Below are 101,722 nucleotides of genomic sequence, written 5' to 3' on the forward strand. Positions count from 1 at the left end.
TAATATAGCCAGTCTCCAGACCTCATTGCATGATGCATCGTGCTGCCAAGTACCACCCAAGAAACATATTTAGACTGTTTCTGTGAAGAGGAGTGGGCCAAAATCCCTCCTGAGATGTGTACAAACCTGGTGACCGAGTACAAGAAACATCTTACCGCTGTGCTGCCAACAAGTGCTTCTCCACCCTTGTACTACTAAGTCATGTTTTACTTAGGGATTAACGTCACTAACTGACATGCAAATCAGTTTATAACTTTCATGTAGTGTATTTTTTTCAGCATTTTTGGTTGATATACTGTCTCTCTCCATTAAAATGAAACTATCATATGACAAATAGACTATTCAATTCTTGTAACTGTGCAAACTTACAAATTCAGCTGGGGATCAAATAATATTTCCACCACTGTGTGTGTGCCTACTTTGTCCTTGCAGTAACCCCTCTATAGATGGGAGATTGAAGGATTTCTGTGCAGTCCCATACAAAGTAGAACACCTGCTGGTCCTGTACACTGCAGATATGTAAAATGTAGGTCTCAGCAGTATTCTTCTTCATTCTTACCCAAAGACAGCAGGCTTAAAATAGCTTTTTTTTTTCTCTCTCTCTCTCTCTCTCTCTCTCTCTCTCTCTCTCTCTCTCACAGGAATAGAAAAACATCTGTGACTTCCTGTTTGTAAATGATAAAATCACAGTTTTTCCACCAATAATCAGCAAAGCATGGCAGCCTATAACAAAGACATTCTTGTGGGGGGTCGACTATCAGTGTTTGCCTGCGCAGAATTACTTTTATTTGTATTTGTAGAGTTTTATTTAGCCATGTGTGAGAGTGAGAGCGTGCCTGTGCGTGCGTGTCTGCGCAGGGAGGACAATGCTGCGGTTCTTGGTTGTATGCGCGTCAACGGAATCCCGTAGTGCGTCATCCTGTGACTGTTCTCTCGAACAGCGCTGTGATTGGCCGCAGACTGGAAATCTCCCCGCCCATGTATGGAAACCTTCCTGCGTCATGGGTAGAGTAAAGCCAATCGTATAAAGTTGTTCCCGGGTCCCGAGCTCAGGGACTGCTTCTCAGCTGAGAGACACATAAGATGACACACGGTTGTTTGTGGAATACGGACCGTTCAAAACACTTGTAGACGGACCCAACAGGTGAGAATGAGGATTAATACAATAGACTTGAATGCAGGATGTCGGTTTTTTTTTCAGTTCTCAGATGTAACGGCTGCAGCTGTAGGATACTAAAACTTAATCTGGCAGCAAAATAACTTTAAATCGGAACGAAAGCAGCCATCTGTTTACACCTTTATACATGAAAACGTGTTTGAAGTTGTGCTTGCAGAAATACATTATGTTGTAAGTTTGCTAGATTTACATCTACACTAATACAGGGTACGATTGGAATAAGTATGTCAAGTGGGTTGCCTCATCAGTCTTCTCCGCGGTATCGTAGTATGTAACATGTGATTCATGGGTTGGCATTGGATGTCTGAAAGTCAAGCTCAATGAACTTTGCAGGCGTGACTATATATATATACCCCACGACTAAGTGATATACATAAATAAAGCGGGTAACCTTCTCCAGTAATGAATGATGCCTAACTCGCTTCCAGCCGGGCTCTTTAAATCCTTCGAAATTCACCATGTGGCGTGTCACTTTAGATGTTGTGGATTTGCAGAGGGGTTCAAGAAGGTCGCGCGTGATGGTCTTCTTTTAAGACTTTCTGCATATCTATAGATGCTGCAAAGAAGCATACTTGATGTTAATTAGTGTTGTATCAAACTAATGCTTGAGAAGGTGAGACATCCAGGGCAAAGCCAGTCATTTTTCATGCAAAAATCTACAGCAACATAGACAAAATAGAGGCAAACTTCTTCAAAAGGAAATTAAAAATTAAAAATAGGCAATATTTTGCTATGAAATTTTGAGCTGAAACACTGCAATGATTTTGGGCCGCTTTTCAGATGATTTTAGTCTGTTTTTATTTGAGTGTTTATAGTATTGTGAGCTTTTTCTTTTCATAATAATACTTTTATTCTAACTTTTAACCATCGGTTATCCAACGTGTGGCCCTGCACTTATGTTGTCTAAGGCTGTGTGGAGAAACAGTGTCTTCCACCTCTGTTATAGCTGGTTAACCTGCCAAAGCTTGAAGGTTGGGTAAAGATAATGACAGGATTTTGTGGCTTCTCTTATATTCTTATTTTTTGTGTTTTTCAGTCTTGCAGTCATGACTTGCATATATTCCCAGCACGGATCTCAGCCTAGTGAGAACAACCTCGGCAGCTCAGAGTTTCAGAACACAGACTTTATCTCCAGGCTGGCTGTGGGAATGAGTAGCCCACTGGACCAGCACCTCTCTGCACCATCCTTGCCAAGCATCAGCTCCCTGGTGGGCACTCCCACGGGAGAATTCGATGCATATTCATGCCAGTTTACTACGGCTCCTGCCCATGTTGCTCCATCCTCAGCGCAGGAAACTCCTTTCAAGCTCGATGAACTCCAAGTTTACGGCTGCTACCCTGGATCTTTCATGTTGAGTTTCCCCGATGAATGTGTGTCCCCCACTGGGTCAGATTATTATGGCAGCCCTGCATCAGCCTCGGCTCCTTCAACCCCTGGGTTTCAGAGTCAGCACACATCCACCTGGGATTCAGCCTTTGGGCCATATTCACCCAGTCCAGGGTACTGGGCAACTGAGGAGACATCAGTGCCCCATGCACCATCTTTCTTCACATTCGGTGCAGGATCCATGGAGGATATGTCCCCTCTGGGTCAGCCACACTTACGAGATCATGATGCTTTCCCCTTGAGCCATCCTCACCCATCTACGCTGACCTTTCCCACCTTGGAGATGGAGCATGCATGCAGCTTTGATGGTGCTGACCAATTGGATGCTGGAAGCTTGTCACCCAAGCTGAAAAGTCCAGGTGGAAACGAAGGCTGCTGTGCTGTGTGTGGGGATAACGCCTCCTGTCATCACTATGGAGTTCGCACTTGTGAAGGATGCAAAGGGTTTTTCAAGGTAATAACATCTGATATCTCTGTCCTGCCAAATCATCTATTTGAAAACAGCTGTTATCGAATTGTTTGTTTGTGCTATGTGAGTTAAGAGCATTTCTTCTTTCTGTTTTACAGCGTACTGTGCAGAAAAATTCAAAGTATGTATGCCTTTCCAACAAAGACTGTCCTGTGGACAAGAGGCGGAGGAATCGATGCCAGTTCTGCCGTTTCCAGAAGTGTCTAGCTGTAGGCATGGTCAGGGAAGGTGAGCGCAGTGCAAACACACATGATTCATAGTGTAGAAGGATGCTAACACTGATCCTGAAGTAACAGATTTACCACATTTCTTTTTTTGTTTGTTTTGTTACAGTTGTCAGAACTGATAGCCTGAAAGGGCGAAGAGGCCGCTTACCTTCCAAGCCTAAAATTATTCAGGATGTAACAGCTGCTGTGTCTCCAGTGAGCATGATCGCCTCACTCGTGAGGGCACATATTGACTCAAACCCCAGCGTTGGGACACTGGATTATTCCAAGGTAAGAAAAAGACATTTTCTACAACTGTTTCAGTTCTTTTGGAGTAATCTTTGCTAAAAATAAATAAATGAATAAACCGAGACAGCTACCTAAATGTCTGCGCTGTTTAATTTCAGTATGTTGAGATGGATACCAGCCCGAATCAGAAAGAGGACGCCAGTGACATCAGACAGTTTTACGACTTGCTTACAGCCTCTATGGAGGTTATCAGGCAGTGGGCAAATAGCATCCCGGGATTCTCTGAGTTCTGCCTTGAGGATCAGGAACTGCTGCTCGAATCGGCATTTGTTGAACTTTACATCCTGCGTCTTGCATTTCGGTGAGTGTAACTTCCTTTAAAAAAATTTAAACTACCTCTTTAGCATTTACTTTTAACATTCTTGAGATATTTTATACAGCTAACAAACTGTGTTTCTCTTGTGCAGGTCTGATCCTAAAACGGAGAAGCTCATCTTCTGCAATGGAGTCGTACTTCATAAAACGCAGTGCGTACGGGGTTTTGGTGACTGGATCGAGTCCATCTTGGAGTTTTCGCAAAATCTCCATCGCATGAAGCTCGACGTTTCCTCCTTCTCCTGCCTCACAGCCCTCGTCATCATCACCGGTAAGAAACTATCATGCTGAGTTCAGATGACAGCACTATATATAGGGAATCTGCTTCAAAATACTGACATGACAGGTGTATGACAAAATATAACATGGAGCACATTATATATCACAGCTGACCTAAATACAATATACACTGTGCTATATTTCAAAATATAGTGCATAATTTCAAAGTGGAGTCATCTTTGAAACCATTATATTGGTCTTTATTTGCTTGTTTCCTCTCTCTATGGCCACGATGCTATGCTTTTCCATCTGTATTTAGTTTTATTTTGTTAAAGTCAGATAAATGATGGCTTAATGACTCTTCTATTTTCTCAGATCGGCATGGTCTTAAGGAACCAAAACGTGTGGAAGACCTGCAGAATCAGCTCATCACCTGCCTCAAAGATCACGTCTCTGGCTGTGGCTCTGACTCTTTGAGGCCCAATTATTTATCCAGACTTCTCGGGAAGCTGCCTGAGCTCAGGACTCTGTGCACTCAAGGCCTCCAGCGCATCTTTTACCTTAAACTAGAAGACCTCGTTCCTCCGCCACCGATCGTGGAAAAAATATTCCTGGATACGCTTCCATTTTGAGTGTGAGATGGGAGATATGCCATCTGTGATGTGAAATCTGGAGCTGATCTGAGAGCCAAAGCAAACAGACTGAGTGCTCATACTCCAGGTAGCAAAGTAAAACTGCATGCAGCTAAGAAAAAAAAAGCAATCCTTAGGGATTATGCATTATCAGAAGTAAAGTGCTACTTCTGACTTATAAAATGAAATAAAACTTGTAGAAGTCCCTTTTTTTGGAGCAATCACATGATTCTTTATTTGGTTAGGAAACTGTAATCTCTCCAGATGGAATTAGAGAGGCCATCTCATGGATCAAACAGTAACTGTTTACATACGAGGTGCCATGAATGGAAACTTTTTTAAACAGAGGGAAATGACAGCACTTTTCCAAACAGTTACAAATGAATTCAAATAAGGTCCGCACCATCATTTGAATGATATAAGCAAAAAGCATTAATGTGATATTTTCAGCTCCAGTATTAAAATAGCCAATACCCACAGATTTATTCAGCAGTACAGTTCATGTATCATGAATCGACTCTGAGCAGCTAACATACTGTGTATTTTCCAGTACAGTCTTACACACTGGTCTTGTTTGTAAATGATTTTATATCTGTTATGAAGTCTGGTGTTGGTGCCACTTGAACTGTTTTATACAGTTTGTTTTGGATGAGTTGTTTTTATGTACAAAGATGTTCTCTTCTACTGCAGATAAACATTTAATAAAATGTCAAACTGCATGTTTTGAGTGCGTTTGCTGTTTTCTCTCTGAATGTTTAGGATATTTTAAATGCTTTAATTTATTTATTGTTTAGCTCAGGCAGCGTTGGGGAGTAATGAACCGATCGTACATCTTGATCATTCACTCACTTCTTTTTTTGTTGTTGTCATTTTTAATGTAGCTACCTTCATAAAAAGGAAAAGAACCATAAAAGGAAAGGAATGTTTTTTTTTATGTCACGCTGCCTGTCTTACTGTAATTGAAGCCCCTTTTGCAAGCTCCGCCTCCAATTTCCACTACAAAGTCATGCCCAGGCAGTGCATTTGGCAGGCAGGCACCACCACACACTTAGAGCATGTGCAAAAGGGTAGGTGTTACTCAAGTCTCAAACTGCAACAGCATAATCATGGATAAACTTCCTGAAAATATCAATCATTGCTATTTATAAGCCAAGGTTCAGGGTAGTTATTGCATGGTGGAAGTTGACTGAGTGGTGCAATGCCCCCACCATAGAATCAGGTGTCTGTCTGATGGTCTTTGTATAAATATAAAGCCAAATTTGATATTAACTGCACTTTTTCTTTAAATACTGTGTATTTTTTAAATGTAGTTCTTCTTATGCATAACTAGTGAACAATTTGCTGCAATAAATTCAACTGAGTTGTGTGAATTTTTTGTTACATCTTACAGTTTTGTATCACTTGAACTGTACATTGTGAATTTAAAAGTCGTTCCTAACAAATGTTTGTTGACCAATCTAAATTTCCTCTTAGGATGGCTTTTCTTTCAGTATAAGTAAGAGTTGGCTTGTAAAAATTGATATTTAAAGTCATTCCCCCAACACTGCTAGCTTAGTATTTAAGAAAAAAAAAAACCCCCATCACAGTTCTCATTAATATCTGGTTATCCTGCCACTGTGAGACTGCTGCGTAGGCTATGAAGGTCAGTGTACTGCAAAATGAGAAAACATCTTCATCAGTCTTACAACCAATGGCCTAAAAATTCTCACAACACAATGTAAAACTTCTCAGGATAAACAAAAACAAGTGTTGAAGTCAGTTGGACACACGTCTTGATGTTTTGCGACTTCTGAAGTTGATTGTCACCAGTGTTGGAAAATTAACTAAGATGTATGAGATTCTGTTTGTTCATATACAATGTTCTGGTGCTATAAACCTCATAAAAATGGAAAAAACGCAACATACCGTAACTAAAAGAAGGATGAAGCCACTGTGGTAGTAGCCATTGGTTTGCAGAGTCACAGTCTGCTATCCTGGACTGAGCATTCTGGTAACTCTAATGGCTACCACCACTTATGAAACGATCAACATACTGCACTCAATAAAATGAAGCTAGCAGCTGACACCAAAACACCAAAAATCATTTACTGATTTAGTGAGCTAACAGATCAAGTAAGCATTTGGGCTGTTTTCCCATATACTTGTATATGACTTGTAGGACTTTCTCCAACCAGAGGCATCACCCGCTGCTATTAGAAAGAATGCAGGCTTAAGGCACTTCCACACTGGCTCATCAGAAACCACCTCTATCTTTTACATACAGTCTATGATAACTAGCAGGAAAAAACCCCCATGGAGAATAATTTTCCACTCACCAATTTAGTTAAAGTTTCCTCTTTAATGTAGCGGCATGTACTTCTATTTATGGTAGTTTCCATCATATTCCATCAAACAAACAAAAAAAAAAGAAAGAAAAAAAAAAGAAATCTGCATTGCTCGTGACTGTCTGGTGATCTGCAATTCACCATCTTGAAAAACTGTAACATGGTAACCTGCAGGAAATCTATGATGAGGGTTTTCTTTAAAGCCATTTAATAAAAGCAGGAAAATAAGGAATGTTGCTGTAATAAGCGGGACAGGAGGACAAGGGATAAAAATGCTGTGCACTCCCACATAAAGATGCACACTTTTTCACCCTGACAGCAGCTGCAGCTGGGTTCATCACATCACTTCTGTTTTGTCTGCTTTAATATGCTTTCTTATGTTGGAGTGTGCTGAGCTCTCTCTCAGTCACTGTATACTGTTGTGAATGTAGCCTGCTAAACTGAGTCAAAGGATTCTTGATTGATTGCCTCAAAACCCTTTGACCTCAGTCAAGATGAGTTTCTTCCTTTGGCGACAGATCAGTACATACTGCTCAAAAATGAATCCCCTCCACCCTCTTCCCTCCCAGATATGTGCTGATCTGTTTTTAGAAGCTGGTGGATTTCTCAGTTCGGTCTCAAGTGACCCAGACTACTTCATCATTGCATAACGAATACATGTGTGAGTGTATGTCAGCACACACATGAACCTCATGAAGATGGAGGTGTTACTGGTAAAAAAAAAAAAAACAAAGAAAAGAAAAGAAAAAATTTGCCAAAATAGATAATCAAGTATGAATAAAAAGATTACTCAAGTGCACCAGCGTGTGAAATTAAACCTCTTCATTTACTGTATAGAGCACTTTTAAAAACAACGGGAACTGACTCAAAATGCTTTCCAGTAGAGCCAAAACACATTTAACACATAAATATGAAAAACACACAGATAAATAAAATTAAAACATGTGTTAAGCATGTGGCACTGCAGACCCATTTAGCAGTATTTACATGGGATCATCAGTGTTTAGTAACAGTCAAGCAGGAGAAAGAAGATGAGATGTAACAGTGAAGGCATGGAGACCTTTTTGACCTGATGATGTTGCAAGATGAGAGTTCAAAACCAAAATTAGATCAAATTCAGAGGAGGACATGAATGAGCATAAAATCTATTCAAAAGTCAGAGTAACCTTCACTAAAAAGTATCATGTGGCGACAACAAATTAAAAATGTGTTACTTTTTAATGCTGTTCTTCCATTGTTGAAATGACTGTCTGGACCAACATGTTGTAATGATGCACAGATGATGTCACACTAAGTTTTAGGGATCACTCCCAACCTGAGGAAACACACATGCAAAGACTTGTATAACTTGTATAGCTAAAAATATACCCGAATCTGCATATGTTTGCATGCTGTACAACAATAATGAAGAAATATCTACCTCCGCTGTTGCAGAGTTTGTTTATTTTTCACCTGCAAAGTGTTTCAGACTGCTGATCTTGGACACAGTTCTTTAAAAAATCTGCTGGGTCTTTAATCTGTATTTATCTGCACATATTTGGTCCAGAACTATTAAGAGTCACTACACTGCTTCATGATGAGTGACTCAGGATAGTACTTTCTATCCTTAGCTGCAGCCGTGTTACTGCACTGTAGGATAGACCCTCAGTACGTGTTGTTCTCTACTGTGCACATCTCATGTTTCTTCATGACAGTTACAGAATCTCAGATCTCTGTCTGGTATGGTAATGTATCTTAATATACAAGCTGGAAGATTATATAATTGGAAAAGTGAAGACTTGTGCAACAAGAGCTACTATATAAAACCAACATCGCTTTGATTACCAAACTTATGTGAGTGATAAAGATAGCGTGGATAGGACAACTCTTTTATGATCTACTCATTACACTTTGGCTGAAACTGGGGAAAGTGAGAGTAACTTGAACATGTCTTGTTAGATTGCAGATGATAATAGATGAACAAGCTTCAGACAGAGTTCCTTATGTGTGTGAAAAAAAATCTAATTTCTAAAACAAGACTAATCGAAAGGTTTCTGTTTCAAATACATGCTTTAAGCTTGCAGAGTGATGAGCTTCATAAGAGACTCATCTGACCAGGAGTGAAATAAAATCTGTTGTGTAACAGATGAACACGAGTGAGAACATGGTGATCAAGGGTTTCATCTACCCATGCAAATAACTGTCTTAAATATGTCCTTGAATTTGTTTAGATTATTTAAATTTGTTTAAATAATTTTAAAGAATTGTGATTAATTTACAGTAACACTCAAAACGTTAAGCACACCCAACCATTCAAGTTTTCTTCTTCATTTTGCACAATGTAGAACAATCTTGATATCAGCCATGCAGAGGTTTTGATCCTTGCCCAGCTTGTTTGGGTCATCAATCAAGCTGGGCATTCCTTGTTAATGGATTTGAAACCATCAGAGATGTTTTTGTAATAGATTTTTCCAATTACTGAAGAAATCCATATTATTGCAAGTTATATATACATGTTTCTTTCCAGATGTTGCATAAAACTTTTATTACAACAGAAGTTGTTGCAGCCACAAAACAACCATAAAATTGTCTCCTAAGAGAACCAACTCATGGAAAGAGGACCCAGAGATCCTCTCTAATACAGAAGATTCATTAGAGCTTCAAAAATCACCAATTAAATGCACTCTACAGTCCATATCAGCGCTTCTCAAGACACATCTTGACATCAACTGTTGGACAGGAAGCAGCATGTGAGGCTGGGAAAGAATGTCTCGGACTCCCGGACCATCAGCACCGGCTCCCCCCGGGGCTGTGTTCTTTCTCCTCTGCTCTTCTCCCTGTACACTAACTGCTGCACCTCCACCCACCAGTCTGTCAAGCTAATCAAGTCTGCAGATGACACCACCGTTATTGGACTCATCTCGGACGGGGATGAGTCTGCCTACAGGAGGGAGGTTGAACGTCTGGTGTCCTGGTGCAGCCACAACAACCTGGTGCTAAATGCCCAAAAGACAGTGGAGATTATTGTGGACTTCAGGAAGCACACAGCCCCACTCCCCCCTATCATCCTGACTGACACCCTCATCACCACTGTGGACTCATTCCGCTTCCTGGGTACCACCATCACCTCCGTCATAAAGAAGGCCTAGCAGAGGATGTACTTCCTGAGGCAGCTGAAGAAATTCAACCTGCCAACAAGGACGATGATGCAATTCTACACCGCAATCATCGAGTCCATCCTCACCTCCTCCATTACCGTGTGGCACGGTGGAGCCACTATCAGGGACAAACAGAGACTGCAGCGTGTTGTGCGCTCTGGTGAGAAGGTGATTGGCTGCAGACTCCCATCTCTGCAGGACCTGTACACCTCCAGGACACTGGGGCGTGCAGCTCCGATCACAGCTGACCCTTCTCACCCTGGACACAGTCTGCTTGACCTGCTCCCCTCAGGCAGGAGGCTCCGGTCCATTCGGACCAAAACCTCTCGCCATAAGAACAGTTTCTTCCCCTCTGCTGTTGGACTCATGAACAATAACCATATGACTGTTTGCACCACAAACACATGACCCTACACTGTGTTCACTGCATCTGTTCCATTTTTGCACTGATCATCACCTGCATTCATGTATATATCTATCTACTTAGCACTTTTAATTTTAATTTTTATTTAAGTGTTGTCTTACAGTATATTTTGCACTAAGTACAGCAGCAATTTCCTAATGTTGTAAACCTGCTCGACATTTGGCAATAAAACCCTTTCTGATTCTGATTCTGAAGAGGGCTACAAAACTAGTTTTTCACAGCCAAAGAGCCACAAAGAAGCCACTGGAGGAGAAGAAAAGGATAAAAACCACAAGACAGTAGATCAGGTGAAACCTGGACTTTAGTCTGATATGTTCAAACATAAGCAGACAAACCAGAGCAAGACAGCCACAGCTTCCAATCTCTGCGACTCAATGGCATCATAGAGTGTAAAAATTGGACTTTTTATTGTAGTTTGACCAGGAAACATTGTGCAATTCGTTAAGAACAGGACAGTGGTTGAGCTTCATCTGAGCCAAAGGTCTGAATCGTTATCAGTTTTAAAGCCCTTGTTATGACAAACCACAGTGAAGCAAGAGTTGGTTAACAATGGGCTTGAACTTCTTCAGACAAATGGAACAGGAAAAATTTGAACATTTGTTTTTAGAGAATATTATTCATCTGTTTTACTAAGCTGAGATCAGAATGAGATCAACTTGGTTTCCATGTGGCCACTAATTTAAAATGAGTTTGACCCCATTTGTTGTCCTAAAAGCTGATACCGCCCACGTAAATTCATATTTAGAAGTATTTAAATGAAACAATTTGAATGGGAAAAGAGCAGGAGTTCCTCGTATTCTTTTCCTTGCCCTGGGATATTTACAGTACGTCACCTTTTACTCAGCACTGAGTCTGGAACAAAGCTAATTTATTTCAATTTATGTTTCCAGATGGAGTGTAAATATTGATTTGGTGATAGATGTCCAACCAAAGTACGAGAACATGTTGTAATCAATAATGTTTTATTGCTAATCAATAGCAACACATGTGGGATGGAAATCAGATGGGGTGGTGAAATGAAAGCCATTTCTTTGCACATTTACATATATATACTGAGCCATTTTTCAAAGGGGTGGGGTGGGGATGGGGGTAACTTAATGCAATATATTCAGTTTTAGAATTCATATTCAATGTTAATTGTAGCTAGGCTCAAAGTGTGTTCATGCTAGTTTATTTTAATAAACAACATTTTCATATGCAAAACTAGGGTGGCAATATGGGTGGCAAGAGATTGTTTTAGGGCCACCCCATGCCTCCACAGTCGAGCTGCCCCTGCAGCAACAGCAGGATTGTGTTAAAGGAGAACAGTTTGGAAAAGAACTGTGATAAGAGATGCAGTAAATCAAATCGAGCAACTGCAAAATTATATATTTTCATCTGTTTTAATAATAATACTAAGTCTCATAAAGTTAATCCAAATATTGTCGTTAAGAGAAAACTTAGACAATCAGATGACCCCCTAATAGCAAGCACTTGGTGACAATGGGAAGGGAAAACTTCCTTTTAACAGGAAGAAACCTCGACAAGAGCCAGGCTCAGAGAGGGGCAGCCACCTACTACAACTGGTGAGGGGAGGGAGACAGGACAAAAGACACACTGTGGAAGAGAGCCAGAGTAATAATAACTAATAATTAAATGCAAAGTGGTAGGTAAACACATAGTGAGTGGAAAAAAGGTGAGTGAAGTGCATCATGGGAAACCACAGCAACCTAGGCCTATTGCAGCCTAACTAAGGGAGGATTCAGGGTCAGCTGATCCTGCCCAAACTCTATGCTTTATCAAAAAAGCAAAGTTTTAAGCCCAATATTAAAAGCTACATTATCTGTCAAACACAGTGTAAGCAATATTCCAGCACAGACATGCAAGGCTGCGAGTAGAACAGGGTCACTAGTGTTTATCTCACTAGCTGGGACCACATCCTCAGTGACGATGAGCGATGACGGATGAGGAACCGTGTACTGGTAAATGGTAAATGGCCTGTATTTGTATAGCGCTTTACTTAGTCCCTAAGGACCCCAAAGCGCTTTACACTACATTCAGTCATTTACCCATTCCCCATGTACTAACGAGAAGTGGATGAAAGAAAGATGAGAAGAAAGAAGAAAAAAGGGGCGGGAGAAGGGTGGGGCATGAAAATGAGAACAGCAGGTATTGGTGAAGGGGCTTATAGAGCCTGAGGCCGGAAGGGGCGTGAATGAGGTGTGATCCCGCTCCTGAAATTCAGATAATATCTCCACTTATGACGTGACTGTTCATGGAAGGATGAATTGTGAAATGTCCTCTCTGCTCAGCCAATGCTCTAAAACTGCAAATGGATAATGCAAAGTGCAAAGGCAGTCTAAGAGCAGTCAATCTAATTTCTCTCAAAGCAGAGAAATTAGATATTTTTCTGTGGCCAAGTCAGTCACCTGATCTCAACCCAACAGAGTTTGCTTTTCAGCTAGTAAAGATGAACCTAAAGGCAGAGAGGCCCATAAACAATTTAAGGCTGGCAAAGCATCTCAAAGGAGGACACAGAAGAATTGGTGGTTTTCCAGTCTTCAGACAGTTATTGACTTCAAAACCATAACTTAAAATTATATTAGCTTGCTGAATTATGTTTGAGGTTCTGAAAATGAGGAACTTAATATAAGGAACTGAATATTAACTTCTTTATGAATAATTCCTAAAGAGTTGAAAATGAAATGAAATACGGTTGTAAAAGCCCATAAATTAAAGTTGAACACCTGCACATCAAATTACATCCTCCTTGTATGGAGGCTTGTATGGTGACTTTGAACCTAATGGTACCCCTTTCTTTTTGCTATTTTGCAACTTCTGATCATTTTTACTCTGTTCATTAGCATCATCACAATTAATCCTAAAACAGTGACTCTGGTTAGTTGTATGGTCCCCAATCTGAAGCCTGGAAGGAGACACAAAGCAGCGGACTCCCAGTGAGAAACAAGGCAGCAACCAGTAACTTCAGGTGGCAGTACATCGAAGACTGTATCACAAGATGAACTGATACAATATACTCTTGTCACTCCAACATGTCAGCATGTAGCTGATAGAGCTGGTGACTGCAACCTACCATTAAAAAAAAGAGTAAAACCAGAGAAAAAGATGATTTTAACTGATAGCACCGATTACTTTGCCAGTTCTGTTGGTTACAGTAATTGTGAAATTAAAAATTGTGATACGTATGACAATTTTGTATGACAAATTTAATTTTACTTGTTGCTACAGATGAAAAAATAAACATTCAGGATGTTTAAATTAAATTCAGTATTTACAACTGTGGTACTTCCCGGTTTTTAATTCTAATTTTAAATCTAATACAGTTTGATTCTTCACATAAAGACTCTTCTTGTTCAAAAGTTTTAACACAGCCCAACTTCTCAACTAAGGAACGGATCTTTTTCCACTTTTGACATAATATAACACCCTCCCTCCCTGTGATGTCTTTAAATAGATTGGCAGCCTTGAAATAATCACATATATATCTGATGCACAACCACAACAATGAGCACAGGGTACTACTAAAAATCTGAAGATTTCTTTCATGCTGAGATAAAATCACTTTCTAAAAATACTCATGTACTTCCCAGATACAAACACCTGCAGTATTAAGAAATCAGAGAGCATCTGAAGAGCTATTTATAATACTGGCTCAGTTCAGTTTTCCTCCTTTTTTTTAAAGACACTTTATGTCGCATATCGTGTTATGTAAATAGACAGCATGGGCTCCTACTAGCAGTTATTGGTTGATAGTACACAATTACATCAGTGGCTGGTTTAAAAAGGGCACAGTGACATTTAAGCCTGTTTGGTGGCAAGGTTATAGGATCTAAATCAATACAAGCATCTTCATGTTCCACCTTAAGCGGTCATACAGGTAGTAACACAACCATAAGGAGCTGTTGTAGCTCATTGAAACATATGGGTGTCAATATATAGAACAGAGGTCCCGCAGACTGGGTACAGATGCATGAAAAATAAAAGGAAAAAACAGCTTCAAGTGTCTTAGTCAGGTGTTGACACCGTGTCTTGCTTGATCAGCTTCAATGATCCTTGGCATGGATTCTAGAACTGTCTGGAAAATTACTGGTAGGGATTGGGGATTGTACAACAATCCTAAAAAAGAAATTCCCCTATTTGGTATTTTGATGACGGTCGTCATCAAAAGGTCAAACATATTTAATTAAGTTGAAGTTAGCTAAAATGGTTAACATCATTTTAATATTTATCAGATGATCGGTGAATGTCCATGGATGGAGTTAATGTCATTCTGTAGGATACCAATCCCAGAAATACAGAAATATAACAAATATGGTCACGTACTATAAACTTTTTATTGATTTGTAGAGATGCTTTCCTCTAATAGGACCGGAAAACCTTAGAACAAAATGTTCCCTCACTGCATAATAGAGACCTCAGATCACTTCGCCTTAGAGGTCAAGGGTTCACGTTTTTTCTTTACTCAGTCACCTGTTCTTACAGATGGTCACAGAGCAGTTCAGCGCCCCCGTGAACATTTCTAATAATAGCCACAACTAAAATAGACAGTCATCACATGAAATCAATAATGCCACTTAGATATGACAGAGTGGGCTGGCATGCTGCCCCTCACACTTGGATTATCGTGACACTTGTAACTGAGCTCACTCTTATGCAGCAGCTTTGGATGCATGACAAAGTTAATGTCAAGAGAGAAATGTTCTTTATACCTGGAAAAGCCACATGTTAAACATGTCCGACAATAAGAGAAGATCATTGAATCGATGCGTGATAATGAAGTCAAATGAGTTTCCAAAGTGACAGAACGTAAAGAGAAAGAGTGAATGTAGAAAGTTGACAAATAGCGCCATCCAGAGGTCAGAAAATGACAGTTAATACACAGCTGTGCTCAGACTGATCTTGGGTATGAATGTTACTCTGGCCTTTTAATGGTTCTGCATAATCCACACAGGGTCAAATATTTACATATATTCCCTTTAATCTTTTAATACATGATGAGGGCCAAAGCACATTACCTTCTAGTTACTGATCATGATTGACTACAACTGGTAGTTTCTTTTTGCCAGAATAAAAAGGATTTGTTTGACAGCACTTACTGGATTGACCAATACCCAGCACAATGTGAAAGTCCAAGGAATTCAGTTAACATCTAAGGACAATTGTAGATTTACACGAGTTTTGAAGGCCGTTTCTAAACAGTTCAAACTTGTCCTCGGGATCTCCTTACCTGGATGATTGAGTATGCATCAAGAGAGTTCAAACAACTGTAAGTTCAGGAACAACCCAGGATTCACTCAGGCTGAAGCCTGCCATGAACTGGAAACCAGTGTCACAGTTTACAGTGAAGCAAGTTTTCCATTGTCATGGTCTAAGAAGGTGCTGACCAAGAAAGACGCCCCTGCTCCAAAGCTGACACCTTCAAACTCGACTGAAATTTCCAGCTGCCCATGTGGATTAGCCTTCTGGAGCAATGTTTTATGGTTGGATTAGACAAAGACAGAACTAGCTGGCCACAATGACAACAGACATGTTTGAAGGGGTAAAGGTGAGGCTCTGGGGATGGTTTACAGTCATTGGCACTGGTGCGTTATGAAAAGTGGAAAGAGTAATGAAGGAGGATGACGACTACCTACAAATTCAACTTCACCTCAAACCAACAGCTAGACCAGTTGAAACCTAAAAACAATTAGGTTTTTACTTCAGTAAATTTTATTTTCAAGCATTTGAGCCCTGATCCATAGGATATTTAAGGGCTAAAAAAACCATTTTACCTCTATTAAAAATTACAACCACATCTAACCACTCCACACAAAGGCCCAGCAGGACTTTGCAAACATCTCAACTCATGTCAAACTGGTTTCTTGAACTTGATAGCAAGTTCACTGTACTCAAATGACCTCCACGTCATCAGATCTCAATCCAATAGAGCACTTTTGCAATGTGGTGGAACATGAAATTCCAGTCATGGATGTGCAGCAACTGTGATGCAATCATGTCACTCAAAATCTGAGGAATGTGTGGAGCACCTTGATGAAATTATGCTAAGAACTCATTCCAACTCAATTTTATACAGTACTAAAACACAGCTACCTCAGGGTGCTTTATATTTAATGTTAACCAATCAAAGCAACACTGAAGTCAAAGTGGTCCAACCTGGTGTAAGCGTACATATGCATGCTGCACAACTAGAATAGCCATAAATAAAGGTATTGCCACTACACAGCTTATGTTACACCAAGTAGTTTGTTTAAAATGGCTGAATTACCTCATCAAAATGTCTTGAAGTTCTCCAGAGGCCTGGTAATGAACTAATCATTTGATTCAGGTGTGCCGACCCAGGGTGATATCTAAAACCTGCAGGACACTGGCCCTTGAGTTCCCCAATCCCTGTTCTACACCAACTGTTTTTGGTGTTTAATCAGACCTTGTGACTTGATGTCAAGTCCCAGATTCTTGCTGCGAATATAGGACTTTTTTGCCTTTAAACCATCTTGAATCAGTGCATAGCATGTGACTGAAAATGAATTTACTCACAAGTTTCCTCACGTAAACAGCTTTATTAAGCAACAATGCAGTCTGACTAAACAGTGAGGATGCTAGACACGACGAAAAAAAAAAAGTGGACATATCACATCAACGTAGTCTGCATCTGGCAGAAGGCATGAGTCACATTGAGGGAGATTTAAAAAAAATGTTAAGAACAAATTTAAAAAGGGAAATACCTAAACATGCTTGCATATGCAATAGGCCTAAAATGAGCTATCAGGACCTGCAGTAAATACAAATTATGGCTTAAAAACCAGACCATGGAATGTCACTGGGTGATCTAAACTTTGGACCAAGATTGTTGGTGGGTCTTGTTTCCTGTCTGGTGGGAGAGAGACAACAGTTAGAGAACAAAGAAAAACTACTGTTCGCTGATGCAGACTGATGGAAGAGCTGACTTACTTTGGCCCAATGGTTTTGGTTTCACCCCACACAAATGGAGGAGCAGTGTTATCCGCCTCTGCAAGATGGGACAGTTACCTTAATACTTTCACTAAGTATTGTCTCAATGTCTCAGGGTGCAGCACAAAAAGTTTATATTTCAGGTGCATTTAAGATCTCGGACCCATTCTTAAAATGGAAAGTATTGTTTAACTGAAAGGAAAAAAGCAGTTTTCAGACAAGGTTTGAAAAAGATGGATCTAGGTGAGAAATGGGATATTTCACATTTTACACAGTAGCAGTTCATCATAACAGGCCTGAGCAATCTTCCAGATTTAAAGACTTTTATTCAGTAATAATTACTAAAACTAGCAACTGAGACCATTAACCCAGATGAAGCGTTTACAGAGGTCACAGATCAAGTGAGCATAAGCTTCAAGCAGGAGGAGCAGTTGTCTTCAGCTTTCCATGACAAGGAAAGCGAGTCTAAAGCACTTTAACGCTTGATTCACACAGCCAGCTAAGGGGGTTAGTCATCCTTGTGCCAATACCAAGATGATGAGGTCATAAGTCATACCTTGATCCCAATCCTCAGTCATGTTTGGGTTAACCCAAGTGCTAACTGGGACATGCCAGTTACAAGGTCCATTTGAACTTGAACTTCCATCTGTAATAGGGGTGTAAAATAAGAAATATTCACGATGTTAAACATGATTAAATTTAAGTTAAAGAAAAAAAGAAAAGAAGCAATCTTACCTTCTTCCATGTCCACAGGAACTCTGTCCTCGCAGGTCTCAGTGTGGTGAGCCAGCTCATGTTTGGGGACCAGGTGGCGAGCATTGAAAGGGCAGGTTTTTAGTTCACGGGCCAGTTTGGGATGGTTCTGCAGAGAGTTTACATAAACAATTAAACTTTCAGTCATGGCTAAAGTTTCATTCAAGCCAGGGAATTACTCAAGACCAGTACCAGCTTCTCCACTTAGCATTTTTTATTCTCCCTCATCCACCAGTGGAGAACATTTGGCTACTTTAGTGTTTTGATGTGTGCTGGATAAAAAAAAAAATTATAAGCGCTGGTTCAGCAGTTAGATTATTCAATAGGATGCTGTTTAACTCAGCTGCATGACACCGAGGCCCTTCCAAGATTTAATGTTTGCATTGTAATGGCTGCTGTGAACTTCTAACAAGGCCAAACTCTCTTATAAGATTAAAACCCATCACTGGAACTACTGAAACTAAAAAACAAAACTAAAATGAGTAAACTCAATTTGACAGACTAATGTAAAATAGAAAGAAAATACAACTAAAACTTAAAATTTTAAAGATACTAGCACTTGACTCACCTTCCTGCACTTTATGATGTGGTAAGGAAAGCGGCTGGACCGGATCTTGTGGTTTTTATCAAAAGGGCACTGAAGAAGTTTTTCTGGGTCTGTGTTTCCTTTCCCATCTTTAAAGGGGGTGAGAAGCAAATGCATTAACTTAGCATTTAAAGTACTGACAACATCTTAAAATGTTTAAAAAAAAAAAAAAAAAAAAAAAGGGGGGGGGGGGGGGGGGGAGGTTTCACCATATTCCTCCACCAGCTGTGCTGGCTCTGCAGAAGGGGTCCTGCAGGGACTGGTGGTGCTTCCAATTACGAAATTGCTCGCCATCTGTAGCTGGGATTTACTGTGGGCAGCCAAACAGTTTAAATTAAAATATAACCACCCACCCCCAAATACACACACACAGGAATTGTGTAAACTAAATGCTTGCACTTTGGTAATGCCAACACATGGCACAGCATTCACAATCTCCATAACCACATTAACCCTTCAGCTCTGCAGGTGTGCAACATTTTTCTGTCACCCCAAAGTGAGCTTAACTTAGCCTGCTGGTTTGGATTACTTTTAAATATAGAGAAGAAGGAAAACAAATACTCCTAATATGTGTACAAAGACAGAAACATGAGTGACCTTAGTGAATGAAGCTAGCTCTTTTTCCCAACTCTTTGTGTCGCAGTATACGTGCAGGTGGTTCCTACACCCCGTTCTTCTTTGACCTGATTAAACATCCCATGATGACCAAATATTCACGTTTGACTGATATAAAGCCATTCTTTATGGCTAAAATAAGTCGCAGAGCTAACTCGTGGACACGCTTCACAGTACCTAGCTCATCAAACGTTCAAACGTTACCGTAAAATATGCAACAAGAAGACCTGGCCCGTTTCCAAAGTCTGTTAGCAAAAAGTTGCCTAGGTACTCAGCACATTGCCTGAGACACTAACACGTGAATTTTAAACACCTGCACTTAACTTTTGTAAAGTTTATAGAAAATGGTTCAAATAAAGCCTAGAAGCAGTTTAAAATTACCGTGAAAGAGAGCCGTTTCTCTCAAAAGATATCAAACAACCAGAGCCGCCCCACTTCTTTAAATCTCGCGAAGAGTCACGTGATTTTTAGCACAAATTTTTTTTTATTAGCTCTATGGGGATTTTAGCTTTTTTCTTTTTAAAAAATCTTTTTATATGAACTATGAATACTATCAATAAAATGTGCAAACTGAATCTCTGGCTTATGGTGGAAGAAGCAGCTAATTAAATTAGTTGTCCGTGCAAAACGTACCCACTCATTTTTAAGTAAAGATGATAAATAGCATCAATAAAACATGCTAATTAAATTGCACTGACTTTTGGAAGAATTACCAAATTAAATGAACTGCAAAAGTAAGAGTACATACAGTAGACACTACTGATTACATGTAAAATTCCAGTACTCAAAGTAAAATGCTAACATAAAAGTACACAGCTACTGGCAAAGAAGTAGTATGAAGAATAAGAAAAAATCTGAAATTCTTTAGTGATCTTAAAAGATTAGAAATTATTGTATTAGAGCAGCGAAAACAACAAAATGTAATATACTTATAATGAAAGACTTATTTGTAACTGGACTTATTTGTATCACATCATATCATATTTTTCTTATATCATAGCAGACATTTTATTTTGTGAATGGATGGTTCATTAAAATATGAAAGAGTCAGTGTTTTTAGAATGCTTATTTACATTTATAAATCAAAAAAGGTTATTTTTTGCCATCATTTTACACACTTAGTAGCATGTGACTCATATTTAGCCTGTCACCATTTTTTTCCATTACGGTAACTGACTCACTTTCATCTTTGCTGTATATGAGCGTCATTACGGTAAGTGCGCTGCCTGTCAAACATGGCGCTGTCCTGTTCGAGTCTGTGTAGTCAACTGTCTTTAATCCGACACTGTCGTCTCGGTAAAAACAGGATAACACATGGTCTTTACTCTCCCTACGTGCTCTGTCAGTTCAGGTATATATGAAGCCGATTAACATTGTCGCTTCCATCATTTATCATTTTTGTTTTACTCGTGTTTCGTGAACCTTTGCTAAGCTAGCTATATCCTACCGGCTGATAAGAGATATTGAAAATATATATATATTTTTTTAAATTAAAGTACGTTGTTGATATTTTCATCAGAGCAATTATTATATCGTGATTGGTGCACACCCCAACGATAAAGAGTAATCATGTTTAATTCTTTAATGTACAAACAAAGATTTTATTCCTTTAATGACAGATAATATCTTTCCGCTCTGACAGACTGCCCCTGTGTAGACACTACTCATCGTCCGAAGTCAGACGAGGTTTTGCTCGTTATGTTGCCTCCAAACTCCAGTGGGCTAATACCAAATATGAAGATTTCCTTAAAAAGCGATTTCCCCGCTTTTTTCTGCTCTATCACACTTTCGTGGAAGGTAAGCTCACGGTTTACTCACTCCTGAGGTCTCCAAAAACACTGCAGGAGTGCCCTGTGAGTCTTGTTAGCCCAACAATGAGGTTGGGAGACCTGACTAGGGACAGGAAACAGGTTGCTGTAGTACATAGGCACCTTATATATGAAGGTTTGTGAAGATGAAAGTTGCTGAGAGAGAGAGAGAGAATTCAAGACCCAACTCATGATCAGAATCTGGAGTTAAAATAAGACATTTATACAAGGATATGAATAGCCAGATTTCTCATATTCCATGACCTTAATATGATCGTTTCACCTGGTCTACTAACATCAGGGTCCTCAGGGTCTTTACTTCCTGTATGGGTTTGTCTGCTTTTGTTCAAGAATTGAAAAAGCCTTTTGAAGACAGTAGGTGAACTGTCTTCAAAAACCTAAAGAAGTCCAGTTGTCTTCTTTCAAACATCACCCCATCAGCAGCATGATATCCAGAAAACACTGTTCTTGTCCATCACTTACACAAGCTTATTTTTTCAGGTCCTGCAAGTCAAATTTTCATTTTACTCTATTAAAACTGCATTAAACAAGCAAACAAACATTGCATACTACATACTGTTTGTAATATACAAATGATTATATAATTATACCATTTTGTGGCCCCAATCTAAAGTGAACATCTACAGGAGTACAAGCAGGCTCAGGAGTTGGTGTCTAAATAAACAGCATGCTACAAAGCACTTTGTTCTAAGAGTCAAATAACATTTTTAAATCTACAGTAATATTTAAAACAATTTTTTCTGTCACTCATTCCAGGATTCAAGCTACTGTTCCGAGATGCCAAAGATATCAGGAGGATAAAAGGAAAAATGTGGTCTGATGGAGTAAAGTTCCAGGATCTGCCTTACAGGGACATGGAGAAACTCAGACAGGTGAGTCTGATTACCACACTGCACACAGAAATATCAGAATTTTCCACACATATTAGAAATGGAGGGAATCAAACTGCTTATAGCTCAGTGAAAATGAGTAATTTCTTGATTATTATTAAATTTGTATTAAATCTAATTACATTCATTTTTTTATTATTAAATCTGCAATAAGTCAGGAAAAAATTATTTGATTTTTTTAATTTTTTAAATTGCAAAAGTTTGGAATATACTGGATTTTGATTGTTGATATGATGCTATTGCTTCGGAGTGTAAAATTTTCTCTTGACTGCATTCTGTCTAATGGCCAGCAGGAGGCGAACCCTGGTTGCAAAAAGAAATTCACTTGTATAGAAATTCCCTCTGCTTTTTTTTTTATCTGGGATCTTTTTAAAAATCCTTTCCTTCATACATTCACTCTTAGCAAAAAAAGTTGCGTTTTCTATCATGTTATCTACCAAAATGTGATGCATTTTGTCACAGAAAATCCAATATAATCCTGTTTTATTTAGATTTTCGATTGGAGTATTATTAGTGTAATACCGGCAATGGGAATTCATGTCGGGTTAACACCATCTCCATGCACACAAATAAAACCAGTTCTATTTTGTTTTGACACTAATTGGCAAAACTGTTTAAAAGTTTAAAGGCAAATAAACTATTATACTCTTTAGGGCAGTCATCAGTAATTAATAGACAGAAAAACAGAATTCAAGATCAAAATAACAAATGAATATATTCTAATTTAAACTCCTAAAATGAAAAGGCTTAAATCAACCATAAAAAGAAAAAACAAACACCCACTGTTTGAACCGGTCATAATGAGTTAATTCTGTCTGATATTAGGTTAACAGGCGTGAGGATTTATCAAGGTGCTAGCACTTCAGGTGCATTAGGGGTGGGATGGCATGCCTCAGGAGGTAGAGAAGGTCATCTACTTTATCAGCATTGAAAAAAGTGTAATGCTGATGTAAGCAATGCTCTTATTTATTTTTGGCAGCTTCTTCTTTTTGATCAGTTCAGTGGAATGTCTGTTTCCAACTCTTCTTGTCTTCTAAATCTCCCCTTTTCATGCCAACCATCGGCATTTCCTGTCAAAACAACCGTAAAGCTCCTTTTTGTTTTGTTTTTTTCTTGCTCGTCAGCCTCATCTTCTGCATCCTTCTCCCAATAATCCCACTTTCTCTCCTCCACACATCTCAGCCGATTCATCTCTCTGACTTTGTACGTCAGGTATTCAATCTGAGCTATTGCTCTGAATAAATACTAATGGTATTTAAAAATTAATTTCATAATTGTGAGGACTGTCAGAGCATCTTTTAAGGGGAAGGATTAGCGTTTAGTCACCCGTTCTCATAAATTAGTGTAGATTTTGGTAAAGTTTCAATTCCTGTGTTTATGGCAGTGTAGTATTTTTAGTTTATGCATTGTCAGTGTTTCAGGGCTGTAATGTCTCACAGTAACTTGGCTCACTTGACTTGTGTTTGACAGTTTCGCAGAGACTTGATCAAGGCCATCCCGCTGGTGATCATATCCATCCCTCCCTTTGCCAACTACCTGGTTTTTGTCTTGATGTGAGTCCTCTTGAAATAACCATCTCATTTGATTTGCAGGCTTATTTATGTTGCTGTCCCTGTTCATTAATCATTTTCTGTCACTTATTGTGCCTCACTCTGCTAAGAAAACCTCCTCCTGCATCGACAGGTATTTCTTCCCCCGTCAGCTCCTGATCCCTCACTTCTGGACTCCCAGCCAGCAGCTGGAGTTTCGGAGAGTGTACCACTCCCTCAGAGCTCGGCACCACTGGCCAGTGCTCAAAGGACTTGAGCACACGAGTCAGCAGGTCAAAAATGGTCACTTACAGAGGCAACTTAAGGACCTGTGTGCAAAAGTAAGTATCGGGAATGTGTAGCAGTACTGCTTTCTGCTTGCAAAGTACACTAATCATTCACGAACAGTTTTTACAGTGTGGCCCCTTATAACGTTATCTTCCTGAATGTAGCACGAGTTATCAAGGAATAGCTAGATATTATGTCTCAAAGTAACATCCTCATTAATGTCAGAACCAAAGATTTTTCAGCAGAACATTGCCCAGACATCACTTTTCTTCTACTGTCTTGCACTAAATCTGTAGCATATCCTGCCAGCATCTCTTCCAAAGTTAAGGACACGCACACACATCCTCTTGGCTGTGCACATGATGTAAGAGAAAATGTGACTCATCAAACTGATCCATCTTCTTCCCTTGCTCAATAACCCAGCTTTGCACTTGCATAATCACTAAAGGCTATCCAGCTGATGATTTGGTTAGATTTTAGTGGTGGAGAGCCGAGAGCATGCGCACTATGACCAGTCTGTGGTTATTGTGCTCCATGCATGTGTCCTGGCAGCTTTCTTGGGTGCTTATAATCTTGTTGCCATTTCATCACTTGTCTGTGCTTGGCCTGCTTCTAGTACTAACCCATGCTTATTGGGGAAACACCTGATACCTGTGGTTTGAAGATGATCTGTGCAAGTGATCTGGCCATTACAGTTCTGTCTGAGAGATTCTTACGCTGTCTATTTTTTTCCCCACTTCCATGTCGACTGTGAAAACTGACTCCTCACTTGCTATTTAATGTTTCCCCCCTCTTATTAAGACAATGGAAATCCTCACTCTTAATTTGTCAGTTGTTTTAAAATAGTGCATTGTTTTTCTGCTCTGCTAAGTATTCTTTCGCACAGTTTTTCACTCCAAACATTGGACACATAGCTGGGATACTTGGCCAGTTTGCGAAGATAACTGTCATTTATTTTCATTAGAAATCTACAACTTATTTTTTAAATTTCAAACTGTTCATTATGGATGCACCCTAGTTCTCATTCTTCACTTTAATAAACATTGCAGGAGTCAGTCACGATGGTGCCTAAATGCCACAAAGTTTGACTGTGAACTGTGTGGAACAGTACAGATTTGCAGATCTGTTCATTTCTAACCAGTACATGTATGTTTGATATTTGTTCAGGTCCAAAGTGGAGCAAACCCCAAAGCGTCTGAAATCCTTGCTATTCGAAGCCTGTTTTCTGGACCTCCTTTGGGTATAAGGAGGATGAGCGTTGATCACATGGTCAGTAAAACTCCTCCACTTTTCTCTCACATTTTGCACAAAGACATTTTTCTGTCTCAGTTAACAGGAATGCAAAAGGCTTAGTAAAGCCTTCGTATTCATGTTTTTATGGCTAATCAGAGACACATCAGCCCGCTGCTCTTCTTGACGCCACGTCTCCCCGGCTTCTTGATTGGCCAACGGCTGAGCAGCCACGGGCTGGAGTTGCTCCAACTGGACCGGGGCCTCAGCAGACTGGGCGTTCACCAGCTGAATGACTCTGAACTCAGACAGGTCCATCACTCTCCATGACTTTATATACTTAGTGCCTTCCTCTGTAAGCCATTTTATAAATACTTGATGTTTTCCTCCTTTCAGGCTTGTTATCTAAGGGGCCTTAATGCTGATGTTCTTGGTGTTAACCAGTGTCGCGAATGGTTGTCCCAGTGGCTTCAGGTGTCGAGCTCATTGAAAGGTATTATTATTATTTGGATTTGCAGTATAGATTCTTTTTTTCTGTCACCTACCCTAAAGATTTTGATGAGAGCCAAAGAAAAATCACCAGAATTGTAATAAAAATAACTTTACCAGTTTCCTTAAGAGGATTTATGTGAAGAGAAATTTCCAGACAGAATATTGCACAGATTTCTGTCTAATAAAGTAGCTGAGACTTGATTGCTTCTACTGTGCAATGAGTCAGAAAACCATGGAATAAAATAATAGTTCAAAATGTAAGTAAATATGAGCCTAAACTAAAGTTCCCTATATAGAAATGAGAGTTTCTGGCTTTATGCATATGTATGTGGGGCACAATTTAGAGTTGATGTGCTTTGTGGATGCTGTGGATAGCTGAAGTGCAGCACATTTGTTGGATGTACACTGCTCAAAAAAATTAAAAACACTTTGAAAAGACATCCGAAAAGAAACCATGCTAGATATCTATACTGATATGGACTGGGTAATATGTTAGGAATGAAAGAATGGCATACTGTGTGATGGACATGGAAGTTATCAACCTACAGAGGGCTAAATTTAATGACACCCTGAAAGTTAAAGTGAAAAAGTTATTTAACAGGCTCGTCCTTTTTGCCGAAATGTAATCGATCCCGGTGCTGCTGATGGCTTAACGACCTTCTACAGCCTGTCCCCTGGAATCCACCTGCTCTTGAGACTGCACTGAAAGACACAGCAAACCTTCTGGAAATTGTACGCATTAATGTGCTATCCTGTAGAAGTGGGACTACCTGTGCAGCCTCTATAGGGCCCAGGTATTGCCTCATGTTACCAGTAGTGAGACTGACCCTAGCCAACGAGTGAAAAATCTGTCAGAAAAGATGAGAAGGGAAAAAATGTCACTGGCCCCCATGAGGTAAAATCATTCCTATTTTCATGGTTGTCTCATTGGTGCCCCTCTGGTGCACCAAAAAAGTGGTTATAAACTGGTTATAAACACACTCTGCTACTTAACTGACCAGAACAACATCCCAGAAGTTAGTTAGCTTGATGCTATAGTATGATTAAAAAGTGTTCCTGGAATGAGTCTGTACTGCTATTTGACATGATTCCAACAGATGGCGCTCCACTTTTTTTTCTGTAAACCAGGGGTGTCAAACTCCAGGCCTCAAGGGCCGATGTCCTGCAGGTTTTAGATATCACCCTGGGTCAACACACCTGAATCAAATGATTAGTTCATTACCAGGCCTCTGGAGAACTTCAAGACATGTTGAAGAGATAATTTAGCCATTTGAATCAGCTGTGTTGGATTAAGGACACATCTAAAACCTGCAGGACACCGGGCCTTGAGGCCTGGAGTTCAACACCTGTGACTGTTAAACAAATGAAACACCCTGCAGATAATGGCTGATGAAATATACTGCATGTTTATCTAACATAAATCATCTTTATGAAGATTAACCAAGCCGTTCTCCTTCTGTGTACTGCAGTAGTATCAAAGTTTTAAGTAGCTACAGAAACGGTCTCACTCAAGAACACGTGTAGTGACAGAACAGAAAATTATTTAAGTTAATTCTTATTTGAATATGAAGTGTCTGTTTGTACTTGAATGTTAATACTCAGTTCATTCACTGATGCAGGACTTTACTCTAAAGTTAAACATTTAAAAAATACTTAATCTGAAAGGGCATTTAATTGGAACCAAAATTCAATATAATTCAGCATTACCTGTGCATGTTGCATTTATTGTTCAGTACATGACCCTAGATGATGAGCCGGTGAACTTTCTAGAGGAGGTGTTTGGTGCACAGCTTATGGCCCTAACAAAACAGTGTGAACAGCCTGATAAGTGGACAATCTGCTGCTCTACAGGTTTATGCCAAGTCAAGGAATAAGATTTTTTTGACACTGGTAGCATTTTTTGTTTCTCTCATAATTCAGAATCTGCTGACAATTACATTTGAGCAGGCTTTGCTTTGAATCCAATTACAATTCAGAAGGAGAGCAAGAGGGATTGCATTTGCCAAAATGCATCTGGAAACCATCAGGCTATTGTCTGTCTTTTTAATCAGCTTTATCAAGATATTCTGCATTCTAAAGTAGCGTCCGGACACAAAAATCTTGGCTCTGTTAGGTTATACCGGAAGCCCTGAAAAACTGTTTAGAGGCTAAATCTGCATACTAGCTAATGTGATAAATGCACATTGTCTCCACACATTAAAAAAATAGGAACTACTTGTTCTATGTACAATAGTCAAGACAAAATATCCACTACCTTTTGTGACTTAAAGATCAGGCTTTGAGTTATATTTAAAGCATTTTGGGGATTTTTGAGATAATGCTATCTTTTAAGTACTTCCTAAATGTTGCATGATTCTTTTATAGCTATTACATTAGCATGTATTTTTTACTCTCTTTCATTTTTGCAGACTCAGAGGTGTCACTGCTTTTGCACAGCATTGTATTTCTCTCTGCAAACTACCCAAGTGGTCCCAGCCGTCACTGACAGGAAGCCTCATGCTATCTGTTGTTGTGATTATACTCTCTTGCGTGCACTGAAAAGCAAAACTTTCCAAGTGGTTTTCAACAGCTCCTTTTTGGAAAGGAAACAACATTTTAAGGCTGTTTTTGGCAAGAAACCTGTATGACCATTTCTATTCAAAGGATTTACCACAAAAAAGAAGCCTTTGCAGTTGCAGTTAATAGCATTTAAGAACAAGATGAATCCATTGTCATCTATTAGAGATGAGTGCTATAAATGTGTATTACCCTCAGCAGGGTATTGAATGCACTGAACTATATTTACTGGTGATGTGGAAGTAATGTCATGATTATCTATTGCTGTATGTGAACCTTGCTACCATGTTTGCATTTGTGAACTGATACATGTTATTACACTGTTTAAGTTCAGCAGTTCTTTTTGTTTGGTGATATGCTCAGACACATTCCATTTAAAAGAATTACATTAAGATGGGCATGTTTGTTTTTACATTTCACATCAAGCATGTCCTGTATTTTTTCATGCCAGTACCTCACTTTGTGCTTTTTTTTTTAATATACTTTGAATATTGTTTACCATGATCAAGGTTGTGGGTAACAGGACTTGTGGTGGGTAATGTGGAGATGAAGAGGTGTTATAACCTGGTTGACGTCAAACAGCAGTAGACAATATGAAAGTCCCTGAGAGAAACTATGTAAAGAAAAAGCCCACTGGTGGCCCAGCTGTAAAGTCATTCAAGCTTGCTTGTGTGATGAGATGCTGAACGTCTTGCACGTGAATATTCTCAAAGTTTTTGGTTTGTGGCACAGCACACATTTCTGACAAGATATCACTTTGTTTACCTTCTTATTTTTTTTGAAAGGCTGGAATGATATTAACTTAAGTGCAAAATTTGTTGTAAGCCCCTCGCCTGCTTTCTGGTTACTCCTACGAAGAGGAAATTCCTGTTGTATCTGCTGGTGACTTGTGTAAGTGTAAAACTGAACATGTCATCGCTTCCTGTGCCTTTTGCAATAGCACACAGTTTATCTGAAATAGAAGATGCAAAAGTTATGTTCTGTTTTTTAAGTTTTTTTTTTATTATTTGCTCTGCAAATGTTCAGTGTTGTGTTGTGCCAACATTATATACAATATCTTGGAAATGTGTCTGAAATAAAAACCTTAAAGGTGCATTTTCCTCCTGTATTACTTTATACAGAAAATTCAGATGAAATTAAAAAGGTCTTTAATGAAAAAATTTAAAACTGGAACCCAGTATGACATATAAACACCAAAGCAGTTCAAAGCTTAGAACAGATCCAGGAACACCAAAATAAACTCAAGTTTACAACAAAGCAAGCAAAGTTAAGAGAGAACATTCACTTATGCTAATATGACACTGCACATTAATCTCCATTTCCATTCCATGTACAGCATCAAAGCAGAGCCATTAACCTATGAAAATATTATCTGTATGAAGAAAATTATATTCTGCGTATTATGTGGAAAGTATGATGAACATTTTAAAATATCCAAATGAAGAACTTTGTGAGTAGCCCGAACAGTCAACTCCTCTTCTGGTGTCGATCACATAACTTCGTAGCCGCTCCGGATGCCTTTCATCAAACAGCAGGCAAACACAATACCAAGTAACTGGAAGGAAGAGAGAAAACGGTCATCATTTTTGTTTACTACTTACTTTTCAAAAACTAAAAGTCTGTAGAGTCCAGAAGCAAGATGAGCAACAACACATTACCACAGTAACAAAGGAAAATAAAATCAGCTGATAGACTCTTGAGTTTAAGAGCAAATTTTGTTTAATGGTGTTACATACCTGCAGGATAGCAATAACAACCGCTGCTACTATCACCCATAAGATGTTCTTCTTTAGTACCTCCTCCAAAGCAGCACTACAACCCTAAAGAGAACAAACAGAAAAGTTAGAATTGATCTCCACTGTGTCTGAGAAAGGTTAACTCAGAGTACACTCTGTATGCTTGTGGGCTTTTTGACGTTTCATTTTTCTTTCCTCCTTCCATATTTGAGGTTCTACAAACCACATACTGTGACAATGACAGCAGCTACCTCAACCATTTTCTCGTGCACGTAAAATAGTAAATCTTTTTTTGTTTTGTTTTAGTCACTAATCTCCTGGTGGAAAATTTGTTTCAGAGATTTAACTTTGGAGGTACTCTGTTTGCCAGTTGTATAGTCTGTGAGAAAACAGCACTAGGCTTCTTTGCTTTGTAGCCTCAAACACTTTCCTTAAGAGTTTATGACCTCAGACACTCATTTAATAGCACAAAGTCCATTTTGTAAATTATGCTCTACTAGATTCAAAAAGGATGATTAACTAGTGCGCACTCATTGCCTAACAACATATCAATCAGTTGTTAGCAGATGAGTTTGTAGTTCCAAATCCACTAAATGCACTTGTCACGTCCAGTTTCAAAACACCACGATGGTGAAAATGCTCAGCTTGAGGCTACAGAAAAGAGCTAACCTCCGAGTGACATCACAAATGCTACATCCATCTGTTTAAGCTGGGGAATTTCAATCTAAGTATCTGGTCCACTGTGTGTGCTTAGCACAAAGCAAGACTGTTACGCAGCTGGAGTCATGTTTCTAAAATTTACATGCCATCCAGCTGCAGTTTGGTAACAATTATCTACTGTATGTCTCTTTAGCTTGCCAGATATATAGTTTTTTACCTATTTAAGCAACATGCTGATAACTTAGATGTTTTACTAAATAAACAGGACTTAAGAATTAGGAAAGTGAATTTCAGGTTAAATAACTTTGAAAGAAATTGACCCCTGTTTACCTGCTGATACACTTTGTCAGAGTCAGTCATGGTTCCATTTCCACAGCCTGCAGTGACATTCTTGCAGCATGAGTCAGGCACAGAGTTTTCTTTGCTACTGAAGCCTTTCCAGTCAGAAGAACTGTTCACACCGCAGCACTTCAGCTGGAAAATGCAAACAAGTCTATGAACAACAGCTATGAACTTGAGATGTAGAGTAAAATGATATGGAACACATTGTGCAAACAGCAATAATATCCTGTCACACGAAACTTACCAACAGGATGCAAAGTGTTTTGACAAGGTGGTACCATACTAACCAAACAGCGAACAGGAACTTTTACAGTGAACTTACGTTCTGCTGAAGATTGTCCACAGTCTCTTTGAATTCTGGTCCGCCCTTTTCGTACTTGCTGATCATGTCAGTGACGCTATCGTGGACGATAGTTGAGAGCTACATGGGAGGCACAACACACACAACATCGCAGCTCAAATTAAAACCACACCTTCTGCAGGGACTCAAATTAAACAGATTAATTCAACACTTACCTTGTTTCTGAAGACGTATCCAACAATTGCTGCTGCAATCTCAACGATAACAATCAGTGAGAGAAGGACAGCAAACTGAGGGAGGAGAAAAGGAACAAATGAGGAATTGAATGATCTACCTGAGTGGTTGTCACACAAATAAACAGCAACTTTTACAATGAAATCTCATGCAAAAAAGTTAATAAAAAACAAAGTTACTGCATATGGTGCTGTGTGAATTACCGTGGTGACCATGCAGTAGTTTTCTTTGAAGGCTCCACAGCAACCAAAGAAGCTGATGAAGAAAATCACCACACCAACTCCGATCAGGATAATGGGAGCTGCCGAGGCAGTGGGATCAGTGATCTTGAGGGTTTTGTTAAGCGATACCTGAACCATGATTCCTACCACAATCAGTGCTAGGCCACATAGCTGCAAGAATAAGAAGAAGTTAGGCTAGAGTGAATTCATGGGGAAAGGTTTATAATTTTTTTTTTTATTTGGTCAGAGGGGAAATGTAATATTTTATTTGGCTATTTGACAAAAGTATGGTAGCAAATAAAAGCAACAATAATTTGATTCTTATTAGCAACTAAACAATAAAACTGTACCAAATACACTTGTGTTTTTGTACACCCAGGTACTTGACTGTGATAGGGATCAATCTAGAAAGTGTCACACCTGTGTGCCAGTTATGGAGGGTGAATACCACTACTTTAATAGGTGTATGTTAACCTTCTCTGCCAGTTGGCAGCAATGCCAAGGGGTAATGGTAAATGGACTGATTCTTATATAGCGCTTTTCTACTTTCCCGAAGTACTCAAAGCGCTCTATACAACATGCCACAGTCACCCAATCACCCCCATTCAAACAAGCACTTTCTTTCTATACTTAGTGCTTCCTAGCTTCATTCATACACATTCACACTCAGATGGATGCATTGGAGAGCAACTTGGGGTTAGTATCTTGCCCAAGGATACTTGACATTCAGACTGGAGGAGCCTGGGATCAAATCACTAACCTTCCGATCAGTAGGGGACCTGCTCTGCCTCCTACAGCCACCTCAAGGGGGGGCAAATTTCCCAAGACAAGTTTTTTATCTTAATATAGCTACTACAAATTTTAAAGATATTAAAGTTAAACAAACAAACACATAAATTGAGACAAAAGATCTGATTATGGTATCATTAAATCAATTTGATTTTTATATTATTGTACTTTTTCATTTCATGTAAGCAAACAACATGAGAAAGGTCTAAAACAAAAGAGGAAGTTGCAACATTTTTCAGTCCCTGAATGCGGATGTAAAACGATCAGATGATACAATGACACTGTCACAGTGTCACTGTCTGGTTTGGGTGATAAGAGCAATTCATTCGATCTTTGACAAACACTAATGTCTGACCGCAATCAGCTGTGTTCTTGAGCAAACTGTATTCTTTTTACTTTTATTCCCTTTTAACTCAGTCCTGCCACTTTTCTGATAAACATTTGTTCAGCTGTGCACTTTTCCAAGCAAATATACATATAAGAACAGGTGTCATTAGCATGCCATATCAAACATCATGTTTTGAATGACTAACAGTATAGAATTGCTAAATTACTACTGATAAATAACTGAAAACGTAAACTGTAAAATGTAGACCTATGTAGATAGAAGCTTTTGTATAAGGTGTGAGCAAGACTAAATTATTCATTAACCTGTTTTTATCATTCTTGATACACATGGGCGAGGGCAAAAACAAATATATTGTGGCTGGAGATACCACTGGGAGTCCCTGAAGAACAACTTCAGCTCCCAACAGTATGCTCACTATTGTAGGGGTTTAATATTTTGAACATTTAAGGGAAAAATAAAAAATGTTTTCATACCAGTATGAAAACCTGATACCTCTCCAGCCTCAGTGTCAGTCACATGTTTGCTATGCTATCTATATTAAGGCCTGGCTGCTGCTGTAGATCCTTCTGTGTTGGCTCCACCAATGTAAATATTTGAGCCTGAGTCAAACAAACAGCTAATGGTTGGTGTAGGAAAAAATATAAAGGAGTGAACAGAGAAGCCAAGCAGAGCCCAGAAAGTCACAGAAATCCAGAAGAGAGTATACTTCATGTTTCCTGAGAAGAAAACTGTGGCAAAATTTGGTGGCTCTCTTGCTCCCACAACTGAAGAGCTAATCAACAGGCAGATTAGATTGTGAGATTAACATACAAGACAACTGTGCTGTTGGAGTTCACAACACTCATCATATTTGGTTATCATTGAATAGATATAGAAGATTGTACTGAATAGATTTTCAATAGCTCTCTCCAGAAACTTTATTTCAATGTATGTTATTCAGCCAGAGGCACTAATTGTGTTGCCACTCTGATCTGAAAATCAAGAAAAACCTGCGCACACTAACAACACAATAGGGCTGAAACTCACAGGTCACTCACCATGAGGCTCCAGTTTACTTATTTACAGTGTCTACAGGTGTAACCAAAGTCCTTTTACAAGGAAGTATCACAACTCAGCAACCATAGTAGAAAGAATTCAGGTAGTAATTTTAAAATCTTACTCGAACTGAAAGGAGAGAAGACAATAAATGTACAAGCCAGACGTAGAAACTAGCCAATCAAATACACACAGTTTCACGACATTAATTTTTCCCGACTCACTGCGGTCACCACAGTCAGCATGATCGTTACGCAAACAGATAAGGGAGGGACTGTTTCTTTATTTTAAGAAACTGTATGCATTATTTTAAAAGTTGTTTTATTTGACATCCAAAAACCTATATGTCTTTTATGCCTGAGCGAATGAAACTTCAATCTAAAAAAAAAAAAAAAAAAAAAGTGGCAAAGGGCTAGAAAATTCTTTTATCACAATGCTTTGGCTCTGGCTATGATCTTGTTGCAAGATAAACTGAGACTTCATTAATAGATCAAGAATCATAATCTCTGCTCATCCCACGTATGGATAAAGTAAACCATAAAACACTTTGTGGTTTCTTTTTGTTGGTAATCTTTCCATATGCATTTTGCTAGCCATGTCAAACCAACTGGCTGCAGGTATTTTGGACATGGCTGCTGATTGGCCAGCCTTGTACCTAGCAGGACCTTTGTGGGTGAATCCTGAGTGTTAAAACAGTCAGTCTATGGCTACGAACATCCTTTTTTACTAACACTTCCACAAGGCAAAGCGATGTCAAAATACATAATGGTGCAACCAGCTGAGGAAATTTCACAACATTTCAAAGCACCGCTCAACACTGCGAAATTCACTGAGTATCTCCTATGTGGGGAGTTGTCAGTGAGTGAACACTGACATGTTTCTTCAGTTTTCTGTTATACTTTCTTCTTTAGCGTGCGGGGCTCAATTTTAGTTATTTATTAAGTAGTAAATAGTCAGTAACCAATGTCAATACACATTTTGACCTTTTTTGAGAAAAAGGTCAAAATGTGGAGATTACAGTTGTTGTTTCCTGACAAACGTATTAAAATCACACTTCAGAATCGGTTCTAGTAACAAGGAAGGAAATGATGTCTCATTTAGCACATAAACACAGCATGGTGATAAGTATAAGAACATTCAAAAGATGGTTCAGAAAGCTGCATCTGGTCACATGGAAAAACCACACAAACCTGGAGGAGCTCACAAGATGCCCGATCAATTTGTTTCATTAACTCATCTACACAAGGCTTTTTGTTGAGGTTATAGCAGCAGTGACGGTTTATCTTGAAAGAACATATGTAGTGTGCACATTTTGACTTTTTTCTCAAAATGCAATTACAACTTTAATCTCAAAATTTTCACCTCATTCTCAAAATGATCAATAATATGTTTTCTTAATGTGGCCCTAATACACCTTTGTAGAGTTGTGATGTTTGAGTAGACAATTTTCATATATGGAAACGGACCATAGAGCCGAGAGGCATTTCTTACTACTGTCTAATTTATTTATTTACATTTTACAACTATCAATTAAATCAATTAATTAAATAGTCAATTATTATTGATCGGAATTCGTCAGCATAATGTTTATATATGCCTCCACTTACACCTGTTTACAACTACATCAGTGTGCTACACACATTAAATTATTATATACTGTTTATAAATACTGACCAGAAGAGTAAAATAAGGTGTCCCAATAAATAATGAAAATAATGACAGCACTTCTAAAAATGTGCACTGAGTGGAAAAAATTAACAATACCAAAGTGCATCTAAAACAGTTTATTGAGTAAATGCTTTATAAAAGATAATATTATCTCAACAACTATGATTCTCTGCTCACTCATGACCAACAAAAAAGCTCTTAAGAGGAGTTGAGAAAATTGCCACCTAAAACAAATAAACAGAAAAAGTATTTATTTCTGCCTTAGACTGTAGGGTGCTATAAAACAGGGGTTTTCAACTTTATGTGCCCAAGACTAGGGCTGGGCCATATCATACCGTTCACGGTAATACAGGTATAATGTTCGGCAAAACACGCATGCGCAGTGCCTTTGTTTTCATACACACATGGCAGAAAAAGCATGGCGGCGACAGAGAATGAGAAGGGCGAAAGCGGACCGTTGAATGAAACGGATGAACTAGAATTGGTTTGTAAAAATGCTGCAACTTCAGTGGTGTGGAACTGGTTTAACTTTCGTCCGTCAGATACACAACAAAGCAATATTTTTGCTAGAGCATGCTAGCGGGCCGTCGTTATTACCGTGTTTTCTGGAAAATACGGCACACTTAAAATCAATCCTTTGATTTTTCTGAAAATCGACAGTGCCCCTTATAATCCCGTGTGCCTTATGTATGAATTCTGGTTGTGATTACTTACCTCGAAACGATTTTATGTGGTACACGGCGCTCGAAAATCTGTCAAATGTTTTAGTACGACTTTGCTAAGCTACGAACCCGCACCGCTTGATGGATTGTTGGAGCATTACGGCTATCGTAGGCAGAAGCCTCGCGGAGTGATACGTACTGTGCTTCAACATAGTATTACTGTATTGTGTGTGTATAACCTCTTTTTAAGTTTTGTGGTTATTATACATGGTTATGCTGAGGATATGTCGGCCAATTTCCACTGGAAATGCCTTTTGGTTAAACTGTCAGCAAGGAATTTGCATTTGCACTGTTAAATTTTTATATAACTTTAATGCACATAAAAAACAGCCGCTTGTTTAAGTGAAAATACATTGATGGGTTTTTTTTTTTGCACTAATAAAGTTGTGGAGTTGTAAAGTATTTTGTCTAGTGTCAATTATATCGTCATCGCAAATTTTCAAATGTATATCGTGATAAATATTTTTGGTCATATTGCCCTGTTCTACCCAAGACTGTCAAATGTAAAGGCATGCTAGTGTTCAAATGTGAAAAAAAAAACCAGCCTTTATATCACCTGAAATAAAGACAATGACAACTTTGACTGTATTGTCAGGTTAAAGGCCACTGACTTCACAAAAACTGTGTATTATTTTCTTAAAGCAATTTCTTTTTCATTTTCTTTAGATTAAGTTAGGTTTTATGGTGACGTCTTAAAACAATACTGCTCAGTTGACTCAAAATCCCAGGGTACACCTGGACTTAAGGAAATGCTGCTGTAAAGACTGAACTGTTTACCGAGTATAAGTATTAAATAAGAGGACTTAAAGGGAAGTCCCGCCAAAACAGCTTTGTCATTTTTACTTCCTCTTGCCCCATCATAAATAACAGTTTGTTAATTTAGAGTTAACTGTGCAAACACCAGCTTACCAAACTTTATTGGGTGACTAAGCAGGAGGAAAAAATGATCTGGAGTCACATGGTACTGCAACACTTTGGAAATCTGGTCATAAGATTCACATTCCTGCCTCTCTTATACCCTCTCTCTTATGGTGACCATGAAGGTGATGTAAAACTGACTAATCTTGGAAAAAGTTCACTAATTATCCCATTAGATTTGATTTAAACACAAAACTGAAGAAGGCAATGGGTAATGTGACTTTATATGTGTGTGTGTTCATCATCTGATTTTACAAATGATTCCGCCCTGTATGCTCAACTTTTAAGCCAAAGTCACAGTGCTAGTAAAAGGAGAAATGTGACAAAAAGATCCTGAAATGAAAATAGTGTAGATCAAGAAGATAAGCTGAAAACATAAACTTGTACTAGACAACAGTGTTGCTTTCCTTCCTGCAGTAAGTTTTAGGTGGTTTCCATGTCCACTCTGCTGTGTGTTGTTTTTTTCATAGCCCAGTTTTACTATAAAAGAAATGGGATTGCTGCTACTTACCCAGAAGATGAAGTTGAAAACGAAAACTAGATACTTGACACATTTCATTCCTCCTGCTACACCCATGATGAAGGACGAAGATCCGTTTTCTACATTAAAAAAAGAAAGCAAGTTTATTGCAAGTTTTATTCTTAACTGATTACATCAGCTGTAATACGAGCAGCTGAAGGGTGGAAGAGCTGACTCATTTTCAGTAGGATACTAATTCTCATTGCTATGAAAACGCTTGGTGATTTATATTTTTAAAGTTAGATCAACGCGTCACACATTTCGCTGATTAATTTGTATTTAGATTTACTAATTAAAAGTTACGAAGGACTCTCAAAAAATGTTAGGACTGTACTTTAATGTCATTATATATAGAAACGATAAAATTAAGGAAACACGCAGATCTGGATAACACTTAATAATTGGAGTAAACTGAGAAGAGTGAGGAACACACAGCCCCCCCTTCTCTGACCGTTAGTCACTACTAGCAAGCAACAAAACAAGCTTTGTCAACGAGTCAAACTTTTTACACAAACGGCCATGATCAAATTACGGTTAGCTGTTAGTCTGAAAACTGAATTATTCTTAAATACACACAAATAAGTTTACAAATTAAGTTAAAAGAAATACGATAAACCACCCTTATCTACACTAGGCGACATTTTTCTTTTGTCTAAAAGAAAAGACAACGAAACCGCTAGACGCACCGTTTAGAAAGCTACCCCTAAAAAAACACCGGACGGAAAACGGTTAGGAAAAAAAGTTGTCTTTTTCGGTGCTATTTTAACACCTACCTTTCAGAAGAAGTTTCTAAAATCTTGCCACGAAAGGCGAAGACGAAGTTGGAAGCTGTAGTGGACTCTGCTGCGTTCCGCCGTTTATACTCCCTCCTCTTTCTTTCACGCTCTCTGCCACCTCCTCCTCCTCCTCCTCCCTCCTTTTTACTGTCTCCTGCGCAACTCTACCTTTCAATGCTGCCTTCAGGGTCCCGTCGTTAAATGCATTCTCCTACTGCTGTTTAATATTCTAGCGTAGTCGGTTTATGTTAGGATATGTAAAGATATATCGGTTGATTAACTAGTTGGTGTTATTGCAGAATTGGGGTCAGGTTGAGGTCTGGCAAAACCAATATGGCAAAGCTATAATTCTAGAACTTTCTACATACCAATCGGTTTGACTTTCATTTTCCCATTTTTAAATGAGCCCCATACATCCATCTATTTAGAAACTGACCTGACTTGTTTACATAGTCTGGAAGTTTGAATCCATATAAATAACTCCATCAGTCACCTAGAGATCACTTTAATTAGTATAAATAGAGGTAACTCTAGGACCACAGCATCATATAATCCCAGTGTCACTTCATGTTAGCTGTTTGTCTGTGTGCGCATGTTTATTATGTATAGCTTATTTTTTGAGTAAAGCTAACACTTTCTCTTCATTCACTCGTACAAATATTTGCAAGTTGTAAATACCGGCGTCATAAGCTGCTAATTAATATAAATTCGTTGTAAGGCATTAACAACCAATTTTGGGTTGTCAGTGAAAATGTATTTTCTCTTCTTGTTATTTGTAAATTTGGTTCACATTCTCTTAACATGCTGCTATTGTTCAAAATTTACACATACATCAATAAAGCGCTACTGATTTAAAATATCCACATTAATTGCACCAGTTTGTATCTCACAACAAACGAGTAGTATACTATGTGCACAAAGCCATGGTTATCGCCATCCATTTGTTATTAAATTATCTCACTTCCATTAAAAAAGGGTGCAAATGTAAAGTGTGACACAAGTTATGTTTAATACACAAGTTACAACACAATGTGTGAAAGGAGAACTCCTAATATATTTCCCCATTTTACACACTAACGTTCTTATCCTGGTGATTAAGTGTCTTACTGACCAAAATTTACAAAGAATTCAAATGAGCTGTGATCATTCAAGTCACTGTCACTTCCTGTGACATATAAATTACAGTAAGGCTGTGCTTTTATAACATCAGAAAGTATTATTATCATTTATGATCATGTGGTAAAAGTCTGAATGATGTGAACAAATCCAGTACAGATAAAGATAAACCTCCAGCAACACTTTAGTTCATACAACAACTTTATTATTTAACCAACACATTTCAACTTATGGTCTTCCTCGGTTCATCATAAAACAGTTCAAATGCTGAACACTTATATTTTTATGGTGCTCTATTTGCAAACAGTTATAGGATTATTTTTCTCTTACTTTTTAATATGTGTTACAGTGTTTTCCAGAGGAAACTAAATCACTAATCCTAGGTGCTCTCATTGTTACCTGCAAAGTTATAAATGTGTAGTTGGTTCATAAATGTATCACACACAAAAAACCACCTGAGTAACCTACATTCCTGAGCAGACCATAAAGTAGTGATAATAAGTGTGACCTAGTTTAAAATAAAATAAAATAAGTGACGGACTGGTGTTACAGTTGGCTAATTTGATGTATGCACAGCAGCAGCTTTTAGTTTAACCTTCACTGAGTGTCTAACTGTGAAATATTAAACAGCACTTTGCTTCCTTCCACGAACACATTTCAAAGCTGCTACACTCTCTGCATGCTGCGGGAACATAGTGATGACATTGTGAAATGCAGCGTCATGTGGTTCCGCCATTTGACCATAACTCAATATAATATGACACGTATGCCAGTAGGTCAGGGCAGCTGTTCAGTTTGTAACAGGAGCCTACAGCTACACTCTCTGAGGCAGTTCACTGTGTTTATGTAGCACTACTTTGAGCTGAATGCTTGCTTCAGCATACTTTAAAACATTTTTAGGTGTTGTGTTTGCCATGTTTTCAATTTTGCTAATCACACTAGAGACATATCTGAAACTGGCAGGAATCTCATAAAAATATATTTATGCTGTTCGCAAGTGTAGGTTCGCATTATTTTTGTTGTTGGTGAGGCGGTATGTTTCAGCATCCTTTGAACTCTTCACTAATTAGTTGCTAAAATTGCATGCTAAAAGTCCTTTGTGCTTTAATGCCAAGCTTTTGAAGTGTGGTCATTTTCACTCATCATAGCAGGAAAGGCGTGGGCGATACTAAAGAAGTAATGATGGCTTAACCCAAACAGTTGCACCACCCTTCACATGACAGTCTACCTCCTGGTCTTCAAGGCGAGACCAGGATCTTAAAACTGGGTGAGCACAAACATGAGTCATGAATGTCATTAATATGATCAATTACACTTGTCCTTTGCAGCTTGTGACATTTAAATACGTCAGTGTGTGGTCTTGAGGGCTTGAAAAAAAAAAGGCAACTGGACATTTTTATGTTTCCCAAGACCTTTCAGCTCTCATGCAGTTGGCTTCTTGAGAGGTAAAATTCCTAAAGACGTCGAGTTACCTTCTTATTCAAGCCCTCAAGACTACCATGATCTGGATGACTGAAAACCTACACAGACATTTCACTGTGTGAAGATAAGAACAACTTCATTTGTAATCAAGCTCTTGATAATGATTAAGTATTTACATGTCCACAAGAGGGCAACACTTGTTTGCCATTACTGAACTTAAGTGGAAGTTCACAGAAGTTCAGTGGAAGTTGTCACTGTGCTGTTAATGCTGAGTTTTTCTCAGCAGCTTTCCCCTTTAGCAGCCATATCTTTCTTCATATCTACTTACTTACTTAATGTCAGACTTCAAACTGTTTGTGTAAGCGTTAACGTTTGATTTAAAACAAACAAACAAACAAAAAAAATATCACCCTTGGTTACACGACCATAAAATGTAATAAAATGGCCTGATTTTTTTTCTTAACGCATATTATCAACAATTTAACAAATAAAATGAGCAGATGGAGTAGTTTTAGCGTACTCCTGGATGCCCATCCCCGGACACCAACAACCACCAATGCACCGATGTCTGAGGTCGTCTGCCACTGGCAGGGGGAGTGGTGGGGGGTAGATAGGCCTCCATACCTTGAAGGGCCTGAGATGACCCCAGAGAGGTGGCGTCTGGTACCTGACCTGACATATAGACACAGACAAACAGGCACACACAGATACAAACATCCATTCATCCACTCACCCAACGTGGAGACAGACAGAAATAGACACTGTACACACAATCACACTCCCCAAGCGTACTCTATACCCCAGGTCTAGGTACCCTTGCCCCTGGAGGGGGAAACTGCACCCAGACCCAGGTAGTGTTACCCTCTTCCCTGGGGTGGAGAGAAGCAGACTGCCCTGACTCCGCAGCAGCAGGGAGGCCCCACATTTCAGACCCCAATCGGACGGCCAGCTCCTCCTCCCAGCCCCCCCCCCACTCAACAGGCAACAGAGAACGGGGGTGTGTGAAGACTCCAAACCACCCTCCGCCCGCTCATATGTAGTGTTGATGTATGTGTGTTCTAAGGTGCATTTAAAATCCAAGAGGGCATGGAGCTACCTGCCAGAGAGCAGCAGGTAAGCGCCCCTCCTAATAGCCCTCAATGTATATGTGTATTTAAAATTGAGAGGTGGGCAACGGCGCCAGAGGTGAGGCTGTACACCCTGATAGTCTTCTGGATGCCGTGTAGCGTGCCCACCCCCAAGGTCCTATATGTATGTGTTATGAGAGTGTGAGTAATGTGAATGTCTAAGTTGTGGGATAAAATTGAGGCACAGGCAGCCAGAAGGGGACAGAGGGGGGGATGCCTCCCCTGCACCCTGGTGACACACCTTTACCCCAAGGCCCTGCATGTGTGGGTGATTGTGGTGGAGCGGGAAGAGGGAGGCAGCTGGAGATCCAGAGGGAAGGAAGGGAGGGGCAAGTGGCCCCTCCCTGGGGCCAGCTCCCCCGCTGACCCCAGTAGGCACCCCCATACTCTGCAACCCACCAGGGCAAGGGGGCCCAGGCCCATCCGGACCGGGGCCCAGTTCAGCAGCGCCGCCTGGCCCCACAGAGCCCAGGACAGCCCACCCGACCCCACCACAGAGAAAACTGGACCCAACCCGTCATCCACTCATCTTCCAGACTACACAAGACAATAGACACCCAGGCTGAGCTCTTCCTCCACCTCTCCTATATCTCCCCCACCTGCAGAGTCAGTTCCTGGAGAGAGGAGACCTCCTGCAAGATGTAACAGCCTCCCCCACCAGTTGAAGAGCCCCTCAGGTGGTTAGATGCACTGGCGGCACCCCGCGCCAGGGCTGAGCCCCCATACACCCACCCGCCCACAACCCCGGCGACACACCAACCAGGACCCAAGCCCCCAAGGCCCAGCCAGGGCCCCAGCCCGGAGACGGAGCACCCCCAGAACCCCAAGCCCGCCCCGGACCCACCCAGGGGCAGCTAGGCTACCAGGTCAGTAACCCACGTCTGTCAGCACAGACCCTCCCCTAGCCCTGCTTCACGCAGCCACGAGGAAACCATCACCTAAGAGCCAACAGAGCCCTTAACAGGCCATGACCGCAACCCCAGGTTGAGCCCTCCTGGGGAATCCCCTGACGCCCCAAGCCTGTCCCTACCCCCACACCAATCACAACAGCGAAGGTGGGACCAAACTATGACCCCCCACCCCCACTAGGTGATGGAGCTCATCAAAGGAGCCCAGAGAAACTGATCTGATGTGGTAGCCAAGGCTGTATCAAGACTAATGTAATCTATTAGATAATTTAATATTTTTAATAAAATATTGAATTGGGGCGATTGCTTTATGATTAAGTCTTTGTCTGGACCTCTTTCATAAACTTTGAGATTCTACTTTCTGGAGATCAGTCGGTCCTGTGCAATAATACAAACAGACAAGACCACATGAAACGCTAAACAGCAGTACATGTTCTTATAAATCATTAACTGACCACAGCCAGGATTATATTAATACTGAAACAATGAATGTGGATTCTCCCATAGACCTAAGAATATACTGGGTAGCAATAACACAATTCTATCTTTTAATCAAAGCCTTCTTTACCCTGAGCTGTACAGGGCATTGTGGAGTTCAGATTTTTGTGTATTTGCTCATCTGCTTTCACATGCATATGAACTTGAATGACATCTTCAGTAAAATCTTTTGCAAGGATAAGTAATTTAAGTATTGTGGGGGTTTTTTTTTGGAACATAATACTTAAATGATTTATCTAAAAAAATAAAAAATCTAACTATCAAAACAATTGTTCTTGTGGATTTCAGGAAGATTTTTTTTAGAACTTTATTTGAAATTGTAAAGTGAACTGTCAGTCATTCCAGTTCAGTTTGTACCATTGACTGTATAAAACATGGACGACGCGACACCGCCTCCTCCCATTGTGCAAAAATGAAGCGCCATAATCCTTAATGTGGCTAACAATGAACCATTTAATGTAGCCGTCTCTCTCTGCTGCCCGGTGCAGGCTGGGCAGTGGGCACAAAGCTGATGAGGCTGGTAAAGGACTGTGCCCGCAAGGAGAAGCTGGCAGCAGCGGCCAACTCGTTCTCCAGGGTCCGAGACGTAGAAATGGAGGAGCTCCACGAGAAGGTTAGGAACAGCGCCTCCTGGTGGCAAAGTAACAGCTCATCAACTCTCAGAACCAGAGGCCAACGGCGTACGACCATTGACTGTAGAAAACATGGACGACGCGACTCCGCCTCCTCCCATTGTGCAAAAATGAAGCCAAAATATCCCGCTTGTGGAGGCTGCCATCTTGCAAATTTGGAGCCAGAGTCTGCGCAGTAGTGAGTTGAGGTGGAGCGACTGTGTAACGCTCCCGCCCACACACCCGCTGGACGTGACCGCAAACACGCCCCCCTACACTTTTTACGTAGCCCGTCTGCTCGAGTTTTTTTTGCTGGTTTACCGCGACTGACGACTCGTTTAATTAAGGTAAATACAACCATGTCACTGTTATAAAAAAGGACACACAGCTTATCATCTTATAGTTCTAAAGTCACTCTGTTGTTAATTCGTTTGCTAGATTAGCCGCTAGCATACGCACTGTGTTGGAGGCTTCTTGCTAGCTAGTTAGCGATGCTACACACCTAATACTCTAATAGTCTGTGTTATTGAAGGATTCAGCACTTCTTATGGTTTTTTTTATCCATTTTTAGACAGCGATGAGATCATCTGCACACTCCACAGAAGCCCAGAGTTACTATTAATATCAAAAATATAATGCTGTCCTTTGAGATTTCAACATAAGACTGTGAGTGTAATTGATCTAAAACTGTTTACATCTTCTGAGCCCTCTACAGCCTGGTAACATGGAAACTTTAAAAACAGCAGCAGAAGGTTTCAGTAGTGTAGTCTAATTTGTTCTTTTCATTTAATAATAGAGTCCATATTATATCAACAGCTACAGTCACCCTGGAGAGAAACTAGTGAGGGAGACCATCAGGACCAAGCTGGGTTTCTGGGTCCAGAGGTTTGGAGAAACTTCTTCCCTTTCTTTCATCACAGCTGTCCTGTGCCAGATGTTCTGTTGACCAACTGAAAGAGGCATCATTTAAGAAACAACAGGAACACTGAAGCTCATCGCATTGATCAAGCAGGACTCATGATCTTCACCAGGAGCTCCCTCACAGGGAAATCTTCAGCACTCCTCCGTAGGCCCGCCCCAGGAGATGGATAAACCCAGCATTTCATGAACACTGTGATGGAGACCTTTGGTTTGTGTAATGTTATAAATACTCGGATACTCCCCAGAGGCTCCGGACTTTTACATAAAGATATTATATTCAGTCCTGTAGAAAGTTATATATTTAAAAATATATGATCCTCTCTGGTTACTCTGGTATGAATAACTCTGAATCACTTTATGGTAAATAACACACTATCTGCAAAAAACTGTGAAAGAATTCCAGATGACAAGTTTGTAGTTCAACATACAAGTGACAACCTTTGACCTTCATCAGGTTTTATTTAATTGTGTCAGAGAAAATCTCATATGCTTTTCATGCAGCTGAGTACATCAAGTGTTTAAAACGGAAGCTGTGCAGGTCTGAGATCAGCATCTTTATGAAACACCAAACTGAGGTCCTGTTAATGCTGATATATAGTGACACAGTTACATGAGTGATTAATCCTTTTGTTTTTTTGTCTTTAACTTTATCAATAGCTTTCACTACAGCACATGTGGTACTTTAACCTTTGTACTGTTTTCATCAGTTCATTTTGCAGTTAACATGTGAACATGTTGGATGATCTGTCTGCTGTCACTCGATGGGGCTGAGGTCTGAATCTGAGGGCAGCCCCTGTAATCACAAATAGAACAGAACCATCAAACTCAGATATAAATTTTATCCCTCAAAATTGAAATAAAGCTGATTCTTCTGTCCTCACACACTCAGGATCTGAAGTTCTTCTCTTACATTTTTTTCAGTATTACAGTACACTACAGTACTTTAATCCATAGTTCCTGATTAATGAGGAGTTACTGAAGTACAAGCTTTTTTTAAAAAAATGTTACTGTCTTTACAGATGTGGCAAGAGACTCAAAACATGCTGTTGTTTGCACATATTTAATATTCAGCTCTGCACAGGAGCTGCAGCAGGGTGCTGCTTTTACAGTATAATACTTGTAATAAAAGTACAGTAACAGTAATTAGTGACTGAGTAGCCCGGGGCGTTTCTCTTGATTTCTTTAGTAAATTCATTCACCTACACAGATTAGCTAAACGAACCCTGACAGCCGAGTGCTCATTTTAGCTAGCTAGGTCTCAGGACCTAGCTATGGATGGTAGTTACGGATTAGCTTACAAACACGTTTAACTTACCGAAAAAGTGCAGCGGGCCTCGGATCCTTCTGTCAGCTAGTCCAGTTTACTGAAGAACACCTCAGACTGTCAGGTTAAAACACTCGGTCGTGTTTTCGTAGCGTAAACGCTGGCCCTCCTCTCAGAGCCTACCTACGCTCTATGTGCTATTCCCGAACAGAGATACGCAAGTTTCTCCGTGGCTGCAGCTGCCAGTCAAAGCTGTTATGATGATGTTTCACCCCAACTTAACATCACCGCGGTAGGAATTAGAATCAAACTCATGGGAAAGGAGACCCCTTGGACATCAATCAGCATGATGAGAACTATTGATAACAAAAGAAAGAATCGTTGGAAAAAAATTATCTAAGGAGAATTCATTTATTTTAGTCTGACCCCAGTCCCATCCGCTAACATGGAGGAAGCGGGGTTTATGACCTATACTGCAGCCAGACACCAGGGGGCGATAGAGACGTTTTGGCTTCATTCTTGGGGAGCTGTCGCGTCGTCCATGTTTTCTACAGCCCTTTCTCAATTCTAAGTACGCAAGTACGCACAAGTACGCATATTGAGAAAGGGCCAATGAATGGTTTGTACAGTAGACATACACGGCAGAGTGGATTTCGGGAAAATAAAGAGACGTACTCTAAAAACGATGACGAAGGATGCAGGGTAACGCTGTGATTGGCTGATCGGCCTGCAACTCAACCGAGTTCTCCGGAGACGGAAGGGGCGGGACAAGACGTTAGAGGCGGGGTACAGTGGAATTATCATGGCGGGATGCATGAAAATCATAAACGGTTTTATTTCAGCAAACGCTAGATTAATGGTTCTTGCGGTGCTCCTTATGTGTTTACCTCAAATCTCACAACAAGATACGGGTAAGAAACGGTTTTGTGAAGCAGAAACATACACCGCGAGTTACATGGGGGCATATTTCGGACTGGTTTTGCTCAGGCTAATTATTGTTAGCTTGTGTTCAGTCTTTGAGTCAGTGAGACTGCAGAAAGGTTATTGTATGGTGAACATTGGTGGCTATTTTGTAAGATTCTTACATCTTGATTATTACCTGGCTCCGGTTGTGTGTTCGTATAAATAATAAATTAGACTAAATATTATTTATGCAGCTCTTTCAGATTTGTTAGGTTTAAATTTGTAGAACTGAAACCCTAGAAACCTGCATGAACTTGCCCGAAAAGAGGTTGCAGTTAACACTTAACAGTATATTTTCCTTAACGGAAACAACTTGAATGCTTAGCCTATAATTTAAAGTAAATGCAGCTTATTATTAACTCTGTCCCGAAACTGAAATACTTCCTGAGAAAAACTGAGTATTTTTTGCCGTGTGTCGTTTAAATAATGAGTATTGTTTCCATTATTACACTACCATTTGCTTTATTTTGTAACATAACTAGCGGATAATGCAATAGTGTGAAAACATATAGAACATCCCTACCACCAAACAAAATCATTAATAATAATGATAAAATAAAAAGTCTCAACCACACATGGGTAATTGAGTACTTTTTTGAAAATTAAAGGGCAACTATGTTGTGTACCCTGACACCCAGTGGGCCATAGCACTGTGAAAAATTAGAGACATTAAGTGTGAACTGATATAGTTGCAGGTTTTTGTCTTTTCTTGGGATTTACAGATGCTACAATTTTTTTTATAATGTTTGTATTGTACTGTAAATGCTGTAAACAGTGAGAGTTCAAATGTGTTCAGGTCAAAGGGTATTCTTGCACAAACAATATTGCTTATAAGGTACAATGACAGTTGCAGTCTTACTATTTATTGGCATGTATCCCAGGTAAAGAACATGAAATAACTAATCTGCGGGATGGTGACGAGTATGTCATGTCAGGATCCAACCGGTTCTGTTACAGAAACACCGTATTGCCAACCTGGAGGCAGACATGGACAAGAATTCAGGTAGGTGAATCTGCCAGCCCACAACTGGTAAAATAATGAAATAATTTCTTTCTTTCTTTCTTTCTTTCTTTCTTTCTTTCTTTCTTTCTTTCTTTCTTTTAAATCATCCCTCAGTTTGGGTATTTTAGTGGTCTAATGTAATCTACTCGAACATACTGCAAATTTTATTTACAGCTTGACAGTCAGCTAAAAAGAGCCTCTGTATTAAATTTGTGAGTGATATAATATTACCAATATCTGACAGGTCAAAGTTTGGAGTTCAAAGGTGTTTAAGGTGGACACTGTGGAAGGTGAGGAGGAGCTGCAGGAGCTCGATCGCTTCAGTTTTTGGGGCTGGTTCCAGAGCCTGCTGCGAGAGAAGCACAATGAGACTGTTATTAACATCAGCCTGTTCAGCAAGAAGACATGCTTCAAGGTTGATCCTACTGGGAATGCGCAATACACTGTCAAACCCATTCGCAGTAAGTGGGATGGGGGTGTGGAATAAAACAAATTTGCTGGTTATTGGCAGTTAAAATATGGCTGTTTTACTGTTCTTTATTCTTTATTCCCTTGCAGAGTTTGATATATATCTATTCTTGCTATTCCTCGCTGGAGCATTGCTGTTTTTCTTTGCAGACTCACTCAGCAGGTAATTTTTTCTCATGGACTACAGTTTCTTTTTCAGGTTTGTTAGGTTTATCATAGTAATTGATATATTTTTTTCACCACCTGTATGAAGGAGTCAGGCTTTCTTCTATTCTGCCGGTATGAGCACTGGCATGATTGCCTCTCTCATAATCCTCTTTTTCATTCTGGCACGCTTTTTACCAAAGGTAAAGTATTTAATTTTTATCCAAAATCCACGTTTTTTGAAAATATTGAATATCTCTAATATGTTTGATATTTATACCATTTGTGTTTGTTCCTTCACACAGAAAAGCCCCTTTTATGTGTTGATAGTTGGAGGCTGGTCATTCTCTGTGTACGCAATCCAGCTTGTGTTCAGGAACCTCAGCATTATTCTTCGAGAGCACTGGCATGTGGCATTAGGTACAGACTCTTCATGGACAGGTTGTGACTAGCTGATAACTGAGGACCAAAGCAAATATCCTAATATTCAAAAAAAAAATAAAAAAAATTGTGCTGTCAGCGTTAATCTCATTAAAATGACGTTAACGCCATAACTGCATTAACACGGCAAATCTCTGTTAACAAGTTATTGTGGATTGCCCCGTGTGTGAGGCTGGACGGTGTCAGCGCGTTAAACGGGGCGATCCGCGGTAACTCGTTAACACTTAAATCAAAACTTTAAGTGATAGAAAATTAATCAGCCATAAATTTCTATCTGTGCACTTCACCTTATGAAAATTTTGAATTATTTAGGGTTTTAGACTGTTAAACATATAAAATAAGCAATAAAACAGCTTGTCGTTCATGGAGGAGTTTTCACTTAGGTCCATATGTTCTTTTGGTAGTGATGCATTTGTCATTGTCATCACGGCGCTGGGCGGGTGGGGTAGGTGAATGCGAGAACAAGGCAACATAGGAATTTAGACACTGATACAATAGCTGTATCTACTTTAAGCTTTAATTCAAGGAGTTTAAGAAAACTATTGTTTTAACTGTTTAGAAATTACAGCAATTTTTATTCGCATTTCACCATTTTCAGAGGCTTAGAAGGAATTGGACAAACTAACAAAAATAAAATATATATAACAATTTTGTATAATACTTGGATGTTCCATGAACCCATGGGGTGCACCAGATGTTGTGTTTCTTCCATTAAGATGTTCTGTTCGATCTTTACTGCAGCAGTCTCTAGTTGCTGCTTGTTTGTCAGTTTTTTTCTTCAGTAACTAAAAGCATGGTCTTTTAATTTGAAATCTGGTGACTGATGAATATCTAATTTCTTTGCGTTGAAAAACTTTTGCTGTGGGGCGCTATCATTTTGAACTGTGAAGATCTGTCTCACCAGTTTCTGAGCAAAAAGTAAAACCCTTTACATTCAGAATCCATCTTGCTACATCTATCAACAATCACAGCATCAGTAAACACTAGTGACCCAGTTCCACTGGCAGCCTTAATTGCCCATACCATGTTTGACAGATGATGTGCTATGTTTTGGATTATGAGCTGATCCTCCTTTTTTCCCCAATCATTCTGAAACGAAAATCTTGGTTTCACTTGTCCAAAGATTTTAAAACTCTGCAAGTTCTTTTAAATGTCTTGTGACAGACTGTAATCTGGCTTTCTTTTTCTGGAATGTAACCTGCGGTTTGCTCCTTGTTGTAAACCAGATTGAACCAGAGGAAATAGGTTCGACCTGGCCATGAAACTTTTTGCTTGGTCAATAATCCAATTACTTCATAGCATTTGAAAATGGGAAATTGTATAAAAATGGCTGTAATTGTAAAACTAAAGCATATGGGTATTTGGTACATAACTTTGCAGTGATTTAACTCTTTTTAATGCAGTGTAAAAACATATCTCTTTGTCTCTCTCTCTCTCTCTCTTTGTTTGTTTGTTTGTTTTTTTGGCAGGTTATGTAGCAATTGTGGGATTCGTCAGTTTTGCTGTGTGTTACCGTTACGGCCCTCTGGTTGATGAGAAGAGCATTAACATCCTGTCGTGGACCCTGCAGCTCTTTGGTCTGCTCCTGGTTTATTTAGGAATTCAGATTCAGCAAGTTGCCTTCGCTCTTATTGTAGCTGCTTTGTTTACCAAAAACCTGGAGTACCCAGTCTATCTGCTGGTTGCTGCATGGAGGTATGCATTTTAAAATGCTGACACAAGGTGGCGTAAGAGCACAGTGTACTGTGGATAATTGTTCCTCAGGCAGTATAATCTGACTTCTGTGGTAAACACACACTTAGTTTCACAGAATAAATGAAGAAAAACACTTTTCTATTGCATGTTCTTAACACTGTAAATTATTTTCTGTGAACTGCTGAACCTAAAAGTAGTGATACTGTGCTTGTTGTAGAATAAAGAACAATAGTCATATTAAGTTAATATAATATGGATTTATTTAAGCCATGAAAGTACTCTTTTTGCAGAAAAATCAAACAGTATATCCACTGGAAGCCACAGCCACGACGCCTGCTGACTGAGGAGGAGTATCAGAAGGAAGCTGAGGAAGAGACTCGGCGGGCTCTGGAGGAGCTGCGGAAATATTGTAACAGCCCAGAGTTCAGCCCGTGGAAGACAGTCTCTAGACTTCAGTCTCCAAAAAGGTGGGTTTTATGCTCATACATTTGTCATTTGCTAATTAAGCCAATTTTGGCTTAACTTCACCCTAATCTTAAAATAAGGAGAGGACTGTTATATCTACTAATTGTTTTCTGATTCAGTTATGTTTCTTATAAAATAATTTAAGTTTTCATTTTTATTATTGCCTTGCAACTTTCTGAAATCATCTATACAAAACTAATGGGAGGTTCTAAACAATATTGATCACCAATAGTTGACTGCTTTAGACACGGTGTTTATAATACAGACACCCCTTAATTACACAGTAAATTGCTGTAACCATATTTTTTTAAGATCATTTCTAAAATCTGGAAAAAAAATATCTGTAATACAAAGACTGCAATAAATCAGCTAATGTCACAAATTTTAGGCTTCTTGTCTGGATACATGACAACCATCAAAATTGCTACTTTATACCAGAAACATTACAAATATTGCTAAAATCATATAAGAACTTTCTATCTTGCTTATTTATCAGTAAGCCTTTTCTGCACTGCTTGTGCAATAATGTTTTAAACAACAAACCTGGGGGAAGAACATTTGAAAAACCCACTTTACAGACACCAAAGTAATGATTTGAATCAAACAGTATTTGCAGAAACTGCTTTAGTTCATGGTTTCTGCTGAGTGATTCATTTTCCCAGTATGCATATTCAAATGCACTTTATGAATGATATCTTTTGTTTTTCCTCACTTATCTAGAAGAAAACCAAGCAAAACAGTATTTTCACTTTGAAACACCTATCTGTCAAATGATCTTCATTGGTTTTCCTGTCTAAAGGGGCGTCTTTAAATCTATTAAATGACCTAAACTTCAGTAAGAATGTGCGACATTTCTCATATCTTAACATTACTTCCGATATATCGTGCCACAAAACTTTCTATGTAATCCAGTCATGACTGGCAAACAGTCACACTACATTTGCAATGTTGAGTCAAGGGTTTAAATACAAGGTGCACTGGTAGCCTGTCCTGTGTAAAATGTAAATAAATAAATGAATAAAGATCTGAATGCAGTGATTATAAACCATTATTGTATTTACAGAGCATGGAAAAATCAAGTATTTAAACATTTTAATGTCTGGGACATTTCAGTATTTCATGAAATAAAATGCATGTCTCAAGAAAGTTGGGATGGGGCAAGAAAAGGCTGGAAAAGTAAGTGGTACAAAAAAAGATTTTACAACTAATTAGGTTAATTGGCAACAGGTCAGAAACAGGAGGTTGGAATTAATAAGGGATAACTTGTGTGTGAGTGTGAGTGAGAGAGAGAGAGAGAGAGAGAGAAACATGTATAACAAAGACTAAGTATTGCAGCATGCTTTGTTCAGTTTTGGTTCATGATGTCGTCATGCTTACCCACAGGTTTGCTGATTTTGTCGAAGGCTCCCCGCACTTGATGCCTAACGAGGTGTCCATCCATGCCCAGGAATACGGTTTTGGAGGATCTTTCTTTGAGGATGAACTCTTTGACACAGACGACGAAGATGACGACGATATTGTACCTGTGACGAAACCAGAGTGAGACGGCGCAATGTTGGAAACAAAAACACTTATTACTGCCTTTCAGAAAGGTGATGGGAGACCAGCTCTCCACGGCCGTCCAGACTGACTTTTAAATGGCTTCTTTGGAGGCGGGATTAGTGGCATCCCTGAATTCCAGGATAACGAGCCATTTTGTATCACCACAGGCAAAGTAAACAAAGTACTGTCAAAGAATGTGCACTAAAATCATACTTCTTTATTTCAGGGAATTAAGATTTCTGTTGAGAGGTTTAAAGACAGTGAAAGCTGAGACTTGCAGATTTCTTTGTGCACAGTTGTGGCCCAGACAAGTTTTTAGTTTTCTAAACATATTTTGTTTACAGCCTTTGGCTCTAATTGGATTTTCTGCTGTGGAATGTAATGAGATTATGCTTGTAGATCACTATTACCAGTTATTACTCTAGTTTCCTGCTTGGGAAGAGAAAGAGATGTCATTTTTTAAATTTGACTTATTTCATTCATTTTAAACAAAAGCCATCAGTAGAAGTGTCCCCAAGTAATTTGAATAAAGATATATATATATATATATATGTATTTGAACTCTAAAAGGTGTGATGATGTCACTGAGAGGGTTTGAGGTTTTGTAAATGTCAGCATGGCTTTATCATATGCCTTTGATGCAAAAAATTTTTTTTTCTTGTTTAGTGCCGGTTGACCAAATTGTCATGTCAAGCACCTTTATTTTTGCAAAGTAAAGACTCTGTAGTATCAGAGAGAGAAGTTCAAGGATGCAATGAACTCTTATTAGCAGCATCTGGCATCAGTGGGAGGAAGAATTCGAGGGGCCAAGTTCTGGCTGTAAGAAAATGAGTAATGCAATAACAATACTTGTTTATCATATAAAACATTTTTGTTGTGTTGCGCTTGAACAATCCTTCATCACACCAACACATGACGTGTCATCATTAATGACATATTACCATATGTAGGTAAAGCCCCTGGTCAAACAGGCCTATAGAAGGGAAAATTGTGTATTCCCTAATGCCAGATACCTGTGAATGTAAAATTTGAATTTTAGTCATCTAGCAGTGACTAGATGTTACAAGGATTTGGGGTCACCCGCAGGGGAATAAAGCGGCCTTTTTAAAAAAAGCAGGCATAATGTAAGCATTCAGTTACATGGTGTGAGTGTGGATTATAATTCTTGATTATTTAGGTTGTGCTACTGTCTTTCTTGGTTTACTTCTATTCACTTTTGTTTAGAAGGTGGCCTTTCTACCAGCTCTATCCCCGTCCTGGTACAGAGCCAGTTCTACCTTGATGCCTTTTAGGAAGCAACCCACATTTCGGTTTGAAGTTGGTCACAGCAGTTTTGTGGTGCTGTGTTGGTGCCAGGTTTGTTTGGCGGTCTGGTCAAAATGCCATGACTTCGGTGAATGAAATTAGCATGGGAATCTTTTAAGAGGACCTGCTTGTTTTAATAAAATACTTCTTTTCCACCAATTCGATGTCGGAGCCCAATTCTGTCCTGCTTCTTTTTGACAACCAGGTCACATTTCAACAGGTTTAACAACTGATTTACTAAAGATCGGATAATTTTTATGAGAATAAAATCAGGTGGTGGATTGCATCTGGCCAGGGCTTTTCTGTGTAGAGTTTGCATGTAGTCCCCGTACTCCAGCTTCCTCCCACAGTCCAAAGACATGCAGTGGTGTTGGGTTAACACTAAACCTAACACCACCACTGATTATGAATATGTGGATGGTGTCTGTCCCTCTGTGTTAGCCCCGCAGCAGGGTGGCGACCTGCCCAGGTTGTAGCACACCTTTTGCTCTGTGGGTAGCTGGAATGGGCTCCAGCCCCTCGGTCACCCTGAATTGGATAAGTAGATTCTATCTGTAAATCACTGATGCTTCTTTTGGTAACTCCTGTCATAGTGGCAAACCCACTTTGCAGACAACAATGGAGCGATTTGAATCAAACAGCATTTGCAGAAACTGTGTTTTTGTCGTTTCTGTCGAGTGATTCATTTGTCCAGTATGCAGATTCAAATGTACTTTAGGCACGATATCTTCTGTTGTTCCTCACTTATCTAGAAACAAAACAAGCAAAAAAGTATTTTCACTTTGAAACACGCATCTTTCAAATGATTTTCGCTGGTGTAAAGACACATCTTTAAATCTGTTAAAATATGACCTTAACTTCAAAGAAACCACCACTCAGCTGTAAAGTAAGAATGTGCGACCTTTCTCATATCTTCGCATTACTTCCGACATATTGTGCCACACAACCTTCTATGTAATCCAGTCATGACTGGCAAACACTCGCATTACATATGCAATGTTGAGTCAAGTGTTTAAATATACGGTACGTATCTTCTCAAGGTTTTACTAAGTTCACAATAAACTGAAAGTGGAAACAGAACAGGGAAAAACTGCAGTGGACCTAACTTGCTGTTAAAGCCACACAGTGTTATCTTCAATCAGGCAGCTTTAAGTATACGTTAGAGCTAAAACATTGTATTCATTCTTTCTCTCCCACTCTCTAGTTTCAGTGAGCCATTTCTGATGTATTGGGGACATTTTGACATTTAAACCCGGCTGCCCTGTGCATTCCATCTCTGGCTTCTTTACATTATACGTCTGCCTTCACAACATTTGGAGACAGGGAACAACCCAAATACCACTTTTGCAAATGATTACACTCGATTACACAACTTGTTTGAAACAGCTGGTGTTATTTGCATGTGTTTCCCAGGCACTGTTTGGCAGTGTAATCACATTCACACGTCGCTCCTTTTTCTTTCGCTACTTCCCCAAAGAGCGTCACAAACAGGGAAACCTCGCTGCAATGCAAACGCGACCACGGTGCATGCGGAAGGGGGAGAATCCCTTGGATATACGAGTATATTGCAAACTCTGTGATGGCCCCCACATGGCTGCTTCATGTAAAGTGTCTGGATTTCCCCGGAGCTTGTACACTGACCTACAATTGATCATTTATAATAGAGATTTTGGTAGGATTTGATTCCTGCACACCTCTGTACAATGGGATTTTGCACTTTTCCCACTAGATTCTGTGAAATAAAGATAACAGACACCCTGCTGTTGAATCAAACATTACATGATTATGTTTATCATGGCAAAATGGTTATTATTTATTATTATGGGCATGTAAATGCATGCTGCATGTTAATCCTTCATAGTAAATTAAGAAAAAGAAAACTTTCAAGTGCCATTTGCGACATGAATCAAAAATATTCATTTACATTCATGACAACAACCAACATCTGTAGAAAAGCTACATGTGAAAGCAGTGCAGTTACAAATATGCTCTTTCTCCAAGACGAGAGCAAACATGTCTGGCCTTTACATCGGGAATGTCATCGTTTACTTTGATGAAACAGCAGCAGTGCATTTACTTTCACCAGGCTGCAAGCAACTTTCATGTAATACTCCAAACAATGTGTACATGTTCAGACCATTTAAACAGATTGTCTTCTTTTGCAGCCTCTAAAATTGAAACAGTCCAGTGTTGAAGGTTAAAATCCAGTGTTCTGTCAGTACTTGTTGATCCCAAATATCCGTACTCCATGAAACTGAGGCAGCTTTGGGAGGAGGACGCTAAGGAGCGAGCACGTGTTGATGAGGAAATGCGTAGGATCGTATTTTGTGTAGAAACTTGCAAGAATATATCTGTAAAGAAAGAGAGAGAGAGAAAGAAAGCATCAGCATCAACATGAATTCTTCAGCATTATAACACACACAAAAGAAAATTCTAATAGAAACTTCTGGAACCAAAGCCAAAAGAATTATCATTGGATTCAATCTATAAAAGGGGATCATACAAGTTTAACCTCTACTATAAAATCATATAAAGCTCTTGCAGTTTTCTCCATTTATTTCTCTTGAGTCTCAATGGGATTATTGGGATAAAAAAACATTAAAAACAACAATAATCAAATAAAACTTAAATCTTGTAAACCTTTAAATTATATAATATATATTTTTTAAAAAAACTCTGCATTTATTATAAATGACCTCTCATGCCCTATCGTCCATGCCTTCACAGCCCACACTTTGGGAATCACCGGCCTACGTCTATCACCTCAGACCTTTTCCTCTTAATTTCACTGAACCTCAGTAGCGGTGGTTAGCATGAATGAATACATGCAAATTGCTTTTCCCGAGTGTCCCTAACTATGGTTACGAAATCCAAAAGGAAAAAAAAAAACAAAGTCACAGAATAAAATAGGGGATTTAACAGTGAGTCGACAGATTTGTTTGCTTTCACTTGCTTTCACTACCATCCCTGCTGGCTTACTAATTTGCTCAACTGTGGTCAAAATTATATTGAAACTGGTGTGCTTTTTTACTTTTACTCTTTGGAGAGCTATTAAACTGCCAAATCTTTTATTTATTATAAAAGCAGACTACTTTTTAATTTAATTACTTTACACAAACACATGTAGGACTCATGTTGGCTAAAGAACATAGCAAAGTTTAACTTTCTAGCCACTAATAAGGGCAACGGATAATTCTTGGGGTAGCCAGTCGCTATTTGGGCTGATATTTTCTAGTTTCTGTCAGCTGATCACTGTTAACAAATCCTTTAAAAAGCGGTTAAAAGCCTAAATTGTTGTCAAATAACAGACAGCAGTTATGCAACCTTTACATGTTAAATTACTCATCCTAATGAAAGTGAAACTGTAAGCTATCTGTGACGTTCTGTTGTGAACAGTGTATGTACTTACAGAACAATTGGTGAGATTGTAAGAAATTTGCGTGAAGATGTGAACTGGACGCCGTAATCCATCTGTTCCCAGTGTGTGAGCAGACGGGCTTTGCCTTGGTCTGGTGTTTCAAAGGGAGTGCCCTTCACTGTGTGCAGAAACAGGTACATCACCTGCGGAGGAGACATAACAACAGTCATCCACAAACATTATCATGGGGAAGAAGAAGTAATACTCCATGCAAGTTCAAGTGCAACTACGAATCAAGGAGACATTTCAGTCACTGCCCGGAGAGCTGATGTTTTCATTAACCCTGGAAGTGACCCAACAAATTTTCCCAGCTCTGACATGTAAGAGCAGTATTGTGGAGAGCAAAATTACCTCCCCCAGGTGCAAACCACACTGAAGGTATAAACCGTGGGAAAAGAAAAACAACATACATTTGTCTGATGTGCACTGCAAAACTGGTGGTTTTTTTGTTTTTGTTTTTTAAAGAACAGCGCTTCCCTGAGATATTAAAACAACAACCAATACACTTTCAACAACAGCAGCGATTCAGCTGGTTTTTAGCTTTTCAATCATACTGATGTAAAGCCAAAATGATTCTGAAACAATTGCCAATGTTCGCTAATTTTCAGTCACTGGAACTGAAAATGATCCTTTACATTGGTTGGCTCCAGTTTTAAATGATATGTTACCGGCTTGCCTCTTAGACCAAATCGTCATTATTCCTAAACTATTCATCCAAAGTTGGGCTCTTATACAGATTTCAAATGTGACATTGAAATTTGACCCTTCAACTTCCACTGTGACCTTAGATTTGACCTTTCTAGTAGCAGGAAATCTAATGCCACACAGTAAAGTTACATGTTTTCTTAAAGCATATTCAAATATTAGATATAAAATATCTCACAAGTAATTTTTTTAGTTTTCTTTCACAATACGCTGTATAAAGTACTGTAAATAATGGAAATAGCACCAGCGAAATGCATGTAAACTTAGTACTTAGTAAATACTTTCTTTTACTGATCCCCTTCACTCTTAACCCTGTAATGCAGAGTGCATCATATTTGAATTCTTTGGTATCTCTTTATCCATCACACATCATCAGTGTGATGGATAATCCTACAGGGATCGGAAAATGCCAGGTGTAGTAAAAAAATATCCAAATTAAAACTCATAATGCACATTTTTATTCAACTTTGCTTTAAATTCTCAGAAGAATCAATAAAGACTCCAGTTTCAAAACGATTGAATATTCTGGCAAGTACTTAATGGTTCAGGCATTACAGGGATAAATAATTTGGTTTTGTTGCGGAGACATCCACAAACTATGTATAAAAATTGCAACAATTCCTAAACAGTTAATGCAGTTTTCTGGAACCCCAGAAAGTCTGCACTTCAATCACTGTTTGAGTTCAAATCCACTGTGATGGTGTACAGAGAAAACTACAAAAACTGGGTCTTAACTCAAGAAATTATGGACCTAACTGTATTAATATATAAAACTATAAACAGATGAGAAGACATAAGCTTACAATTTAGAAGTAAAACTCATCTAAGCAGCAAAATGGTGAAAAATTAAAAAAAAAATAACAACTGTACATGATTTGAATTTAGCATATCAAAATCAAGAATGTTTTATCTCTGAAGCAGACGACTTCTCATAAACTGTTTAGCACTATTATGAACAACCAAGATCATGGTACTTCACAAAGTTGTACTTTTCTCATTAACTCTGGACACCAGCACGCTTTACTGATATTGGGGGAGGGAGGTGTTAAGGAAAGTAGTGCTGTGTGCTGATCTGCAGATTAAATGCAAATGAAAGCGTGACCACAATTTCAGTTTCTTTTCACCTGAAAACAGATAAACCGATATTTTACGACACATACGCATCCTACAGTAAAACGGACAAAGCCACCTTTCAGCATGTAAAATGGAATAACATCCCAGGATCACGGAATATTGTTAGGCGGGGGTGCCACACAAAAAACATGTCAGCACAAGTCATGATAAAATTGAAGAAAAGCTGATTAAATATGCAAGTGTCCACTGTCTTCGACGTCATATACCAAAAGGTTTTACTGTCATCTATTTGTCAGTTTAGTGTAATAGCATTGTTTAATATTGTGATGTTTTTATGATCTCACAAAATACAGAAGCTAAATTATGAATTAATCAGATTAGATTCTGATATTATCTGTATCTATACCTGTCACCTGCTAGACTGCTAGACTACAAATACTAGCAACTGCCAGTGATAACGCTCAGACTCCTAGTACACAACTATGGTATCAATTTGAAAATCCTATGTCGACTTGTCCCACAGTTATCGGTCGTGTCCAAATTCATGGGCTGCATCCTCCTGAGGCTGCATTTGTAGGCCAATTACGTCACAGTGACGCGACGAAGGCTGTCCAAAGTCGTACACTCCTCCGAATGCTGCCGACAAATGTGTCCTCCTTTTCCCTGAATTTAAAGGATGGGTCAGGTGTATCCTTCGTGGCCCACCATATCCCAGAATTCATAGCGCGGCCCAGCCAATTCCAGTTTTCAACAATGGCGGCGGCTACTAAGTTTTTAATATTACTCACACTATTACTCTGGGTCACAAAATAAATGTTTAACATATTTTCAGGCGAGAATGTAGCTGTGTAAACTTCAAATATCTGCTCGATTTATCAAGACATCGCATATTTGCAAACGTGCTCCGACGTTTTCGGAGACGTCTGTTATCCACCAGCTCGATAGCTAGCCGGGAGCTCGAGGGTCACTGAAGCCGCCAAGAACGACAAACTCCCGGCGCATCATTTTCATATCACCGCGGTCTTTCGCTACTCAGGTTAAACGTAATCACTTAGTCACTTAGACAACCTAAAAATGTTCTTGTTTGGCTTTTTTCAGTGTTTTATTTGTTCGTGAGTAAATCGGTTTGGCTGAGATTAAAGTTATTAGGTTAGATAAAATAAAACTTTATTAATCCCCCGGGTGGATTCCTCCTTGGTTTTCACACAGCTGAATAAACATCAAACAGAAAACTGATTAAACAGAAGTGTGAGATAGTCGAGAATTTACACCAGAAGGAGCAGACGGCCGAGTTTATTAAACTCCACCGAGACAGCGGTGACACAAATCTGAAGGCTAGACCGTCCAATTTCACAGCCGTTTACTTCTGGCCTACCCGACCTTCTGAGGACCCGGCCCACGTAGACCGCGAAGGCCGGGTCCTCAGGAGGACGCAGCCCATGAATTTGGGCACAACCATCATGTTCAGAAGATTCTCAGAAAACCTGACCTCTGACCTTTAGGTTGAGGTCACTGAGATTTGAACTTGTCAGAGATTTTTAGTAGCTACACCATCAATTTGAAGCTCTCGAGTTATCACATTCACAGACGTGTCCACGCTGCCTGCCCGTTGGACAAAACTAAAACTAAGTGTGGAAAAAGATTTTAGTTAACTGAAATAAAAACTGAAACTAGGCTCATGAAAAAAAAGAAAAATGAACTGATGAACTGCATGAAAATGTTCATTTCTACACAGCACAGCTGTTTAGGCTTTACTGACCAGATTGTGGATGACGTTAGTTAGTGTCCAGACCAGCGGGACAGTGAAGAAAGGGATGCTGAGCAGGACGATGTGCAACACGACAGTGAGCAGCAGATAGGTGAGCCATATCCCTCTGCTGTTCATCACCCGTGTGTTGGGGTTTACCTCGCTGTGAGCGACGCCCACATTCATCTAGAAAAGGAAAGAAAATGTAAATGAAAAAAACAAAACAAAACAAAAACCTACATGCTTCAGAAGCACTCAAATGTAAACATTTAACCCCACAGTGAGTCTAGAGTTCCAGCTTCGAGACATAAGCAAGCAGAAACTTGGACAATTTAAACAGTAGTAATTTTATAACAGTGGCTAATTTCAGTTACTTTTTGTTTTGTTGATGCAGTGCGAATCATCTTTTTGCGTTTTATTATTTTATTTAGATTTTCATTCATTTATCTCCTTTATTATATTTTACAGAACTTTTTTCTCTTAGGTCATTTTTATATTTTTCAGATAGTCTACTTTATTTATGCTATTTTATTATAGATTTTGTTTAATGTTTTGGCTTGTGTAACACAGGAATTTCCAGATATTTGGGATACCTAATGTAAATCTTATCTTCACATCAACACGCCAATTAGCAACAAAGGTATCTGTTTATGCAACAAAAGCTTCAAAAAGTTTTACATTACAGAAGTGACTACAACCTTTACACTCAAGCTCAGTACATTGTTCGTACCTGAGTTTTGCTTGCTGTACCTTTCATATAGACAACAATAACGTCAAGATCTTGATCTGCTCTGCAGCTAAAAGGAAGTTAAATCAGTGAATAATACTTTTAATTTATTCTGGGCCATTCCATGAAAAAAAAACAACAATCCCATGTGACCTGTCAGAATCAGCTGTTTTTTTCATTTTGTACAATCACTTTAGTACATTTAATGCAAAATGTTACTTTCATACTATCAACATTTTCCAAGTTACAGCAGCATGAAGTATGCCAAGTAGGGAGTGAGATGAAATCCTTATTTTAATTCAAATTATTTTTGTATATTTTATAACTTCTTCAACATAAGAGATAAAATTACACACGAATTAAAAAGTACAAAATGTTTACCCTCCCACTATGTCCTCTATGACCTCCAAGGGTCTGTGGCTGTTTTAAATACTTTCATAATATGCTTAGATTATTTTAGAAAGATATTTCGCTGATTTTGAGAAGGTAAGGAGTGGGTCCATATTTTTTTCATGGAAATGTTTTCTGTCATGTTAGCTACTCATTTCATTCATATAAAAAGAAGCAGGGCTATCAAACTAATTTTAGTTCATCAGTGCAGGACTGTGCAAACTGTGTGTGACGTAATCTTGCAAATATAGCACTTATAATGTGGGAAAATCCCCCACACAATTCCTTGAATCTAATAATATTAAGCCCAGTCAACTTCATACAGGTAACAAATATAAACTTTTCAATTACAAGTTACTTATGGCATTGAAGAACAAGAACAGCCTAATAATGTGTAAAGAAGCTTATCTGCTTATCTTATTAACACTTTTTTTCTCCCTGCCTTTGAAAAGATGCTCTGTGAAATTATTTTGTTTTAGTGGACACTCATTAATTATTTCCTTTTACTGGAAGTAAGCTAGCTCACTTACAGTAGCACTGGTAAAAAAGTTTTTCGGTCATCTCAGAGAAGCCAATATCTCAATAATGACTCAAATCCACAAGCTTCAGGTTATCGGTTATCTGTTGAAACCTCTGAAATCAGTCTTCTTCAGGTTGTATTATATCTAGAACTGGCTATAACCCACCAAAGTGTAGAAATCCCCCCTGTGGGAGGCATTTAATTGGGGGAGTCCCTCTTTCTTGAAGTCTAAATTTCAAGCAATGGTTTATGGCCCCTATACAGCCCAATCTGATCTGAAACAAGATAGACCACTACAAACAAATTACACATTCATCATCATCCAAATGTTCCTCTTTGTTTAAGCTGTAAAAAGTAAGTCCTGAAAATGCTCACATTATATGAACTATCCGCATACAAAAACCCTTCACTTGGTTTCACTTTATTCATGTACCATTCACTTTATTAGGCACACCTTTCTAATACTGGTTGGACCCCTTTCACCTTCAGAACTGCCTTAATTCTTTGTGACTTAATTTCAGCATGGTGCTAGAAAATATTCCTCAAAGATCTGAGTTCATACCGACGTGATGTTTCTTGCAGTTGCTGCAGATTTGTCAGGTGCATATCCATGATGTTAATCTCCATTTTCACCACATCCCAAAGGTGGTGTTTGCATTGAGATCTGGTGACTCTGGAGGCCATTTGAGTACAGTGAACTCTTTGTCGTGTTCAAAAAACCAGTTTGAGATTCTTTTCAGCTTTGTGACATGGCACGTTATCCTGCTGGAAGCAGCTATCGGAAGAGGGGTACATTCTCTTTTGCTTATCCTTATCAAGGTTGCTTATGTCATTTAAATGATGCTCTGTTACAGCGACCCTGAGAGGTCGAATGCACACAACTTAAGAAAAGATCAGCAAACAGAGAAATTCTACACAAGCACAGAAAACGCACTGGAATTCAATCTCGCAACTGTTCTGTCATTTTATTGTCTTCCCCAAAACACTTGTGTTTTACGAGTTGGATTTTTTTTTTTTGTTTTAATTTCTGTTGTGCTTTATTCAACTTTTGTGTGCTTTTGCAGCATTTTGCTATTCACTGGTGTTTTCTTAGGTTGCAGTGCATCTGACCTTTCAGAGCCACCATATCAGTTGGCACAAATCAACCGAAATGTGGCATGAAAACACCCCCACACCAAAACACCAGCAACACCTCTCTGTGTTTAATTATTCGTTATTCTTAATCCCCTGCTCTCTTCCACAGCGTGTCTTTGTCTGTTTTCCTGCGTGTTGTGGATTCAGAGGTGCTTTTCTGGATGTAGTAACTTGTTTTTTAAGTTATTGTTGCCTTCCTAACAGTTCAAACTATTCTCCACTGACCTCTAGTCTCAGTCAACCTGGCCGATGTCTGGCTCAAATTCAAGTTCAGATGTGACAGATTATTAATAACCTGCTATACAATGTTTTCTGGTAGGGAAAAAACAACCCCCCAAAACTTTCCTTCTTCTACAAAGCCAGCTAAATGGCTTGTTAACATGCTTCTAGCATATTCAGACTTTCAAACCTGAGCAATGTTTGAACATGAATCTCTCAAAAATTTTAAAGATAGAAGTCAAAAATGTTCACTAGCCTCTCTTACCATCAAACTGAATCAGGATATTTAAATTGGTATTAAAACTCAACAAGTCCTAATGTAATTTTTTGTACAAGAATAAGTGCTGCAAGAATTCTAATAAAACTGCTCAATCCACAATGACAGTTGAATGAAAATAGCATTGTCTTCATTTCTGTGACTTTGAATTTTATGCTAAAAAGTATTCTACGTTTTATTTTGCATTATTGCGAAATTCAACTACATACCATTCAGAAGTTCTCACTAGTTAACTTTTGCAAAGTGATTTTTTTATTCATGTGGGACTTTGCAGGACTACTTGATATTTAAATGTATTTTATCAAATCAGAGACCTTAATTCAAGGTAACAGAGGCTAGCTAGCATTTCAAACCTTTGTCTTATTTTTTTTATATCCATGTTCAAACACTGCCTTAGATCTCAATCTCAAATCGGAGATGATTGAACAAAGAAATATTACAAAAAAGTGACGATTTGAGATGGAATAACCCTACTTTGACAATTCAGTCAAGTGTATCAATTTGCCTTTTGTTTATAATCTCGTTAACTTCCAGTTAGTTTCCAGAGTGGGTTTTCTTGTGCAACCTTCGCGTTACTTTTTTTTTTTTTTATAAACATGTTCTGCGGGGGTATTTAAAATTTAAATTAAAGAAGTTCAGAGTAGATGTCACATTGCAAACACAGCACTTTGTTGGTGCAGATGACTCAAAGTCATGCAGGCATCACAGTTTCAAATGCACACAATCCCCAAAGCCTCAACTAGCATGATGAGGGTTTGGGAAAAAGCGCTGGGGGAAAAAAAAATACTTACTACGAATTTTGTTTTGGTTGCCAAAATACACGCTTCCTCTCAAAGTAGATGCACCAAAGCCTCATCATGCTACTTACGTTGACCACATCTAGCATGATAAGGCTTTGGGAAAAGTGCTGGGGGGAAAAAAATACTTATTATGAATTTTGTTTCGTTGCCAAAATACACGCTTCCTCTCAAAGTAGATGCAACAAAGCACATGCACCAAAGCCTTATCATGCTAGATGTGGTCAACATAACTAGCATGTTGAGGTTAGGGGAAAAATGACTCCACCCGACTGAGTTCTTCTGGTTACCAAAACACGCGCTTCCTCTTTTAGCCGTCCCCAACATCAATGGGCCAACATTCAGCCGTTTCACCGCAACTTTCAGGCTCTTTAGACTCGAACAGTGTTAAATATACCACAAGAACAACACAGATAACCTTTCAGAAAATGCTCAGACTTTTCGAGTATATTATTTTACTAAATACGAATCACATGACGTTCGAGGGCTAGCTAACAGCCGCTACCTACAGGTTGATAAGCTAACGCCAGTTTAAATTTACTTTAATTAAAATTAATCGTTTCACACGATACGTAAGCACTGAGGACGTAAACCGCTTCCGTCGTGCGGTGAGTTATAAATCTGGTTCGTGTCGTATTTCTAGATTTAAAGCGCTACATTTCACCGGAGAAAACTTTACCTTCCTGTGTTGTCGTAGCTCACCAGGAAATTCCTTGTTTTGTCTTCTTAACCCCGCCTTCGCTTGAGCTGGACTGGTTCCTCTGTCAAAACTCCAGCCCTGTCCTCAACAACGGCAGGTAAACAGGTGAAAGGGGAAAACTGTGAGAGGTACACTAAAGATCAGCTGTCCAAGAAATTCCCGAGATGCCCCAGTAAATGTGTTGGCCACAGTTTAGTGCTACTGTTAATTCCCATATAACTACCTAGATATCAGGGTGGCTGCAGGCATGCAGAAGCTTTCAGATCATCTTTCAGGAACGCACATGGACAAAAAACCCCAAAAACAAAACCTTTATACACTCACTCACCGGGCACTTCATTAGGTACAACTGTTCCACTGCTTCTTAACACATCAATGTAATTTGAGCATGTAGAAATGGTCAAGACGACCAGAGCACCAGAATGCAGAAGAAAGGTAAGGTAAAAGACTTTGATGTGGTGCCAGACAGGCTTGTGTATTTCCAGAGCTGCTGATCTACTGGAATTATCACACACAATCATCTCAAGGGTTTACAGAGCAGCAGCTCTGTGGGTAAATTCCTTCTTGATGCCAGAAGTTATAGGATAGCGGTCAGGCTCCTTTAAGCTGAGAGGAAGGTAACAGTGACTCAAATAACCACTTTGTCATGTTACCCAGTTTTGTGGTTTTTGAGCTTTCACATTCTGTTTGTTATTAAATATCTTCAGTTGGTTTCTTGAGTTTGCCTTCCTATAATTATTCTGAATTATTATTATGCCTTTTATTGCCTATTATCGGAGAGCATTTGTTTTCTCTTTTGTAAGTTGAGTTTGTGAATTATATACTCGTGCAGTTTGATTTGCCATCTTGTTTTTTCCCCATGGTAGCAGTTTGTTAGTGTTGTAATCCTTCTTGTAGTTTATCCTGCCTCCCTTGTGTTCCCTGTATATAGTTAAGATCCCTGTATCCATTTCCCTGTTTTATTTTGATAGTCATGCTTTATTGTGCCTTGTGTTCAGTTTGACCTTCTTGTCCTATGTAATTAGTTTTAGCCGTATCTTGTCGCCCTCCAGGATCCACTTTCCTTGATTTCCTTGTGTTTACTTTTGTCTCGGTTTCTTCTCATGTCATACTGTTTGTCTGCCAGTCAGTTCCCCACGTGACTCTTTTTCTTTTTGTTTAGGGATCTTGTTACCTGCTGCCTGCTGGACACTGGCTCGCCAAAATTGAATGATAAAAGATTGGAAAAGGTTTTCAGATGGATTGGAGGGGTCAAAAATAGGGTAAATAACTTAAACCTATGAGCAGTTCAGGGTGGTGGTAATGTAATGGTGTGGGGGATATTTTGTTGTTACACTTTGGGCTCCTTAGTAGAAGATGAGCATCATTTAAACACACTCTGAATCAGTAGTGTTGCTGACCATGTTCACCCCTTTATCACCATATTGTACCCATCTTCTGATGGCTGCTTCCAGCAGGATTCACTGCATGGAAATTGCCTCCACAGTCACCAGAACTCAGTCCAGTAGAGCATCTTTAGAATGTGGTGAAATAAAAGGTTTTCACATCATGGATATGCGGCCAATAAATCTGCAGCAACTACATTAAGCTATCCTGCCATTATGGATTAAAATCTTTAAATGTTTCCAGGAACCTTTTGAATCTCAGTCACAAAGACGGCAGCTCTGAAGGCAAAAGGGGCTCTGACTCAGTACTAGCAAGGTGTACTAATAAAGTATGTAGTGAGTGTATATGCACTAATCTAAATATTCAGCACAATATCCACTGCAGATTAACAATAACTCTCATACTAACAATCAACAAATGGGGTGAATTTAGGGAACATAAGGTTGAAAAGCACAGTAATACTAGGTTTGGTTTTCTTGTCCGATGATTGATAGTGGAACGTTTTAGTTAAGCCCAAGCTGTGGAGTCACTATAATGTTCTCATCAGTGTGATATGACATGTTGTAGTGGTTAAGGATCAAAGAGGAAGTTGACTTTGAAAAGCAGTTGAAAATGACACAAGCTAGTTTTAATCAAATATATTACATAAGTGATTAACGTGAACATGATGAAACCAGTAAATTTCTTCTTATCATCATCTCTATTTTAGGAACATGATATTAGATCATCCAAACCAAGTAATTATCACCCGTGCAATAGACAAGTATTCAATAGACTCTATATCAGTGGGTCTTCATATGTGCAGACACCGGATCAACAACAAAAATGTTCATGGACTGGTTGAATGTTGTCAGATGAGATATTCTAACCTTCTTTTCAGGATTCATGCTAACTACAGCCATATTGGACCAACGTTACAATAAAATAATAACACTTGCTGGTGTAGTGAATAACACATTTGCTAAAAATCCCCAGGGGGTCACAAGCTAGCGTCTGGGCCAAGAAAGCAGCCAAAAGTACCTTCTCTCATTTATCAAATAAACAATACACAGGCAAAATATGAGCCAATGGACCATGTCGATGTGACCCACAGCATCTTAAAAGGAACACCAAACAACCACTAAAACAACAACAAGAATATAATTCAATTTCTAGTGCATATCAGAAAATCTGTAAGAAGTAGCCTTCTTTTATTATTCATTTAATTTTATTTATTTATTTTTTAAATAATGCATCATGCCCATTGCAACTTCAATTATTAGCATGTTGATTGGCCATTTCTCAGGTGGTTTTATAAGGTAATAATCTTTCCCCCATTCTGGGTTACAACAGGACACAAATGATAACAGTGGGTCTTTCTAAAGTGAGGATGGAAGCCATGACATGACAAATACCTAGTCACACATCTATTGGCAAGAGCGTTGTTTTTACAGTAAAGAAATGAAAGTTGAGTTCAAATTCATAATGATAAAAACATGATTACATGAACTATTATGACCAAAAAACTCTATAAACTAAGTATGAACGGAACTCTACAAAAAAGTACTTAACCTAGTCTAAGCCAATGATAAATATCTGCTGTTCCAACCACCCAGATGTTTCCCAAAAAGTTTTTGGCTTAGGTTACACGTTCAGAATATGATATGATCATATCCTTCTGAGACCCAGTCTATTCATTATGTCCTCTGTAGTGGACAAAAGAGTTAAACCGAAAGATTTCCTCAGTTCTCAGGAGGACATGATATGACCTTTTCACATCAAATAGATGAGGGTAATTCCATCTCAGTTCATCATGTTTAATAAAAAATTTCCCTCCTCACAGCCTGTCAAAATATTGAAAAAAAGGGGGAAAAAGTACATTTAATATGAATTGCAAAACAAAATAAACAAAAAGAAATAGGAAAAAAATGGAAGGTTTCCTGGCTTTATTAATGTGGAATCTTGGGAATGTAGCTAAAGTTACTGTAGCATGATGGATGGAAGTCCCTAAGATATTTGGATGTTTGGTCTTTGACGGCAGATTTGGATGCCTGTAGAAATCACAATTTAGTATGTGTGGGAATAATATTTCATAGACAATTCATGTATGGCAGCCAAAGATTATAACAAATTATATTATTTCTAAAATTTACAGATTTTAAGATAAAAGACCTAAATTTTAACCAATGATTTTTGTTTACTAGGCAAGAAGGCTAGCTCTGATACTAAAGCTTCAAATATTAATTCCAACAATATGTAAAGTATTTCCAATATATAATTTTTAATTAATAATATTTTCATCAACAGTGCTCGGTAATTCAGTTTATTTATTTTTTAAGGGAAACTATAGTCGGTACACAAACAACTTTTTTCCCTTTCAAGACACTGACAGTGTTTTATGCAGTAAAACTAAACCACTCTGCCAGCAGATGAAATATTAGTCTAGTGTAAAAGTATTATGAAGCTAGTATTGGAAATTACTTTAAAACTATGACTAGGTAACCTTTGTATTCCTCTTTTCTACTATAGAGATGAATAATATAATAATGTTTTCTACAAACGGGTCTTGCAGCTCAATATGTTTTCCATTTGTAACTCTGAGCTCTATCTTTGTCCATTTTTTTGTACAAAGCCACCAGTGAACTACAGAATTACACTGATAGCTTCTATGATATCGTGGGCATTGATTAATTTTGCCATAAAATTTAAAATAATACAAAAATGGAATGAACTGACATTTAGAGTCTTTTCTAGACTTTCTGACTACTCAGAATGCTTTATACTGTAGTATGAAGTGGCCACATTTAACCATGTAGTCATACATTTATTTGATTATACCGTGCTTTGTTCTACACATTATGCACTTTATTTACCTCACATCCAGTTAGCCTCACATGAATGGACTGTGTAGGAAGACTGGACTACCTGAAAGGAACCTTGTGAATTCACAGGAAGGTCCCAGCCACTTTGATGTTCTTAGTTCACAGACTTATTGTTTTTTAATCCTTGAAAACAGAATGTCTTCACTTCTTCACTTCGGATCTGAATTTATTCCGTGAAGAGCAATTGCTCAGTTGAGTCATACAAATGGCCTGTTGTGATTCTCTGTTCCTTCTGAGCAGATACTTCAGTTTCAGTCAGGCTGTGAATGCACAGCTCTCACTTGAGAAAGGAAGTGGTATTTTTTCCCTAAGACCATCAAGTTTATGCTGATAAATCGAGAGTTAAACTCGATATCTATTTCACTTTGACATCTTGTTAAGTTGCATTTGTTTTCTTAGTATCAAGTTTGTGAATTTGTTTAACAGTCACAGGTGTCGAACTCCAGGCCTCAGTGGCCAGTGTCCTGCAGATTTTAGATGTGTCCTTGAACCAACACAGCTGATTTAAATGGCTAAATTACATCCTCAACATGTCTCGTAGTTCTCCAGAGGCCTGGTAATGAACTAATCATTTGATTCAGGTGTGTTGACCCAGGGTGATATCTAAAACCTGCAGGACACCGGCCCTCGAGGCCTGGAGTTTGACACCCCTTGTTCTTCTTTATACTGCAACTCTGTAATGAGTCTCTATGTGCAACGTTACTGGCCAACTCCCTTTCCAAACAGTCTGTGTATTCTCTCTTTGATAAGAGACTCCTTAGCTTAAAAATAAAGAAATGGCTTCTTGCTAAATGGAGAGCAAGGGGAAGCAGTCATCAGTAACCTGCATTTTTGGTTTGAGCAGTCAAAAGGGTAAATGCTTTCACTCTTATAGCATTTATGTTATATTATAAACATAGTGAGAAAGATAAATATGCTCATCAGCTGAACCCAGACAACACTGATTGTACAACTGATGACTGATTGTAAGACTGTCTGCAGTGACGTCTTACAATCATCAGTTGATTCACCATGAGCTTGATTCACAGGCGCCAGCAGTCATAATCATCTTGACACATAAACAGATAATTATTATTATTATCATTATTTTTTTTACACAACACAACTGCAAAAAAAGCTCTGGAAGTAAGCCAGTCACCTGACCATGCTTTTTTCTATTTAATCATTTATTTTTGTTTTTACATAAACATCAGTTTCAGGTCTCTAATAGATGCATATTTTTTATTACAACTCCTGTAGCTTCATTTCCTTTAGTCAAGCTTTGTGATTCAATGCATGCCCCTTACACAGTAAGCAAACAATTGGGTGAGTCGATCAGTTGGAGTGTATTTTTTTGTGCCAGAGCCCCGTGACTTATTAATCCCACCAAGCTTCAAAAAACATAATTTTGCATAATGAGTACTTCTGATGATTCCAGTTGATATAGCTTATTAAGATTTTATTTATTGAATGTAGAACTCATAAAATGGGCTTATATCATGATTTATTTATTTTTTTTACTTTGTGAAAACTGAGTTTGCCATTGGGTAAACTCCAGTGCAGTCCTATTATAAAGCTGAAATAAAGTAAACAGAGAATCTCTTTGTGCTGCTGTTGATGCATTGTGATTTCAGAATGCTCAGAGTAGTAAAGTGTTTAAGTATAAGTGTGGCAATTCATTCTTAATTTAACAAGCTTGATTTTATGGAAATGGGAATACCTCTTAGGAAGGAAATAAGTAAGCCTATGCCAGTGGGAACAAAGTCAGAAGTACTGTTTGCTATTGTGTCACACTGAGGAGACTCCTTTTCAGTAGCACGAGAGCTGTGTAAAAAAGAAGAAAAAGGAAGTGATGTCGTTACTGAACTCTGGCTGAATGTCTCGGATATTCTGAAAAACTTAAGCTTGCTGCGTCAGACATTTTTTTTTAGGGAAATTTAATATTTACCTCTGAGTCTTTTATTTGCCCTTATTAAACAATAGTTGAATTGTCCACACAGAATTTGTCTGATCATCTGCAGCAGTTGATGGGTTATAATCACTTAATACTTAACAATGAGCTGTAAACTCAAGCGTGGAAATTCAACCTTGATTTGATGAGTCTGATGTTGCAGTAAGGGAAGCATCTTGGAGAGCGGGAATGAGTAGAATGATTGAAGAGAAATAAAGCAGAAGTGCTGTTACCTGTTATGTCACTCTGATGTGGTTGCTTCCCAGCATTGTGTGAAAACAATTAAAAAGCACAAATCATGTTATTCCTAATGACCACTGACTGAATGTTCAAGGTGTTCTGACAAACTTTTTTGAGTGGAAAATGTATATTTATCAGTATATTTTAGGGGATGATGTAAATGAGAAGTCATAGAGGGGCTCAGAATAAGAGAATTTCTATCCAAAAACAAGCAGCTCTAAGGAACCTCTTCTTTGGTCTAGACTGAAATTTTGTAAAGACATTCATTGTCCTCAAAGAAATTAGCCTATGGATCAAATAACTAACAGCGGTGCTGGCTTGAATACTGAAGCCAGAGCTAAGGTGACCAGATGTCCTTCTTTAAGTGTCCCACATTTGGATGACCATGCACTTTTCTTTTTCTAAAGTCTGGCTTCCACCCAATGGTTGTGAAGGGAAGGATTTTTATTAAGATAAGATAAGATAAGATAAGATAAGATAACCTTTATTAGTCCCACGTGTGGGAAATTTGTTTTGTTACAGCAGTGGACAGTGCAAAGTTGTGTAGACAAAATTAGAGAAAAAACACTGGAATAATATATCTATGAGATACTGTACACAATAGAATAGAATAAAATAAAAATAAAATACTATGTACAATCGAATAAAATAGAATACAAATGCTATATACAATAGAGTATAATACAACGATGCCAGAAAAGAGTATTGCACTTAGTGTTATTGCTATTGCACATGTGTGGATGTGTGTGTTTGATCAGTTGGAGTCTTTGTTGTGGAGTCTGACAGCAGTGGGGAGGAAAGACCTGCGAAATCTCTCCGTCCCACATCGTGGGTGCCGCAGTCTCCCACTGAAGGAGCTGCTCAGTGCTGTCAGAGTCTCCTGCATGGGGTGGGAGATGTTGTCCAGCAGGGATGACAGCTTAGCCACCATTCTCCTGTCACTCACCACCTCCACTGGGTCCAGAGGGCATCCTAGAACAGAGCTGGCCCTTCGGATCAGCCTGTTCAGTCTCTTCCTGTCCCCAGCAGAGATGCTGCCGCCCCAGCAGACCACACCGTAAGAGATAGCTGAGGCCACCGCAGAGTCATAGAAGGTCTTCAGGAGTGGGCCCTTCACTACAAAAGACCTGAGTCTCCGCAGCAGCTACAGCCTGCTCTGCCCTTTCCGGTAGAGGGCGTCTGAATTATGAGACCAGTCAAGTTTATTGTTCAGATGAACGCCAAGGTACCTGTAGCTGTCCACAGTCTCAATGTCCATACCTTGGATGTTCAGTGGTTGCAGTGGGGGATGTTTGTGCCTGCGGAAGTCTACCACCAGCTCCTTGGTTTTACTAGTGTTGATCTGGAGGTAGTTCTGCTGGCACCAGTTCACAAAGCCTTGTGTCAGTTCTCTGTACTCTTTGTCGTCCCCATCAGTGATGAGGCCAACTATTGCAGAGTCGTCAGAGAACTTCTGCAGGAAGCACTGGGTGGAGTTGTGGGAGAAGTCTGTAGTGTAGATGGTGAAGAGGAACGGTGCCAGAACCGTTCCCTGTCCGACACACAGCCCTGGATTCTCACATACTGTAGTCGGTCAGTGAGGTAGTCCAAAATCCATGCTGTGAGGTGATGGTCCACTCCAGAGTTCTCCAGCTTGCCCTTCAGGACCGTGGGAAGAATGGTGTTAAAGGCACTGGAGAAATCAAAGAACATGATTCTCACAGTGCTCCCAGCGGTCTCCAGGTGAGAGAGGGAACGATGCATGAGGTGAATGACGGCATTTCCGCTCCAATGCCAGGCTGGTAGGCAAACTGAAGTGGGTCCAGTGATGAGCTCACCAGGACCAGCCGCTCCAGGGTCTTCAACAGGTGGGATGTCAGAGCCACCGGCCTATAGCTGTTGAGGTCCTTGGGGCATGAAGTCTTTGGCACTGGTACGACACAGGAGGTTTTCCAGAGCTGTGGGACTCTCCCCAGCCTCAGGTTGAAGAAGTGCTCCATCACCCCACACAGTTGGTCTGCGCAGGACCTGACGACCCTTGAGCTGATGCCATCTGGACCCACAGCTTGCAGTAAAATGAAGGTTAGCCTCTCTAATGCTAAGCCCATCAGTGAAAATTACAAGTCAACAGAAAGTCACAAACTTGGCAGATTTTGTTGAATATGATGGAAAGCACTGAAAAGAAAATGAAGCACCAAGAAATATACTGAGAAATAGAGGTTTTGTCATTTTCTGCTAGAATTATTTTTCAGTTTCACACAGAGGGGGGAAATGTTTGTTTCATAATTGGCCAAATTGTCAGATATGGCTCCATACCTCCTCCAAGGTATGTCAGTCTGTGCATGCATCCTTACTGAATCCCAGTGACTTTTATCATTTGAGACCACAAAAAAAACCCCTCAGTTTTCTTTTATTCTTATTGTATTAACATAGTAAAAAGAGTAGGAAAGGTCAACACAGTGAAATATAATATGTATCTGACTACCTCCCAGCACTTTTAATGTGTCTGAGTTTGTCCAAGTCAAACACCATATTTAGGACAGGCAGACCCCCCCCCCCCTCCAAGAAAAAAAACAAAAACAAACTACTACTACTTATATTTACAGGTGGCCACATCATGTTCTCTGCTGCAATGTGTGGCCAGACTGTTTACATATATGCTAACAATTACCACTTGGAGATTTTCTGTTTTGGTTGCAGTGTTGATCTCCTTCTGACTCACTACATCACTGCACTCAAACCACTTCCCCCTTCCAACTCAGTCTTGGCTTTCCCTTGCCTACTGGCCATCCCTAGTCATTTTCCCTTACTCTTCGCAAAAATAATTTTGACCTATGCCCTGTCTCTCACTTGGTGTCTGCACCTGAGTTCACCTGGTTATTGTCCCTCTAACAGTAAAAGGGGGGGGAAAGGAAGTAGTGCTGGAGGATTCTGAGGATATTGTTTCCCGGTAGCATGTGCATGTTGTTAAATAAATAAATAAATTAATAAAAAGAGAAGTGATGTCATTGCTATTGACCACAAGGTTACCGTACACTATGTTCTGGTGAATTTAAGCGTCACACATTTCACACAATTAAACAAGAAGCACTCTGAGAGCACAAAAATCTGCCAACACAGGTCACTTTCTGGGCAGTATTTACTTTTATAGTAGTAAAAGAATTATTGTATTATGGACATATTCATTTTATTTTCTTTGTTCTTTTTACATATACTTTAAGGAGTTTGTAGTGCAGTAAAAAGAAACACAGTAGAAGCTTTTGTTATTTGCTCTGTTGAAACCTATTTTATATACCTGACATAATTTTGAGTATATTTATTTGTTAGTTTTGTGGATATAGTAAATGTGTAGCATTAATTTTATTGTTTAGTAAAATTTGCTTACATTTTTAGTAAATATCAGGTGAATAAAGTTTTTGATCACAAATTCATTTTGTTTGTTTTTTTTAAATATATGTGTATATATTGGCAAAAAAAGTCTTAGAATGTATTTTGTTTTCAAATCTTTGACAAATAAATTAAATAAATTAAGCTGACCTTGAAATTCTCAGTGAATGTAAGCCAAATTGAATGGATTGTTAATAAGACCCCACTCTCCAAAGGTTGATTCTGTTCATCTGGACGTAGCGTTTTCAGTGGGAGAAACGTTTCGTCACTCATCCAAGTGACTTCTTCAGTCTCAGCTGACTGCAGGTTTCCCCAATCTTAAGAAGAGTACATTCGCATAATGACTGAAACCAGTTCACTGAAGGAACAATGGGCTGGGAGGTCAGTTCCTTCATCATGATTATGCAAATTCTCATGACCATTGATCAACAACCACTGATCAAAGACCACTGATCAATGGCCATGATTACCATTCACAGAGAGTTGGGGAATGGCTTTCCCTTTTCACGTTTCACATCAGTCATTATGCAAATCTACTGTTTATAAGATTGGGGAAACCTGCAGTCAGCTGGGAATGAAGATGTCACTTGGATGAGTGACGAAACGTTTCTCCCACTGAAAACGCTACGTCCAGATGAACAGAATTAACCTTTGGAGATTTACTTACCTGGATGATTGAGAATGCATCAAGAAGACCCCACTCTACACCCCTACAAAGTTTTATCAGAATTCATTGAGAACTTTTCAAACTAGTTTAGAAAAGAAGGAAGGAATAACCGATGCTCACTCAGACACTACCAAAAAACATAACCTCCTTGGCATAGGTAATTATATTTAAGCCAATTTTATTCTTATTTAACGCAACCAGCTGTTTTCAAAGGTGGGAGTGATTAAATGGGTCTGAATATCACTATGGACAAAAAACACATCTTTTATAATGGTTATGAGCTGATACCCTCAGGAAAAAGGTACAGGGTACCAAATCACATTTTCTATAGTGCCATTATCAATCAAATTATTGAATGGCAATGGGTGGTTGCATGTGGTAATGAGGATTTGTATGTGTCTGATCTCTTAGATAACATGTTTGCCTCATTTGACCAAGGTGAATTTCTCCCAAGGGAGACAATAAAGGCTAGTTGAGTTTAAATAAATAAATAAAGACTGTACAGTATGTTCCAGTATGGTCAAACATCTTTACACAGCCATCTAGTTTTGTTTGGGGTATTTTTTAATAGCAGTAATTCTATTAATTAACTTGAGCTGTCCTTTCCAAAGGTGAGAAGGAATAACTGCTCAGTCAACATAAATCAGGGAGACTGAAAATCTTCAGTTTCTGCAAAATAACAGACTCAAACAGTTGCTGTTTTGATACTGCTGCGCAAAAGAAAAAAAGAAAAAACAAAATACCAAAACATTTTGAGTCACATTGGCAGCTCTTCAATCCAGACTGAAATTTTTAACATTTACATTTTAGATTTTTATCATAAAGCAATGGACTTAGGGGGAGAGAAGACACGAGTTAATAATATGCATGATGAATGCGGGGAAAAGGAAAGAAATGCTCAGTGCATCACTGGAAGTTCCCCAGTTCTAACTGTAAGCTTTATCAAAAGGAAAAGCTTGAATCCTGATCTTAAAAGCATGTGATTACATCTGATTGCCATGAGTATATTGTGTCGTATTCGGTGATCTTTTCATTTTGCAATCTAATTGGTTCAAGGTTTTTTTTAAAGGAAATAATTATGACCTAATCCCTTCAATACACCGCCCACGATTTTTTTTAAATTATCATAACCGTAATTAGAAAATCTCTCGAGTCGTAATCATAACATTTTTGAACTTCCTGATTGCATCACAAATCTTCTGTAGAGTAAACAGCCGTGCAGGCACGTCACGTCACGTCACGTCACATCTCATACAATAAACCATGCAGGTGATTTAAAAAAAAAAAAAAAAGTAACACTGATCCTACCCACAGACATCAAAAGCACCCATTGCTGATTAGTGTAGCACCTTAAATGCTGTATGTGGGTTCACATCTGTTATTTTTCTTTGTGCATTAGATTTGACCTGATTACTTGTAGAGCATTTTTCAGTTTTTGCAAATGTGCTCAATAGGTAAATAATTTCCTCATGTGCTCTGAGAGCCAGGAAAATAAGTTGTGCTCTCCAGCAGTGGATGGAAACCGTAAAGTATGGAGTTTCTAACTCGCAAAGAGTGCAGGTGGGTGGGACACGAGGGAGGCGGAATAATTTCAGGATATCAAATCACTCACAGTAGGAGAGACACTTCCTTGTTGAGCAGCCTAGTGCCTTTACACTCACTGGCCTCATTACTACTTCCTCTTCCCCTTAAAACGTGTCACCTTCTCGCTCTCTTTTCCCCTTTCTTTGAATTACCGCTGTTCATGCGTTGCATCATCTGACGGCAAACAAACAGGTCTGAGCAGAGGCGTTGACTGGGAGGAAATATGCAGGAAGTAGTGCAGCAGGAATGTTTTAGGAAAGCACAGCTTCCTTTTAGCACCATAACATTATTATTCAAAATTATTCAATGAAAAGAGGGATACCTCAGCGCAGGTAACTTCATAAATTTCCTGAATGAGTAATCATTTCTTTATTGTGATCGTTTGGGCAAAAAGAACAATCGCCATAGGATAAATAATAATAATAAAAAAAAATATAAATAAATTTAAGGCTCAAAACACGTTATCATGCGTAGCAGTTTTTATTATTATAATAAATATTGTATTCAATTTGAATGAAAAATACAGTGGTGAATACAAAAAGTATTCATTGATTATTATGAATAAAAACAATAAATACAATAAATAAAAATTTTAATAAATATATCAAACCTTTCGGAAAGATCATTAAAATCGATAAATTATTAACTACAGAAAACTGCACTACAATTTGCGATCACTGTGATCAATTTAAAAGATGCTCAATACATTGAGTATTTAAAATACTGTGAGGTTCTACATGCATTTCTGAGTCGTTCCGTCTGTGTGGTGAGCCGGATCTCCAACTGAAAGGACGCGAGCGGTGAAGATGGAGAAGGAGAAGAGTCTGTCCAGAATGTAGTGACACAGATACGGCTTCTCCCACTCCCGAATTGCTACTTCACTGACGGGTAGATCCTGCAGAATCAGAACGATCAGTAAGTATGCTGTATTAGTGCTGTTGTCTAAAGCAAATAATTGAGATTGCGTTGACCAAACTTACCTTCTCTGCTCCCCAGTCTCCCTTCGAATCAGCGCACTTCGTCGCGTCAGTGTGCAGCTTATTTATCACTGGCACCACCTGACTGGCAAGCTCTGAGCAGCTTTCAAATTCAGAAATCCTGCTCACCAGAGTTCTGTAACGGTCAAGGACTTTGATCATCTTCCCAAAGCATGGCTAAGGACGAAGAATAGACAAAAAGGAGTAGAAATCACACCTAATCAGATAACATATCGTATTTTGAAGTCACAGATTTATGTCAATATCAGTTCAATTAAATTCATGTCACAGTTTATAATTCTTATAGGTGATATTACCAGAGATTTCTGTTTGAGGGTCCCAGGATCACACATGTCTTTCGATTCCATCCACACAAGTAAGGTGCTAAATGGCATCTCTTCATTCGTAACTAATCCCTTTCGTGCCTGCAGAACATTCGGAAACGGTCGGTATGAGCACATCGTGGTACAATGTAATGTATCTCTTGTGAGAAAACCTTTCATACTTTAAAACTAGACTTTTTAAATGTGTTTATTGCTTTGGCATCGTCTAAGCGTGCATTTGAGTGAGCAAAACATATTCCAAATGCGCAGTAAAAAGTTTGTTTTCCCCTCCACTAACGGTTAAAAAGGAGAAATTAAGAAATTGCTTGAAAAAAATTAAACAACTCACCTCCAGCGATACATTTCTAGCAATTTTATTAAGTTCCAGCGAACTGGTCTGTACGTCAACGCAGGAGTCTTGATGCCCGGCTGGAGCAGCAGATGTGGTCGAAAAAATAAAAAAAACCAGACCAGCAAAAGTAAAAGCGTGATGCTTCATGGTGCTTTGTAGTTAGTTGCCTCCTGCTGTGAGATTCTCTCTGTGAGAGAGGTGCTGTGTCCTTAAATATCGTCTGTTAAAAAGAACGCGCCCCTGGGTGTGATTTGAGAATGAGAGAGCGACGATGCTTTTAACTTGTGTGACTCAATGCAGGGTTTCCCAAGGGCTTCCCTCTCAGGTGTGAGCCAATTAACTACGCAACAGGAAGACAGGAAACGCATTAGGTAATTCAGGTAGAATTCATTGGAATAATGCAAAACTCCGATCATAACAATGATATTCGTCGGCTTGCAAAATCCACGTCTTTCCCTTTTTTAATTATTGAGTTGCTCTAATCACACATCATATGAAATTAGTCAGCGCCACCACAGTTTCACGCGTTACTGTTTGTGATAAGGCTACAAGCGAAAAAAGGCCAACTCGCTTAAACATTTTCTAATCAAAGTTTCACATCTGGGCACAGTCATGTTGTTACCCTCAAAGGGAAAACTGCATTCACCGGTCACTTAACTGGGGACACCTCGCTCGTACCAGCCTTGTGCCTGCTGAAAGTGATTTGCGATTTTGTTGTTTCTAATGCCTTTGCTCATGTTAATAAATGCCATGTATATATGGTAAATATATATGTTATATATAAAATAAAGAAATTACCTGTTTTGCAAGTTTAGCTATTTGTGACTGCGTTGTTGTACAATACCTACTTTGTAGGTTTATAATCAACCAAGCCTTTTTGGGCACATAAAATATCTTTATATGAATTTCATATTGCCGCCCTCTTGGCAGGATCTCTCTTGAAAGAAGTATTTTAACATCAATTACACTTTTTACCAGATAAATAAAAAAATATGTAAAACTAACTGGATGGTGATAGGAATGTTCTTTTTGATTAAAAATGGCTTGATATCATTCATGAGAGATGTGTTTGGCATTTGTTTTTACAGGTTATAGGACAACAACAAGTCATTTCCAATTTTTATTTTTATTTGCAGACTGTCACTCTTTGGCACAAGACCTGGTTGAGCCCCCCTTTTTGTGCCTTAAGCACAGTCTTAATTCTTCATGTCATATAAACATCAAGATGAAGGTGACATTTATCAGAGATTGTGGTTCATATCGGCATGATAGCATCAAATAGTTGTTGCAGATTTTGCGGCTGCTTAACCACGATGTGATTCTCCACCAGATCCCGAATCTCGACTGAGATATGGTGACTGTGGAGGCCATTTGAGTACAGTGAACTCACTGTCATGTTTCAGATAAGGCTGCTGCCCTCAGCTATCAGAAGATGGGTACACTGTGGACACGGTTAGCAAAAATACTCGGGTCGGCAGGCTGTGGGCTTTAAACGATGACGCTAAAGAGCCCAAGATGTCCCGCGCCGTATACAATACAATGAAAGAAAGACAAAAGAAAAAATCCAGGCTAGCAACAATGTTATTCAGTCTTACAATGTTCATGTCTTCCCCTTTATGGGTCGCTTTAATCGTGTAATATCAAATCATTCACAATGACCACATTTTTCACTTATTATGTGCGAAAGATTACAAGGAAAAAGACACCAACTAAAGTCTTTCTAATCAAAGTTTCACATCTGGCGAGGAAGTGAGAGTAACCTTTGTATTTCAGGACGATAACGAGGCGAGTTCTTATTGGGCAAACTTTCCGTTTGTGTCCACGATCTGCCCCTCTTCACTACCAGAGAAAAACCAAATCGTCTGTTTTTTCTGAGAAAGAAAAAGTTCAGGGAAGACATAAGATATACACTTCCTTTATCTTTCCCATTTCTGTTCAACATTATTGCGAAAACGCAGGGGCGCACAAACTCTAATGATTTGGTCCTGCTATTGCATTTACTGACCATCTATGTGTTTATTTGTCAGTTAAAAAGCTTTGGTAAGAGACTTTATTTCAGATTAGCAGAAAAATGCATTAAGCTCCTACCTTTGTCAAATAGCTCATCCTCAGCTGATAGGATAAACGCATATATGGAGTTTTTATCCAATCAAGAAAGATTAACACGACAGAGGATCCGAAAATTGCGGGTCAACCATCCCTTTCACACACTCTCTGTTGCTTTGATGTTCCTACTGCTATGGGAGATTTCCCCGTGAACAACGTCAACATACGCTGCTATGTAAACCCCTGGATCACGTACAGTCCCACTTCTGTGTGTCCTAGTTGTTGCTTGGATTAATCACATCCAACTTGTGGCTGCGCAGTTAAACCACGCGATGCTAGGCACTCACTGTGACACGACCAGGGGAAGAATATGAACTGAAACCAAGCTGATTAATCTTATGATATAGGAGAAATAAACAAGCGTGTATTGGTGTAATCAAGGCGGCCGTTATCATCATCATCATCATCATTATTATTATTTTTTAACCTAATCTCACTTTTAACTCTAGGGGGAGGGAGAGGACATGCCAGAAAAGGTTTGAGAACCACTCAAAAATACGGCAAAGACATGACCAATAAAAGCATAAACGTTATAGCTCCTCACTTAAGGCTTGTGAGAAAACCATATTATGCACATAATTCTTATCACACTTTGTCCAGGAATAAAAGTCCAGAAAAAGCTCCTGCTCAGGTCGTTTATGGTCGGTTTGTGCTATTATCAAATGGTGCAGTCCTCTTTATCTTTCTGCTTTGTTATTTTCATCAGCAGCGAACAATTACTTTTATCATCCACACGTGAAATATTTCGTTTAGAAATAATCTGTATGCCAATAATTATTTATTAGAAAATATTGGAACACATCCGGTAGGTGCATGTGTTTTACCAAGGCAGCAATCCAAGATTTAAATATATTTACTTTAATATGATATTTTAAAAAAAAGAAAAAAAAAGAAAAAAAGAAAATTGGAGGGAGTTCTTGCATTTCACAGAGTTTGGAAGTGATGGATCATAAACTCCTACTTCCACAGTTTATCGACACATGCAGGTGAAACACCACGGATCCTTTCTGTAAAAAAGAAGAGCCATCATGGTTCCATCATAGCGTGGAATGCCCGTTTCTATTAACTGCCACATTTTATTATTTCTGCGCAATTCATTTTAATATATTCACTTTAATGTGATACAAATACATATTTATTTAAATATATAATTTCTTTTAATACTCCACGTTGATTTCTGATCGACTTCAATCTTCTATTTCTGTGATGGCAAGCTCCACACCTCACCACTAGTTGCTTCGCTTTAGTTTACTTTGCAGTCACTACTTTAAATATATTTTACTTATTGTCCAATATATTGTTTCTTTATTAAATATATTTTTTTCCATCACACCTTCCAATGTTTATATGGAGTGCACACATATCAACACTGCAAGGTCAAAGTTCTGTTTTATGGTATATTAATCCATCTTTCTTTGTCTGAGTTACCTGGGGGTTCTGTTTCTCCTTCCCGGTTGGCAAAAGGTGTGGCAAAGGGCTGGGGGATCTGAAGTACTGCTGACAGCCTCATTGGACTAAACCACATGCTTCATTGCCTCGGGGGTGTTTGGAGTTTGTTTAATTGATTTGTGTTAATTGGATATATGGCAGCTACTTTGTTTTCCCCTTGTCTTTCATATGATTTAGCTAAGCCAGTAAGTCCCCTCGCGTCATTTCAGGAGGCCAGTTTTTCTTATGTTTGTTTGAGATTTTGTTAGTGGTTATTTTGAGTTTAGTTTATTGAGTTGACCTCTTTTATTGGTCTGCCTATTTAAGTTTTTGGCTTTGTCAATTATTTTTCATATTTTTGGATCAATAAAATCAAATTTTTGAATTAAACACCTGTGTCCTCTATGCCTTATGGCTTGGTCCCTGACAAGCAGTATAAGAAATAAGAACTTTTGAGGCACAAGTAGTTGAGTAATCACCTCAGTTACCCTACAAAGAGACAGGATTTATGTTTTTTTTAAATAAATGATTGCTTTTCCGTGGACACGAATTATCACTTTTTTCCCTACGTCTTTTGTGTCACTGAACAGGCTTTGTGACTAAGAACGCGGGGTAGCGTCACCATGATAACCAGGAAAACAAAGATTTAAAACTTGGGAATTTGTTGAATTTTAATATTCTCTAAGCCCAAGGTAGCATAGTTTTTAATTCCTAAATATAAGCAAGCGACATATTTTTAATTCATTGCGTAGTTGAATTGATACAAGCCATGTGTGAACATATGTGTATGAGTCTAAATCCACCGCCTCCAACCTCATCATATGGAATTTTTGACATCATTTGGAAAATATTATTTTTATGTCGATGGACACAGATAAGAGTGGATTGATGAAAAGTCACTCATATTGGGGGAAAAGGTCGTGATTATTTCCCGAAGTGCGCTGAATGGCTGGCCATCAGTGAAGTGCTAAAGAATTATTTTAAACTAATCTTTAAATTGAAGAAAATCGTGTTATAAACTCTGCTTTTTATGTTAGAAACAGCCTATGTTTAATAGTAAGGTTACATATATTTTACTGAATATAATTTACACATTTATCCTAGCTGTAGATGAAGAAATACCATATTTTGAATTATTATTATTAGCTGTTTTTAAAATTGGTTGAACCACTGCAAATTTGATTTGACATAGCAAACGATAATTGAAACTATCAGGATGAGTAATCACTGGTAAAGCCCAACGAAAAACAACCAAAACATGATGTTAACACTTTCATTGACTTCAATATGTTCATATTTCCAGAAATGCCTTATGCAATACAGCTACTGGCTTTGACTGGCTTTGTTTGTTCATGTTTGTTCATGACCTTATGATATAAAATTAGCCTGAATTGTCATCACACCTATGATGGCATGGAAATTTGAGTATAGAGAAAAAATAAAGTTTTAATTGTCACCTTTCTGATGATGAAATAAACACTGCGTAATTTTAAAATTTCCCTTGAACTCTGGCATACCTTCTGACTGGAGCGTTTTCGCAGTTACCATAGTGAGGCAGTCGCCAGTCCTTTACAGGCCTAACCCAACATTCACAGCTATGAGAAATTTAGAATCAATCAATTAGTCTAAACCCGCTAATTGGATGTCTTATCATCGTGGGAAGAAGCCGGAGTACCCTCAAAGAAAACACGCAAGCACGGGGAGACCACGCAAACTCTACATAAAAGGAACCCGAACTGAGTCGAACTCAGGACCTCACAAACACACACGGGAGTTCACGGTGCCTTCACGTATCATGCGGCGCTAGGGTTAGAGACCTAGCCATACAAAGAGAATAATTGATGTTAGTATTACATTAATATATATATTTTTTAGCGCTGTCAAGTTAGCTGTCAAGATAACTGAGATGTTTGAAAACAACTCCAAAAGGACCTATAAATCTCATGTGCTTGTGTTTTTGTCAGTGAAAAACATAAACTATGAACTATGATTAATAAGATAATTTACTGTTTTACTGAATGAATAGTTAATCAACTTAAAGACTGAATGAATAAGCCTACTGTATTTTCAAGATGAAATGTGCGTCTGGCATAACAACGGAAGCCTACGCTCCAGCGCGGTTCCTAAACGCACCAGAGGTGCCCCGGAAACGTTTTCCAGTGTCCGTATGTTTGTTGTTGTGAATGAAGTGTGAGCATGGACACCTTTGCAGTTCAGGCTTAGGTAGGTGATGACCTTAAATCGGTATATTTTTAAGTTTAAGAAATGGGTGGGCCTGTTTAGTATTACAGGTGTCGTACAGTTTAGCATAAACAATTTAGGTTAGCCACAACGCTGCTAACATTAGCTAATTTAGATAAAGGACACAAACAGCGTTCAAACACGGCTAAATTAGACACTACTCTTGTGTGTGAGTTATTTTATTTTACTTTTTAGATTATCTGCCCTATGTACGTTTTAGAAATGGATACCAGAGAATTGTCTTTCGGTTTTTTCCCCCTGTTAGCTTACAAACGCGAACTCTAAAGCTACGTCAAAGCTAGCATCAAAGCTGCAGGATGTTTTTGCAGATTCTCAGTCATCCAGGTCATTGTAGTCTTTAGCGCCTGCGTTTAGGAATACTTAACAACTTCTTAGGTTTTTTAAGATGTTTCACCTCTCATCCGAATTCCTTCTCCACCTCTAAAAGTATGATGGGATATTAAGTCAAAGAAACAACCTCAGATTTTAACCAAAAAGAAACAAAACAAGACTACCGTCTTGGAAAAGGAAAAACTCGAAAGAACCTTCTCCAAGCCTAACATCCTAACATTAGAGCACTTCAGACCCAGCAACAAAAAGACAAAGACAAACTGGTTCCAATCCAACACCTTAACATGACCCCGGTGTCACTATTAACATGTGTTGGCGTTTCTCTTTAGGTTGATTTAACTGAATCCATGATGAACTTTGACGGTCTCGACCCTGGGATGGGTGAATACTCAGCCAGCCTTCATGGAACTCTAGATGCAGGCCTGGAACCCTCCATGGACCCACACCTAAACCCAAACCTACTCCAGGGTGTGGAGCTAAACCCAGAGGGACTGGCTGTGACCGTCCCGGAGCCTGTACACCTGATGGAGGGGATCTTTTCTGAGCTGCACAGTGTAGTTTCAGAAGTTGGCATCCCTGTCACTGCAACACATTTTGACCTGCAGGAGGAAATGCTCTGGATGGGAAACCACAGAGTGAGACCCAGAATTATATTGGAGGACAGATCGTTTCGTCAGCCGTTACACTTTGTAATATTCCTTTTTTGTGTTCTTTTAAGGGTCATGTAACATCATTCTTTGGACCAACAATGGCACGCTACTCTTCTTTCCAAGTGCACGCAACCGATGACATCCGACATATTCAGAGTTTGGAAACAGGCGTGCTGTTCCTTTCTAAATGCAACCTGAGATGTTACACTCGTGGAGGTCTCGTCATGTTTGATTATCCGTAAGTGTTACTCTTACATTGATTGTTGATATGTTGCACAATGTTGGTGAGAAATTAGAGAAAATACAGCATTAAGTGTCCTGGTGAAGTTTTCTGCAAAAATACAGAAGAAACACTGTCAGTAGACATTATTGTGAATCCTACCTATCTTAAATAGGGATGTGTTTTTCCTTTATGTCACCTGTCTGTTTTTGTGCTCATATTGATTGTTTATGACATGGAGCTGTGAAAATATTTTTACGGTTATGGAATTAATGGCCATTTTTGGTGCTTTGCAGGATGGAGGAAGGAGCTGATATGCACAGCCTCCTCATGACTGATAACAACACGCTGCTCATGGGTGGATTGCAAAACTATGTGGCTGAAGTTGACCTGAATACAGTCCAAGAAACTCAAAAAGTAAGACATCAGGCTTGCATTTATCAAGCCTGGTATAAGCATAGACCACTGGCACAACATAGCACTTCACAGCGAGTGTCTGACTGTCTGCTGTTTTGGTTGTCCTTCCAGTTCACAGTGGAGGTACCTGGAGTGGCAATAATGCGTCAGACCAATCGTTTCTTCTTCTGTGGACACACTTCTGGCAAAGTAAGTCTCATATGATTATATCCGTTTTGAAAAAATATATTTGTTTGTTTTACATGACTCTCACATTTACCCTCCATTCAAAACAGGTGACCCTTCGTGACTTGCGTACCTTTAAGACGGAGCATGAGTTTGATGCATTTTCTGGCAGCTTGTCAGACTTTGATGTTCACGGAAACCTTCTGGCTGCATGTGGATTCTCCAGCCGAGGCCTGAATGGGTTGGCATGTGACCGTTTCCTCATGGTGTATGACCTCCGCATGATGCGTGCTGTAACCCCCCTTCAGGTGCATGTGGATCCCCTCTTCTTGCGCTTCATTCCTACCTACACGTCACGGCTTGCAATCATCTCACAGACAGGTATGAACTAAAGAGTCTAGTCAACTTTAGAGTTCTTTAGTCTGATTGCTTGTTAGTTTCCTTGGTTTGTTTGGTCAACATAAGTGAAATACCAAGAAGAATTAAATTTCGACATTACAGTCAAATGTATTTTTTTCTCTTTGTAACTATGGTATCATAAGTGAAAAGGGTTTGAGTCTTTTTCCCACCTGGAGTATGTTGTCCAGGTCTTAGTGCTATAGAAGAGTGTGCTCATGACACAAGCAATGTACACAATTATTTTCATTTTAATGCTGTCTCAAATTTGTACAGTGAGGCCAGCAAGAGCTGTTGTGGCATTCCTGATGTGTTTGTTCCTCTTTCCAGCTGTTGCACAGGACCTCATGCAATGACTGCAGTTTTCTGGTCTTGTATGGTTTTAAGAGCTAAAGCAGAACACTTTGATGATAGGAGTCATCATTCAGTTTGATATATTATCATTAGGAAAGTCAATAACAAAACTGACATCTGATAAGTAGTTTACCGCAGTCTCTTATGCTTCCAAAAACTGGTACATGTAGCGGGGCAACATGATGGTGTGGGGGTTAGCGCTAGTCCTGGGTATGAATCCGCCTTCTGGCCAGAGTTTGCATTCTCTGTGGCTCCCTCCTGCAGTTCAAAGACATGCAGTTAGTGGGATTAGGTTATCTGGTGATTCTCAGTTGACCATAGGTGTGAATGTGAGTGCAAATGGTTGTCTGTCTTTCTGTGTTGGCCCTGCAACAGTCCGACAGCCTGTCGCCCTATGGTAGCTGGAATATGCTCCAGCCCCCCCGCCTCGTGATCCTGAATTGAAAGTGCAAGAGAATGGATGGATGGTACATTTAGCTTCGCTATAACCGCCTGCCTTCTCTCTTTTTCCAGGTCAGTGCCAGTTCTGTGAGCCCACCGGCCTTGCCAACATGGCAGATATTTTTCACGTCAACACAGTGGGCCAGTTGCTCATGAGTTTTGACGTGTCAGCAAGCAAACAAGCCTTAGCCTTTGGGGATTCAGGGGGATGTGTGCACCTTTGGTCCGATGCTCCAGAAGTTTCATTCAACGACTACTCACGGGAGACGGAATTTGCCCTGCCCTGCCTCGTGGACACACTGCCTCAGCTGGACTGGAATCACGACCTGCTGCCCCTCTCTCTGATCCCCATGCCGCTGACGAGCACTGAGCCTCTGCTGTCAGACTGGCCCACTGCCCTGGCTACACCCAGCCCCAGGTAACACAATTATTAACAGTATATACAAAACTGTTGTACTTAACTTAAAAACTAAAATTAAAAACAAATAAGTCACCAAAAACTGAACTGAAACACACACTCTGGAAAGTAACTTGGATAGAAAACCAAACTGTTTTTGTCTTTAAAAGTTCATCAGGGTCACTATAGTTTATCTCAAACGAACTCCACATTACAGTGTCACACTTCTCAAAATACAAAGAAATGCATCAAAGGCAGAAAGTGGTTCCAAAAAATACACTATTGCCAAGACTTTAAGTTCCCAGCTGTTTTAGGAATTTATTTAGCCTCAGTGGAAAATTAAACTATAGGTTTATGACGTGTTTTTAAGAAATTTACATTTTCAGCAGGAACCTGTGGGCTCGGGGCTGGATGCCACAGACAGAATAAGGAAGTTGGAAAGAATTGAGAGACAGAGTAAAGCATTGTTGACTTCAGTTTTTTAAGGATTGTTTTTCTTTACAAAAAAAAGAAGAAAAAAAAGAAGTTTTTAAACAGTGTGGAGAAATATCAAACATTTTCAAGCTTTTCTGAATTTATATGGTAAACCCAAACCAGGAAAGAGAAGCAGGATCAATGGAGATGTACGATCTCATGCATGACATAACTGTTCATACCATAAACATGTTACTTGACAATCTGGAGTGGTTAATTTCTCTTCTCTGCAGTCATAGTTGATGACATTACCTATGGAAATGATGACTTCTGTATTTGAAGTCATATATTACACACTTTATGTGAAGGGACAGAGACCCGCCATATTTTACGACACTAATTAAAATATGTAAACTATGGCTTGAAATTGGTAGGATTTTTTTTTCGTGTCCAGATTTTGTAAAGTTTATGATGCAGTTGGTATTTTTTTTTAAATGAATATATTAATTTAGTCCTGTTTCATTATTAAAGACACTTCAGAATGAGAAGCATGGCTTGTAGCTGCCCCTTCCCCCTTTTCCGCTTAACTGCTTTACAATCTAAAACATGTCTTTTTTTTTTTTAATTTTTAAATGTTTATTTTTTTAAACAGACGAGCCCCTCCGGTGGACCCAGAAATCCTCCGCACTATGAAAACTGTTGGCTTCATTGGTTACGCAGCAAATCCTCGTACCCGCCCCAGGAACCAGGCATGTGAAGAACTTGGTTATGCTAATCTAAATTGGAAAAAAAGATTTTAAATTGTCCTTCTTCACAAAATCCTAACAATTTTTTTCTATTTTAAGGCTGAAAACCTGTTAAACACATGGTTTTCAACATAATTTAACTTTTTTTTTTGGTCCCTGTTTTGGTTTCAGGTTCCTTATAAAATTAAAGATGTGGAGCCTGATTATGATAATTACAACCAGGTCCCTGAGTCACCAATAGGACGTGATGAAGAGCCACATCTTTACATGGTGCCCAAAAAGTATAGAAAGGTTGGACTTTATTTCATTCTCGTACTCATATAGAGATGAGATTTATCTTTGAGGTATCACAGTCTATAATGTTTTGCTGTAAATTTAGATTTCCAAAACACATGATGAAGATGTGTTTGTTGTCTGCTTCAGGTCACAATTAAATACTCTAAACTTGGATTGGAGGACTTTGACTTCAAACATTACAACAGGACCTTGTTTGCTGGCCTGGAGCCACACATTCCCAATGCCTACTGTAACTGCATGATCCAGGTAAGAGACTGAAGATTTACAGTGTGTTTGGTAAAAATTTACTTTTTATATGAGACATCATCAAGAGTTGCTCTCTGGTTTTTTATTGATGTCTTAGGTGTTATATTTCCTGGAGCCGATTCGGTGTCTTGTTCAGAATCATTTGTGCCAGAAAGAGTTTTGTTTGGCCTGTGAGCTCGGCTTCCTCTTTCGCATGTTAGATTTGTCACGAGGAGATCCATGTCAGGTAAGTTTTTTCCATTCATTTCTCTGAAATAACGATTCAGCCTCTTGGGAAATACAGAACCCTTAAATTGAATCCTCATTTCTTTGCAACTGGACAATAATTTATTATGTAGCTTTCCCAAAGTACCATCTCCTATCATCTTCCTCAAGGCCAGTAACTTCCTCAGAGCGTTTCGAACCATCCCTGAAGCCTCGGCGTTGGGCCTGATCCTCTCAGACTCGGACGAGCAAACGGGGAAGGCTAGGCTTGGTCGCTTAATCCAAAGTTGGAATCGTTTCATCCTCACCCAGCTTCACCAGGAGACACAGGAGCAGGAGGGTCCGCAAGCCTACAGAGGTGCTAGCAGCAGGTATAATACATCAGTCTGGATGTGTTCTAGGCTGAAAATAATTTCACGTAAAGGTGAAAATAAGCACAAAGGTTAGCGCTGCTTAGAGAAAGAGTCCTGGGTCTGTGGGTTTCCTCGGGAGCTGGTGTTTCTCCCATCCTTAACATGGTTACTTTACTATTCCCGTCACTGCGCCCTTGGCCAAAGCACACACATATGGGTGTTGTGCCTGGGGACCAATGCTTAGAAATGGTTCAGTTGTTATGTTGTCATTATCCTTTGAGAAATTCTCTTTCTGTGTGTGGTGATTGTTCGATAAATACAACCACATCAAAAAAGGCATCACAATTAAAGACATAATTACATAATCTAACAATGAAGTGAAAGTAACATTACAAAGCACCTCACATCACCTGGATTTATTTAACAGTGTTACGTGAGACTGTATAAAAGATCAGACGGGTACCCTGACAGGAACTTGTACCTCTGTTGAGAGAAAGTGAATCATTTGCAGGATTCCTTACTCTTTCCCCACCGCTAGTCACTCACAGAGCAAAAACTGCTCTGTGAGTCTAGTAAGCCCTGCAGTCTTACAGAACATATTTCCAGTCTTATTAAGTTTGTTTATAAAAGTAGAAACCATTTTTTCCGTACAGGGATCTATAAAAGATAACATCTGCGTAACAAATGTGACTGCTCTGTGTTTGTGTTGCAGTTCTCTGGGCTCCTCTGGTGAGTCTGTCATTGGAAAGCTGTTTGGTTGTGAAGTTGAGAACAGTAGTTTGTGTCGCTGTGGCAAAGAAACGGTCCGCTCCTCCCTCACGCTGCTCTTCACCATGCATTACCCCGAGCAGAACGCTCAAGGTCAGTTTGAGAGCACTGAGGTGTGCATTTCACACTCATAATATCTCCTCTTTCTTACATGTGTATATATATCATCTGCTTATTTAAAAATAATAATAATAAGAATGATAATTTTATCTTATCAGTTTCCAATATCTGTTTTTTTTTTATCTTCCTCTGTATATCCTTTTCCAGAGCTACTATATTTTATTGTTCTGTATTTGTAGCTTTAAATATTTGAATGTCCTCCATTACATATGGGTAGTTTTAATGTTGAGTGAGCAGTAGGCTATATCTGTTACCAGTATATTCATTTGACTCTGATATTTTTCAGAAAAAACAATAAAGGAGTATGACTTTGCTGAGATCCTGAAGAAAAGCATCTGCCTGGAGCAGAGCACTCAGGCATGGTGTGAAAACTGTGAGAAGTATCAGCCCACAGTGAGTTACAGCTTTTATTCACTCATATTTTTAATGCATAACAGATTGTTAGCCATGCTGCAGAGTGATAGTGTGTTTGTGTTACACTGTAGGTGCAGACACGGAACATTCGATGTCTCCCAGATGTTTTGGTGATAAACTGTGAGGTGAACAGTGCCAAAGAGGCCGAATTCTGGAAGGTTCAGGCCGAGGTAAGGGACATTGATTCTGTCATTAAAAAAAAAAGAAAAAAAGAAGACCTTCTTGGTTTTAATTAACTTGTTATTAATTACATGAATGTTTTTTTTTTATAGTATGCTTTCAATAAAGCCAAGCAGAAAGAGGAACCAGCAAAACCTAAAGAACCACCTCCCATGCCCACTGAGTGGTGCTTAGAGTAAGTAGAGTAAGACCCCTTTTCATTTCAAAGAAATAGTCACACACAGACACACACACACAGCTGTACATTGGAAGGAGCACTTTGAGAAGCCTTAGGGGTGTCAAACATAAGGTTTGGAGGCCTTAGTCAGGCCAGAATCAGCTTGACAAAGACTCCAATTTGGCCTGGTAGACAACTTTGGAAAAATGAAGGAGGGCATAAATTATTGGACTTTTAACTGTATTTGTTGTGTTATAGCTTTTCCTCCCGATAAAGACCTCCCCCTGTGTCCATTCATACTACACCAATGTAGTGAGGATTGGATAAACAATTAAATGACAGAAAAGTTTCCGTTGGAAAAAAAGAAACATCAAATATGGGACAGTCTTTTGGCACTGAGCTATCAGATCTTCTTCTGTAATTTCTACATTGATCATGTAGAAAAACTGAGATGTGCTGTTGAAATTGCACTTCTTTATCTTATATTGTGATTAAATATGTTGTTGAACTTTACACTTTAAACTTTGTGCAGTGGGGAGGAGATTTGCGGTATGGAGGGCATCACCTTTGACACTCGCACAGAGGATCTGCGGCACATCTGGATCCCCGCCACTCTCAAGATGTCCATCAGCAAAAGTCAAGGACTGGAGATCAGCAGGTGGTCTGAGACCGAGGAGGTGAGGCCTTTAGAGCTTCTTGAGCTAACAACAATTTGAAATAATTTCAGTCTTTAATTTTCCTCCCTGTCCACTCACTGCAGTATCTCTGAGCAGTAAATCTGCTGGCCACACTTAGACATTGTTATATTGATCAATTTTAATTTTATATGACATTTGCTGCACTTTTTTCCCCATTACATTTAATAAGTCATCTTTATTCTTTCTTTGTTAAATTTATATCTCTTATTTTGTTTTACTGTATACACACACTTTATTATATTATATATTATGTAACTTTTTATATAGCTTTTTACAACCCCTGACAAACTGGCACCTTATTGTGGAGAGAGGGATTTGCACATCCCTTTGATCCAGGGATCTGTTTCATCTTCCAAGGCTAACTGCTATCAGGGCAGGGATAAGAGACTAAGAGAGATGTAGTAAATCCCCATTGCCAGGCACTGAGTGGGGCAAAACCTGTAAACAGATCTGCCCCTCTATGGACCCACCACATGCAGGGAGAGATGCTGGGCTCAGGTGCAGTGTGACCTGGTTGTCAAGAAAAGACAGGGGCTTGGATATGTTGACTCGAAGCATCACTGTCTGTTCATTGGGATGTGGAATGTTCCCTCACTGGTGTGGAAGGAACCTGAATTAGTGTAGATGTAGCTGGGGTGGGTATCTGCTTTGGGAAGTTCAGAATAGCATCCCTTTTTTTGGTTCTGCGGGCTTCATCTGAGTGAGACTGTTAGCATTTACTGGTGTGGTTTGCAGCCAAGTGGGAAACAGCTGGTATAAGCACCTCCAAGTCACCTATGGTTATTACCAAAAGAGTTAGTTGAGGTGAATGGGTCTACTCCGGGATGTCTCAGAAACCATTGAAAACATTATATATCTCATCTGGCCTGCTCTCCCATCTGGGAACTTCAGGAGTAACTGGACAGTATTAGTTGGGAAAATGTCTGGAATACCCTGCTGCCATATTATTATTTTTTATATATAGCATTTAACTATATTTTATTTCAATTTTTAGATCATTTTAAACCATTATTGTCTTTAACTTTTAGATCTCTAACCCCTGTATTTATTTTACTTCACTTTTTTCTGTTCATCTGTGCTCCTTTCTGTTTTTTTTTTGTTTTTTTTTTAATTTACTAGTCCATTTCAGTTTATCAGATTAGAGTTTGAGTTACTGAGATATTCTATTTTAACGGTTATTTATCGTAAATTGGGCGTACTGTTTTGGCTGCTGTAACAGCATGTGGTTAAAAAAAAAAGTTTATCTTCTCTTTATCGTACTTTATCTGTTACTAGTTAAGTGCTGCTGAAGAGGCGGAGGGAGCTTCTCTGTATGACTTGGTGGTCACGGTGCCGCACATCCTGGATGCTCGCACGGGTGGTAATCTGGTTGCACACATTAAAGTGGGTGAGACCTACCATCAAAGAAAAGAGGTGCGTTAGTCTTAGATAAGAAATTACAGTCTGAGATAAAGTCACTTTGAAAAGTTACATTTTTAACATTTAAAATGATTGTATTATTTCAGGGAGTCACACACCAGCAGTGGTACCTTTTCAATGACTTCCTCATTGAACCGATTGATAAAGTAAGGATTTTACTGCTTATTTATTTTTGCTAATGTAAATGTGTGCAGTCATCTAAATCTATTTATTATTTTATCTATCTATTTATTGTTTTTTTTGTTTTCAGACTGAGGCTGCACAGTTTGATGTGAGTTGGAAAGTGCCAGCCATTCTGTATTACGCTAAGAGAAACTACCACACCAAATACGACCTCCGCAGTAAGTTTCAGCACAATAAATCTGAAGGTTTTCTTTTTATTGATCTAACTGCTCATGCTTTGCTGTTTGCCTCAGTTAAAAATCCCATAGATGCTAGCGTGCTGCTCACAGAGGCGTCACTAGCTCGGAAGCAGAGGAAGACACATGCCACTTTTATCCCTCTCATGGTCAGTGAGATGCCGCAGGCTGGTGATCTGGTGGGGCTGGACGCTGAGTTTGTAACACTCAATCAGGTAACTCTAACCACAATACCACTGTGTGAATACATTACCCTGTAAAACACTTGTAACCACATTAATCGGATTGTCGTTGCTTGCTTTACCGTATTAAAAGATCCTTCCTCTTCATTCCGCATACTTCTGCTTTGTGTGGCTTTGAATTTTTTTTCTGATTTTGGATGAATTTAATTCAAAACCCATTCAAGTTTTATCCACCCACTCCACTACAACATTCCCCACCTTAAAGGAGAACTATTCTAACCATAATGCACTGGTGTTAACTTGAAACTGAAAATAATATAGTTGTGTGGGATTTCAAAGCAGTGAAATTGCCAGATATTTGTCACATTGTTTTGCGGTTAGTGTAAACACTTTGATAATAAAGAGGAATCCATGGGATTAAACCACTTCTGCTTTTCCTGTAGCAGTGTGACTTCAAAGCGCAATGTACTCTTTGAAGTTTTTGTTTGGAGTTGTTTACCTGTGAAAAGCTGACAATAAAGTCTTTTACTCAAATCTCCATGGCATGGAAATTTACAGCGAGCTGGAGACATCAGGCCCTTTTTAATCATGACATGATTATGATTTGTATCTTCTTATGTTAAACCAAATAACTAAAAGAAATAGCTTCCAGGTTGAAATCTATAACACTAAATATTAAGTATTACCTGTAGCTGATGACCTGGTTATGAGAAAAAAGTGTTACAGAAAGAATAGGATTAGAAATTAGTTCATCAGAGGGGCAGCTCAGTCACGACAAAGTTAGACAGGCAAGACTGAGGCGGTTTGGACATGTGCAGAGGAGGGATGGTGGATATATTGGACAAATTGGTGCTATTGGTCTGGTGGAAAAGAGGAAGACCACAGAGGTGGTTTATGGATGTAGTGAAGGAGGACATGCAGAGGGTTGGTGGGTGTTATGGGTAGGGTGAGATGGAGGTGACCCCTAAAGCCTGCCAATTGAAGAAGAAGGTGATAAAAAATATTATAGACATTTACAGGGAGCTCTCTGTCACAACAGACTGGTCATAATGGTTAACTCATGAAACTAATCCAGGTATCCAGTTAATAAGGTTAGTGATCTGTGCTCTCCTAGGTTAGACTGTGTTAAATGGAATGCTTTTTACCCCTAAGCTGTAAAAAGCTGATTTATTATCGTGAAAAGGTCCTGGGTTCGAGTCCACTGGCAACCTGGGGTCTTTCTAAAGTAATCTTGTTGTTATTAAACAAACTCAACTCTTTAATGTGTGCGTCTGCAGGAAGAAGCAGAGCTACGCAGTGATGGCACCAAATCAACCATTAAGCCCAGTCAGATGTCTGTGGCCAGGATCACCTGTGTGAGGGGTCAGGGGCCCAATGAGGGGGTCCCCTTCATCGATGACTACATCTCCACTCAGGAGCAGGTGAGAAGCTGCAGAGAGTATGAGTATATAATGTTTAAAGGATCCACCCGCTAACTTGTCAATTTGTTCTTCCAGGTGGTCGACTATTTGACACAATACTCTGGCATCAAACCTGGAGACCTGGATGCCAAAATATCCTCTAAGCATCTGACCACTCTGAAGTCAACCTACCTAAAGTTGCGCTTCCTCATTGACACAGGAGTTCGCTTTGTAGGTCACGGCCTACAGAAAGACTTTCGTGTCATCAACTTATTGGTATGTTGTTGTTGTAGTGTGTATAATTTAGAGCTCAGTAAAGTCAAATTCAGACACCTCACAACTCTTAGAGTGATTAGATGTGATTTTTAAGGTTTTTATTTTGTTTTTTAAGGTTCCAAAAGACCAAGTTGTCGATACTGTCCATCTCTTCCATTTGCCCCGCAAGAGGATGATTTCTCTCAGATTTCTTGCCTGGTATTTTCTCGGTAAGTCAAGATCAAAATATAGAGCTTATTGTAAGAACAAACAAATCAGAAAATGTACAAAAAACAAAGGTTAGTAGTTAACACATGGTGTAAGGGAGCAGCTGACAGTAGCATCTTCTACAGAAGCCCATGAGCCTTACCTGCCACTCACGTCTATATACAGCATTAAAGTCTTTTTGCATTCAAAGATCTTCAGACATACAGATGAATGCCTCAAAAAATAATCCTGTACTTTTTATTTAATTAAATTAACCAATTCAAATATGTGTGAGTTTTCCTTTAAATCTTGAAGTCTTAAACCAACCAATCAAAAAATAAATAAATAAATAAAATCACAACTTCCAACATACACGCAGTGTAAAAAAATCCCAGATGGTAGCAGATTACAGTACACTGATGATGTATGAGTTTCGTGGACCTTTCTGTCAAGGTTATAGACACATTTCAAGCTGAAACACTTAAAAATGTATAAACATAATCATTTTTTTTCACTCGTTATCAATAAATGTAATTCTTGACTTCAGCACCTGCACTTTAAATAAATTAGAGGATTTTTTGGATTTCCTGCACTAAAGGATCTGTTTAAATTCCTCATATTCACACTGAAATCTGAAGTTAACAGTTTACCTTAAGTCATTTCTGATCGGTTTCTTCTTGATGTCCACAGACCTCAACATCCAGGGGGAAACCCATGACAGCATAGAGGATGCGCGCACTGCCCTGCAGCTGTACAGGAAGTACCTGGAGCTGAGTCATGGCGGCGGGAATGATGAAGTGAGGAAGGTCCTCAAGGGACTCTATGAAAAAGGGCGCCAACTGGACTGGAAAGTCCCGGAATCGGACACAGGAGATGGTCAAGGTAGCCCAAAAAGTACGAGACTGCGCTGAAGTAGACGCAGACTGATTCTGATGTCGTGTGAGTTTAGATGACAGGGGTTAATGAGAGACATTGTGAATGGATTGAATGCACTCTCTTTCCTTCCACAGGTGCTGCTGTGTTTCCCTCTGTGATGGGGCTGTGAGCAACACCGTGACCGGGAGATTCTCATGCTTATTTTCTTCAGATGTGTCACATTTTATACTCGTTTGCTTTGTGTACAGTTTTCATGCCGGTCTGTCTACATCTGTAAACAGACTGAGTCAGTGACTGATCATTTTTAGTCATGAATAAATTTAGGTTTTTTAGGTCAAAGGTTTTCAGAAAAAATTGGTTTGTATTTTATCTTTTTGAAACATTAAATAAAAAAGATGTTTGTTGCTGTAAATGAATGCATCCTGAGCGTGTAAGATGCTTTTTTTAAATACCAGGAACTGGGAAATGTACATGAATACTTGTCAATCTTGATTAAAATCGAATAACCTAAACTCTGTGACTGTTCAGAGAAGTCTATTTACATCTAACAATGACTTTAGTTTGGTCTTTTTTCTATCCTTCTGTGAAATCTGCTATCATTGTTAATTTTCCAGGTAACTTCTGGAAAATAATTTAAATGATTTCTTACAAATCTCAATGCAGAACTATTTTTTCTTTTCCTGTTTTAGTACAGTTTGTTCTGCTAAAGTGTGAAAAAATGTATTCAAATGCAACTGTGACCAGAGAACATTTCTAAACACAATGGATCACTGAAGTAAGTTAATACCAATAAGCTAAAACTACATTACATCACTACTACATGAAGTACATCACATCTGGCCCCTCCAGCTTTTTGTCTGGAATTGTCAGAATTAGCTGTGATTTAAATAAAGTGAAGTTTCATTGCCTTTGTTCCCTCATGCAGAAAAAAACAAAAAGGGTACCCTGTCTGGTTGGACTCCTTTTCAAGTTTCAGACGTGTGTTCTGTTGGCTGATCTACTACAGAAACATCTTCCCTCTAAACTTCTCATTTTTTAAACAAACCAAGACCTGGAAGCATCAAATATTTTAACAGCAGTTACTGGAAAACTGATCTGTAGATTGTTTTTGCTGTTACATTAAATTCAATTCTATTTTATTTTTCAGTGCCAAATCACAACAACAGTCACCTCAAGGCGCTTTATATTGTAAGGTAGACCCTACAGTAATGCATACAGAGGAAAAATCCAACAATCATATGACCCCCTATGAGCTTTTCCAATAGTGGGAAGGAAAAGCTCCCTTTTAACAGGAAGAAACCTCCGGCAGAACCAGGCTCAGGGAGGAGTGGTCATCTGCCGTGACTGGTTGGGGGTGAGAGAGAAGAAAAACATGCTGTGGAAGAGAGCCAGAGATGAATAACAAGTGTGATTCAGTGCAGAGGGGTGTATAAACATGTAGTGAGTGAGAAAGGTGACTGAAAAAGAAATACTCGTGCATCATGGGAATCCCCCAGCAGCCTACATCTATTGCAGCATAACTATGGGAGGATTCAGGGTCACCTGGTCCAGCCCTAATTATATGCTTTAGCAAAAAGGAAAGTTTGAAGCCTAATCTTAAAAGTAGAGATAGTGTCTGTCTCATGAATCCAAGTTGGAAGCTGGTTCCACAGAAGAGGGGCCTGAAAGCTGAAGGCTCTGCTTCCCATTCTACTTTTAAATACTCTAGGAACAACAAGTAAGCCTGCAGTGCGAGAGCGAAGTGCTCTAATGGGGTGATATGGTACTACAAGGTCATTAACATAAGATGGGACCTGATTATTTAAGACCTTGTATGTAAGCAGCAGGATTTTGAATTCAATTCTGGATTTAATAGGACAATGAAGGGAAGCCAATATAGGAGAAATATGCTCTCTCTTTCTAGTCCATGTCAGTACTCTTGCTACAGCATTGAAAAGACATATTATTCTTTATTTACCGTCACATGTACTTTGAGAATTGAATGCATGTATTAAACATGTCCAAAGTATTACATAATGAGGTTGGTGTATATAGGCTTAATCTCTGTGAATCAAAAGTTGAGTCTGTAGACTGCTCTAAATGTGAGCAGTGGGCAGGGTTTAACTACTTAAAAGAAAATAACCATAACGTCTTTCTACTAAACTGATTATCTCCAAAACAAACAAAACACGGGGAAGGAGCAGCACCCAAACCAAGAATTATTTTACTGATAAGTGGCTTCTGGAGCTTTAAAGAAACCCGCGAGTCACTTACTGAGACATGTATTGCTTAACTTTAATTTCGTGGAAATGTGCGTCATAAAAATCGCACGTATAAATTCATGGGTGCGATGTGATTAAAAAGGAAAAGAAAAAAAAAGTAACGCTCGGCTTAAAATTATAGATTGCTATAATTGTAGATAAAACATCTCTTGAACTAGGGCAGGTTTTTAAACATTACATGGCCTCACCCAGCAGACCCAGTCAGGCGTTGATCAGATCCCAGCTTCGATCTTATAGCAGCGACCTGCTTGGAAAAACTCCCTTCTGATTGGTGAAGCGCTCTAAATCACATTTAAATGTAACGGTGCCCCCTGCTGGACAATCTGTGAACTCTTAACGTTTCCACACGGGTGTTTTAAAATATGTATTTATTGAATTCCAAAGGATTGTAGGACATTTTCTCAAAGACCCGTTTGGCATCTTTTAAAAGGACCTGCGGTTTGTAGCATAAGAAAGGTCTATTATGTACGTCTTGAAATCCCCCAGTCACTTTTTTTGTTGCAGCTGAACCCATGGGCCGGGCTAAGCAAAGTGAGGTAAAATTCAGACTTTTTAGTCCGAAAACCCCCCTCCCTCTCCCCGCTGAACTAACAGCACTGGTCTATGTGTGCAGCTGGCTGTGAGACTGCTGTGCAGGGACCATCTACAAAATGCAACAGAGGAAAAAGATTGTTATAAATTACTCATTTCCTTAAATACTGTCATTTCCCAAAAGTCTTATTACATATTCCCATTGATTGTACTGCCAAGGAAAAATCATAATGTGCTTCTGGATAATTTGGGGTATTTTTTTGTTTTTATCAGGAAAATGATTAAATAAGTTAGCTTCCTGCTACATGCCGTGAACATCTTATTTAGTATTTCCTCATAAGCCACTTTTCTCTGGCTTTTTTTTCTTTTTAATTTGAATTTACCATAATGTGCTACGGAGAATATGGGGACAGTTAATAGATATCTATCTGGAAGTGCCATTACCAAATTTAAGGAAGTGACTCCATAAATATTCCCATAAGTGCCATGTGCCAGTGCAGTGGTAACACTACAAGGCACCATGGTTATTGCTGAATATACATGTTTTACATATTTGGGTGTTGCACTTTGTAGATCGTCCCTGCACACTATTCTCG

The 101,722-nt window shown here is 39.1% G+C and overlaps 7 protein-coding genes across 10 annotated transcripts; 4 read left to right on the forward strand and 3 right to left on the reverse strand.

Moving 5' to 3' along the window:
- Positions 1 to 1,044: 1,044 nt before the first annotated feature.
- Positions 1,045 to 5,398, forward strand: nr4a1 (nuclear receptor subfamily 4, group A, member 1). The gene is made up of 7 exons (XM_063463976.1): positions 1,045 to 1,144; positions 2,214 to 3,018; positions 3,132 to 3,261; positions 3,367 to 3,530; positions 3,647 to 3,849; positions 3,956 to 4,134; positions 4,458 to 5,398. Exons 2-7 carry the CDS (start codon positions 2,224 to 2,226, stop codon positions 4,712 to 4,714), a joined length of 1,728 nt encoding a protein of 575 aa, XP_063320046.1. The 5' UTR covers positions 1,045 to 1,144; positions 2,214 to 2,223; the 3' UTR covers positions 4,715 to 5,398.
- Positions 5,399 to 17,150: 11,752 nt separating this feature from the next.
- On the reverse strand, positions 17,151 to 19,217 carry zgc:56699 (uncharacterized protein LOC405758 homolog). Of its 2 annotated transcripts, none has more exons than XM_063465196.1 (6): positions 19,096 to 19,217; positions 18,869 to 18,975; positions 18,283 to 18,409; positions 18,104 to 18,193; positions 17,548 to 17,605; positions 17,151 to 17,463 (listed from the first exon to the last, which is right to left on the reverse strand). In XM_063465196.1, the coding sequence occupies exons 1-6, from the start codon at positions 19,178 to 19,180 to the stop codon at positions 17,385 to 17,387; spliced, it is 546 nt and encodes a 181-aa protein (XP_063321266.1). In that variant the 5' UTR covers positions 19,181 to 19,217; the 3' UTR covers positions 17,151 to 17,384. The 2 variants fall into 2 exon arrangements, with proteins under 2 accessions (XP_063321266.1, XP_063321267.1); XM_063465197.1 differs by having other exon boundaries at positions 17,151 to 17,467.
- Positions 19,218 to 20,726: 1,509 nt separating this feature from the next.
- On the forward strand, positions 20,727 to 29,334 carry letmd1 (LETM1 domain containing 1). The gene is made up of 9 exons (XM_063464089.1): positions 20,727 to 20,852; positions 21,144 to 21,298; positions 22,087 to 22,202; positions 23,691 to 23,773; positions 23,904 to 24,090; positions 25,205 to 25,306; positions 25,427 to 25,579; positions 25,664 to 25,760; positions 28,168 to 29,334. Exons 1-9 carry the CDS (start codon positions 20,737 to 20,739, stop codon positions 28,242 to 28,244), a joined length of 1,086 nt encoding a protein of 361 aa, XP_063320159.1. The 5' UTR covers positions 20,727 to 20,736; the 3' UTR covers positions 28,245 to 29,334.
- Positions 29,335 to 29,446: 112 nt separating this feature from the next.
- cd63 (CD63 molecule) lies at positions 29,447 to 38,698 on the reverse strand. The gene is made up of 8 exons (XM_063464090.1): positions 38,584 to 38,698; positions 37,802 to 37,890; positions 31,792 to 31,980; positions 31,570 to 31,644; positions 31,376 to 31,474; positions 31,042 to 31,185; positions 30,052 to 30,135; positions 29,447 to 29,870 (listed from the first exon to the last, which is right to left on the reverse strand). Exons 2-8 carry the CDS (start codon positions 37,865 to 37,867, stop codon positions 29,805 to 29,807), a joined length of 723 nt encoding a protein of 240 aa, XP_063320160.1. The 5' UTR covers positions 37,868 to 37,890; positions 38,584 to 38,698; the 3' UTR covers positions 29,447 to 29,804.
- Positions 38,699 to 47,250: 8,552 nt separating this feature from the next.
- nemp1 (nuclear envelope integral membrane protein 1) lies at positions 47,251 to 54,738 on the forward strand. The gene is made up of 9 exons (XM_063464029.1): positions 47,251 to 47,364; positions 48,298 to 48,419; positions 48,664 to 48,880; positions 48,978 to 49,050; positions 49,141 to 49,234; positions 49,337 to 49,451; positions 50,942 to 51,167; positions 51,458 to 51,634; positions 53,016 to 54,738. Exons 1-9 carry the CDS (start codon positions 47,256 to 47,258, stop codon positions 53,173 to 53,175), a joined length of 1,293 nt encoding a protein of 430 aa, XP_063320099.1. The 5' UTR covers positions 47,251 to 47,255; the 3' UTR covers positions 53,176 to 54,738.
- A 640-nt stretch (positions 54,739 to 55,378) lies between these two features.
- Positions 55,379 to 66,286, reverse strand: ormdl2 (ORMDL sphingolipid biosynthesis regulator 2). 2 transcript variants are annotated; one of them, XM_063464150.1, is made up of 4 exons: positions 65,482 to 65,889; positions 61,436 to 61,609; positions 57,889 to 58,040; positions 55,379 to 56,830 (listed from the first exon to the last, which is right to left on the reverse strand). In XM_063464150.1, exons 2-4 carry the CDS (start codon positions 61,607 to 61,609, stop codon positions 56,695 to 56,697), a joined length of 462 nt encoding a protein of 153 aa, XP_063320220.1. In that variant the 5' UTR covers positions 65,482 to 65,889; the 3' UTR covers positions 55,379 to 56,694. The 2 variants fall into 2 exon arrangements, with proteins under 2 accessions (XP_063320220.1, XP_063320218.1); XM_063464148.1 differs by lacking the exon at positions 65,482 to 65,889 and adding an exon at positions 66,167 to 66,286 and having other exon boundaries at positions 55,380 to 56,830.
- A 19,243-nt stretch (positions 66,287 to 85,529) lies between these two features.
- On the forward strand, positions 85,530 to 98,846 carry pan2 (poly(A) specific ribonuclease subunit PAN2). 2 transcript variants are annotated; one of them, XM_063464676.1, is made up of 26 exons: positions 85,530 to 85,630; positions 86,329 to 86,634; positions 86,718 to 86,887; positions 87,166 to 87,286; positions 87,398 to 87,475; positions 87,562 to 87,832; positions 88,715 to 89,060; positions 90,106 to 90,202; positions 90,371 to 90,490; positions 90,623 to 90,742; positions 90,840 to 90,968; positions 91,118 to 91,317; positions 92,012 to 92,160; positions 92,474 to 92,580; positions 92,673 to 92,771; positions 92,874 to 92,956; positions 93,471 to 93,615; positions 94,912 to 95,049; positions 95,142 to 95,201; positions 95,306 to 95,396; positions 95,472 to 95,629; positions 96,874 to 97,017; positions 97,093 to 97,272; positions 97,388 to 97,481; positions 98,149 to 98,352; positions 98,469 to 98,846. In XM_063464676.1, the coding sequence occupies exons 2-26, from the start codon at positions 86,347 to 86,349 to the stop codon at positions 98,501 to 98,503; spliced, it is 3,627 nt and encodes a 1,208-aa protein (XP_063320746.1). In that variant the 5' UTR covers positions 85,530 to 85,630; positions 86,329 to 86,346; the 3' UTR covers positions 98,504 to 98,846. The 2 variants fall into 2 exon arrangements, with proteins under 2 accessions (XP_063320746.1, XP_063320747.1); XM_063464677.1 differs by having other exon boundaries at positions 98,149 to 98,340.
- Positions 98,847 to 101,722: the final 2,876 nt, after the last annotated feature.

Source organism: Pelmatolapia mariae, linkage group LG20 (genome assembly GCF_036321145.2).
Source record: "Pelmatolapia mariae isolate MD_Pm_ZW linkage group LG20, Pm_UMD_F_2, whole genome shotgun sequence".
In the NCBI taxonomy this organism is placed as follows: domain Eukaryota; kingdom Metazoa; phylum Chordata; class Actinopteri; order Cichliformes; family Cichlidae; genus Pelmatolapia; species Pelmatolapia mariae.

Excerpts from the sequence above, each read along its gene's own strand:
- cd63 (XM_063464090.1), bottom strand. The coding sequence starts at position 37,867 with ATGGGTGTAGCAGGAGGAATGAAATGTGTCAAGTATCTAGTTTTCGTT. Across the intron at positions 31,475-31,569 it reads GATACGTCTTCAGAAACAAG|CTCTCAACTATCGTCCACGA; the intron begins GTAAGTGTTGAA and ends CCTCCCATGTAG. Across the intron at positions 30,136-31,041 it reads CTGACAAAGTGTATCAGCAG|GGTTGTAGTGCTGCTTTGGA; the intron begins GTAAACAGGGGT and ends TGTTCTCTTTAG.
- nr4a1 (XM_063463976.1), top strand. The coding sequence starts at position 2,224 with ATGACTTGCATATATTCCCAGCACGGATCTCAGCCTAGTGAGAACAAC. Across the intron at positions 3,019-3,131 it reads GATGCAAAGGGTTTTTCAAG|CGTACTGTGCAGAAAAATTC; the intron begins GTAATAACATCT and ends TCTGTTTTACAG. Across the intron at positions 3,262-3,366 it reads TGTAGGCATGGTCAGGGAAG|TTGTCAGAACTGATAGCCTG; the intron begins GTGAGCGCAGTG and ends GTTTTGTTACAG.
- letmd1 (XM_063464089.1), top strand. The coding sequence starts at position 20,737 with ATGGCGCTGTCCTGTTCGAGTCTGTGTAGTCAACTGTCTTTAATCCGA. Across the intron at positions 21,299-22,086 it reads CTATCACACTTTCGTGGAAG|GATTCAAGCTACTGTTCCGA; the intron begins GTAAGCTCACGG and ends CACTCATTCCAG. Across the intron at positions 22,203-23,690 it reads ACATGGAGAAACTCAGACAG|TTTCGCAGAGACTTGATCAA; the intron begins GTGAGTCTGATT and ends TGTGTTTGACAG.
- ormdl2 (XM_063464150.1), bottom strand. The coding sequence starts at position 61,609 with ATGAATGTGGGCGTCGCTCACAGCGAGGTAAACCCCAACACACGGGTG. Across the intron at positions 58,041-61,435 it reads CTAACGTCATCCACAATCTG|GTGATGTACCTGTTTCTGCA; the intron begins GTCAGTAAAGCC and ends TCTCCTCCGCAG. Across the intron at positions 56,831-57,888 it reads ACAATCTCACCAATTGTTCT|ATATATTCTTGCAAGTTTCT; the intron begins GTAAGTACATAC and ends CTTTCTTTACAG.
- zgc:56699 (XM_063465196.1), bottom strand. The coding sequence starts at position 19,180 with ATGGCGAGCAATTTCGTAATTGGAAGCACCACCAGTCCCTGCAGGACC. Across the intron at positions 18,976-19,095 it reads ACAGCTGGTGGAGGAATATG|ATGGGAAAGGAAACACAGAC; the intron begins GTGAAACCTCCC and ends CCCCCTTTAAAG. Across the intron at positions 18,410-18,868 it reads ACATCATAAAGTGCAGGAAG|AACCATCCCAAACTGGCCCG; the intron begins GTGAGTCAAGTG and ends AACTCTCTGCAG.
- nemp1 (XM_063464029.1), top strand. The coding sequence starts at position 47,256 with ATGGCGGGATGCATGAAAATCATAAACGGTTTTATTTCAGCAAACGCT. Across the intron at positions 47,365-48,297 it reads AATCTCACAACAAGATACGG|GTAAAGAACATGAAATAACT; the intron begins GTAAGAAACGGT and ends CATGTATCCCAG. Across the intron at positions 48,881-48,977 it reads CACTGTCAAACCCATTCGCA|AGTTTGATATATATCTATTC; the intron begins GTAAGTGGGATG and ends ATTCCCTTGCAG.
- pan2 (XM_063464676.1), top strand. The coding sequence starts at position 86,347 with ATGATGAACTTTGACGGTCTCGACCCTGGGATGGGTGAATACTCAGCC. Across the intron at positions 86,888-87,165 it reads CTCGTCATGTTTGATTATCC|GATGGAGGAAGGAGCTGATA; the intron begins GTAAGTGTTACT and ends GGTGCTTTGCAG. Across the intron at positions 87,833-88,714 it reads TGCAATCATCTCACAGACAG|GTCAGTGCCAGTTCTGTGAG; the intron begins GTATGAACTAAA and ends CTCTTTTTCCAG.